The sequence below is a fragment of the Lepus europaeus genome, chromosome 14 (genome assembly GCF_033115175.1).
Source record: "Lepus europaeus isolate LE1 chromosome 14, mLepTim1.pri, whole genome shotgun sequence".
Lineage (NCBI taxonomy): Eukaryota > Metazoa > Chordata > Mammalia > Lagomorpha > Leporidae > Lepus > Lepus europaeus.
In genome coordinates, this window is record NC_084840.1 from 54,477,433 (window position 1) to 54,621,611 (window position 144,179).

Below are 144,179 nucleotides of genomic sequence, written 5' to 3' on the forward strand. Positions count from 1 at the left end.
CAGAGTCAATTTTTGATAATGCGTCAGTCCGCTAGGGCAACCACAACAAAGTGCCGCTAACCGGGCGTCTTCCCAACACACGTTGATCTTCGTTCTGGAACCAGAAGTCTGACATTGAGGAGTGGGCCAGGCAGATCCTTCTGTGGCTGCACGGGGGAATCTGTTCCAGGTCTCCTTGCTGCCTTCTGGCCGTGGCTGGCAGTAGCCGGTACTCCTGCACCTGTGATGGGTGCTTCCCCAGTCTCTGCCTTCATCGTCCCCTGGCGTTCTTCCTGTGTGTGTTTGTCTCTGCGTCCAAACTCCCCCCTTCTGTAAAAAATCATTTATCTTCATTTTATTGAAAGGCAAAGCGAGATGGAGATTATTTATTGACTGGTTTACTCTGCAGAAGCCTGCAACAGCCTGGGTGGGAGCCAGGAGGCTGGAACTCTAATCCAGGGCTCCCACGTAGGTGACTCAACTACTTGAGCCATCATCTGCTGCCTCCCAGCGTGACATTTGGAGGAAGCTGGATCAGAAACAGCCGGGAGTGGAACCCAGGCACTCTCATCTGGGATTCCCATGTTGCAAGCGAGAGTGTGACCACTTCGCCAAACATCCATGCCCCCAGTTCCCCCTCTTGCCTTCCCACGGCATTGGCAGTGATATAAACCACAACTCAGGCTCACTGAAGACCTCAGGGATGAGTTCAGGGAGACCCTCTACCTCCCCGCTCCCAGACCTCACTAACAAACTGGCCTGCAGTTGACAGCACTGGGATTCCTTAGGCAGCACCTCCACACTTTAGCTTGTGCTGTTTGTTCTTTTGTCTGGAATGCCCTGTCTTCTTTTATTGGCTTGGGAAACTGCTCTTTCCTTTCAAGACTCAGCTCAGGGACAACATTCCCTACCCCCCCTGTTTACCTCTACATCCTGTTCCTAGCCCAGGATCTGCTTGGCGAATGCACGGGACACGCATGCGCTTTCAGGAAAGACAGCATGGGCCATAAAAACAGCATGGGTGTGGCTACTGGAGAAAGCTCGGTTTGAATCCCAGTTTTTTTTTTTTTTAACTTTTATTTATTGAATATAAATTTCCAGTGTACAGCTTATGGATTACAATGGCTTCCTCCTCCCATAACTTCCCTCCCACCCGCAACCCTCCCCTCTCCCGCTATCTCTCCCCTTCCATTTGCATCAAGAATCCCAGTTTTACCACTGCCAGACCTTAAACAAACAGCTGAGCCTCTCCATCCCTGCAGCTAATCCCACTACAATGGGGACTGCAATGTTTACTCCGCATTTGCAATAAAGGTGAAAGCCTTTTGTGAACATTCAAGTGCTGGACAAATGTCAACACCAAGCAGCTGCTGTGTTCCTGGCACGTGTCAGGCATTTCCATTAATTAGCCCGCGTAGCCCCGCAGGGACTACAAGGTGAACTGTCACGTCCTAATTTTGCCAAGAAGTAAGGAGCGATTCAGAGAGGTGAGCGAAGGGACTTGCCCACCAGGTGGTTAGGTGAAGGGCTCTCTCTGGGCCATCTGACTCCAAGTCCAGTGACCACGGGGCACGCATGTCTACATGGGCACTACAGGAAGTCACCCTGGGTGGGGTTTGCAGTAGCTCCTCCCCAGTTGGCTGAGGCTGAAGGGCTGGCTGGCACACCAACTCCGACTTAGGAGTTATTTTAGCCTTAACCCTCCTGAGCCCCTAAATACACCAAATGCTGCTACTGATCTCAGACTTCCCCAAGTTCTTTTTTCCTCTCCAAAAGTATCCCATGTGTAGCTCCGTGCCACAAAGGTGTTTCCTATTCAAGTCAGGTTATGTCCCAATAGGACCGAGAGAACTTAGGTGAAAGGCCATTTCGAATCTGATCGCTTGCCAAAATGCACTCCATGGCTGAGTGGAGACTGAGCAATAATCTGCCTCCTCCTTGTTTTTCCTGTCCGGCAGATGGATCTACAGCTGTTTCTCAAGAGAGAGAAGGCCACATGCTGCTCACAGATCAAGGGTTACAAGTGCTGAGGTTGTGAAATTTTGAGAGAGGATGCCTGCTTGCTTTGTCAGTTTACATTTTCCAAGCAGAACAGGGCAGAGACCAGGGCAGTGTTGGCTCCTGGGCTTTTAATGTCAGCTGTCCCCAGAAAATGCAATTTACCCATTGCTGTGTCATGAAAAAATGCCGCTCATCCCCCCAGCTTAGAGCTGAAAATAATGTCATTTTATTGTCTCTTAGGCATGTGGGGCTGGCTAGTATCTCCTGGGCTGTTCTAGAGAGATGGCTGTCAGTGGCTGGCGATGGAGGCATCTGGAAGCTCTCCTTACCTGCATGTCTGGTGGCTGGTTCCTGCTGTAGACAGACTTCTGGGGCTGCCAGTCAGGCCACCTACGTGTGGCTTCCTCATGTGGCCTGAGCTTCCTCACATCACGGAGGCTGGGTTCCTAGAGTGAGGACCCCAGGGGGACCAAGAGGAAGCCTTCTCACCTTGCATGACTATGTTTCAGAAGCCATATATTATCCCTTTGTTGCTAAACTCACAGACGCACCCAGATTCAAGCAGAGGGCACATAGGTTGTACCTCTGGATGGGAGGAACATCAGCTTCACATCAACATAGAATTGTAAGTGTATGTACATGGAGGGGAGACGGTAAATACGACCTGCCACAGGATGGAGCCTAGACATTCTCAGCCTAGGGACTTCCAGTAGATGCGTTTATTCCCATTCATGCTGCTTTGAGAAGGAATTAACTACAAGTAAATTCAAATTTCCTGTATGTCAAAAACTTAAAGCCTGACTGAAAAGCAAACAGAAAAGCCCTCAAGAAAATATTTGTATGACAATTTATTTATATATGACATATACAAATATTAGTTTTATATGACAAATACAATATTATTTGTATATGACAAAATGCTAATTATCTTTAAAATGGAAGAGGCCCTTATAAATCAATTAGATTGTCCCAACCCAGAAGAGAAAAGGGGGCGGATGTGGTGTAGCGGGTTAAGCTGTCATATGGGACCTATTCCGTATTGGAGTCCCTGAGGTCCAGTCCCAATTCCACTTCTGAGTGCAACTTCCTGTCAATGCACCTGGGATCCAGCAGATGAAAACTAAAGTACTTGGCCCCTCCACCCATGTGGGAGACTCAGAGTTCCCGGCTCCTGGCTTCAGCTTGGTCCAGCTCTGGTTGTGGGAATTTGGGGAGTGAAACTATAGATTAAGATCTTTCTCTCTCTTTCTCTGCGTCTCCTTTTGTCACTTGCCTTTCAAATCAATACATTTTCTTAGAAGAAGGAGGAGGAAGAGGAAGAGGAAAGAATTAAGGACTTGAAGGGCAATCCACAAGAGAAACTGTAACAGTTATATACATCTTAAAAGTTTACCTCAACTAAAAGAATGTACATTTTAGTAAAACAAGACATCACCCTATCTCCATACTCACTTCTCAGTGATGAAAGAAACTATCAAAAGTCCAAAATGTGGGAAAATGGGCGGTCCTAAACAACACTGATGAACATGTAAATTGGTACAAACTCTCTGTAGATACCTATTGACATTTTTAATTTTTTGAACAACAGTAAGTTGGAATTTGTCCCAGAGATAGAAACAAGGACACTGATATAAGTATGATGGTGTTTATTAAGTGTTACTTACCACAGTAAAAAAAAGGAGAAACACTCTAAATGTCCATCAGTAACAATGTCTGTGAGCATTTATTGCATGTCCATTAAATAATGAATTATAATACTATTATGCAATCATTAACAGTGATATTCATATATACATTTATTTAGAAGGCGAACAAAAGTACTAAAAGTAGAGTAAGACCCAGTTTTTGTTATATACATTTAACATAATGTTTGCCATGTAGATTTTACAAAATATAAAACAGGATGGTATGTGTGTGTATTTACACTTCTGGGATAAAATATCCAAGCATTGATGAGACTATTGTTGAATAATGAGATTCCCGTGATGTATTTTTTGGCACATTATCTTTATTTTCTAAATGCAAGTGTGTTAAACACAAATAACAAAATGAGATAAAGTAAAACTAAATCTTATTTAAAGTCTTTTGTGAGAAGGAAGGTGGCGAGGGATGTTTGGAGCAACCCAGAGCTGGAGTTGGACCCTGCTCTGCACCTGCGGATGGCATGCCCTCTGCCAAGTCACTCCACTTCCTGGAGGCTCAGCTTCCTGCTCACACGCTGGGCATAACTGATCCTTCCCCACGACGTCATTGTGAGGGAGACGTCTCCTTTCTATCGTTCAACAGATGAACGCCATCCTACCGAGACCTCTCCTTTCCCTGATTCCGTCACCTCCTTAACTAGAAGTGATTTTGAACTAATCATTTACCACCACCTGTTAGGAATTCCTAGTTAGGAATCAGACATGCAATGTTTTATTTGCAAAGGTCTTGCATTTTCTGGATTTGGTCTCCTGTGTAATTCTCCATTTAGATTCGCTCGTAACCTTGTTCATGAAGAAATGTATACACTTACGTGTCCATAGGATGTACTTAGGAATGTTTCATGTTTAAACAGTTATTTATTTTCATTTCATTTGCAAGGGAGGAAAGACAGGGAGACAGCTTTTAACTGCTGGTTCACTCCCCAAATGCCCACGACAGCTGGGGCTGGGACCAGGCTCAAACCAGGAGCCTAGAACTCAAATCTAGGTTTCCCATGTGGGTGGCAGGGATCTAAGCAGGGTACACATTAGCAGGTGATTGGAATCAGGAGCTGGAGCTGGGACTTGAACCAAAACACTCCAGTATGGGATGCAGGTGTCCCAAGCTGTCTCTTAATCACAGTGCAAAATGCCTGTCCCAGGAATACTTCTATGTATTCCTCCTGGTGCCAAGCACATGGCCCTGGCCTTAGTGTGACGGATGTCTACAAATGTTCAGAGTGAAGAGATGGCTTTGGGAGGAAAGGTGTTGGGCTACTTGGGAGAAAATCTAATTTAAAATGCAGAGGCTTGAGCCTCCACATTTGGCTTTCCTTTGGCAGCAGGCTGGGCAGCTGACCAGTATTAAAGTTCTTGAGCAGGGCATTGGGAAAGCCTGGGCACAGCTTTTTTTTTTCCTGGGAAGTTCTCTGGGCTGCAGGGCCCCCCTCCTCCTCCTCACCCCCACACAAAGGCATTGAGAGGCTCTTACTGCCCTCACGCGGTCTGTTCTGGAACTGCCTTTGAGAACACCTGCCCAGATCTAAACTTGGAGGAGTAACAGGGCTGAAGAGGAGAGCTCAGGCTGTCATCTAAGCTTATGGGTCCCCACGCTACCAAGAAGCCACTTTCAAGACGTTTTGGTCCTTCCTAAATTCCCGTGTTAATTTAACAAGAGCCCTCCATAGGGGTCTTTTTCTGCTGTAAGGGGCTCACAGTCCTCCGATGCAGCTGTCAGCAGCACCTGCCTCCTGGGGGAAGAGGAGGCAGAGCCCAAGCCCCATGTGAGAATCAGAGCTGGGCAGAGACCCTTCTGCCTGGGAGGGCTCCGGGCCCTGTATCCTCCCCTTTCCACACCTGTGGTCTTCAAATGTACCCTCTAAAAGAACTTTTGCAAAACCATGTTTCCCTTTACATTTTTATTGTCTTGGAAATATTTGTTATCATGGATTAACTTAGTTACTAAGAGATGTTCCTTCTAGTGTATGGTAGGTTGCATTAGAATAGCAAAACGTGGGGTGGGCCTCTAATGCAGCACCTAGATGTTCACATCCCATATATTGACTGCTGGCTCGGCTCCTGATTCCAGTTGCCTGTTAATGTGCATCTTAGGAGGCTCAGGTGCCCCATTGTAAGAACATCTGTAATGAACAGATGTAATCAGGCTTCACTCCGACCCTCTCGTTCTTAGAAGGGAAAACATGAGGCATTCATTCATTCATTCCCTGCCTGCTGTAGTGTCAGAAATCCAAAAAGCAGCATTTGTTATCTGAGGCCTAGCCACATGAGCACATGCTCAATGCTCATGGTGGTTGTTTTAAACTAAATCCAGGGGCTGGCACTGTGGCACAGCAGGAAAAGCTGCTGCCTCCAGGGCTGGCATCCCATATGGCCGCTGATTTGGGTCCTGGCTGCTCCACTTCTGATCCAGCTCTCTGGTATGGCCTGGAAAAGCAGTGGGGGATGGCCCAAGTCCTTGGGCCCCTGCACCCAAGTGGGGGCCCTGAAGGAAGCTCCTGGCTCCTGGCTTCAGATCGGCACAGCTCTGGCTGTTGCGGCCAACTGGGGAGTGAACCAGCCTCTCCTCTCTCTGCGTAACTCTGAATTTCAAATAAATAAATAAATCTTAAAAAAAAAACCACTAAATCCATGAATGGGTGAAGGAAAAAGTGGAGGGTGGGCACTGTGGTACAGTGGGTAAAGGCCTCCTGCAACATTGATATCCCATTGAGCCACAGCTACTCTGCTTCAGATCCAGCCCACTGCTAATGTGCATGGGAAGGAGCAGATGATGGCTCAAGTACTTGTGTCCCTGATGGCCATGTGGGAGACCTCAATGGAGTTCCAGGCTCCTGGCTTCGGCCTGCCCCAGCTCTGGCCATTGTGGCCATTTGGGGAGTAAATCAGCCAATGGAAGATAGATTTCTCTCTGTCTCTCCCTCTCTCTAACTCTGCCTTTCAAATAAATAAATCTTTAAAAAAATAAAAATAAAAATAGGGGCCGGCGCTGTGGGTTATGGGTTAAAGTTGCTGCCTGCAGTGCCTGATTCCTATATGAGTGCCAGTTCGAGTCTTGGCTGCTCCACTGTCTGTTATGGTCTGGGAAAGCAGTGGAAGATGGTCCAAGTCCTTGGGCCCCTGCATCCACATGGGAGACCCAGAATAAGCTCCTGGGTCCTCACTTTGGACTGGCCCAGCTCCAGCCATTGTGGCCACTTAGGGAATGAGCCAGTGGATGGAAGACCTCTCTTTCTCTCTTTCTGCCTCTGCCTCTCTGTAACTCTGCCTTTCAAATAAATAAATAAATCTTTTTAAAAATGAAAAAAAACCCTGAACTACAGAAGTTTTCAAAGATACACAAAAGTTCCTGTCTCAGGGTCTCAACAAAAACCAGATGTACTCAAATTTGGGTAAGTTGAGAGAGGTCTGAAGTTATGGCAGGGTGTGAGGAATTAAGGGGAATAGAGCAGTACCAGGGAAGAGTAACAAGGGCCTGGCACCCCTGTGACCAGGGGAGGGAGTGGTTCCTGGGATCATGGTAGAGTGAAGGCAAAGACAGACACTACCAGAGGGACTGTGACCCTCTATCAAGTGATACAAGCAGCCCTGGGCCACTCAGCTGGCGGGGAGTCTAGGAAAATACCTAGTCTCACTTTCCCCTCTCCTCCTCCTGCTAGGAAGCCAGGATACAAGGGAGCCATAGATGTCCATGTGGCTAAGCCTCTTGAGGCCCAGATCAGGGTGGGGAAGGTAGACAGAATTATGGATATAATCTACATGCCATACACCTTGCATGCCACAATCCCACATACCCACACCCAGCTGCAGCAAGGATATTAGTTCTTCAATGCTGAGTAACAGAGCATCTCATGTTAGTGACTTAAAACAACAGCCATTTATTATCTCACAGTTATGCTCAGAAGTCCGGCACAGGATGGCTCAGCCAGGTCCTCTGCTTAGTCAGTCTCACAGGGCTGAAACCAACAGTACTGTATCCCTTTCTGGAAGTGTCCATGCCCGTTCAGGCTGTAGCAGAACCCAGTCCTTGTGGTCATAGGACTGAAGTCCCAGTATGCTACTTATCAGCCAGGAGGTTAGTCTCTGGAAGTTACCTTATTCCTTGACTCAAGACTGCACTTCTCCATCTTCAAAGCCAGCACAGGCAGGTGCAGGCCCTGGGACCCCCTCGTCCTCATCTTGCTTGGTTTCTATTTTTGCCTTATCTCTGTGACTCTTCCTCTTTGCTCATCTGTTTTTAAGGGCATGCTTGGATAATCCAGGACAATTTTCCTGTTGTTAAAGTCAACAAGTTAATCTTAAATTGTTCTGCAAAGTTTCTTCACAGCAGTACCTGAATTAGAATCTTGAAATCTTTAGTGAATCAGCCAGCTACAACAATGATTAACAATGTGTCAATCTTGGGTAACTAGGGTTTTTTGCTTTTAACTACTGATTTTAACAAAACACTTGAGATATAATTCACACGCCATACAATTCACTATTTAAGGTGAACCTACAATGATTTTTGGCCTATTACATTATTTTTAAATTGTAGAATACACACACACACATATAAAACATAAGTTTGACATTTTAAGTAATTCAGTGGAATTAATAACATTTACAATGTTGTGCAACCATCACCACTATCTATTTCTATAATCTTTTCACTACCTCAATTAAAAATTCTGTAACCTCTGAGAAATAACTCCCCATTCCCCCCTCCCAGATCCTAAACTCTGATTTACTTTCAGTCTCAATGAATTTGAGGTACAGCTAACCTTACAAGTGGAATCATATAATATTTGCGTCTGGCTTACATCATGTAGCATATGTCTTCAAAGTTCATCCACTTTGCAGTGTATATCAGAATTTCATCCCCTTTATGGTTGGATAACATTCTATTTTATAGATATACCCCATTTTGGTTTTTTATCCATTCATCTGTTGATAGACATTTGGGTTGTTTCTTCCTTTTGGCCAGGGTAAGCAATGCTGCAAAGAATACTGGCACGTAAGTCTCAGCCCCTCTTCTAATTCTGTTGGGTAGATACCTAGGAGTAGAGCTGGATCATATGGCAATTCTATATTCAGTTTTTTGTGGAATAACTGAACTGTTTTGCACAGGGTCTGCCCCAGTTTACATTTCCACTAGTAATGAACAAGGGTTCCAATTTCTCCACATCCTCCTAAACACTTTTTTTTTATAATGGCCATTCGAAAGGGTATGAAGTAGTATTGAGTTGTGGTTTTGATTTGCATTTCTGTAATGACTGATATTGAACATCTTTTCTTATGCCTAAATGTCCATTTGTAATTCTTCTTTGGAAATACATTTATTCAAAACACTTATTTTTTTAAAAAAAATTATTTATTTATTTGAAAGGCAGAGTTACAGAGAGGCAGAGGCAGAGAGAGAGAGAGAACTCTTCCATCTGCTGGTTCACTACCCTGATGGCCACAACGGCCAGAGCTGCACCGATCCGAAGCCAGGAGCCAAGAGCTTCTTCCAGGTCTCCCACGTGGGTTCAGAGGCCCAAGGACTTGGGCCATTCTCTACTGCTTTCCAAGGCCATGGCAGAGAGCTGGATTGGAAGTAGAGCAGCCTAGACTTGAACCGGCACCCATATGGGATGCCAGCACTGCAGGTGGTGGCTTTACCAGCTATGCCACAGTGCCCGCCCTTTACTTATTTTGGAATGGCTTGTTGTTAAGTGGCAGGAGGGAGTTCTTTGAATATTCTGGATGTCATCAGATTTAAGATTGAAGGTATTTTCTTCAAATTGTTGTCTTTTTACTCTGTTGATAGTATCCTTTGATGCACAAATCTTTTTTAAGTCCTATTTACCTATTTTTCTTCTGTTGCTTGTGCTATTGGTATTATTCCCAAGAAATCATTGCTAAATCCAGTGTCATGAAGATTTTTTTATGTGCTGGCCCATCAACAATCAAAAGCAGCAACTGGTAATCAGACCCATAAATCTGAGTTTTAGAGAACAAAGTCCTTACTGTCCACTCTGGCTCCAGCAAGGCACACCAGGAACGTGGCTGGCTGATGGGGCATAGTAGCCACTTCTAAGAAAAAAACTAAAATTGACTCAGGCTTACTAGCTTCTTCTAAGCTCTCTGCTGGTGCTGCAAGGGGTCTGTTAAAACCAGACTTCTAAAATAGCTGGCTCAGTCTGCCCCTGTCAGTTCAATTGCTGTTCAGATAAAGGATTGGGTTCTTGGCACTTCCTACTCCACCATATTCCCTGATGTCTTTAGGTACCTAGATTTTTTGACCAGAACTCTGGGAATTTTAGTCCCAATATAAGTTTTCTCTTCCACCCAACTCATACTAGCAGACTGCATGCTGATTCTGTCAATGGTACCTTTCACGGGGAAGCCAGTTCCCTTCTGTTACAACTGAGCTCTGGGCGCCTCGTTCCTACAACTTCTAGCTCCTTCCACTCTGTCCAAGTCAGATGCCATTCTCATCCCACCCATGGACTGGCATGGATGGTGATGCCCATCAGTGGTCTCACTTGATGCTCAAAAGTGAGGCGGGAGATAAAATACATAGCTCATCTTAAGAGCTGAATTTGGAACCTCTGTATTGCTTGTAACTAGAATACATTTTTTCAAAAAAATGAATGCAATGTCCAAAAGGGTGGTTTAGTATCTGTGACATGATTAATTTTAAGTCAATTACAATCCCACAAATCTTTTATGAACTTGTGTTCACAAAATATATCACCTGTTATAACAGTGGAGTAAGACGTTCTGGGCTTTTAGGTTTTTGAAGTCTATTAAGTGGCTTTAAAAAAAAAAAAAAGATTTACTTATGTTTTTGAAAGGAAGAGTTACAGAAAGAAGGATTTCCCATCAGCTGGTTCAATCCTGAAATGGCCACCCCAGCTGAAGTCACGAGCCTGGAATTCCATCTGGGTTTTCTATGTGAGTGGCAGGGGTCCAAATAATTGGGCCATCTTCCATTGCTTTCCCAGGCACATTAGCAGGCAGATGGATCAGAAGTGGAGCAGCTGGGACTTGAACCAGCACCCATATGGGATGCTGGCACTGCAGGTGGCAGCTTAACATACTGTGCCACAACACTGGCCCCTGGCTGTATGTCTGTTCCATGAATTACCCTATCAACATCAAATCTCTTAATTCAAAAAAGATAAAGATTTTTTTAACAAAAGTTTTTATTTCATGTACAAGTATTTGTATGGTGATAAACTCAAGGAGTCATCAAATATTTGTATAAATCTGGGGCAACAGTTATTAAGCACCTTCAGGGGTTTCCACAGTTTAGGAATTTACCATTTAAAAACTTTTAGAATGAATCTAGTAAAGTGAATAAAATAGTTATAAAACTTATAAAATCATGATGAACATTTGATACAGAGGGCTTGATATGGAATGATAAATACAAGAAGAAAGAGTAATTTATGAGGTTGCACTATATAAAAGACTCAGATGTTCCCCAAAGCTTATGATTTTTGGGGACAAAATTGTCTCTGAAAACAAACTCCAATTATTTAAGGAGACACTTTCTCCCAACTTAGTTTCCAATGTGCTGCGCAAGCAAGTGAGGACAACGGTAGCAAGGTATGTAGGTGGAGGCATTGAGTACACTGGGATTTGAAGAAATGGGGAGGGATCTCTTCTCCAAGCAGAATTTCAGGAAAATTCTTCTATGTTCTCAAGTATAAGTGTTCTTTGGCAAAATATCTAATTTTCTCTGTGTAGTTATTTCATGTTTTTTTTTTTTTTAATTGCAATTCATAAATCCCCTCTCCCCACCCATTTCTCTTGGGCTTTCCATTCCTGCTCCTGGTTAATCTCTTCATGATACTTTGAGTCTTCTGTACTCCCTTATTCCATACTTTATTGACTCAAACTCCTTATGCTCAACTTTCAGTCCAAAATTTCTATTGCTTTAGGACTCTGGGAAGCAATTGACAAAAGACAACAAAGCTACTAATGGAAGAGGTTCTCTAAACAAATTGAAAAAAACATAAGTATGAAATGTAGCAGTGGTCCCTTGAATTAGACAAATGAGCAATAAAGAGTCTGGATCATTAAGCTAATTATTCAATTTGCTCTTCCTATATTGTGTCTTTAGATACACATTTAGCCACTAAAGTTCAAAGATGGAGAACAAAAGGATAAGCAGATTCATGGTTAAGTATAAATTGGTTCTCTGGAGCAAAGACTAAAACTGACACACTGGTTAAGTCATCACCTTGTACCAGCTCTAAACTGTGCCTCAGAACTCAGACAAATCTCTGTGAGGAGCATGGACATCAGTGCTAGCAATGAAGGTGAAGATCAACACAGCACCAGAGACCACATGCTGGAATACAGGTGCTTTGGGAAAACAGGATGACTTTGGTAATCCCTGGTATAATTTAAGGCACATCAAAGTAATTCCTCATCCTCAAACATCTGACTCTACACTTTGAAATTCCTATCATAGGATACTCCTTTGACTTAAGCCTTTGAGTATCAAAGGCTACTACTGAAATGCCAATACCTTATCTGGAAAAGGATGCTCATTAACATCCACAATGTACCCATATATCCTCTAGGATGGGTAATTTCTCATCAAAAGGCCGAACACGGTCATTACAATGAGGGCCTTGGAATGAACGTGATGAAGAACTAGGGAATAAAAAAAATGGGAATATAAAGAGGGAAATCAGAGCACCAAGAGAAAAAGTAAGGGAGGGCTAACTCCCTCCTTCACTCACAACCTCACCTAGGCAGACCCAGGCTGGTGTGTTGAGCAGCTGATAGGATGGTGGGTGCCTCAGAATGAGGCTGAGCTTTTAAGGCCACAGAGAGGGGGCTGGCTTAGGCCTTGGCTGGTTCTATTCACCACTGGGAGACTAGGATTTGGGAAAGGTCCAGGGAACTGGGATGGGGTAGGTAATCATCACCCAGGCTTGTATAAGCTTATCTGGGAGTTGGGCCAGGGTGGGAATTCTGTCCTCATACAGGGGGAGAAACTTTCCCATTAAAGAAGTGTATGTTTTGGGGAATAGTGGGGGGAAAGTTGTTGGGGCTCAGGCTGGGATGGGCCTGAGCCTAGTGGTCACTCAGGCAGAGGACAGTGTTTCAGTTTGGACCAAGTAGATTCAAGTAGGATGTTCCTGTGAAATACTTGGAGAGGATCTTCATTTCCGCTCAATACAGTCAACTCCCATGGTGTTGTCAGGGCAACGGCAGGTCCTGCTACCTGGAGTGGCCAAGCAGAGGTGAGTGCAGCCGCCGTTGTTCACAGAGCAGTAGTTGTGGCCTGCAAAAGGCAGAAATCAGTTCAACAGCCTTCTCTGACCTGACTCAACAGCCACTGAGAGACAGGACACCGTATTAACCTTATTTCATCTTCTGTGAGGCCAAAATTGTGGCCCATTCCAGGGGAACAGGGAACACTGTACTAGGTGCTCAGCTAAGCTAATCTGTTGTTTGTTAAACCAGACAGGCAAAAACACTGATTCTCAATTTGGGGGCTATGCAAACTTACCACTAAAGCTATAAAACAGATCTCGGGCAGGGTTCTCCAGCTCTCATTAGAACATGGAGGCAGACTCTTAAAGTACTTTCTATCTAGTTACACTCCTGGTTTCACTCTAACTGGGGGAGAAGGAGGAAAGTAGAGAAGTGGAGAGGCCTTTGAGAGGCAGCATGGCATGGACTCTGGAGCCTGGCTGCCACCATGAGAGGTGCGACTTTGAACTTGTTTCCATTTCCTCATTTATAAAATGAGCACAGCAGTGCCCACCTCATAGGGCTGCTGTGAGGATGAAATGAACTATGAATACAAAGTGAGTTGATCTATGCCAACTTACTAGCACTCAGTAAATGCCATACATATACTTGAAATTATTTTTATTAGTTATTGTTATTACTGCTGGGCCAAATATATGGACTTTTAAATCAGCAGAGATCCGAACGTTAATGTTCCATTTGGAACCTGAAGACTGTATACTTCTAGACCCAGTCCAAGACTCAATACTTTATCTCTGTCTACTTCAGGCCTGAATGTGTTCTATGTATTCACCTGGCTCATCTACTCAGTAATGAAGATCTTTGAGAGACAGCATGGCTAGCAGCTGTACTGACAGCAGTCACAGCATGGACTCTATATCCTTAGGTTGCTCTCAGCCTCCAGGAGTAACAGTACAGGCGAGTTACCTTGGGGACACTGAGACAGGGCCGTGGTGATGCCATACAGCCGGGTCTGCTTGTGGGGGTGGAAGGAATCTGTCTCTTTGGAAATAGCAAGATCGACAGCCACCACAGAATTCCTACAAAGCACAAAAGTCAGAAGGTCAGAAGTACATCTGATGGTTTGAACTTTTCTCCAGGGAGTGACCTTTTTTGCGGTTTCGGGTATAAATGGAAGGCCATAAGCAGATACGGTGGCCTTGCTCCTGAGACATCCCTCCCTCCTGGGGTGCATCAGGCCTGCATTTCTCCGGCTTCCTAAAGAAAGGTGATGATCAGCCAGCTTACTCCCCCCTCCTATAAATTCCAGGCAGGAAATGGGCTTTGTCTTCAGAGCCCTTGGCCAGCTGCCTCCTCAGTTTAACCCCTCCTTTTGCAGAAAGGGTGGTCAACAAGGGGCTGTAGGAACACTGCAGTTTAAGAACTATAAGCAGGGGCATGAAGTGGGCATGCAGCTGGCCCCGGGGCCAGCTCCTGGGGGGAAGGGACAGACGTGCTCAGGAAGTCCAACTTCATAGACTTGAAACTGCCCTGCCAGGAGCACCTCCTGCTCCCCTTCTCCTCCACCCCCTCACCTGCATCCTGACAGCCCAAGGGTGAGGGAGAAAGGACATCTCTGCGTGTCAAGGTCAAGACAGGGGCCAGAGGAAAAGGGCCTGGCCTCCCAGAGACAGAGTGGAGCACAGGCCCACCCAGCCTCAGCAGCAGCCAACTTACGTCTTCCAGTCTGTGTAGTACAGATTCTTCCCGTAGCTCGTCACAGCAAAAGGATACTGGAGCCCTTCGAGGACCTTGCGTCTGCTTGGCTGACTGGGGAGCAGGCACTCTGCCCGGTTGGTGCCTGTGTGCAGCAAAGACAAGTCCCTCATTGTTCGCGCCAGAAGTGGGCCCTTTGTGTCACAACTGGAGGGTGCCAGGGGCAGAGGCGGGAGAAATTTGGCATTACACTGACAAATCCTAGAGAAGACATGCAGCCTGGTCTTAAGAACTGGAGAGCTGTCTCTCGCTCCTGTGCCTTGCCCCTTTCAATGATCAATACCCACTGCCATTCTGGCTCCCACACCTGCTTCTGCTGGGGAGTCAGGAGCTGGGGCAGAGAAAATGCAACTCAGGTCAGCTGGTCTGGAAACAGCAGGTGCCTAGGTCCGCGCCAACCCCCAGGCTCCTTTCTCTTGGGAGGAAATACATCATCCTCCAGCTCTTGTCCAAGTTCCTCCTTCCTGAAGCTTCTCCAGCCCCTCCTGCTCTATGAATTCAGAGCCTTTAAGGATTCCTAACCTACAGCACTGGTGAGCAGCTGCACCCGGCTTCCGTCAAACGCCTGCATGGTGACTGCATCTTAAGGCCTGTGATTTCACTGACATGCTCACGGCTTACTCTGTCCTAATGGGACGGGGACTGTGCCTCACAGCCTCTGCATCCCCCGTGGCACCTGACATGGTGTCTGGAACAGATATTACTCAATAGAGACTCCTATGGAGAGAGAAGATAGATGTTCCTCCCCGACTGAGCATTCTGCCCACACCCCTGGCCTGAGGGACACCCCACATTGGCCAGGGTAGGGGCATAGAGCAGGGACTACTTGTGGGTGCTCTTACTTTATCTTTCTAGGCTCCAAGTCTTCCCTAAGCCTCTGGGGGACAGGAGAGAGCTACGACAAATCTAAGTTGTGAATTGCTTAACAGATATCAGGATGTCTACAGGTCTGTGCGGTACCACTGAGAACAGGAGTCAGACAGCTTTGGCTGTGAAGCAAAACCAGGAACAGCAGGCAGGTACTTATACAACAACTTAAAATGTAAACATTTTGGGGCTGGCACTGTGGTGCAGCAGGTGAAGCTGCTACCTGCAGTGCTGGCACCCTATATGGGCGCTGCTTTGAGACCCGGCTGCTCGACTTCCAATCCAGCTCTCTGCTATGGCCTGGGAAAGCAGCAGAAGATGGCCCGAGTCCTTGGGCCCCTGCATCCACATGGGAAGACCCGGAGGAGGTTCCTGGCTTCAGATCGGCACAGCTCCAGCCGTTGCGACCAATTGGGGAGTGAACCAGTGGATGGAAGACCTCTCTCCTTCTCCCTCTGTGTAACTCTGACTTTCAAATAAATAAATAAATTTTTAAAAAACAAATAAAATAAAATGTAACATTTTAAAATGTAAAACCCATATAACTCCTGGGTTACATGAAAGTAAGTGGCAGGTTAGATTTGGCCCAAGGCTGTAGTCTGCCAAAGATGGAGAACTCTCCCTGGACAGGGGAAAGCCTGCCGTCACCTGCATCCACCCAGCAGAGCTGAGATGAGAACGCGTCGAAGGTCAGCCCGTTGGGCAAGCCCAGGTCATCCTGCACAAGAATCCTGCGGTTGGTGCCATCCATGTAGGAGGTCTCAATTTTGGGGTTGTCTCTGTTCCAGTCTGTCCAATAAAGGTTCCTGGAGGAGGAAAAGAAGGGGAAAGAGGAAGAGAAATAAGAAAGACCTATGAGAAAAAGCTTATCAAACAACTCTTTTTCCAAAGAGATGAGCAGATGTGAAAACAGAATGGAGGGGGCCGGTGCTGTGGCATAGTGGGTAAAGCCACCACCTGCAGTGCTAGCATCACCTATGGGTACTGGTTCGAGTCCCGGCCGCTCCACTTCCAATCCAGCTCTCTGCTGTGGCCTGGGAAAGCAGTAGAAGATGCCCCAAGTCCTTGGACCCCTGCACCCAGGTAGGAGGCCCAGAAAAAAACTCCTGGCTCCTGGCTTGGGATCGGTGCAGCTCCTGCCATTGCGGCCATTTTGGGAATGAACCAGAGGATAGAAGACCTCTATCTCTCTCTCTCTGCCTCTCTGTAACTCGGCCTTTCAAATAAATAAATAAATCTCAAAAAAAAAAAAAAAAAAAAAAAAAAAGAAAGAAAAGAAAAGAAAACACAGAATGGCTATACAAGATCTGCAGATGACGTGACATGAGCTCTCTTGCAGACTCTGGAATTGGCTTATTTCGTTTCTAACACATTCAGTTCCCTCTAACATAACTGATAGGCTACATCAATGGGGCTGTTAATCAAACAAGAGCCTGTAACTGCTGAGAATTCCCTGTATGATGCCACCAGGCCAGGGGGCACAACAGACCCACAGGGCCAGACATGGGTAAGATGCAGACACTGGCAGAGGCTGCGGTCAAGGTGTCTGCCCCTGAGGAGTTGGCTGAGGGGCCACAAATGAGAGGACGCGGTCCCAAAGGCAAGGAACCAAAGCGTGAAAGAGTTGAAGGCCTGGGGTGTGAGGTTCAGAGCCTGCAGTGAGGGGAAGCTAGGAAAGGCGGGGATGAGCTGAAGAACCCCACAGGCAAGTCTCCCCAGAGGTACACGTAGGTGCTCTTTGGGGGTTCACACAGCTGGAGTGTTGATCTGAACTCAATCCATAGAGAAAACACCCAACTCTGAGCTGTCACCTTACAAAGCCTTGGCAAAAGGTGTGCAAGCGGGGCATGGTTTCAAGTCCACATTGGAACACGTGCCCTGGCGTTTCACTGACTATAGTCACGTATAGCGCCCTCCATCCTATACTACTTCACCACTGGAGTCAGAGCCTCACATCTGGGAATATCCGGAAGGGCAGATGTGGGTGGAATAGAGGCACACACATATTCACACAATGATACCCTCTCACGGAATCCGTCACGATGCCTCGGGGGTTCACCAAATCGGTCTCAAACAGCACCCGGCGCTGGGTGCCATCCAGCTTGGCGACTTCTATCCGGTCCAGCTGTGAATCCGTCCAGAAGATGTTGCGGCCCAGATGGTCAACGGCGATGCCTTCCGGGCTCCCGAGATCTAGGACCAGACAGAGAGCGCCGCTGACTTTTTTTGCCTAAGCAGGTGCCGACTTGGTTTGTTTCTGATTACTCAGTGCTCTTTCCCATGACGCCCACTCCCTGCAGGTTTGAATGTGAAATGCCTGCTGTTTATAAGACAAGCAACCCTCAGAGTGACAGATCCAACATCATTCATTCGCTCACTGCACTGGGGACCAGCACTGTAATGATGACTACGCTGTGGTCCACAGCCCAATCACAATTCTGAGACCCAGGAGAGACCCAGAGCCCAGCCTGGGAAAGCCAGGGAGGGATTCCCAGGGGAAGTAGTTTCTTGAAGCTGGCTCCTAAGGATGGATAAGAGTGTGTCAGGCAAAGATGCTACATGAGGGTTTCAGGTAGCAGGATCAGAATTTAAGGAAAGCTCAGACCTGGCTTGATGTGAACTGTACGTAATTTTACATAGCTGGAGAGAAGAGGCGGGACAGTGGCCAGAGACACAGTTAGGATGCCGAGTTAATGAGCTTAGAGCTTATCTCATGGGCCAAGAAGAGGCCCAGAGAGATCTTAACGTGGGGAATGGAACACATGGAGCTATGTTATTTGATAATTATGTGTTAGAAAGGTCATTTCAGAGAAATAATACTTCCAAGAAATTGTAGCTGTTACTTCATAGAAGTATAAGGGGTACACAGATGGAGTGACAGTAATTACAAATAAACCTCCTGGAGGTCTCCACTGGGCCACAGCAACTGCCAAGGGTTGCCACTGGGAACTTGCATTGTGAGTCTGTGCGCCCTTTTAAGTCATATTAGTTGAAGATAGCAATGCTTTTCTTAAACTTTAAAACAAAACAAAACAAAAAAACTAGGGCAACTTGGGTTTCATTGGTACCACTGATGATTTTTTCCCTCTACAGACGAGAGGACTGAAGGCCACTGAGTATAGTGTGCACAGGAAGGGGAAGAGGATGCCCATTTGAGGAATCTGGGCTATGAATACTCGGTTCTTCCATCAAGTTAAAAGCACTGCAGACCCTCGGCCCCCCGGGTTCAGGCCTTCACTGGGCCCCTGAAACAGAAACACGCAAGTCCGGGAAAGGACACTCCCAAGGGGCATCTATGACGATCAGAAACCACACTAGAACGAGGTCTTTACTACCCAAAACAAAGTGGGGACGTTTACAGTATTCAAATACTTCCCACCTCCCTGAAGGCACAGCGACAGGGAAACTGATCCCGTCAGCCCTTTGTGGCTTTCACACACAGCAGATCACTGGGGGGTGTATTTGGAACGAGCACATTCTGTGTGAGAGACACGAGCCGCTCAGACTGAGAGAGAGAGAGAGAGAGAGAGGAGGACCAAAGCTGATCAACAAGAAAATCAATAGGATACCAGCAGGGAAACCCTGGAGGAAGCTCCATGCCCAGAGGTATCTCTATAACATCTGGTCCTGACAACCAAAGCCCCCCTCCACCCCCAACCAGGAAGAACTCCCTTGGGGGCCACGCTGGGAGGCTTGTCCTTTACTGTGCAGTGGGAGGAAGAAGCCTAGATGGCAAGGTGACAGAGGTGACAGAGCTGCACTGCTCCCGACAGAGGAAACAGATTACTGTCGTTCCTAGAATATTTGGCTGGGACTTCACCTCAAGGGAAGAGAAGTCCAGGATTCAGACTGAACGAAATAAGGAAGAAAAGATAACCACCGCCACTCTCACTCACTAGGGAAGTCCAACCCGTACCACGCAAGTTCCTGTCCCTCATATTAATATATAAATATATAGAGTTCTTTCTTCGCACAGATCCTGTTTTGGTTGTTTTCTCTTTTCCCAGTGAGTAGGCTTTCTACTTGGAATGTTTCTCGCTGGGCTTCCAGTTTTCTTGGATGACTATCAGGTCCAAAAACAACAGGAAATAGCAAATGATGACATACTCCCCACTTCCACTGGATTTTTTAATCAAATAGTAGATAATAGTAGCAACATTTTTGAGAGAGAGAGAGAGAAGATGCAAAAAAGGCATGTTTGAACTTCAATTCATTAAAGCAAAGCATGAAAATGAGCAGACGTTATATAGTCTGTTGGCCCCCAGAGAAGGCTTTGGGGTCTGTATCCAACGCCAGACATAGAGAATTCAGCCTCAGCTGCTTGTCTCCTGTGAAGGCGCCAAGGATGGGAACATGCCCCAGGGGCTGTTCACCAGGCTAGGGACGCTTCCAGAACATCAGTTGTTAGGGAGACATTTAAGCTGGAAACTGAAAAAGCTACATTCGTTCCTAAATAAAAGAAAATATGACGGGGTGGTGCTGTGTGCAGTGGGTTAAGCCTCAGCCTGCCGACTCTGGCATCCTCTATGAGTGCTAGGTCTAGTCCTGGCTGTAAATGCCCTAGATAGAAACTGGGGAGTTGGTGTTTTGAAAATTAGTGTTCAGGGCACCAGCGCTGTGCCACAGGGGGTAAAGCTGCTGCCTGAGGTGCCGGCATCCCATATGGGCACCAGTTCAAGTCCCGGCTGCTCCACTTGTGACCCAGCTCTCTGCTAATGCACCTGGGACGGTAGCAGATGATGGCTCAAGTACTTGGGCCCCTGCACCTACGTGGGAGACCTGGATGGAGCTTCCGGCTCCTGGTTTCAGCCTAGCCCAGACCCAACCATCATGGCCATTTGGGGAGTGAACCAGCATATGGAAGATCTCTTTCTCTCTCCCTTCTCACTCTGTCTTTAAAATAAATAAAATGAACCTTATAAGTAAATAAAAAGAAACATGAAATAAGGCTCAACGACTTTAAAGATGGCCCTTTGATGTGTACATTTGACAGAGGAACAAAGGTAACTTCACAACAAGCATCATCAGCTTGATCGTGTCTTTTGAGCAAAAACATTCCCAGCTAAGCTGATGAGTCACTGACCTATTAAGCAACATGTAATTCTTGACCTTTTCAAACAGGGTCATTTTTGCCTGGATTTTTGATGTAATGGTCTTTAAGCCAGATAAAGGACACCTGTTGTAAAACAGTCCTGACTTGTTGAATGTAGGCAATGAAACAATGCAGAGTTCTTGATTCCAATTGATATCCTTAAGGGATCGGGGTTAGGTGCTGAAGTGCAGGCTGTGCCAAAGCATCACACACTTTATCATCAGTGCCGCAACAAAAAAAAAAGAGAAATCTCTGCAGCATCCAGCCTGATCTGTTGTCCTCCTCCGGGGCAGGCAATCTGAGAGAGTGCAGTGGGGACAAGGTGAAGAAGGGAATCTACCTCCAGCTTGTGATGTGACAGCTGAAGTGACAACCCCTTAACTGGACAATTGTGTTGGGAACAGGTGCAACCATCAGAGTTGCTATTTGCTAACATGCTTGTGATTCTCTGTATGGTATGGTTCATCTTCTTGCTGCCTTTGGGAAAATCCCAGTGGAACGCCTCATGGGACAGACACTCAGACAATCAATTCCAGGCTTAGAAGCTCGAGGGAGAATGCATATTAAACCCGGATGGCGAGTCTGACTTTTATTGTTCATGAAAACTTGATGACATAAAGCTTTCAGAGGAAGGCCTAGGCACTAGCCTTGTTTCAATTTTCTCCTTAGGCTTGCAACAAAGGGGCTCATGATTTAATTAAGAGTCCTTGGAGAACTCTTCATGGGAGCTAGGAACGGTGGTGCTTTGAAGCAGAGGACCTGGCCCTTCTCACACCTGCAGACCCTGTGTCTGCCCTGTTCCACCCCTCCACACTGTGTCAACCGCCATGTAGGCTGCTAGACGTAAAGCCAAAAAGGAAAAATGACACTTGCTTGCCCAATGCTATGGCTTGAACATAATTTTTTTTCTTTTTCTTCTTTTTATTTATTTTCCCCCCACACAGAAACCTTTTATTTAAGGAGTACAGACTTCATGCATTTCATAAGTACAACTTTAGGAATATAGTGATTCTTCCCACCATACCCGCCCTCCCACTCACTCTCCCACCCCTACACCTCCTCCCTCTCCTATTCCCAGTCCCATTTCTCTACTAAGATCCATTTTCAATTAACTTTATACATATAAGACCAACTTGGCACTAAGAGTTCAACAATTTGCACAGAAAAAAATAGACAAAAAACAAAACAAAATAAACTGTTCCTCCACTATTGAGACAAAGGCTGTTCAAAGTCATTGCAACTTGAAGTTAATTTCACTTTTTTTCTTTAGAAGCTTAATTAACTTTAAAGAAACACCTAAGAGTGATATATCTTTTGTGTGCACTTATAATACAACTCTTTGAGGACAGAGGTCCTGCATGGGAAGTTCGTGCACAGTGACTCTACTCTTACGTATGACATCAGTGATCACCCAAGGCTCGTGACATGAGCTGCCAAGGCTATGGAAGCCTTCTGAATCCACAAACTCTGTCAGTACTTAGACAAAGCCATAAGCAAAGTGGAAGTTTTCTCCTCCCTTTGGAGAAAAGCACCTCCTTGAACATGATTTAGTCCCCAAACTCATTACAGACTATAAATCCAAAAGCTGTAAGTTAATGGCAGTAAGAACATGGGAACTTAATCTAATTATGGCAGCTAGGAGCTGGGCATTATGGAAGGTCCTTCAGTTATTGGAGTTGTGCTGGTTGTCTACAGAGTTGGTCATAAACACCCAGCTGGGCCGACCACTCTTGCTTCCTGGCTCACCATGTGATCCTACCTCTGCCAGTGCTGTCATTCTCAAACACCACCCTCCTCAGAGGCCAAACCAAGGGGCTGCCTGATCGTGGACTTGAGCTTTTAGAACTTGAGCCAAAAGAAACCTGTTTCCTTCTTACATAGCTTGTCTCAGGTATTTCGTTGTAGTAACAAAATCTGACTAATGCTCCCACCTTGTCGAATGATGGTAGATGGCTCCCCACCATGTAGACTGGCTCTCCCGATGGAAGGCTCACTAATGTCCGTCCAGTAAACCATCTTGTCCACACAGTCAAAGGCCAGTCCGATGATGACTTTATCCTGGAAGAGAAGACCATGAGAACTCTCTACCCACAACCACCTGCATGCCTAATAATCATGAGGACCTCTGCATGTGCTTACAGACACTTGGACATCTTTTTAAATGAAGTATGTTAAAATCTTTTGCCCATTAAAATTTTATTATTGAACTGTACAGGTTCTTCACATATTTTAGACAAAACCCTTTTCTCAAACACACATGCGCAGATATGCTTAGACATGGAAACATGTACATGTTTACTTTCTCTCAGGTAGCCTGCTATTTCTTTTTTTTTTTTTTTTTGGACAGGCAGAGTGGACAGCAAGAGAGAGAGACAGAGAGGCTGTTTCATTTTTTGCACAATGTTTCTAAAGAGCAAAAGCTTTATATTTTTATTAAATCAATTTTTTTTTACTCTTATGACTAATGCTTTTTCTATCTTAAGGAATCTTTGCCTCCCTGATGGTTGTAAAGAAAAAGAAATAAAAGACATAAATATTGGAAAGGGAAAACCACTCCATTCTAAGAGAATATGATTGTTGAAAGTCCTTGAGAACCTAAAAACTTATCACAACTAGAATTGAATCTAGCAAAGTTGCTGGATATAAGGTCAACATAAAATCATACTTCCATATGCAAATAAAAGAACAGAAAATAATTATTAAAAAAAATTTTTGCAGCATCAAAAAACACCAAATATGTAAGAATAAACATTTTTAAAAGTGTGAGGCTCCAAACTGAATACAACAAAGCATTACAGAGTAAAATTAAAGACAATCCAACTAAATGAAGAGGTAAGTTAGCACAGTGAACCATAAGATTGAGAACTGCTAATGACATCAAGTCTCCCTAGAATTACAGATTCAGTATCAACTTCATCAAAGTCCTAGTAGGCTTTTTTGATCGAATTTACATTCTTATTCTAAAAGATTATATGGAAATGTAAAGAATCTAAAATAGTCAGAACACTCTCAAAAAAGAACAAAACTGGAAGACTCAAACTCCATGAGTTCAAAACTTAACAATACTCAAGGCAGTGTGGAATAGACATAAGGTGAGATGAATAGATCAATCTGCCAGAACAGACCCCAGAACAGACTTCACATACACTAAGAATTGTTTTATGACAAGGGCACCAAGATGCCAGTGAGGAAATACAGTGTTTTCCATAAACAATGCTAGAACAGCTGGATAAACATGTGGCAAGAAAGAATCTCAACGTGACTTTACCCATAGGCAAAAATTAAAAGCTGAAACTATCAAGATCCTAAAGATATCATAATGAAGTATCTTTACACCCTTCTTTTTTGCCTGTTTACTTGATTATTTTTCACCCACTTGAAAGGTAGAGCACTAGAGAAAGAGAGAGCTTCCACCTGCTGGCTCACTCCCCAAATACCTGCAATATCCAGGGCTGGGCCAGGCCAAACCCAGGAACCAGGAACTCCACCCCGGTCTCCCACAAGGCTGGCAGGGGCCCAAGCAGGCACTGACAGAAAGCTGAATCAGAAACGGAGTAGCGGAGACTGGAACCAGCACCCTGGTGTGGAATGTGGGTGTTGCAAGTGGCAGCTTCACAAGGTGGGGCTGGGGAGGTGGACAGTGTGCATTTGGGCAGTGATTAAGACACCAATTTGGGTACCTGCACCCCATGGTGCTTGGAATAAGAAATGCTCCATTTCTCATTCCAGCTTCCTGCTAATGTGCCCTCTGTGGGGTAGCAGGTGCTGGTCTGAGTACCTGAGTCTCTACCACAACATGGGAAATGTGGATGGAGTTCCAAGCTCTGGCTTCAGCCTGACTCAGCCCTGGCTACTGTAGGCACTTGAGGAGTGAACAAGCGGATGAAGCCCTCACTTTATCTCTTTTCTCTGTTTCTTTGCCTTGCAAATAACAAATAAATAGATAAATAAAAATTTAAAAATGGTAAATGGTAACTGCAAATTACTCTGGATGATAAAACTGTGCTTTTAAATGTACTATATTATCAATATAACTTTACATTATACATTTGCATTCACATTATAAATATAGGTTTAGCATTTGAAGTGCTCCAACATATGAACGTTTTGATCACTGACATGATGCTGTAAGTGGAAAATTCCACACCCAACTGCATCTGACAGGTTGCAGTCAAAATGCAGGTGCACAAATACTGAATAAAACTGTTTTTACACTAGGCATATATGGTGCATATAAAAGAGAAATGAATTTCATGTTTAGATTAAGGTTCCTTATCCAAGATATCCCCCCTATATATATGCAAATATTCCAAAATCTGAAACACTTCTAATCTCAAGCCAATTCAGACAGAGGATACTCAAACCATACATATCATGCCTATGTGTGTGCATGCCTGTGTGTATGTGTGTGTGTGTGTCTAGCTATTATCTATCTGGAAACCAGTATCTTCGTGAAACAGATGGACAGTTTCCTGTCTTGTGGTGCTGATAGTGTTGATGGAAAGATACGCATCAGATACAGAACGCATACATGGATATTCACTGTAGCAGGTAGTGTGAAGAATACAGTGAGACACAAAGCAGAGGTACAGAGCAGCAGAGGTTGCTCTCTGGATGGGGCATCTGACAGCCTCTCTGAGATGTGTTGCTTTGACAGAAAGTTGCATGAAATGAGCTAATGAACTGGGCAAGTGTCCGGGGGTGAGGGAACTCCAGGTAGGGGTGGGCACAGTAAGTACAAAGGCTTTGAAGTAGGAACAAGCATGTATTTAAGGCCTGGCCAGGGGGCTGAAGCCAGTGAGTGAGTTGGGAGTGGCAGGGAATGAGGTGGGAGAGACAGCAGGAGGCAAGACTCTTTGGGCTCTTTTGTTCTACCTTCATAATTTATATTTTTAGCTGCACATAATTATGGGGTACAGTATAGTATTTCAGATCAGGACAACTGGTGGATCTGTCATCTATCACCTCAGATGCATATCACTTCTTTATGTTTCCAACATTCAAAATTCTATTAGCTATTCTGAAATCCTCAATTATTGTCAACTACTTGTTGGCAACTTACTATGCTACAGACGTTATCTATAGGTTTTTTTTTTTAACAATATTTATTTACTTTCCTATTATTTAAAATTCAAAGAGACAGACAGAGATCTTCCATCCATCAGTCCGATGCCCACAAAGCCATCAGCCCAGATCTTAACTGGGTCCCCCACATCGGGGACAGGGACCCAAGTATGTGAGCTGTCATCTGCTTCCTCTCAGGGTGCACCTGAGCAGGAAGCTAGATAGGAAGTGGAGTAGCCAGGACTCAAACCAGGCACTCTGATCTGGGATGTGGATTTCCCAAATGATGTCTTAACTGCTCTACCACAACAACCACCTTGCCTGCAGACATGAAGTTCCAGGAAGGACTGGATTTTATTCTAAAGTCAACTGGGGACCCATTGAGGGTTTTGTGCAGGGCAAGGACATGAATCTGATGAGGGGTGCTTCGGAAGAGGCATTTGAGAAGTCTCTTTTATTTTGGATACATTTGTGCTGATGTTTCTTCTCTGGCCCAAAAGAAGGGATATGGTAGTGTGCGGCATCTGTGATGTGGAGATCCATGCAGCAAGGAAGAAAAGAGAAGCTGGAAGCGAGGCCTGAGACAGGCAAGATGCACACATGGAATCTTTCCAGGATTTCCAAGCAGGCCCTGGTGTGACCACTGAGGAACAATGGACCCGTCTGCTGGAATGTCATTTACAAGGGCTGAGGACCCAGGCCCCTGGCTCTGCTTCATTCCTTATGAGGCTCTTACACCCCTCCCACTCTGTTGGCAACTCAGACCCAAGTCCACTGTGAAAGCCCCCAGGTCTGTGTGGTTTCTTGGCAGAGGTCAGGGTCCCTAATAAACAGAATGCCCTTCACAAGTGACTGACTTATAATGCACACACATGCCCTATTCACAAAACGCATCTCTGCAGCTTTCAAAGGCCTCGAAGCCAGAGCTTGCTACTTGCCGCAGGGCAGACAGGAGACCTCGAGGTGAGTATCTTTGAAAAGGTGGAATCCTGATCAACTTAGCAGGAATGGAAGGTCAAACTCAACAGGTGCACGCTGGTGAGATACCAAAGTCTGCAAAGGCCCCACCAAGGCATCACTGTATGGCCTTCCTAAGTCTGTTCCCATTCATTCTGAACCTCCCAGGCAGCTCGGGAATACAGTGAACCCAGGACCGTGAAAATGAGCAGCCCTGGTTCCAGGGTTTGAGCCCAGGCCCCTGCTTATTTCTGCAGGTCACAAAGCAGGAGCTGTCACCAGGTACAATCAGCCAACACTCACCGGTGCATGCAGTAAAGCCTTGGCTTCCGTCTTCTTCATGGTGTTTCCATCCAGTGGGACGTTCTCTATCTTCCCAGTCTGGGCAAAGAGTAGGTGGGTCCCAGGGGGCAGAGGGATCACAGCAGTAGGTACTAAGGGTCTCTGATGAATCGGTGGAGCCACCGTACTCAGACCTAGGTTGCAGTAGAGGTGGATGAGCAAGGCTGCTGCACACAAAGAACACACAGATGAACACATACACACAAGCACACCCACACATCCGCACCTCCAGTAACATAACCTTCATGGCCCAATAAATTGTGTAGCCACACAACACTCATTTCACAGCAGCAGAAGTAGGATACGCTCAGCCAAATGACATGTGTGGAGGAGAAAATGTAGGCAGGGGCTTCAATTCAGCGTCAGGTGGGGAAAAAAGTGCTTAGCTTCCCTCTTAACAGAGATCACTTGGTTATTCACGCTTTGCTCCACACTGCGGCTGGCCACTGCTGAACCAAGCACTAACAGCAGCAGCCTGAATCTCCTGCCATGGGGAGTCGCCTTCTAATGGAAGCTTCGCTGGAGGAGCCCAGCAGAATGAGCCTGCCCTATGGGCCCTGTCCCATGGCCATGGGCTGGGACTGCTGTGCATGGGACAAACAGGAACATGTCCCTTCTGGGCTTTGAAGAACTAAGGGATGGTGGGGAACTCCTTCCCTCTCAGCTTCAGCCTTGCCCTCCCAACTGCTGACCTTGGCCCCTGGCACCACTTCCTGACTCACCTGATGACACTGTCCCAGGAGTGCACAGGTAGCTGGTGCTGCAGGGCAGGAGCACTGACCAGGTGCTGGGGGACCTGGGGGAACCTAGGACTGGGCCCTGTCACTCTCTCATTGTGTGTGCACCTTTCTGGGCTGTGTCCTCTTCTCTCAAAAGTGAGGGACCTGGACCAGGTCATCGCCAAGGTCATTTCCAGTTCTTCCCCTTGTCGATCTTGCTTGTTACACATAACTAGCGACACAAACCAGTCCGGTGCACCTCTAGAATCTCCGAGTTCCATCAGTCCGCTCCAGACTCACTGCCAGCACCCTGGGTCAGCCCCTCCCATTCCTCACCTGGCTTAATCCTAAGCCTGGCAAGAGATGCTGAGGGCTCTTATGTCTGCATCCCGGTGTCTGCTGTCCAGCAGTGACATCGCTAAACCTGAAATCTGCTTCGCGTCATTGATGACCACTCGAAAGCCTCCCAAAGCCTTCTGGGCTCCCTGCTGTCCTCAGGAACAACACCCAGGTCCACAGCTTAGCACCAACACTGCGGTTCCTCTCAGCCTGCTCTGCTGCCTGGAGCAGCAGCCTCCCCCCTCCACCCCGCCTGCAGCTCACTCCCTGCTCCACGCTCTGGAAAGGACCCTCGCCCACCCCCCACATTGGCCAACACCCTGCACAAGCCCTGCGCTGCCCCCAGCGGCAGGCCTGTCCCTCAGCATCCTCAGGGGCTGGCACTATGACTTTCCACTGGGTGTCCACAGCGCTGACGCTCGGCTAACACTGGCTGTGTGCAGGCTCTGAGGAACCACTTCTCGGTTTCTTAGCAGCTGACGTGGGGGCGGGGGGAGGTTGTCCATCTATGATTATTATTGGGTAACTTGAGAACAGAGACTCCAGGATTGGTTAGGTCTGCTTGTGGCACCTGTGACAGTGACCAGTTTCCGGGCCAGAAGCAGCATTTCAGAGCGGAGGGCGCGCCTCGGGAGGATTTGGTTCCTCTCTGCTGTTGAGGCTGAGGCTGGAGGAGCCTCATTCACAGCCACATGGCCCAGCGGGGTCTCAGACAGGGCCCCCAGCCCTCAGCATGGCGCCTTCCCACTGCTACAGGCAGGCACAGCAACCTTTGCGGCGGTCTACGCCTTGGATTTGAAATCCACCAGAGCCCCTCAAGGCCCTGGGCCCTGACTGTGAAGGAGGCGAGTGCTGCAAGGGTGAGAATGGGCTCCCCCCTCCCCCGAGGAAGCAGAGACCCGAGGAAGGGCTCGCCTCACCACCCCCACCCTGTCCTGCTGCGGCGCATCCCAGCATTCACCTGGGGGACCACCAGTATTCACCAGAGCACCATCCGCTCCCTGCCCCATCACAGTGGCGGTGCAGCAGGTCCCACTGGGGACTGACAGAACTTGCTGGTGCGTGGAGAGGGAGGCGGAAGGTGAGAAGATGGAGGGGGCAGAGGGTAGAAGGGGGTCAGGGAAGGGGACAGGCACTGGTTATTCCACCCCGAGGCCCTGCTGGGGCATGCATCCAAGCACAGCTCATCCTTCACTTACACGGGGGCCTCATCCCGGGTCTGGTCCTCGTGCCCTCCACCTCACGGCCGTCACGATCCACGCACCAGCAGTAGCCCGTGCTGCCGTGGCACTGGGTAGGCAAGTAGTGTCCGTGCTCATCACACTCGGGCACAAACAGCCCTGGTGGGCGGGGCCGCTGTGCATCTGCCGCCCCCGCTGCTCCGAGAATGTGTTCTCGCTCCAGCTGGCACCGGGTCTTCTCCAGCTCTGTCAGAGACAAGCAAAGGAGGGCTGTGGGTTTGGGCCGGGGCTGCTGGGTGTCCACACGGAACTCAGGACCTACGAGAGCTTCCTGAACACCATGGGGTGTGTTTCATTAATTTCAAAACGTTTAAAACATTGCGATTACGTAATAGATTCAACCGTCAAGATTATATTTTTCTTTACTCATCCAAGCAGTTCTTCTTAGGAAAAAAAATCTTAAATCTTGAGGCACAACTGACATGGAGAACAGTAAAATGAAGCATTTATGAATGTTTTGATGTTCCCTGAGCATCACCTCGATCTAGCTTTGGCGCATCTCCATCAGCCCGACAGGAAAGCCAGGCCCAGTAACTGGCTGCTTCCCAAGACCCCAGACCTGTCAACCGGGGACCCCTTTCCTGCCTGAGTAGATTCCCAGCTCTGAGCGGGCAGTGCAGACTGTCTCCACCCTCCACTCAAGGGGCACCTCTGGGCTGGGCCACAGGAAGAGCAGGGCCCACCCTCCAGCAGCTCACAGTCTTGGGGGAAGCCCCGAGTAAACGACCCCACAACCACCAATCAGGGGGGGACTGAACAGAGAGGCCCAGGGCCCTGCAGCTCACAGGTCTTGGCTTCAGGGCATGGAGAACAGAGGCTGCTACTTCCTTAGCTGCACCTGACTGCAAGATTGTAGTTAAAGGCCAGCGCCGTGGCTTAACAGGCTAATCCTCCGCCTTGCGGTGCTGGCATACCGGGTTCTAGTCCCGGTTGGGGCACCGGATTCTATCCCAGTTGCCCCTCTTCCAGGCCAGCTCTCTGCTCTGGCCCGGGAAGGCAGTGGAGGATGGCCCAAATCCTTGGGCCCTGCACCCGCATGGGAGACCAGGAGAAGCACCTGGCTCCTGGCTTCGGATCACCACAATGTGCTGGCCGCAGCGGCCATTGGAGGGTGAACCAACGGCAAAAAGGAAGACCTTTCTCTCTGTCTCTCTCTCTCACTATCCACTCTGCCTGTCAAAAAAAAAAAAAAAAAAAAAAAAGATTGTAGTTAAAGAGCTCAAGTGCAGCGCTCCATGGACTCCTTGTTAAGAGGTAGAAGAGTGAATCATTTCACTCTGTGGGCCTGCAGCTACCCAACCCTGTGGTTGTAGTGTGAAAGCACCTGTAAATGAACATGTAAATGAACTCGTGTGGCTGTGCTCCAATAAAACTGAATTTACCAAAGCAGAGAGAGGTTTGGCTTATGGGGATTACAGCTGGCAATCCCTCACCTAGGGCTCTACTAGTTGTGTTGGGGGATTGTATATGTTATATAATATACTTGTGAGTGAATCTATATTAGCATATACTAGTTAATAATATGTTGTAGTATCACGATATTACATAGTTCTTAGAGTTTCGTAACTTGAGATCTTTTTTTAAAGATTTATTTATCTATTTGAAAGTCAGAGTTACACAGAGAGAAGGAGAAGCAGAGAGAAAGAGAGGTCTTCCATTATTGGTTCACTCCTCAACTGGCTGCAACGGCTGGAGCTGCACCTATCCGAAGCCAAGAGCCAGGAGCTTCTTCCGGGTCTCTCACGAGGTGAGGGGCCCAAGGACTTGGGCCAATTTCTACTGCTTTCCCAGGCCCAAGCAGAGAGCTGGATTGGAAGTGGAGCAGCCAAGACTTGAACTGGAACCATACAGAATGCCAGCATTGCAGGTGCTATGCCACAGCGCTGGCCCCTCTGGAAACTTGAAAACTTGGATTCTTTCCACTTCGAATGGGAATAGTTGAAGCAACAAGTCCCACAGAATTACTTGGAGGACTGAGGGATTCATGATAACACAAAGCACACTGGTGGACTTTTATCTGTTCTCAAATACTCATCTGTGATGGCACCTGCACCAGGCAGACACAGTGACATTCAGCAGGTGCAAGCCAATGACTGTTTATAGTACGCTTTATCTGTGTTGCCAATGTGCATGTTGGCCTGCTTGCTACAATGGCTCCCTTGATTAGAAGCAGTTAGCATGCAAAGGAAAAATTTTTGTTGAACCTGGCAAAGAAAACCTGGGTATGCTTTTCTAGTATGATAACAAAACATCTGATATGTGGAAGTGCCAAACAAAGATACAAATAAACCATCTGGTTAGAATAAAACTCTCACTTTCGTACACTCTTGCACATAAGGCTTGTTTACTTCCTCAAAATCTTACATTTGTACGGAGGTACAGAGTTTCCATAGGAGCTACCCCTGCTTACATACATACTTCACTGAGTTGTCATTGTCATCCTATGCGATCTACACGAGTGGTTGAACACCACAGGAGAAAACTGAAGCTCAGAGGCAGTGAACGATGGCTCTGAGGCCGCAGGGCAAGCTTGGGATTTCTGGTCCAGCCCCCACCCCTCCTGGCCTCAAGTCTCTGTCTCCACATTCCCAGTGCCTGTAACAGCTCGTGCACACTAAACCTGTGACATCAACAACGATACACACACGTTTCCTTAACTACTGACTGCAATTTTCTGTGGACCCACAGACTGGATTTCTTCTCATCAACATCTGGACAAAGTGCTGATTTCCAGCTAAAACACAGGACCGGTGTTGTGTGTACTGTCAACCAAGCCACACTTTTAAGAGAGTACAGATTCTTCCATTTTATGTGGCTGACAGTGTTGTGTTCATGTGGTATTTGGCCAACACACAAAATCTTGAGGGATCTAGAATTTTTTCGTGGGACTTTTAAAGTGCTGTAATCTTGAACTTACAAAGAGGAGGAGGAAGCCTCAATTCTGAGTCAGGAAATGGAATTTCAAGCACGCTTACGGAAAGCTGATGATCTGATGAGCTCAGTGGGCTTCCTGGGATGGTTCCTCAGCCTGGCCAGCAGGCAGTGGGAGCAGCCCAGGGGCTCCCAGGGGAGCCTCCCGCTGAGGGCCCCAGGCCTCCATGGAGGATTTTCCATCAAGGGCCCGGTGGATGGAGGGGCAGCGAGCTGGAGTAACACTCACATAGACATTCTTCCCAGGCTTGTTTCTGGCTGATAAAATAACTCTGGCAAGCTGCCTCTTACTCATCTCCTCTGATCTGCTGCCGGAAGAAGACCTGCTACTTATCTGACAAATGGCAGGAAGTTTGGGATGACTTTTCTCAAGGTGAGGGCCAGAGAATGAGAGGAAGGGAAGTTATGAAGAAAGCACATTCTTGATCTTCAGATTTGCATTCCACTCCCTTGTCAGCTTAAAGCTGCGTCTCTGTGTTCTGTTAAATAATGGCTATTACAGTCTCAGATACACTCAGTGGACTGGGGGAGGATAGGAGTGGTCAGGATATTTGGAGCCTCTCTGGGAAGAAAAGACTTGAAAAACGGCAGGACCTGTGGGCTACTTAAGAGTGGAATTGTCATAGAAAGCTTAGCATGGAAGGCTAAGCCTCTGCCTGTGGTGCCAGCATCCCAAGGTGCTGGTTCATGTCCTGGCTGCTCCTTTTCCAATTCAGCTCTCTGCCTGTGGCCTGGGAAGGCAGAAGGCAGTGGAAGATGCCCTAAGTGTTTGGGCCTCTCCATACCCTTGTAGGAGACCCAGAAGAAGCTCCTTGCTCCTGGCTTCGCACTGGCGTGGCTCCAGCCATTTGTGGAGTGAACCAGCAGATGGAAGACCTCTCTCTTCCTCTCTGTAACTCTACCTCTCAAATAAAGTCTTTTCTAGAAAATGGAATTTTCATGGGGAGACACTGTTTATCCAATACCTTCCTGTACAGTCAGAGCCGTGCTGCTCCCAAGAGCTACACCTGCTCTAAGCACTTCCACAATACACATCTTTGCATGCGGTAATGCCAGTGTGGTGGATGATGCCTGGCCTCTGCTGGCATTGAGACCCACGGCTCACAGCCTCATCTCATTAGCTGCCAAATGTTCCCGGACAGCACATTTCCAAGAGTGGAGATATACAAGTAAAGACGACACTGGCAGCCTGACATGGTCTTGATCTTGATGTCCCCAGGGATTTGTTACAAACACTACTATTTGTAGAAAACACAGGAGATATTTCTACTAGAACACTCTTCAATGCTTCTCCTAGGAGCTTCTTCCAGGACTCCCATGTGGTGCAAGGGCCCAAGCACCTGGACCAATTTCCACTGCTTTCCCAGGCCATAGCAGAGAGCTGGACTGCAAGAGGAGCAGCTGGGTCTAGAACCAGCACCCATATGGGATGCCAGCACTGCAGGCAGAGGATTAACCTACTGCACCACAGCGCCAGCAGCAATAATAAAAAAAGAGCATGCAACAGTGCAACAGCAGGAAAAGCAATCAGCCCTGTAGCTTGTGAGGGCCATCTCTTTTGTCACCATTTGAAAGTGCACTGTTGAGCTTTCTTCACCCCCCGTGTCCCAGAGTGCTCCCCCCAGCCCTCTCCCAAAACCTTGCTGCTGTAGGCTTTGAAATCACTGTATGTAGGGGCTGACATGGTGGTGCCCCTGACATTAAGCCTCTACCTGAAACACCAGCATCCCCAATGAGTCCTCACTGCTCCACTTCCAATCCAGCTCCCTGTTAATGCACCTGGGTAGGAAGCAGAAGGCCCGAGAGCTTGGACCCCTGCCACCCATGTGGGAGACCCAGATGGAATTTGACTCCTGGCTTCAGCCTGGCCCAGCCCCAGATGTTGCAGCCATTTCGGGAGGAAAAAGTGGATGGAACATTTCTCTCTCTCATCTCTCCCTCTAACTCTGCTTGTCAAATAAGTAAATGTTTTTAAAGAATCACTGTATTCAGCAAACTTTTCACATCAAGAAGCTTGAATCACCTGTTTGTGTTAAGCATTTACTGTTGACAGCCAGGTGCCCCGCTCACAGGTGAGTCCCCGAGGTCACAGGCTAATGGGAAAGTTGAGGACCCTGGGCAGGAGAGCACACTAGGGGAAGTGGCTGGCAGTGGTCTGAACAGGCTGCTAGGGGAGCAGAGAAAGAAAGGAAGCAGAGAGACTCGGGGCATGGTAAGAACGGCGGTGTGACAGGTGGTCCCTGGGGTTTAAGTTAGAGAGGAATTCTAGTAAGGGAAGGTGTGGCAGAACCACAAGGACCAATGAGGAGCCCGCTCACCTGGAAATGGGGCCCTTTGAGAGATGCAAGGGAGGGAGGGGGGAGGCGGTGGTCAGAGGGGGCACAGGCAGGCCATGTAGAGGACAGAGGAGCATGCTCAACTATACCATGAGTACATGATCAGCCAAATCCAGAATTGGGAAACGAGACTCAACAGGTGTGTTCTTAAGTAGACCAAATGCAAGGAAAAGGAAGGGATGGAGGGAGCCAGTGATAGACACGTGGGCAGCACTGAGCCTGCAGTGTCAAGGAATGTGCGCGAGTGTGAGAAAAATTATAAGAAGTGTAGGGCACTGATTAGTACTGAAGTCAAGTTTGTGGCTGCCCTGGGGAGAGGGAGGAGGCGATGCGTGGGACAGAGCACCTGGAGGGACTTCTGGGGCAGGTGGCAGAGTTCTAACTCTTGACCTGGGTGCTGGGGACAAGGGGGCCACTTCAGAATAACTCCCTGAACTACCCACGTGTTCTGCATGATTTTCTGTACCTATGTTTTATTTTATAAGAAAACTGTAGGGAAAAAATAATGGGAGAAGAGAAACAGAAGGCAGCGATTACTGATACCTCTGATGAAGAATTAAACTAAGAAGGCAAGGAGCAAGATGAGATGCCAGCAACAGAGGGCTGCACAACTGAGGAGAACGTTCATTATTTTTATGTGAAAGGCAGAGAGACAGAAAGAGATCTCCCGTTCACTGATTCATTCCCCAAATGCCTGCAACAGTTGTAAATGGGCCAGGCTGAAGCCAGGAGCCCCGGACTCAAACTAGGTCCCCCAGATGGGTAGCAGGGACCTGATTACTTGCACCACCACCTGCTGCCTTCCAGGGTGAACATCAACAAGAAGCTGGAATCCGAAGTGGAGCCAAGACTCAAACTCAGGCACTCCAATATAGGATACAGGCATCCCAAAGGGTTTAAGATTTTATTTATTTGAGAGGTAGAGTTACAGCCAGTGAGAGGGAGAGACAGAGAGGTCTTCCTTCCATTGGTTCACTCCCCAGATGACCGCAATGGCCAGAACTGTGCTGATCTGAAGCCAGGAGCCAGGAACTTCTTCCAGGTCTCCCACCTGGGTGCAGGGGCCCAGGCACTTGGGCCATCCTCCACTGCTTTACCAGGCCATTGCAGAGAGCTGGATTGGAAGAGGGGCAGCCATGACTAGAACCGGCACCCATATGGAATGCCGACACTGCAGATGGAGGATTAACCTACTGTGCCACGGAGCCACCCCCCCACCCTGAAAGTGTTGTCTTAATGGTTGTGTCAAACCTCTGCCTGAAGATTCATTTTGATTTATCTGTTGGGTGAGCAGCATCACAGCTTCTTTTGCAGGTTAATTGGAATCACCAGCAAAGACAGAAAAGGCACCCGCCCAGGATAGGAGCTGAGAGCAGGAGTGACGATTTCATCTCAAACAACAATCCACCCAGTAAATTCAGGCTGATTGGAAATTTATCATCTGGCATTGCATTTCATGTGTACACCTCTTTTCTCTTAGAAAAGTAGTTGAGGGGTCAGCAGTTAAACCACAGCCCATGATGCCATCATTGTATTCAAGTCCTGGCTGCTCCACTTTTGATCCGGCTCCCTGATAATGCGCCTGGGAAGCCATGAAAGATGGCCCAGGTGTTTAGGCCTCTGCCACGCACATGGGAGATCCTGACAAAGCTCCTGGCCCTTAGCTTCAGCCTGGCTCAGCCCCAGCTATTGTGGCTATCTGGGGAGTGAACAACAGATGAAGATCTCTTTCTCTGTAACTCTGCCTTTCAAACAAATAGATAAATCTTTTTGAAAAAGAGAGTTGATACTGGGCTTTTTATTTATAATCAAAATAATCTGTATAAACCCCATCGATCTTAACTGTTTCTTCAAGGTCTGGATATGACTATATTTGGAGAAAAACTGCTATGAAAAAGCCTTTTTATATAAAGAATTCAAGCAAGCTTTTTGGTAAGCTAAGAAATTATTCAGGCCTCCCATTCCTGGTTTATACAACGAAAAGATGAATTACGGCATTCCCAGAGCCCCTTTCAGCTTGGACTAGGAAATTCACGTTTCTTCACGTGGGGTTTGCTTGAAACATGAACCATGAAACAAGCCGCAGAAGGCTACGAAACAAAAAGCCTGCGTACTGAATCGTTCCCCTGTTGTCTCTAGGTTGTGTTATCCTGCACGCTTCCCTCTCTCCTTGCAGTGCTGCTCTCTGAACTCTTCTCTCTACAGATGTGTGGTGCGGACTGGAGTATGCTGGGAAACACACTGGTGCCAAGGATTGAGAGACGTGAGGGAGCATCCACAGGCTTGGAGCCTGCCCGTAACGACAGGGTTTACACCTCCAGCCAGGACTTTTGAAGACCACTGGCAAGTGCCCTTTGTTACAAAATTCTAGGCAATAGTAATTATTGGATGCTGTCCAGGCAAGGTCAGCAGCTGCGCTGGTCGCCCTCCAAGGTGGGCCCCTTTCTCCCCACCCCCTGGAATTCACACCCTTGGGTAGCTCCGTCTACGCTGTTAAGAGGTCTGGCTTGAGACTAAGAGGATCAGGGGATGTGATAGACGTCCCTCCTCAGAGCAGGACATAGAAGACTGTGGCTTCCATCTTGGGCTCAGCTCTCCACCCCCTCCCTGCCATCACTTGCTGGGGAAGAAGCCAGCTCTCAGGCCTTGAAGAGATCCATGCTGTGACACGCTGAGGACAGCCAACAACCACGTGGGGCCTGCAGCGGGGACCCTTCTCTGCCACCAGAGGTGACCACAGCCTGTGTAACATCTTGACAGTGACCTCATAGGAGGCTCTGAGCCAGGACAGCCCTGGGGAGCCGCTCCTAAATTCCTGACCCACAGAAACAGCGAGATAATAAATGCTATGGTCTTAAGTGGCTAGTTTAGGGATACGGACTGAGTGTTCCTTATCTGAAATGTTTGGAACCAGAACTGTTTCAGACTTTGGACTTGAGGATATTTGTCTAAACTACCAGTCAAGCATCCTGAAAATCTGAAATGCTCCAAAAGTCTAAAATTTTGCTAACAAATTGGCACTCAAACAATTTGGGGCTTTAGAGCATTTCAGATTTCTGGACTAGGCGTATTCAACCTGTACTTGATATACAACAATAGATAACCAAGATGTTTGCACCAGGAGTCCACAGGACACTACACATTATTTTTCTCTCTGGAATATTTCACACAATATTTTAGTCATACAAGATTTAGAATATAATTAAAAATATCTATATTATATTCTAGCTGAAAAAGAATGCCAATGTAGCCCCAGGGCTATGGTCTGAATATCTGTGTCCCCCATGCATTTGTGCTGGAGCCTTTGGGAGGTGATTAGGTCATGGAGGCAGAGTCCTCATGAATGGAACTCGTGCCCTTATGAAAGAGGCCTCAGACTCTCACCCACTCTGCCATGTGAGCCCCTCTGGCCACCTGTGGACCTGGAAGTGGGCCCTCACCATGCACGGAATTTGCCAGCAGCTTGATCTTGGACTTCTCAGCTGGAACTGTGAGAACAGATTCCTGTGGTTATAAATTACTTGGGCTAAGGTATTTGTTACAGCAGCCCAAACACACTAAGACATAGCCCACCCCACTCCCAACTGTCCCTTTTAACAGACAAACTCTATCCTGAAGTTTGTTTCTCTTTCTCATACGCGCATTTTATAGTTTTCTTTTGCATGTCTATGCACAGGTTTATTTTCATTCTGGTTTGTACTTTCTATACATGGAATCATATTGTACAGATCTTGTTGTAGCCCCTGCCCCCCAACAACATATGATTTTGAGGTTTATCCATTAACTCAAGTTCATTTGTTCTTGCTGCTGGATGCTGTTTCATGGCATGGATTCTGCCCTAAGTCCTCTGTGCACTCCTCCTGCTGACAGCCATTGAGACTTTCTGCTATCACAAACAGCACTCAATGAGCATTCTTGGGCATTTCTTGAGTGTATAACTAGATGAGGAATTTCCTAAGGGACGGGATTAAATACATAAACAATTCTGCCAAATAGCTCTCGTTGGATTTATCCTTGGCCCATCTTTATAACCCAGTCTACAGATCTGGATTTGTTTCTGTTTAGCCAACAGAGCCTTAACAAGGGGACAAGGAGTCAGGGCAAAAAAAACAAAAACCAGAAAATGAAACATCTGCTTCCCTTTGAACTGGAGATGTGAAGCAAGCCTAAGGAAATAATGAATGCTAGTCATTTTTAATAGCTGCTGGAATGTCTTGACTCAAATGATCACGAACTGGTCTTTATGGAATCTGCCTATCAAAATCTATGAGCAGCACCGCGGTCATGACCCATCGTTTCAGGATCAAAAAGGCTGGCCCGATCTGGCCCCTCTAAGCCAAGGAGTCAGCACACTTCTGTCAGGAACCAGCCAGGAGGCTATGCAGACTCTGTAAGCTTTGCAGGCTTCATAGTCTCTGGGACAAGCACCGAACCCTGCCTCCGTAACAAGAAAGCAGCCATACATTATACAGATGGCTGTGTTCCAATAAAACTTTATTTACAAAAACAAACCATGGGCCAGATTTGGCTCAGGGTCTGCAGTTTGCTGACGCTTGTTCAAAGCAGATCAGCAACATGTAGTTGCTGAAAACATCAAAGTTTAGACTTGAATCTGATATTCTCTCCTAAAAACTAGTCCTAGTGAGAGTGTGGATAAATAAATACTTCCATGAACGGTTGGTGGGAATGGAAACAGGTGTGTTCACTTATTTCTTCAACAACTATTAACAGCTGTGAGCCCCACTATGGCCACAGACTCCAGTCACAGACTAGTGATATGGACGGACATCTAAGTAATAATTAACCACTTTAGAATGTGGGGAGATGAAAATCCCACTTATCCCTTATTGAAAACATTTTTTAGTGGCATGAATATATCTGACCAGCCACAGTAGCAGTCATTAAAAATAAACTCCAGTTTGATGTGTCAAGTACATTTGCAATCTCATGTCAGAACACTGTGTGTGGTTGAGAAGTCTGAATGCGGATTTGGACTCAATCCAATAGACTGGATTTCAATCTCCATTCTGGCATGGACTCCCTGGGTGACCCTGGTTACACCTTTCTCTTTTTCCATTTCAGCATCCTCTGTAATTTGAGAGAGTAATTGTACTTACTTCAAAAGACAGCTGTGAGCGTTATGTGAAACAGCATCTGTCAGGAGCACACAGCAGGAGCGTCACAAAGGGCGGCCAGGTGTGTGACCTGATCCCACAGCACTGACTGGGTGCTTCCCGAGTTCCCTCACTCAGGCCAGGGAGTGGACTGGAGCTGTCATGATCCTCACGCTCTAACAAGATGCCGCTCGGGTCTCAGGGCAGCACCAACTCAAGGAGCCACACAGATCAATGCAGACCATCCTATGGAGGCCTCAGCCTACATTCCTACATTCCCACACACCACACCCCACACCTGACATGCCCCGGACACAAAGGAACCTGTGCTGGCTATGTGTCAACTTGAGTGGGCTAAAGGGGGCCCAGCTGTTTGGTCAACTATTCTTCTAGGTGCTTCTCCGAGGGTGTCTGGGATGAGATGAACATTTAACTTGACAGACTCAGTTGAGCAGACGGGCCTCCCTCATGTGGTGGGCATCCCTCGTGTTGTGGGCCTCCCTCATGTGGTGGGCCCCGTCCAACCAGTGGAAGGAACGCGCAGAACAAAAACACTGACCTTGCCCTGAGTATAAGGCAGGATTCCTCCTGATGCCTCTAGACCATCGTTTCTTTTCCCTTTACCTTAAACATCAGCTTTTCCCGGTTCTCAAGCCTGCCAGCCTCAGACTGGACTACACTGTGAGCTCTCCTGGTTCTGAGCCCTCAGGAAACCATCAGTTGTCGTGGGTCTTCTGCTTGCTGAATGCAGACACTGGGAACTGTAAGCCTCCATAATCATACGAGCCAGTCTTACCATGAATCTCTTTATTCTCACATATATACACACACATATACTGTATGCATATGCACACACATATATGTGTATGCGATCATGTATATCTTCATGTGTGACAGAACCTTATGGTTCTGTCTCTCTGAGGAACCTGACACACAGCCCAGGTCTTACCCTGCACTGCTGACTCAAGCTATATGGATGATCAGCCCCCAGGCTGCCAGCACAGGTAGGGCCCATGTGGGCAGCACCAGCCCATTCTCTGATCGTTCACCTCTACAACCTTTAGTAAAAGGCGAAAGATTTATACGATCCGAAGAGAAACCAGAGGATTCACCTCTTCAACCTTAGATGCTCTGTGCAAACACCTACTATGCACCTCCCCTTCTCTCCTAGAGCCTTGTACTTGGTACTCATGAAGACAGCAATGAGCCAGCAATGCCACACACCCCATCGCCATACCTCCAGGTATACAACGGAAGCCGTCTCCCCGGTAGCCAGGTTTGCACTGGCACGTGAAGGATCCTGGGGTGTTGTAGCAGAAGGCGTCAGGGTGGCATCGGCTCGGCTGGCATTCATCCACATCTGTAAAACAGCCACCGGGCCAGGGGCAATGAGACTCTCAGGATTTGTAGTTTGCACAAGAATTTATGTCACTTGCTCAAATCTATGTGAACTTGCTTTTGATGGGGGAACAGCGACTTACAGCTCACTGAACAAGAATTTTCAAAACAGTAGCTCCCCAATTTCTATCTGGTACATTTACAAACACATTGACAGTAACATTTTCATGAAGAATCAAGCTTGCAAAAGGGAAGAAAGGATTCCTTTGCATTGTAAAATGATCCTTGCCATCATTAATGAGCTTAAAAAATGGCTTAGTGTTTAGAGACAGATTATTTAGTGCTTGACATCAAATCAAAATCTCAGTGATGAGAAAATCCACATGTTCAATAATGAAGAGAAAGTATATTAGAAATGGTCTCCTAAGGAAGTCTGGAATTTTCAGAAAACTTTTACGGTATACTGCGCTAAGTAATTCTGCAAACCCAGAGACCCAGGTACTACGTTCATTGGTTGTCTTACCTGAAGTTACCTTTAAGAGCACCCTGACGACCAATAATAGGCAGTCATTTATTTATTCAATAAGAGAACTTTGCTCTTAGAGACAGAGAAGGCCAAGTGAAAAAATATAGATCTTATTAAATAAAAGGATGGACTTTAAGCCCCATACATGTGAACACTGTTTGTCTTTTTGTGAAACTCAAACAACATCCTCCATTCCTAGCAGAGAACAGCTATCTAACTGAACCTGGGTGAGCAAGTCACTCAGAACAAAATAGTAGTCGGCGGAAGGCTTAATGTCTACACCAACCACAACAGCCCCCCAGAAGAAAAGGCATCATTCAAGCAGCCCATCTGCCCAATGCAGTCGACTGAAGAAGTCTCTCTTGCACCGAGGGTGAGTTGGTAACTTGCACACAGTAAATACCACCTAGGGAACAGCTACACAGGCAAAAAATCAGAGCAACCACGCACCTTGGCAGGCTCGGCCATCCCCAGAGAAGCCCGGCAGGCAGGAACAGGTATAAGAGGAGCCTCCTGTGTAGACACACTGCGCCCGCTGGGGTATGTCACAGTCATGGAGGCCAGTCACACAGTAATTGATGGGACGCTGGTCCATGACAGCTTTGGAACAAAAGTTCATGCACAGTGTTGGAACGAGGTTCCTGAGCAGACCCACTGCTCTTCCAAAATCCCTCCACACCAATGGTTTTGTCCAGTGGGGCTTTGTAAAGAGGGACCTGCCTAGACCCCAGACCTCCAGGTATCTCTTCAGGCTTCTCCAACATGCGCAGCTCCACTTCCCTCGAGGCTCCTAACCTGCAGACTCCCTGCACATCTGACCCTCCCCATTCAACTAACGGGCACTGCAGGATGAACGAAGGGGAAGTCTTAGAGAAGACACAACGCCAGGAATCAAAAGATGGTCAGTTGGGGGTTTGCTTTCCTGGCTCCTTCATTTCTGAACCCTGGAAAAGAACCGTGCCCTGACCTGGAACGATCAGACGAGGGGTGGCCAGCCTGGAGATGCTACTGTCCACCTGACACGGTCCCTGGGAGACCCATGCGGGCAGGTGGGGGCTGGGAAATGAGGCAGCAGAAGACAAGGAAGGAGGCTTCACGAGGAAGAAAGACAAATCGAGGCAAGGAAGTTTTTTATAAGGAGGAGAAAAGGGCAGGGCACAGGAGCCCGGGGTGCCTTCACACAGCCTCTGGTTACCCGAAACTCTAAAAATAGGCCCGCATTGAATGCTTTCAACGGCTTTTCCTGACCCACAGAGGAGGGAGAGCAGGAGCACTGGGGGAGGCAAAGCCTGGGCACTGTGTGTACCACAGCCTTTTGCTTAAGCCCACCCCTCTTCTCGCCTTGACATAAGGGCTGGGGCACAGCGTTGCACACTGCACAAAGACACCCAAGTGATGGGTAAGTGAAATTCAAACTTGGACCATGCCCCATACATCAGGCCAGGATCAGGGCCATGCCCACTCGGAGGCATCTGCGCCTTCACGTTACAGTGACTTATGGGCAAGCTGAAGCCTGTCTTCCCTCCACAAAAACATGCTTTGCAGGAACAGAGGAAGTCCCAGGTTTGTGGAAAATGCCGAAGTATGGCAGTCCGCAAAGCAGCTCCCCCGTGACGGAGACACAACCTCAAAAAACCCAGGTCACCTGCCTCCCACCCGCCTGTCCCAGGATCTCTGGGACAGTGCACGTCACCGCGGCTCACTAGGCTAATCCTCTGCCTGAAGTGCCGGCACACTGGGTTCTAGTCCCGGTCGGGGCGCTGGATTCTGTCCCGGTTGCCCCTCTTCCAGTCCAGCTCTCTGCTCTGGCCCGGGAGTGCAGTGGAGGATGGCCCAAGTCCTTGGGCCCTGCACCCCATGGGAGACCAGGAGAAGCACCTGGCTCCTGGCTTCGGATCAGCGAGATGCGCCGGCCGCAGCGGCCATTGGGAGGTAAACCAACGGAAAAAGGAAGACCTTTCTCTCTCTGTCTCTCTCTCACTGTCCACTCTGCCTGTCCAAAAAAAAAAAAAAAAAAAAAAAAAAAGCAGCAGAGAAGGAAGTGAGGCCAAATACACAGAAAATGAGCCAAAAACAGGAAAGTCGCTTTGACAGAGCTGGAATCTCAACTCTGTGCAAAGGGAACTGGCCCCCTGAGAGCACAGATGTTTGGGTCACAGTCAAAATATGAGAACGGCCTGTTCCCTCCCGCCCTGGAGACACGGCCACATCCTGGGATCTCGGGCCCCTCGGCCCCTGGGTTTTAAGACAGAGCAAAGAGCAGGTTTCCCGAGTTCAGCAAGCAGCAAGAAGGGGCAGGAGATGCCTGCTGACACAGCACAGCACAGGAGAAATCTGGTTTCAATCGGGAAGGCATGTTGAGTGCAGACGGCGCACTCAGCACATGGCCGTCCAGACCTGGAAATCTGAGAAACTTTGAACTGAAAATTCTTAGAACCAACATGGCAAAGCAAAGCAGGAAAAAAAAGAGAGAGAGAGAGAGAGAGAGAGAGAGAGAGAGAGAGAGAGAAAGAAAGAGGAAAAAATATATAAACAACCTGGCTCCTGTGGTTGGCCTATGAGCAGCACCATCTCCCAAATCATCATTGGCCAAAAGCACCATCAGCCTAATGAATAGCATCAAATTACTTCAAGAAGCCTAAGGAGTTATGGTTGTAAAATCAAAATCCATAAATATAATGGTCTCACATGGAATTCTGCACGTAACTCAGGTACAATTCAGTCTATGACAAGTAGCAACACAAAAGTGCCTAGAAGATGGTCCCTCGCCATGAATCCCAAGGCTGTGAATAACAAGGAGAAATGTCTAACGGCGATAGTGACTGAGAGGATACTGAAATAGTCACAAGAAGTTTGTAAGAAAGAAGGTTAGGGGCTGGTGCTTTGGCACAGCAAGTTAAGCCACCACCTGCAATGCCCAGCATCCCGTATCAGAGCTCAGTTCAAGCCCTGGCGGCTCCTCTTCTCCTCTAGCTGCCTGTAATGCACTCGGGAAGGCCGTGGAAGATGGCGTAGGTACGTAGGTCTGGCTTTGGTATGGCCCGTCCCGGGTGTTGTGATCATGTGGGGAGTGAAACAGTGCATAGAAGATCTCTCTGTCTCTTTCTCTCTGCAACTCTGACTTGTAAATAATTTTTTTTTTAAAAAGAAACAAGGATAAGACAAAAGCTTGTAGCAGGTGGGCTGATGGGGCTCCTAGTCTAGACGATACCGCCTACTGCTGGTAGCTGTGGCTCCCCAGGTTATTGAGGGCAGGGCTCAGTCTGATTCATCTTTGTGAACTGCCCTTCTTGATGGCGCATTGGGACCCTAGCATCTCAGGCAGGATCATCACCTGGGACAACTTTTATTAGCCTAGGGGGTGACCTCCTGCACAGGGACAGATGTTTTGACAAGTTACTTGGGGAACTTACCCACACACGTTCCCTGGTCGGAAAACCGGTAGCCCTCCACACACTCGCAGCGGAAGGTGCCTGGGTGGTTGTTGCAGATAGCGTGGCTGCCACACACTGATGGCTGCTCTACACATTCATCAATATCTGCAGAAAAGAAAAAACTCTTCAAATGCAAGCTTTTTAAAAAACCCTCTTCAGGGGCGCTGCCGTGGCTCACTTGGTTAATCCTCTGCCTGCCATGCCAGCATCCCATATGGGCACTGGGTTCTAGTCACGGTTGCTCCTCTTCCAGTCAAGCTCTCTGCTGTGGCCTGGGAGTGCAGTGGAGGATGGCCCAAGTGCTTGGGCCCTGCACCCGCATGGGAGACCAGGAGAAGCACCTGGCTCCTGGCTTCGAATCGGTGCAGCGCGCTGGCCATGGCGGTCATTTGGGGGGTAAACCAACGGAAGGAAGACCTTTCTCTCTGTCTCTCTCTCTCACTGTCTATAACTCTACCTCTTTAAAAAAAAAAAAAAAAAAAAAAAAAACCTTCAAACATCACAGAATAGAATAAAATATAAAGCATTTTTTGTCTGAGATAGATTAATTTTTTAAAGATTTATTTTTATTTTTATTTGAAAGGCAGAGTTACACAGGGAGGTAGAGGCAGAGAGAGGTCTTCCATCTGCTGGTGCATTCCCCAAACGACCTCAAAGGCCAGGGCTAGGCCAGGCTGAAGCCAGGAGTCTGGAGCTTCTTCCAGGTCTCCCCTGTGGGTGCAGGGGCCCAAGCACTTGGGCCATCTCCAATGCTTTCCCAGGCATGTTAGCAGGGCACTGGATTGGAAGTGGAGCAGCCAGGCCTTGAGCTGAGGCCCAACTGGGATGCTGGTGCTACAGGCAGCATTTTTACCCACTACGCCATGGCCTCGATGTGTGCACAGGCACCACATTAGGGAATGATCCCCAGGCCCTTTTTCTGAGTAAAGGTGGCTTTTTCCCCTCCCTCTCCTGGAGGTCGCTGCTGAGGCTGGGGTCCAGGAAAATGAGTCACTCATCAGTATGGCAAACCATGTGGGAAGGACACAGAGATGGTGTCTGGACAGCGGAATAAGGTTTCTAAACTTGAGTGCATATTTAAATATGCGATTGTTTGAAAAGACTACCTTTCTCTAACTACAGTCACCAACAAAAGTTGCCCACTTAAAGCCCATGGGATTTCTGAATGTCATCTTGAGCTTAATGCCCTAAAGGAAACTGTTAATCTGTTAGATGGTGAATGGACTAACTAGTAAGAGGATGTCCTTCACAGGAGAACACTATAAGGATCACTACAGGTACTGCAGAGCAAAACCATATGCCTCAGCATCAGACACAGCGAGGTACAGATCTTCCCTCCTATAGTTACTAACTTCAGTCCTGGGCAAGCTACCTAGATACCTTGCCTCAGTTTCCCCACTGGCAAACAAGCACAATAGTCCTCATCTTGAGGGTCCCTCTGAGGATTCCAGAAAATGGATCACCTGGCATGCTCCAGACACATAGTGACAACGATTAGGGATTCCTCCTACACCCCAGCCATGGTGATGGCTTTGGCTGATTCAGGGAACACGGCCCTCAGATGACAATCAGACTTTGAGGGCCAGTCTGGGGCTGCTGCTGGTGAAAGGCTGGATGAACCAGTCAAGCCATGGAGTTGGCCTGTCATTACCCTGGTTTCCTGTCTGCTGACAGGTTGACACGAACAGTTAGCTATACAGGTCTCTTCCATCCTAACCACAGAATATACATAGCTCCTCTGGCATTTCTAAACTCTGAGGTTCCATGCAGAGGATTTTATAATGGCTGAGATCATACAACTCCTCCCCCCCCACCCCCACCCCATCAGTCCTCTCCCTGACACTCGGGAGAGACAAAGCCTTATGTGTCCACCCCCATGGCCAGTCGAGCCACTCACTTCATGGGTGAAACAATTGCCTTGCTGGTTTCTTGGATGACATAGCACAAGACAAGCATTCTTGCCACATCAGCACCACAGTTTGTTCTGTAACCAGGCAAAAACCCAAACCATATGGTACTCAACTTTTTGAAATTATACTGGAAACAGAGAGAGTGAGCGAGAGCACGCCAAGGGTTTCAGACACAAGATCTCAAACTGGCACCACTGGAATGTTCTAGAACCAAGCCCTCCCAAAGCAGCCTCAGGCACAAGCTAGAGATGAGGGTAGGAATGAGGGGATCATCCACCAAGTGTGGACTCTGCAGCTCCCTCTGCCAGCTACGAACAGCAACAACACAGGAGAAGAAAGATCATTCCTGTGCCGCTGTCTCTGCACTGCAGCTCTTCAGAGGGTGCTCCCCGCACAGACTGCAGGGCCTGGTGGCTTAGACACAACTGCCAGAACCAAGAGCTCAGAGCAGCAGGCTTCCATCAGGAAGACAGAGTACCATCACCAGGGAAACATGTCTAAGCCCCACTCTGCCCTAGTAACTTGGACAGAAAGGCAAGTCAAGGGTTACAAGAAAGCTTCTAAGGTGATAGGGCTCTTATGTCTGACCTGGACAACCACGGGTGAGTCAGAGCTCAAGGTCAATGGGATGAGGGAAGGGTGGCTCCTGAGCACCACCTCCACCTCCATGAAGGCCAATGCACAGAAGCTATCCTGGCAGATACCCTTTTTAAAAATTTTTATTTATTCAATAGGAAGACAGACAGAGCACCCATCCACTGGCTAACTTCCCAAATGCCCACATAGTCAGGGCTGTATGAGGTTGAAGCCAGGATCCAGAGACTCAATCCAGATGTCCAATGTGGGTGACAGGAACTCAATCACTCGGAGCACCAGACCATCACCACTGCAACCCAGGGTCTGCATTAGCGGGAAGCTGGAGCCAGGAGCCAGAGCCGGAATAAGAACCCAGACACCCTGATATGGGATGTGGGCATTCAACCAGCAACTTACCTGCCAGCCTGAAAACCCGCCACATGGTTAACACCTTACTTTAGGGACAAGACCCTAGAAACTCCCCACTAGTATCACACAGTATTGCAGTTTGGAAATTCTTCCTCATGTGTGATTTAACTCTTCTCCCCTGGAAATGGGGGCCAAGCACTTAACCCTTTCTTTAGTGGACCAGTGAAAACTTTCTTACAACGTACCACAGTATCTGCTTGAAGATGAGTAGTCTTATTGTCCAGCATCTGGTCAACTTCTTCTCTAGAAAGAGCTTTCCTTTCACATAATGACTCTCTAAGTCAGTTGGAAAACCCTGGAGTATTCTTGTAAGTACTGCTTCCCTTTTTATTATTTTTAGAGTGGCTACTTTGCACATATTTTCAATGACTCTTAAGTCCTGCAATATGTCTCCTTATGCAAAGGCCAAGATCTTCTCATCATTGACTCAGTAAATGCCTTCTACAAACTGGAAAATTATTCCATGAAATGATTCAATTAACCAAAACCATCTCTAGAGACTCCAAGCTGACAGTTCTATGGGACCCATTCCACCATGTACCACAGAGTGAGTCAGAGAGCTCTGGGACTCGACTCAGCATCAGCTCCAAGCTACCCTGGGGATTCTCCGGAAGATGTCCATCCACAGCCATCCCTGTCTTGGACGCCATATGTTATTATAGCAGTGCTACACACAGTGATTAAAAAAGACTCATCCTCATTCTCCTATAAGACACTTTCCCACTCAAAAGAACACATGAAGTGGTCTGCTTAATGCAACTTCCTATTAAAAGCCTCATGTCTCAATGCATTAACACTTTGAGGCATGTACCAGTGGCCACGAACAATGAGTAGGCTGACTGGGACATCCACACATTCCACAGAGCTAACACGCCAGAACATTCACTAACCCCCGGACAAAAGCAAGTCCACATGCGACCACCTTGTTCCTGGGAAAGGACATCCAGGGATTTTCTACGACAACAACAGATTACATAAAAGCCTGGCCAGTTGTGCTTTCTGAAATGAAGCACTCTCTCTATGAAATACTCTCACTGGCATGCTCAGAGACCAAAGCAAAATCAGTCCAAAGGTCATGTTTCAACAGGGGCAGGTTAGGGCATCTCCATACTTTATCAGTATTCAGGTGACCCATCAAGTTGAAGCAGGGGTGATAAGTCCAAGTGAAGGAGCCCCTCTCCAGAATGATGTCTGTCACCATCTTCACAGCCTGGGCAGGTTCCACTTGTGTACACACACACACACACACACTGTATCAAGCTGCTCCAAACTGGTCTGAGTCACTTCAGCCATTGAAGACTGGCTCTCTGGAGAAATACTGGGAAGCTGATGATACAGGTGAGTAGGGACCATGTCTCTTCCCTGAGCCTCAGGCTAATTCCTACCACATGCACAAAGTTATCAGCAACCCGGTCACAAGCACACAACCTTTGCCTGTAAGCACAAGTCCCCACCCTCCAACATTCCAGGCAACCCAGTAAGCACCTTATGGGACAGCATGATTCCCTGACAGCAGGATCTGCTACCTTTCACATTCAATCAGCGCTCAAATGCCCCATTAGTTGGGGGTGATGGATTGCAGACCAGGACATTATCCCCCAGTTCTGAGGCTACTGGGTCTGCCAGATCCTTTCACTTTACTCAAGCAAGGATGTAGAGAGCCGTCCATCGTTCCAACCAACAACATGTGGGTTCACTCCTCATTCCAGCAGGGACACCCACTTCTAGCATTCCTTATGCTCATTAGCGAGCCCTCTGGTGCAGATTAGGTAGTACTGGTTGAAGGAAGGCCTTCACATCCTCACCCTTGGCAATGGACTTACTGCCCTTTGGTAGTGGATTAAAATGTAATAACGAGCATAAGATAAACCCATCTACATGGAAGTATCTGAAATTAAATTATAAAAAATAAATGAAGAAAGCAGAGTAATATCAAGGCTTGAATCAGAGACTTGAGTTCAAACATAACTCATCAGTGGTTCACCTTAATGAGCCTCAGTTTTCCCATATATAAAAAGAGCAGTCAACCTTACGTCTCTTAGGGTGGCCACTGTAAGAATGAAAACAAAAACAAAAACTAGAAAATAGCAAGCGGGGCTGGGGTTGTGGTGCAGCGGATGTAGCTGCTGCTTGTGATGGATGCCGGCAGCCCATATCAGAGAGCTGGCTGGGGTCCTGGCTGTTCTGTTTTCTATCCAGCTCTCTGATAATGCGCCTGGGAAGGAAGCAGAAGATGGCCCAAGTGCTTGGGTCCTCCCCCCATGTGGGAGACCAGGATGGAGTTCCTGGCTCTTTGGCTTTGGACTAGCCCAGACCTGGCTGTTGTGGCTAGTTGGGGAGTAAACCAGTGGATGGAAGATCTCGATATGTGTCTTTTCCTCTCTCTCTTTTACTCTTTCCAATAAATAAATAAATCTTCCTTTAAAAAAAAAGAAAATAACAAGAGATGCCAAGGATGGAGAAATTAGACCCTTGTGCACTGTGGTGGGAATATAATATGGTTTAATCTGGAAAACAATATAGTGGTTGCACAAAAAAAATTAAACCCTTTGATCCAGGAACCCCACTTCTGGTTAAATATTAAAAGAACTGAAAGCAGACACTTTAACAGATATTTGCATGCCCACGTTCCTAACAGTAATATCTGAAACAGTCAAAAGATGGAAGCAACCCACATGGCCATTGATGGATGGATGGATGAACAAAATGTAGCAAATACATATAATGGAATATCATTCAGCCTCACAAAGCAAAGAAAATTCCAGACACACAAAAACACGGGGCAGGGGGAACCTTGCCGACATTATGTTACATGAAACAAGCCAGACACTAAGAGACAAATGCTAAATGATTATGTAATGTAGAAGGTCAAATTCATAGCTATAGGTAATAGAACGATGGTTTCCAGGAGTTGGGGGAGGGAAGAATGAGTTATGGTTGAATGGGTAAAGTCTATTTTCCCAGATGAAAAAAATGCTAGAGATGGATAATGACGATGGCTGCACTACAAAGTGGAAGTACTTAGCACCACTGAACTGCACACTTTAATGTAGGTGAGATGGTAAATTCCCTTATATGCATTTGCCCAAAATTAAACATATTTTTGAAAAAAAAAAAAAGGAACAAATGAATCTATAGCAATAGAATCGCTGCAAAATTGGACAAGATGGTATTTGTGAAGTACTTAACACAAAGAGTGCTTGGATAAATCAGAGCTACAATGGAGTGAAGTATGTGGAAATTCTATTCTGCTGCTTAGCACTGCTTCATTAAATCAGATGAAAGACAGGGTCAATGCCCTAATTTTACAGAGGAAACAGTGAGTGCCGATCGCAAACAATCCAGGCATGGCACCCCTAGCTGTACTTACCCCCATCCACACTTCCTCGCCCCAGCACTCTGGTTTATAGAATCTGGATGGTTCCTCCCTGCCCATCTCCCCAGCTCCCCCACAAGCCAGAACCAAAGGCTGTACCATAGCAGGTCTGCCCGTCTCCTCGGAAGCCAATGGAGCACTCGCAGGTGAATTGTGTCCCAGGGCCAGGGCGACAGGCAGCATTGGTGTCACAGCCGTGAGTGCCAATGTAGCAGGGATTCTGAAGGGCATCAGGGGAGCCATCTGTGAAGGCAGAGACATTGGAACCAAATGAGCCTTTGGCAACCATTGCAGGCCTTCTCCTGGCACTGAGAGATACCATTCACACTGTGATCAAGAATGGGAGTACAGGAGAGCCCTGGGGTGGGATCAGCAAACACTGTGCCTCTGGCCCCCGTCTCTGTTCTTGTAAATAAAGTTTTATTGACAACCAGTCATAACCATGTGCTCATGTGTGGTCCATGGCTGCCTTTGTGCTGTGATAGCACAATCAAGACATCACGGATGGCAGGCAAAGCCTTCAATAACCACTATCTGGCCCTTTGGGAACAAATGTGCTGAGCCCTGGTACCCAGAACCACAGTTGTCAAAGGAGGGAGGTCACAAACCTCCTGCTGCTATTTACATTAAATTCAAGTTGCTGGAGAAGTGACCTGGGTACGGGGACGGGACCGACACAGGGGAAAAGGGGAAAGACTTTGAGGCCCAGAGCCCAGGCAGGCAGGAACCCTATACGTGCACAATGTGAAGTCCCACACTGCTTCATCACAAAATCGCTCTAAATGTTGGCTCCTCCCACAGCGCCAGCCATGTGCTGTCACACACAGGCAGGAGTTTGCTTTAGGCTCGTTTTATTCAGATTTTCTCAGACCCTTAACACACCTTTCAAGGTTGAACAGCAGAGTATTTAGAAGCCCATCCAGCGGCCTTTGGATGGAGCACTCCGCCAGGTAACTCAACAGGTGAGCACTGTGCACTTGACCCCACACAGGGTCACACAAAGGCTTCAGGGACAAGGCCAGAGGCAAGTTGGCTTTCCCAGAATCACAGATGACCTTTTTCTTGGTCAGAAGGTATTTTAGCAGACTTTTCTTCCGTTGCCTGACAGTAGAGCCCAAAACTCAGTCTTCAAAAAGCCAGATTATTTAGAATGAGTGAGCCCAGAGAGGACCACGTGCAGGCACCCACACAATGCCAGAGCTGACCGACCCTCTTACCTCTCACAGGCCCGATAGAGTTGCTGAGCGCATAGCGCAGGATCTGCTCCTCCTGGTTGTACAGGACAAACACGCTGTCCACCGAGAGCTGCTGGGTGTTGGCCAGGGCTGGCCGCGAGTCATCATGGACGCACTCTTGGAAGGTGATGGTCTGACGCCACTGGTAAGTGTAGGTGTGTGACGGGGCAGTGCCGTCTCGCTCGGGCTCGGTCACCGTGTACTCCCGAGTGGAGGAGGAAGTGATCACTGGTGTGCGGCAGGAAGAGGGGGTGAGGCAGGGAAATAAAGATGCAAGAAGCTTATCCATGGCAGTAAAGCCACCAGTGGCAGCCCCTCCCCTGCTGCTACCAGATGACAGGCCAGAGGGAACAGCCTCCGTGAGATGACTTCTCTGTGCCCAGACTCACTGTCACCTAGGTTCCCACACTATCATGGGTAGCATTCAATTCTCCTTGCTTTTCTCACCCGGGGGTTCCCCATAAGTTCCTGAGACTCCCAGAAGTAAAGAGTGAGATCTGGTGAAAGAACACGCACTTCGAGACAGTACACTGGACTTCACACCTCGAATCCCGCCCAAATTGTGTGACCAGGAGTCAGTTACTAGCCTCATTAGCCTCCGCTTCTTTTACAAACGGGTTGGGGTAACGTGTGGGATTCAATCGGGTAACAGGGGAACCACTTCTGGAATCAAGCAAGCTAATACCAGAGTCAAGATAACCTGTCACTTACTGAGCATGTGCCCTGGGAGTGGCAGTGTGCTCACTGCTGTACAGAGGTTACCTCACAGGATCCAACACATAGTGCTAACTGCGTGCCACCTGGACGAAGCAGTTCCATGGTATTTACAATTGAGACATTAAATGGGTTTCAGCAGCCAATTTTGGGAAACCTGACTGATGCGAAGCTCAACAGAGGGAGAGAGAGACAGTCCGCCCCATTCACAAGAGAGCTACTATTTACTCATGCAACAAAACCTTCAACTTCCTATTGAGAAAAAAAAGTATCAAAGACTCTTTATACTTTTGTGCTCTGCTGCAGTTAGCTCCCTATTAGAAGCATAAAAGCCAGAGGATAAATAAAAGATCAGTATAAGCTGCTTCTGTCCAGCTCCCACGTGCTGGCTGCCAGAAAGGCCATCTGGCTGCAGGTGGGCTGCTGGTTCCAAGCCCATTCCCCGGCTCTCCTCTCTCCCAGAAGGGGAGCTTAGCCAAGCCATGAAGCCCTTGTCATTGGTACAGCCCTTCTGGGCAGCAATTCAGTTAGTAAGAGCTTTTTGAAAGGCCTTATCACCTGATTCATCACTCCTAGGATTGAGGCTTAGAATCAGACAGAAATGTGGCCAACATGTATGATGAAGATAGTCATTTCAGAAAAATCATTATGAGAGGGGAAGGCTGGAAATAACCCAAGCTTTAAAAAATAAGAGACCAGTTTCAATTAATAGCCATTCAATAGAATTGTATAGATCCTTTTTTAGAAAAAAAAAAAAAAAAAAGAGTTGCTTGCTATAGTCTATTTAACAAAAACTATTAAATAGCTGTGATTTGACATTAACTGAAAAGGTTAAGATATAACAAAGTGCGATGATTACAATTTTATTGAAATAAAAATTATGTACCTGACTCTACATCTTATAACAGCATGTATCAGTGTTAAATGTGCTGATTTGGATATCTGTACCATGGCCACACAAGAGAGTGTTCTTGTTTTTATAGAAAATGCATGAAACATTTAGAGGATGAACCCTCATGATGTCTTTCAAATGACCGTCTGGAGGAGAATATATATATATAGGGCGAGAATTGATGAAGTAAAAGTGACAAAATGTGAATTAGTGAAGCTGAGTAGACAGCTGGGCTCTTTTCAACTGTTCTGGAAGCTTGAAATCATTTGAAACCAATACCAAATCGAGAAGAAATACAGTTTGTAAAAACTACATACAGGTACGTATTGTAGTAATATTATTTTATCTTGAAATGATAGAATGTGTTGGGATGCTTGGTACAGACTGAGGTGTGTATTTGCTGATAAAAGGCTAAAAGGAAACACACTAAAATGCAATTAACAATTATGTCCACCCAGGTTTTACAGCTCTGAATCACACTTTCTTTTTCTCACTTAGTTCTCTACAACAAGCATCTGCTATGTCTATAATTAGGAGGCAAATGATTGCAACTCAGTGGGGTCCTGTGCATTTCCCTCTACAAACCCCGGAGAGTGCTCCAGCCCCATGAGGCTGCAGTGGTGGTCCCTGAGGGTGGCCCTGGGGCGAGGGCTGGGGCTCACCTGAGCTGGAGTAGTGGTAGAGTTCAGTGTAGGGCTCAATGTGCACGGAGGAGCCGAATGGGATCTGTGGCACGCGGCCCTCCAGCTCTGTGTCGATGGTCAGGTGTCCGTGCTCGTCGATGCCGCTGAACTGCTGCTTAATGACCAGCTTGCCTGGGTACCCCACGAAGGTCACCTCTGCCTGGCGCGTGAACTCGCCCCCTGGAAAACAAGATCGGCCCTGTCACTCGGCTGTGGCGTGAGCACGCCCTCCTGCCCGCCCTCAGCTCACAGGGCGGTGCTGCCAAGATAGGAATATGCAGGGACCTCCTTGGAGGATGCTTTAGTTTGGCCAATGGCTCACGGGGCTAGTGACGCTGAGGACATCCACGAGGCCCAAATGAGCCAGGCACAGAGGAGAGGAACTGCTTCCCAGCCACAAACCAGCATCTGAGATGGGGGCTCAGGGGTTATGTGGGAAACAGCAGGGGACCCAGGTTGGACTGCCAGCTTTGCTAGATCCTGGCTGAGTGATCTTGAATAAATTGCTGAACCCCTCTGAGCCTCTGCTTGCTGGTGGTTAAAAAGGGACACAAGCTATCTTGTGGAAATTAGAGACAAAGTATGCTGAAATGTGCGTGGAGTGCTCCACAGATTCAATGCGGTGATAATTATCGAAATAGATAAGTCCTGGTCAGAATGGACAAGCTGCTCAGGGCAAACCAACACCATTTCCGGAAACCACCGTAGGATCCCATGTGTATGTGGGTTCAGGAACTTCCCTCAGTCTGGATGAGACAGCAGTCAGACACACAAGAAAAAATACAAGTATCCCCCCCTCCACCACCGTCCCATCTTCTCTCTCCCACAATGGTATACTCCATTAACAGGAGGGGCTGGCAAACTATGGTCCCAGAGCTAATCCTGGCCAACTGCCTGTTACAGTATACCCTCTCAATTCAAAGGATCCTTTAAATTTTTCAGTTTTTCAAAAAAAAAATCCAAAGAAGTTTGTTTTGTGACATGTTAAAATTCTACAAAATTTAAATGTGAGTGTTCATTATAAAGTTTTATCAGAACACAGCCACATTTGTTCATATACATAGGATCTATGGTGGCTTTCTCTGTACTAGGACAGGGTTGAGTGGTTGTAGCAGAGATCATGTAGCCTAAAATATTTAGACAAAGCTTAAAATATTTACTGTCTGGCCCTGCTTAGAGTCACCCAAGTCCCATGCAGACAGCCAGCTGGGCCCGCAGGTCCTGGGGGAATTTAGAAGGATCAGCGTCATTCACAAAGATTTGCTGTTGCAGGGCATGTGTGAAGGCGTCCTCTCCCTGGGACCTGCTGGAGCTGACGCACGTGACCAAGCGTCACCAAGAGAAGTTAGGGCATGGTCAAGGTAACAGCAGTGTGCAAAGCCCTGCAGGGAAGAAGCTGGGCTGTGAGTGGGCCTGCAGCAAAGGAAAGAGCATCCTGCTCGCCTGAGAGTGCGGACAGGGTTATAACACTCAGAATACACACGCCTGAGCAATAGGGAGAGAAAACAAGGGGCCATAAATGAGTGATTCCAACAGGCAGATTCGGCCTCTTTCAAATATGTATTCACAGATGCAGGATGCAGGCTCCTCCACTCCAGCTGTTCCCAGAAATGGGCCCCTAGCAAGTACAAGGGGCCTGGCCCAGGCAGAGCCAAGGGAATGTCCCCCATGGGTCCTGCCCACACATCTGTGGAAGACCCAGTTTTCCTTGACAGGGCACAGTCCCTAAGAAACTCCCAGGCAATGCCAAGTCCCTAAGACTCTAGTTCCCTTCCCTGAGCAGGTGCTGAGGATGCCATGTAACATCTCAGAGGTGTTTAGAGCAGGAGGCAGGCTCCATAAAGGAATGAGGGAGCTGTAAGCCCTACGCTCTGGGCTGCGAGGGTGAATGAGCTGCAGTGATTTGATTTCCTGGATTCTTCTAAATCTCAACTGTGAAATCACTCCATGATCCAAAACAAGATTTCAGGCAGCCTCAGTTTGTGTATGTCAATGACACATCGGTGTGAATTTTACCTGCTCGTTGTATTTCCATTCTGTCTCTCTAGACAATAAGGATCCACTGGTAATTCATTTGCAGACAAGCAATTGCTTTCCATTTATTCTCAGACCCCTCCCCTCCCCCAGTGTGATACAATGTTAAATATAAATTACCAGTGATGCTGAACCCATTCTTGAATCCGTCCTGCTCCACGGCAAACATCCATCCAATGATGCCTCCGATGGGGGCCAGAGGGAGCAGAGAGTACCCCACGGTCTCGGGAATGGTGCTGATGGCTGTGTAGGAGCGCCCGTGGTTCATCACCACGTAAGAGTGCAGGTCGGTGTTCTCAAAGACCACGGGCACCTGGCTGGTCCCCACAAAGATCCTCCCTTTCACCTTCCCGTTGACTCGCTGAGGGGAGCCTGAGACACAAATGAAAGAAGGCAGTGATCACTTTCAAAGAAGTGTGACACGTCTGGTAGGACCTGGACCCACACATGGAGAGAGAGAGCAAAGCCAAAGTAGCTGTTCTTCCTGAGAGTTCTCATGATCAGTGTTCACGAGCCTTGGAAAGCCCAGCACTCCTACTCTTCCACGTGCCTGGTAACAGATGGCACAAAAGCTGGCTCCACTGGGAACTTCAGGGCCATGAGAGAAATGAGGAGTAGAGCAGTGTCACCAGGGATGTAGAATGAAAGTGACTGTGGAATCGGTCACTGTTAAGAGTAAAGGGGACAGAAGCACTCATCGTGTTCAACAGCAGGGCTGACTGGATGGCCCTGATCTGTGACAGACAAACCTCGGGCTCTACAAAGGTCTCACCCTCCAGGGCTGGGATTGATGGACTGAGTCCTGAAACCACGTCTTGTGCAAGCCAGAACAGACAGGGAGGACTTCACAGGCCACAGACAGGCCTCTGTCACTGACTGTTCTGCTTAGAAAGCTGGGAATGATGTAACCGGACCAGGTATGGCAAATCTAAAAGCTTTCTTAAGGATCAGGCATGTTGTGGTGCAGCAGGCTAAGCTGCCATTTGAGACCTGCACCCCATACTGGAGTGCCTGTTTGGCCCCTGGCTACCCTGCTTCTGATCCAGCTTCCTGCTGATGTGCACCCCTGCAGGCGGCGATGATAGCTTGAGAGCTTGGGGCCATGCTGGTGGGAGACCTGGAGGCAGTTCTGGGTTTCTGGCTTCCATTTGGTTCCCATCCAGCTGCTGTTGGCTTGCAGGGAATAAAACAGCAGATCAAAGATTTGTTTCTCTCTTCCTTTCAAATAAAGTGAAAATAAATAAATAAAAACTTTTAAAAAGCTTTCTCAATAAACTGACACACAGCATATCTATATAGGATTCATGCTTAAAAATTACATTCATAATGTTAGCATGTACCTGGGGAAAACTGCTTACCGCAATAACGCAAGGCAATACAGTGAATGGTCCTTTTCTGTCACACGCATCTCTATAATGTTTACTTATAATTTAATATACTGATTCTTGTCTAATCAGGAGAAAATAAGACCTAGAGAAATTAAGTTGCTCTTGTTATATGACCCAGCCATTCTAATTCCAAGGAATACACCCAAGAGCATGGAACACATAAATCCACACAAAAACTTGTACACGTATGTTCTTAGCAGCATTATTCATAATAACTAAAAAGGGAATTAACCCAAGTACTCATCAACTGATGAATGGATAAACAAAATATGGAATACCTACCCATAGGGAAATTATTCCATTAGAAGAAAGAATGAAATACTGATACATGCTAAAACATGGATGGATTCTGAAAACAACATGCCAAGTGAAAGAAGCCAGATGCACAAGGTTACATGTGGCAGGATTCCATTTACATGAAATGTCTAGAACAGGAAAAGCGGTAGTGCCAGAGAGTAGATGAGAAGTTGACAGGGGCTGGGGAATTTGAGGGAATGAAGAGTGACTGCGAATGAGCACAATGCTTCCTTTGGGGTGATGAAATGAAATTCATGAATTCGAGATTCGGAGGTGGTAGTTACATAACCTGATGAATATATCAAAACCACATACCTGTATACTTTAAAAAGTCACGACACTGGTTAAGATGCCACCTCCCATATCGGAGTCCGACTCTGGCTCTTGACTACTGCTTCCTGATAAAGCTGTGATGGTTCAAGCAATTGGGTTCCTACCACCCACGGGGGAGACTTGGATTAAGTTCCCAGCTCTTGGCTTCAGTCTGGCTCAGCCCTAACCATTGTGGGCATTGTGGGCATTTTGTGTAAATGTACAGTTCTTTCTCTCTGTTTGTCTCTCAAATAAATTTTTTTTAAAAATTAAGGTAAGTGAATTATATCTCAAAAAAGCAAAAGGCAAAGAAAGCAGTAAAATAAAGGTCACCTTGGATGACTTAGGTTTGCTGTAGAATTTAATTCTGTTGATGATCATGTATCTTATTTATCTTCCTAGATTACAAATATACTAGCAGCATAATTTTCATACCCAGATCCCTCACTTATTCTTGGAAGTCTTCCTCACTTAGTAAGTTCTTGGAAAATTTTATCGAATAACCCTAGACAGGTGGGCTTGTACCTGAGGGTCACTCAGGTCTTGCTGACCTTTTGCATCTTCCAGAAACTTAGCCCTGTTTATGGGGCTGCTGACAGGCCAGGATACATTCAACCCAGAGAAACCCTGCGTGCACACTGTGTCATTACACTTGGGAATGCTGTGAAGTTAGCAAGTTAATAGCACAAAAATGCATCCTGGGAACCATTGCAGAAACAAACAGGAACGCCAAGTTCGGGAAACCAAACAAAAATTTTCCACCAAACCTTGAACTAGGAAAAAAAATTTTAAATATCAAGAATCCAACAAATATTTAAACCACAGAACAATTAAAGCGTATAGATACAAAGCCAAATATGTGGTTGAACAGTTTGTTGCATCTGAGCTAACCGCCAAACACAAACTGTTCAGCTTTTGAGCTCTTTTATTTGGCGTGCAAAGAGGTAAAAGGTTGCTCCTTGAGAAGAAGATTTCGCTGTGGATTCTGGAAGGTTTGCACAGGGTGGGAGAAGTAGAGAAAGCTGAGCCTCAAACAAAGATGCAAAGGCCCATGTTCCCATGGGCGATGTGGTTTGGAACAGAAAACACTTTAAACATGTTGAAAACATCCCCCAGATATGAGAAGCGTGCTAAATTTTTTTTTCATTACAAAAGGAAGTATTAAAAAATACTCACTTTATCTGATTGTAACCTAGAAGGAAACAAGTTTTTGTTTTTAGCAAATTAAACTGATAATGACTTAACTATAGCTCTGGCAGGGGAAATCTCAAAATCAGGACACATTCCTCCAATGGAGTTTGATTTAGTTACATTTGCAAAGCAATGGAAGTTCCCCCATGAAATACACAGGAAGAGTGACTTGTGATGCATCAGACAACTTTCTGCATATGAAGGGGCAAATGTCCAATATAGTGGGGTTTGGGGTTTTTTATTTGTTTTTTCTTCTGGTATGTGGTTCTGACCTCCCACAGGAAACCGTAACCAAGGCCCTGTATACTTGTACAGAAAGGATTCTTCTGACCTGCTGAGAACATGAAATCTGGTGTTTCACAATTATCTATCTGTTTTTATTTGAAAGGCAGAAGGGGAGAGAAGGGGAGGGAGAGGGGAGGGGGAGGGGAAGGGAGGGAGAGAGGTGAAGAGAGAAGGAAAGGGAGGGGGAGGGAGGGAGAGGGAGGGAGAGGGAGGGAGAGGGAGAGGGGAGAGAGTGAGAGACTGAGTTAGATTCCATCCAGTGCCTGGCTCTTTCAAATGCTTGCAACAGCTTAGATTGAGCCAGGCTGAAGATGGAATTGGGAATCCCATCTGGGTCTCCCATGTGGATGGCAGGAACCCAAGTACTTGAGACATCACCTGCTGTTTCCCTGGGGTTTATATCAGCAGGAAGCTGGAATCAATGGAGGCAGGACTTGAACCCAGGCTCTCTGAGATGGGAGGCAGGCATCCCCAGGAGCATCTTAACCACTAGGCCAAAGCCCACCTAGGATGTGGTCCTTTTGAGGGCAGAGTTTAAAACTAATGTCAGCGTTCAGCTGAATCCATCTTGGAGTTAGCCCCACAATGGGTCTGGTACGGTCTACCACATCCATCCTCTGATTTCAGGGGCCCAAGGAAAGAGAAACAGAAGGGGAGACTGGTATACACCTGACCCACAGCCTTCTGGGAACCAGAGGATGGAACATCTCTGTCTCTCTCGAAATTAATGGCTCCACGTCTACAGATCGAACATACACAAGAAAATTACCTTCTGCAACACACTGCTTGCCATTCCCCGTGTAGCCAGCGACGCAGCTGCAGCAGAAGCCGGTGGCGTAGTCCCTGCACTCAGCGTGCACCGAGCACTGGTGTCTGTTGTGGGCACACGTCTGGCGGGAGTCTGTGTTGTAGCTGAAAACTGTTACCGAAACACAATGACACACCTGTGAGCACTCTGGTGGCTCTGGGCCAGCTGGCTTCCTCACCTGGGTGCCTTTGAGCTCTGCAGGAAGTCACCTCAGTTAGGCAAGCCAAGGACCCAGAATCACCACAGCGGACTGAAGTCTACTGCATGGAACCACTTAGCTGCTAATGGGGCTCCACTACTCAAACCACAGAGGCAAACAGGTCTAAAGGGAGTTGAGAAATCACAAGGAAGAACTATTAAAAACTGCTGCAACCCAGTGACCTTGGTGAGTGTCTGCCAACAACAGTCTTAAGGTGATGTTCCTGTTATACAGTCAGAAAGTCCAGCTTCCTGCATTGGGGAAGGGGGGAAGGCAGGACCTTAAAATATATTTTTAATGATTTCTTTAGTGAAAAAACATAAAATCTGCCATTTTAACAACCTGACACTTTATTAAATGCCTCCTCTTTTCCCCAAGGCAAGCTCTAATATTCAACAAAGAGCATGTCTCCCTATTTTAAGTTTCCCTCTCAGGTTCACTTACTAAAACCATAAAATGCTCATGAGACTTAATAATCCAGAGCAAACTAATCCGGGTTGAAGCGGAAAAGCGTTAAGTGGAGTGGATTTGAGAGAGAAGAGTGATCCCATGTGTAACCTGGCTATGGAAAGTGAAGAGACAAGTGCACTTCAGGCCCAGGTAGATGCTATTAGCCTCACACACACAGAAAGGAACTCCCAGTGTGCGTTAAGAGGCCTGTGGAGCTGGGAACGCTTAGAACCAAGTACGTGTGACACTACTGATTGCATAAGCCCCAGCAGTGGGCCCAGCCTTCAGTGGGTCTACTGTGGCCCATGGATCTGTGAGTGACGATTCAACTAACACTGGCGACAGAAGAGCCCACTGTCCAATAAACACCATGAAAGAACTTGGACAAAGGGACAGAAGAACATTTGTCTCAGGCATATTTGGGCTCAAATCTAGGCTTTTCTCAGTTTGAACAATAGCACCATTAAGTTGTTAGGGCTAGATACGGTCTATTTAACTGTGAATAGCTTCACAGATGAGAATTTCGGAGATCTCTATGGAAGGGTGGAACGGGATAGGACTCAAAACTCAGCATCTGCAAGTAAACACATCCAACACATCTGGGGGAGATCACTCTGAAACCCATGGCTGAATGCTGACAGACACCAGCATCATCCCAGGATACAGGGTGTGTGATGTAAACCTTGCCCCTGTCCTGCCACCAAACGGTGAGTTCTCAGGAGTGAGCGAGCACGCCACACAGGAAAGCACCGCATCTTGTCCCTTGGATACTCAATAAGAATAAGCACCTATGACTACTGCTGAGACAGAACACAGGGTAAAAAGTGAGTGAATAATGTGGAATGGACTGGGGTCTTGTGATTAACTTCCCAGGAAAACCAACAGAGTCATGGTTAACCTAGTTAAAAATCTGCACCATTCCATTAACATGATTCTTATGGAATTATACGTCACCTTAAAAGAGAAAAAAATAATGAACACAGTTTAGCTTGAACATCTCTTCTAAGACCAATTAAAGCATGCTAGGTTTCAAACAATATGGTATGCTGTTCCCCATTAGAAGAGATCTTTAAGAAAAAGGAAACTGCTTATTTTCTATTTTTGAGACTTTGCAAACAAACTCTGAAACAGAGCTGGGCCTGGGAGGAAAAATAATCAACCATTCTAATTCCAAAACCAAGAGGAAATAAATGTCAAAGATAAGCCGCATAAAAAGCCAAAAGAATTTCTAAAGTGTTGTTTCAGGTGGGTGAATGCATTTCTGATCTCAGAAGTCTGGAATAAGAAAATCTGACTTCTAGAACAATTCTAAAGCATGATCCTCTTCAAAGCAGACAGAATGGAAAACAAGGAAACTGGAAAGAGGACACACGTTAACAGTCTCCATAACCACAGGTCTCCTCCCACACGGTCACTGGGTTTGTCTGAAGTCGTCGACTGACACACCAATCTCTAGCTATGGGAGATCAGCCTCCACTTCCCAAGTTCTCATCCTTACAAGCCACCATACAATGCATCCAGCTGCCGCCCCTCCAGCTCCTGTCTGAAAGCCCAGTGCCCAAGCACCTTACCAACACCAACGGTCTTACCAACTCCTGTTTCCTCAACTTCATCCACGTCTATGACCTGTGGGTGCTGCTGGGGAAACTTCTCCACTGGCAGCTGGAAAGACCTGGTTCTCTCCGTGGGGGATCCAGGGGATCTCTCGGTAGCCACGTGGCGTGGGGAGAGGACACTGGGCATGCTGGATGTGTCAGTGTCACCCCTTCTCGGAGTCCCATAAGGGAAGGATTGGGTGCTAGCATCCGCCAGGCCCAGATGGGCTGTCACTAGGTCATAATCTTCATCTTCTTCCTCATCGTACTCTGCTCCATCGCTGGGTTCAAGGTTCACATCTGCAGGTACCACGCCATTGGCTGTGGCTGGGCTCCCAATCTCAAACACCCAGACACCCTTCCGCCCAGAGTTGCTGCTCCTAGGGGGAAGGACAGACCTTTTTTTTGCAAACAGGCCAGCAGCCACAGCCTCCATTAACCAAGATAAAGTCAGCTCTAGGGATCCTTGCTGATCTGAAAGCCATCACCTGCTTCCACCTGTAGCAGGAGCTGGAGGGTGGGAAAGCAGAAGCTGGCCCAGGGCTATTTGGTGAAGCAGTGTCCAAATGGGCACAACACTAGCAAAGGTTCACCTGAAGCCCCTCCAGCGTCACCGTCAGGACTTAAAATGCAACTTATACTAATCACTGGTTATGTGCCCTACTTTGTGAGCTAAGGCAGCTCGTGGGACTAAGGGTGGCTTTGGAACTGAAGTCATTCATTTCCTCCACTATTCTCTTTCCATGACATGGTGTGATATAACAGAAAATACATTGATCTTTGTCCCTGGATCCTGACACAAGGACTCCTTAAACCCTTGGAATCTGCGAAGTGATAAGAGTGGTTTCTGTATACTAATAAGTCGGCTGGTGGCTGGAAGGCCCTAGACAGCTTCAAGAAAGAGGCTGGTGGACATAGAGACCAAGTCAGGATTAGAAAGTTGCTAGGTTCAATGCCTCCACCCCCCACCTCCAAGGAGGACAGAGGGGCTGAATGGAGATCGAGGTGCTCACCAATGGCCAAGGATTTAATCAGCCATGCCAGGTAACGAGGCCGCCATAAAACACCCTAAATGGCAAGGTCTGCAGAATTGCTGGGATGGTGAACACATGGAGGTGCTAAGAGGGTTCTGTCTCAGGAGCTGACGTGGAAGCTCCACCCTCCCTCCCCCTATACCTTGCCCTAGGCATCCTGTCATTGGCTGTTCCCAAGTTTCATCCTTTATAATAGACTGGCAATAGTATGTGGTGTACTTTCCTGGGTTCTGTGAGCTGTATTGGCAGATTATCCAATAGGAGGACTGGTCATGGAAACCTCTGGTTTGCACCTGGTTAGTCAGAAGCACTCTAACTGCAGAGCTTGCAACTGGCCCCTGAAATGGAGACAGTCTTGTGGGACTTCATCTGTGGGGTTTGTACCAACTCCAAGAAGTCAGTGCCAGAACTGACTGAGCGGTTCGCCACCCAGCTGACTTTGAGAGAACGGGCGAATTTGTTGGTGTGGGCATAAAAGCCCACATACTTGATGTAGGAAGTGCTGCAAGTGACCAGTGCAGACATGGTTTATTAGAAATCCCAACTCCATGGGCTGTGGACTCTTGGTAGGTCTGTTTACCTTATTGTGATTAAATAGTGTGGTGAAAAGCAAATTATGAAGCCAAAAAATTTAACTGTAAAATAGAATAACCCTCTTCTCTACTTCTTGCTTCACCATTTTTACTGTTCTTATGGATGTATGATGGAAGTGTTCCTGTATAACTGGAAGTTATATAAAATGATCAGGTTACTCAGTGGGAGGTGTTGAGCCAAAGCCTCGAGTGGGCTAGGAGATGAGAAGTCAAGATTCCTGAAAAATAGGATTTCTAGTCAATCTGTCTTTCGAGAACTCATTGAAAGGTAATGGGATATGGGAACTTGCACCAGTTCATCAGAGCAAACTACTAAATGTTTAGGATATTTGAAAGCCAGTTATTAAACATAGTCATGGCAAAAACTTAAAATATATTTTAAAGGTGAGACATAACTTAAAATTCACCATGTCCTAATTATTTTACTAGTATCCATGTTCTTGAAGTGAAGTCTATCTTATCTTTATAGAGGGATTACATACACTGGGGCATTTTTTTTCTCTATTTTTCATTTAGTGACAAGATATAAGCTGCTTAAAATTGGCCATAGTAGGAGAATTCACACTTCAGAAATAGGCAAATGCTATAAATCAGGGCTCCATAAAAGCAGTCGTTAAGCAATTATCAGCACATTAATACATAAATGACAGAGGAACCTTAGGCCAGTTTCAGGATATGAAATTGGGAGGTAAGGCTGAATTCCTTGTTTTGTAAAAACAGAGAGGAAAGATTTTAATTTAAAAAACCTAGTCTTGGCTTTTCTCCTTTTGATAAATTCTACAAAATAGGCTGTGAACACTGTTTCATTGAACATAGGTCAACATTATAAAGATGTCTCCCTTAGTCAATGTAGGGTGAAAATGGTTTTCTCAGGCTTGGGTTCATAGCAAGAGACAGAGTTTAATAAAGAAATATATATAAAATTCTTTATATGTATATATAAAGGTTATTTTATATATGTGTGTGTGAGTGTGTGTGTGTATATATATATATATATAGAGAGAGAGAGAGACAGACAGACAGACACTGGTTCAAACTGTTTTAAATGAGGATATCTAAGAAATAGAATATCTGTTCATTCTAAGAGTATATTCCCTTAAACTCATCAGAAAAACAGTACCTCACATTATAAAAACTATATGCAAAATTAAAATCCATAGGAACACTTAAATCATGATCTATAATGTCCATTATACTACCTTTGATAAGACAATAAAGAATAATAGCATTATTAAGGGAAGAATCTACTGAAAAAAAAAAAAAAACAAAGAGAGCATACTTGGCCAAATTTTCAATTGATTCTCTGTCATTAGCAAATACGTTGAATGCTCCGTCGCTCTTCCATATGAATCCCACTAAACCTTGACTGAATGCAACAATTGCGGGAACTTGGTTCTCATCCTTCTTGGAGAAGGCCGTAGAGAACTGCAGGCCATCTTCAGGATAAAGGAAAATGGCATAGGAGCTGGAATCGGAGGAGGCCAGAACAGCCTGGAACGTGTTTCTCTGTGAAGATGAGTTACAAGTCAATTACTAATGAAAATATCTGCAGATTTTAAGCTGTGCTACACACCAGACTACCTACTAAAAGTACCATAGAGACACAACAATAGTCTCACCCTATTCTAAAAGTAGTACTTATTCAGCAAGGCCCACGTGTTTGAGGACAGCTCCATTGAAATATCTCTAAGGCTATGTCAACATGAAATTTCCTGATTAATCAATGAAAATCCTCTGTAAAACTGTGACTCTATGATTAACCAAAATAATACAGATGGTTCCTCCCATGGGTGGAGAAACTTTTTGTTGCCCAGAGCCACGTGGATATTTACAGCATCATTCACGGGTCATACAAAGTTAGCAACTTAAAAATTAGCTGCTAGACACTTACTGAACTTCTTGCAGTTGCCTTGACAAGGCCAGAGCAAATGCTTCTGTGAGCCCTACATGGCCCATCAGCTGGACACGCCCCACTCTGCTAGATGCTGCCTAAGTCTCATACAACTCAGAAAATTCTTACCTATAGAATTTGTTTCCATGGCCATTCAACACATTTACCATGAAGCAAATATTTACTGAGCACAACCACAATTAAGTAGAAAAAAACATGACTTCTAGGAGGAAACAGACCTAAATCCACACCTTCGCTCTGCTCATTATTGGTTGTGTGACCTTGGGTATTTTACTGAGCTCTCTACTCCTCAGTTTTTGCCTCTTTAAAATAGAGATAAAACTACCTACTTCCTAGAAATGTTAGGAAGACTATGAGAAGTAACACGTGAAGGGCCAGGCACCAAGAAGTATTCTTTAAATGGCACCACCTTGCTAGGCAGCATGCATTGCCCTGAGTTCTGCAGAAATGAAGAATAAAGACACATGGCCCCTGCACTGGGGGACCTACGGTCAGGGACGGAAGACTGACATGTGATCAAGACTACAGAGTGCACAACGTGGGGACAGAGTCTGCAGCAGAGCTATGTGCAAAGTGCTATCGGAGCCTCAGAAGTGTGTGTCTGACTCTGGATGGAATGGGAGAGGGCGAGGCTGAAGTTGGTCCGGCCCTCACTGAAGGGCTGAGTATGAAGGAACAAACAGGAGTTTGCCACTTGTAGGGGTCAGGGGGACGACTTCCGAAGCAGAATGGACGGCAAGTGCAAGACACTGCAGGCTAAAAACAAAGGGGCACCAACAGGGAATTGCAAATAATTCTATATGCTGCTGAAAAAATGCAGAAGTTGAATCTTTACTTAATATATACTGAATTGATCTTCTGTATATAAAGATAATTGAAAATGAATCTTGATGTGAATGGAATGGGAGAGGGAGCAGCAGATGGGAGGATTGTGGGTGGGAGGGAAGTTATGGGGGGGAAAAAGCCACTGTAATCCAAAAGCTGTACTTTGGAAATTTATATTTATTAAATAAAAGTTTAAAAAAAAGAATTAGAAAAATACAGAAGTGGAACACACAAAGTCCCTCCCCCCATACACACAAGGGCTTAGTACCAAGGGGTTGGACATTCATTACCAAAAAGGTTGTTCAAGAGATTTTAAGCAGTTTTCCAAGTACAGCACTCAGCCAGATAACAGTGGGCAAAACAAAACATGTGACACTGGTCATCATAGACCTTCTTGAAGTGTGTTCTGTGGGATGGGACATGTCCTGCTTCTAGACTCAGGGGAAGGTTTTAGCATTTGCCAGACTAATATGGCCAGGGGGGACTTTTCCCTAGGGGCTACCTCAGGACTGTGTTCTGTGATACACACTTTGGGGAGCTACCAGCCTGGAGCATCCTCCATTCATGTGCAGTGTTTTGGGATCATTCAAGTTTCTCTATACTCTGTATGCTGAAAAAATTCATGCTTGAGAAAAATTGTCTTCCCAAGGAAAGATTGAGTTCGGTCCTTAAAAAGCCACATCAGGTCTAGTGATGGCATCCTGACCTACCCAAATACAGTCACACACCCACCACTTGACAAGGATACTTTTTAGTAAATGCCTCAGGTGACTGTGTCACTGTGCAAACATCACAGAATACACTTACACAAATCAACAGCCACAATGGCACCAGGGACTTACATTCCCAGGGAGAGCGCTGTACCTTCGGTCTGTTGTTGACTGAAACACTGCTATATGGAATATGATGGCACTCCTTTCTTCAAGGGCAAGTCCAACCTCTACAGCCTGGTCTCTCAAGCCTTTGCTGATTACAGTACCCCAGAGATGCTCACCCCTGGGTTATGTTAATACATAATGCAAATCTGTTCTTGTCTCTCTAACTAGGCCTGAGGTCTTATCTTTATTTCTCTACTCATTTGGGATTACTTTTTTTTAACCTATCAATTGATATTAATAATCTCTCTATTTACTTAGAGACTATCTCTCTAGTATCTTCCATCTCAAGTGAGGACAGTCAAGAGATGCCCTTTATTAACCCTATTCTGACCTATTAACTCTTCATGCAGAATTGGTTTTCTTTCCATCTGATCATCACTGAAACAGATTTCTACAGCCTTGCCAAAAGCTTTTGGAAGTTTTAGACCTGCGATAGCCAGCCTGCTAGATTCTGCTTTGGGTCTCCTGTGTTTATCAATAACACAGGCATAAGAATACTTCAAACCAAAAGAACAAAGAGCACAACGTGTCAGACAACTGGAGCTCCTACCTGGGCAGGTGCTTACCTTGCCTTCTTGGATAGGGTCCTGGTTAGGCCCTTGGTAAGCAGCCACAGATTCCCAAGTGACAACCACCACGCTGCTGGGTTGGAAAGAGACCTCTGGGAACCCTCTCTGGACACATTCTGCTGCCAGCTGCAAGATGGAGGGAGACAAGTCTTCTCGATAATAAACCTTCCCGAGGCCATCGCTCGTGTCCAAGTCCGCCAGGAAAGGTGCGACCGCGCCGAAGCTCGGTGGGAAGAGCCCGGGATGGGATTCCTTGGCCGGGGGTTCGCTCATGGCAATGATGCCATTTGTGGTGACCTGTACAAAACCAAGTATGGTTAAAAGCAAGGCAGAAAGGACTCCTTCCCCAGAGGGACTGAGCACCCAGCTGCAGGGTGCTGCCACAGACACCCACAGTATGGGAAATACAGTAGAATCAGAACAGCAAGAGCCTACATTGCAAATCCAGCTTTCGTTTTCTAGGCAAGAGGGGCTGGTTGAAGGAGCACGGGCAAGAACTGCAGGGCAGCCTGATTCTGCCACATGCCAGTCGCGGGACCTCAAGTGAGTGTCTTGGGATCACCTCTCAGGTTTCCTCACGTGTGCCCTCCTAAGCTCAAGTAAGAAGATGGGAACAAGAGTGCTTCATTTACTGCATGCATTATTCAAACATAAGTCACTATAACAGCCTGAACTCATTTACTCTTTAAGTGGAATAAATTGTAACTCCATACCAGCACTGTGTTAAGAGCTTAGGGCACAAAAACAGGTAAGATCCAGTTCTTGTCTTCAAGGAACCCATAATCCAGATGAGGAAAAGGACTAACAAAGATGATGATAAAACAAAGCATCAGGAAATAAATCCGGGCTGGCACTGTGGCTCAGCTGGTGAAGCATCCATCTGTGATGCTGGGATCTCATACAGGTGCCCCTTAAATTCCCTGCTACTCCACTTCCAATCCAGCTCCTTGCTAATGAACCAGGAAAATTAGCAGAGGATGGCCCAAGTACTTGGGCCTCTGCACCCAGATGAGAGACCTGGATGGAGTTCCAGGCTCCTGGCTTCAGCCTGGCCATTGCGATGATTTGAGGGATGACCTCTCTGTCTGTTTCTCTCTCACTCTCTCTCTCTCTGGCTCTGCCCTTCAAATAAAGGGCAAGATTTATTTATCTTTCAAATAAAGATAAATAAATCTAAATATATATAAATAAATATAAATGGGGCACTAAAGTCTCACTAATTGTTTTGGATAGTTTAATGTGTTAGAATAATAGTTAATGTTCATTAACTATTTGCCAAGTTCCAGATGTCTTACTAAGATTTAATCCTCAAGGCTGGTGCTGTGGTGTGGTGGGTGAGGCTGTTGCCTGCAGTGGCAGCATCCCATATGGGCTGCTCTATTTCTGATCCAGCTCTCTGCTATGGTCTTGGAAAGTAGTGGAGGATGGACCATGTGCTTGGGCCCCTGCACTCCTGTGGCAGGCCCAGAAGAGGCTCTTGGCTCCTGGCTCCTGGTTTTGGATTGGCCAAGCTCTGGCCATTGCAGCCATTTGGGGAGTGGACCAGTGGAGGGAAGACCGACCTCTCTCTCTCTCTCTCTCCCTGCCTCTCTGTAACTCTGTCCTTCAAATAAATGAATAAATATTTTTAAAAAATAGATTTAATCCTCAGAAGTACCCCAGGGGACTAGGGACTGCCAATATACCTATTTTTCTGATAGGGGGATTAGGTTAATCAGTCAATCTGCCCAAACTCACTTAGTAAAAAGTGGTGACACTGGGATTGGAACCCAGGGAGCTTGACCCCAAAGTTGGCTCTCTTCCTACTTGGACAGCCTTCTGGAAATCAGCAATAACTGCCTGCAAAAAGGTGCCATTATTCTTACTCAGAGAAAACCCACACTTCTTGGGGAAAATAGGCTACTGAGGGATGGTGGCAAACAGCCCCATGGCAGAGGGGGCCCTGGGTCTGCTTCGAGTTTGTGCTAAAGAGTGATGCTTGACAGCCGGCGCCGCGGCTCACTAGGCTAATCCTCCGCCTTGCGGCGCCGGCACACCGGGTTCTAGTCCCAGTCGGGGCGCCGGATTCTGTCCCAGCTGCCCCTCTTCCAGGCCAGCTCTCTGCTGTGGCCAGGGAGTGCAGTGGAGGATGGCTCAAGTGCTTGGGCCCTGCACCCCATGGGAGACCAGGAGAGGCACCTGGCGCTTGCCATCGGATCAGTGTGATGCGCCGGCCACAGCACACCAGCTGCGGTGGCCATTGGAGGGTGAACCAACGGCAAAAGGAAGACCTTTCTCTCTGTCTCTCTCTCTCACTGTCCACTCTGCCTGTCACAAAAAAAAAAAGAGTGATGCTTGACACGCATCCCCTTTTTTGTTACTGTGCAATCCATTGACAACACAGAATTCCAACCCAATGATCCTTATACTTACAGAATCTGAAGTGCAAGAAAAAAACTATGTCCCAATGAAGTGGGAGCAATTTGGCAAATGGTGCCTGATACTGTCCTTTAAAAGGCTGCAGCCTGGAAACACAAGGATCTAAAACAGTGACTCTCCACTGAGTTGTTCTGGAATTGATTAAAATGCCTGTGGGTTTTCCAGCCCAATTATTGTACCCCTCCCCCTCCTGCAGCCTCATCCCTTCAGTCACTTCACACCTCATTACCCGAGGACAGGACAGGGGACCTCTGGTGACTGCTCAAGAGAACCTGGCAAAAAGGGTCAAGGAAGTAGAGCCTTTTGGTGCACAGGTAGAGAAAGCAAAGAGAGCTTTGGGAGTCACAGGTGTATTTAACAAAACCTCTTTTGCCCCAACTTCATGGGCTGTTAACTGTTTAGGTGACAGATTTTCCCTCATCACCTGGCACCAGCAAGCCTTCCCTGGAACACACCGACAGGCTGCAGAGAAGGTAGGGAGGCCAGGAGCTTCACCCAGCTGGTCTCTCCATGCCAAACATCTCCCAGCACAAACATCCCAACGGGGCTGGCGTGTGGGAGCGTGGGAACGGCTTACTTTCTCAAGCCACCGGAGTTGGCAGTGAGCAGCTGCTGGTGGGAAGCAATCACACGGAGGCCACAGACGACTGGGTCTCAAAAAGCCGTTTGCCAGTGACACTTAAATCAGCCCAGCAATTCTGAAAACACCCTCAGTGGCTCTTATCCTTTGGGATCTGGGTACCATAATGTTTGTGTTTTCCCAGGGAAGGCCTTAGGAACCAAATTTTTCAGACCGGCATCATGAAGTACCACCCATGCTTTGGACAACACGCAACCCTCAGGAGTAGTTAGCATTGCTGCGAAATACTTTTCAGCCAGTTTCACTAAACACTCACTTGGTTGTCTGTGGTCACGAAGATGACTTCAAAGATAAATGAAGTATGCAGAATAGGCAACAGTTTCACTGGATTCTTAGCTTTAAACTTTTCCCCCCACAACCTTGCCCCTCCCCCCACCCCAATATACCAAATAATGGCACAACTGATGAACAATATCCCCTCACATTTGGGTTTGAGATTTATTTTACAAAGTCTTTCAAGTTCACAATGCTCCTGATGAGCCTTGTTCCTGTTCTCCATCTTTTGAAAGTGGCATTGGTCAGGCCGGCACTGTGGTATAGCAGCAGTAAAGCCACTGCCTGTGGCACTGGTATCCCATATGGGCACTGATTCAAGTTCCAACTATTCCACTTCTGAACCAACTCCCTGCTAATGTGTCTGGGAAAGCAGCAGAAGATGGCCCAAGTCCTTGGGTCCCTGCACCCATGTGGGAGACCTGGAAGAAGCTTCTGGCTCCTGGCTCAAGCCATTGCAGCCATCTTGGCACCAAATCAGCAGATGGAAGATCCCTCCCTGTGGTCCTCCCACCCCACCCCGTTTCTCTCTGTGTAACTCTGCCTTTCAAATAAATAAATGAAGAAAGAAAGAAAGAAATTGTCATTGGTCAATTCAATAGTCAAACGGAGAGGAAGCACAAAGGGAAAGACCAAGAGGCAGGAGACACAGACCCAGGCACAATCCCCAAGGGGACTGGGCTGGGAAGCCCCATAGGGCGAGCATTTGGCCTAGAGGTTAAGACTCTGGTTATGGACACCTACCTTCCATATCAGAGTTCCTGGGTTCAATGCCCAGCTCTGGCTCCTGACTCCAGCTTCGTGCTAAGGCAGTCCCTGGGAGCAGCAGTGATGGCTCAAGGGACCGGGTTCCTGCCACCCACAGGAGACACCTAGATTTTTAATATTTGACAAAGTTGCCAAGAACATCCAATGGGCAAAGGAAGGTTTCTTCAATAATCAATGCTCTGGGGCTGACATTGTGGTGTAGTGGGTAAAGCTGCCACCGGCAGTGCCAGCAGCCCATATGGGCACCAGTTCGAGTCCCAGCTGCTCCACCTCTGATGCAGCTCTCCACTACGGCCTGGGAAAGCAGAGGAAGATGGCCTAAGTGTTTGGGTCACTGCACCTATGTGGAAGACCTGGAAGAAGCTCCTGGCTCCTGGCTTTGGATCGGCCCAGCTCCAGCCATTGTGGCCATTTGGGGAGTGAACCAGTGGATGGAAGACCTTCCTCCCTTTCTTTCTTTCTCTTTTTCTTCTCTCTCTCTCCCTCTCTGCCTCTGTAACTCTGCCTTTCAAATAAATAATCATTTAAAAAAATAATGCTGTAAAAAGTGCATATCCCCATACAGATAAATAAAAATGGACTCCTAGTCCACAGCATCCATATGAATTACCCAAAATGGTTTAAAGACTTAAATGTGAGATCTGACACCGTGAAAATCCCAGAAGGCATGACCTCCTCGGCCCTAGTCTTGGCAATGACATTTTGGACATGACACCAAACACCGAGGCAACAAAAGCAACAACAACCAAGTGGGGCTTCGTGATTGTCTTTGCGGTCCCTCCCGCCCCAGACTTCCCCACTGCTTCCCTCTTGGCCCTGCCACTCCCCTCGCAGGGACTCTGGAGTGTCAGCTGCACGGGCCCTGCCTGACTGCGTTAATGAGCAAAAGGTGCTGGCAAAAGCAGCTTTAGTAATGAAAGTTAATGAAAAGTTACAGAGCCTAGAGGCGCCCCATGCAGTGCCTGGGGTTCAGAGAGAACCAATCATTAAACCGGAGTATTGCATAGCAGTCACCAGTGTGACATTCTGGTCATCTCATCTGTGCTAGTTTAGGAGTAACACAGATGACGGTACTAGACTTTAGCTTTTATATGAGTGTTGGTACGGCTGCAGTAGGAAAACTGTGTCCAAACTTATCACCGTATCTCACCTACTTCACAGTTACCAGCTCTTGCATCTATGGTCCACTCCACCCTGAAAACTGTTTCTTGGCTCCAACCCCTGGCAAAGACTCATTTGTCCTTGTGAAGTCTTCCTGATCTCCTAAGAGGTGTTTATCACTTGTTCCTTTACCCCTGCCCCTTGCAATTAGCATCTTCGAGTGGTGCCAGCATGTTGCTTGCTATAGATCACCCTGCAAAAGCCTCCTGGACTGAATGCAGTCCTCAGATTCCAAGAAAGCCCATCTGATTTACTGAGAGCTAATCATCATCATATATCACTGTCTTAAAGGTAACTCAAACTAAGTATTGCCCATGGGAGGTTCTGGGTGAATCTGAAAAGCAGCTAATTCCACCCTGTTCTTCAAAGTAAGTATCGCCCTAACATCTTGCTTACATTTTCAGTTGACAATGGGCAAAAGTTCCCTTGGCAAAGTTAAACTTCAGCTCAGAATGTTACTAGCGTGACTTAACGCCCTTTTACAGAACATGTCTACCCACTCACCCCAAGGAGTACAGCAGACAATACAGCCTTTCAGCCGGCTGCTTTAGGGCAGAACATGTCAATTATATCACAAAAGACCCAGGGTGAAAATGCCAAGCACCACGTGGTCAACAGCTGGAACCACTTAGGCCAATTGTTCCAACCCCAGCTGACAAGCAGAGCGGCTAACTTACAACAGAAGGGTGTTTCCCATCTCAAAACGCACTTGTGTCTCCTTTGCATCTGTGATGTGAACTTAAAGACAACACGAATTACTGTCCAAGTGCAGATACACAATACATTTAAATTTATGTTAGTGCTTCTTCTATTCGAATGCACACCAAAGAAGCGAAGCAACAGCCATCTTTCTTTGGCTGAAAGGAACCTCACCGTCCTCAGGGCAGAAAGCAGCCTGTAGTCAGGAGAAGGATCCCCCAAAACATGTGTGCGTAGAGAATGCTGCAGGCAGGCACAAATAGGAAATGAGCAGGGTTTAAGAAACACAAATAGCTGTGCTGAGAAGACAATGTAACTTGAAAAGCAGACTCCATGGGTGGGAGCAGTGGGAACATACTGGAAAGTAAATTAGAGTAAACACTGGAAACGCAGCAAACATTGACTCAGCTTCGGCTAAGCTTGAGGTCCTTTACTAAGGTTGTTTGCACTTTTAAAAATTTCATGAGACAGGCATTTAATACAACCATCCCCTCATTTCACATACATGAAACAGACAAGGACATGACAAGAAATCTAATTTAGCTACATGTCATACAGCTAACAAGTGATGGAACCAAGATTGGAAGCATATCTGCTGGAGGCTGTGACCCGTGCTCTTCCTGTTCTACTTGGCTGGGTAGTTTAGGGAAATGGGAGACAAAAGCATTGGAAGTGGCAATGTTTTATGTGAAGTCTTCATGGTTAGCAAACAGGCAGATGGAAAAAACCAAAAGTCTAAGAAAAGGGAAACCCCGAAGACTAGGCAATGGCTGAATGTGGGACGCTATCGAGGTGGAGACTGATTAACTTCACCTTAGAGCGCAGAAATGCACCTGGGACCCAATCTACTGGCACAGTACTGAACAGTCTGCAAAGCATTTTTATTCCAGCTCCCATTAAACCCAGCACAGTGAGCACTGATATCATCTTCATTCTTTGAAAAAAAAAAAAAAAGGAATTTTTCAGTTCATATCATTCGCTGAGATCAAGTGGCAGAACAAAACCCCAAGTCCATACTGCAAATGTTTTAACCCCACAGTGCCATAGAAATGGCTGACTTGGATTAAAAATAAACAAAAGGATTAGCAAATAAAGATATAGGATGGCCTAAGGATAATAGTTAGAAATGAGTCAACATTTTCACCTTAATCCAGTTAATGTTTTATGAGAGACAACCACATCAGGATGACCTGGTCCGCCTAGGACTAATCTCAGCACCTGTGGCCCTCAAGAACCACCAGGACAAAACAGAGAACCAACATACTGACATCAATCTAGCGACAAGCCATGGCACCTGCCATCTGTTTTTCAACTGTTACCACAGCTACACCTTCATGATTTCACCAGACCAGCTCCTGGGAATCCCTGTAACATTCTCATTCACTCCTCATCTATTGATAGATTAAACCTTATCTTTCCTTTATCCTCAAACATTGTCCTAGTTATTTGTTTTTTGAAGAGTCACTTATTTGAAAGGCAGAGTTGAGACAGAGAGAGAGAGAATGAATCTATTCACTGGTTTGCTCCCCAAATAGCCATGATAGCCAGGGCTCGATCAGGTCAAAGCCAAGGGCCTTGAACTCCATCCAGGTCTCCCACAAGGGTGGCAGGAGCCCACATACTTGTGCCATCATCTGCTGCCTTCCCAGATGTATTAGCAGGGAATTGGATCAGAAGCAGAGCAACCAGGACTCAAACCAGTATCCATATGGGATGCCAGCATTGCACCACTGCACCACTATGCGAGTCTGTCCTTGTTATTTTTGATTTGGCATTAAGAACAGGGTGGTTACATATGGGGAGGGAACTATGATGTTAGAAGCCAGGAAGCAAGGAAACACTGCTTTACAGTTTTTATAAATTTATTTTAACCCTTTGAATGTATTACTATTCTCCAAAATTAATTTAAAAATAAAATTCTATGTTTTCTCAATAAAAAATGTGTTTTTTAAAACAGATTTGTTTATCTGAAAAGCAGAGTTAGAGAGAGAAAGGGAGAGATCTTCCATCTGCTGGTACACTCCCCAAATAGTTGCAACAGCCAGAGCTAGGCAGGTCTGAAGCCAGGAGCTTATTCCAAGTGTCCCAGGTGGGTGTCAAGGGCCCAGGAACTTGGGCCATCCTTTGCTTCTTTCCCACACACATTAGCAGGGAACTGGATCAGAAGTGGAACAGCTGAGACTCAAACCAGTGACCATATAGGATGCCAGTGTCACAGGTGGTGGTTTTCCCCACCATGCCACAACACTAGCCCCAGAAAAAAATGTTTAACCTGTGGGTTTAACCTGAATATTTTTAAGATACAATTACCAGTTGACAGAAACTACAGGAATTGGGTAACACACTATACTATGTCACAAAGAAAACAGCTAAGTGTAGAAGATGGACTATTCTTCAGAACAGGCAATGATTCTTAAATAGGTGAATAAATCAAAAGGAAGAGACACAGCCGAGTATAATGCTCGGTCCTTTTTTGGATTCCAGTCTAAGTAAATTTTCAAGTATAAAGGGCAGCTTTGGGGAAATTCAATACAGACTGAGAATAACTTGGTAATATGAACTTATTATGAGTGATAATAGTGTAGTTATGTAGGGAATGTTCTTGATTTTTAGAACTGGACATAAAATATCTTATGATGAAATATCCTGAAGATTGTACTTGAGACACGACAGCAAAGGGAAACTAATCAAACAAACATGGAAGATGTTAACACCTGTTATATTTAGGTAATGCATCTATGAGTGTTCATGACACCACTTTCTCCACTTCTGTGTGTGTGTCTGAAAACATTTACAACAAGAAAGACAGCAAAATTTACCCAAAGGCAGATAGTTAAGAAATCTGCTCTCCAGGACCTGAGAATCAAGTACTTTTACAAGCAATGCATTAGTGAGCAGTGTAATGCTACAATGTCCTTAAGGAGCTGGGTCATATTGGACATCACCTGTCACCAAGCTCTCAACACATGGCCTATAAGGCTACACAGAGAGAGGGAGGCAAGTGGCACTCAGTGTGACACATGAGGAAGACTACAGAACTAGCAGGCAGAAGACTTGAGCTCAAGGTCTAATTCTGATGCTGACTGGTTGAATTTTTTTTAAAGTTGTATTTACTTACTTCTACTCATGTGAAAGATGTGCAAAAGTGAGAGCAACAGCAAGATTCTCCATCTACTGGTTCACCCCCCCAGTGCCCACAACAGCTGGGGCTGGGCCAGGTCAAAGCCAGGAGCTCCATCCAGTCCTCCCAAGTGATGGCAGCTCCAAGTCCTTGAGCCTTCACCTGCTGCCTCCCTGGGTATGCGTTAGCAGAACGCTGGACCAGTGAGACTCGAACTTTGGCACTCTGATATGGCCCACCCCTGGGTGAATTTTGGCAAACCCCTTAGCTGTGTGTGTCAGTTCCCTTCTCTGTAATATGAAGATCATTGGATCTCCCACCTGAGCTACCTCTCTAATATCTCCTAATGAGACTTTAGGAATCTCTTCATGGCTTGCTATTTTGCAGAATAAAGATTGACACTCTGGTAGCCTTATATTCAGTTAACAAGCACTTACTATGTCCCCAGACACCATCCTGAGTATTGGGAAGATAGCTGTGAATTCAACAGACAAGACGTGCCCACATGGGCTTCAGACTGTAAAGGCAGAGACAGGCAAGCAACAAGTAACCGTAGGAGCAAACCAGCTTAGGGGTTTGTCTACACTGTGATGAAAAGGGGCTAGCATGCTGCTGAAGAGGCTTGCTGTGGGCAGTGGCCTGATGAAGGTACAGCCCTGGGGAGATAGGCTGTGCATTCCTGGCAGAGACTAGAGAAGCACCAAGACCTAGAAGGATATGCTGGCTGTGGTCTAGGCAGCTGGAGCCTGGTAAGTGTGGAGCAAGAGCAAGGTATGAGGATGGAGAGATTGGGTCATGGTAGGCTTTGGGGAGCTATGTGAGGAGTTGGGAGTATAAACACCAAGGAAAACCCCTGGATGGCTGTAGTCTGGGAGTGATGAGGTCAGAGTTACAAGGTATTGTGGGCTCCAGCACTGCTTAACTCACCAAGTTCATCTGGCTCCCCAGGTCATGTTCCCCTTGGCTTTCGATCCCTACCACAGGCCAAGTTCCTATTCTTTATACTCCAGGGGGATCTCATATGCAGCTAACCCAGACTCATCCCATAGCTCCAGCCCTGTTGGAGGAGGCTCTCCGGATCCCTCCCAGCACAGTATACCCACTCCCTGGACCTCTCAGGGTACGCATCACAAGTGCAGTGGGTAAAATCATTGTTTTAATGTCTGTCCTCCTCACTAGACCACATACTCCGTGAGAGCAGAAACCACACTGGTCTTATGTTCTATCACTAACCTCCAAAGCCTAGCACTGCACCTCTCTCTCTCTCAGATGACTAAATGATGGATCTTAGTACTGGACTGCATTTTACAAAACATGATAGTGTCCTCAGTCAGTGAGATTTACTCATCAACTAGTCGTTCAAACAAGTATCTAATGGACTTTGGAGAATCCTGCGAATTATCTTCAGTTTGTAAATAAAAAGGCCCAGAATAACAGCAGGCTGAAAAATGAGATCATTTTACCTGGATTCTAACTTGGGCAACATGACTCATCGAGTCCATTACAGCCTCCACTGGGAGTCAATCTTCTGTTACACCTTCTGTGATTCAACCAGGTTCACTGCCAGAGCACACAGCAACCTGGGCAAACCGAAAGACAGTGCCCCAGCCCCATGCTGAGGCTCAGGGCTTGGGGAGTGGAATGGGGGCTAGAAGTCACCTTCCTTTGTCACCTGGGCCGGAGCTCCTGTGCTGGGAACAGCCTTCACAGCCATGGTTGGTGGCTGTGGGTTCAACCAGCAAGTTCATAAACTTCCCTCATGCCATTTCATTTTTGTTCTTTCTAAAAGATTACCAGAGAGGGCTGGCCTTGTGGTGCAGTGGGTTAAGCTGTTGCCTGTGACTCCAGCATCCCATGAGTCCCAGCTGCTCTGTTTCCCATTCAGCTTCCTGCTGGTGCACCTGCAAGGGCAGTAGAATGCCACCTGCCACTCATGTGGAAGACTCAGATGGAGCTCCTAGTCCCTGCATTTGGCCTGGCCAACCCTGGGCCATTATAGCCATTTGGAGAGTGAACCAGTGGATAGAAGCTCTCTGTCACTCTGCCTTTCAAGTAATAAAATAAAAAAAAAAAAGTTACTAGAAATACTGACCATTATTGCCTGTTTATTTATTTGAAAGGCAGAGACAGATTGAGAGAGGCAGATCTTCCAACTACTGGTTCACTCCCCAAATGCCCTTAATAGCCAAGGATGGGCCAGGCCAGGGCCGGGAGCTAGAACTCCCCCAAATGATGGGAGGTATCCAGGCACTTAAGCCATCACCTGTGCCTATCACTGTACACATTAGCAAGAAGCTGGAGTATGGAACTAGGTTTAAAACCAAGCAATCTGATATAGGATGCAGGCATTCCAAGTGGTGTCTTAAACCCTGTGCCAGACTCCTGCCCCAAGTGTTGTAGTTCTGAGTGAACAAGTATGTGATGGTGGGGGCGGGGGGAGGAAGTGAGAGAAGGGAAGAGAGACCAGAGGCCAGTAGATGAGTCAGGACAGAGGCATATAATCTTTTTGCTACCAAGGATGTCCTTTTAGTATTTTCCCACGGCATGGAAAAACAAACTGAACTTATTAAATAACAACTCATTTATTCATGTTTATGAATCAAATCATTCTATATGCAACAAAATCATGTTCTAGAAATTCTTCTGTTGATCTATACACCCAATCAGAGCTTTCCAACCAGCATGAGGTAACCAACATTAATAAACTGAGATGATAAATCCCAAAGGGAGAACACATTGTTTATTATCCTGTTCCACTTATCATAATTTTGAAGGCCTCTCAACGGGGGAGTGCACTGGCCAAGGCACAGAGCTTTCATGTACAACATCCAGTGGCTTGGTGAGCTGTCTGATCAGTCCTAGGGTGGGGTCCAAAGTAGAGCTGGTTTTAAGGGTGGAACTAAAATGATTTACCATTCAACAAGGGAGATGATTCCATAGAGGAATCAGACCATATCACACAGGCAGTTAGGAATGAAGAGGGCACTTCGGCAGTGCCTTCTCGTGTCTGTGAACATCTGTCAGACTGAAAGCAGGAGACCAGTAGTTCGCCAAGATTTTGGTCTTAGACTCTCTCTACACTTTTAAAAACTATTGAACACCCACAAACACTTGTGTTTATAATTTTTATTTGCTTATTTTTACTTGAGGTGGGGGTATGAGAAAGAGAGACAGACAAACACCTCCCCTGTTCTGGTTCACTCCCCAAATGCCCAGGAGCTGGGAACTCCATCCTGATCTCCCACACAAGTGGCAGGGACCTGATTACTTGAGCCATCACTGCTGAATCCCAAAGTGCATTAGCAGGAAGCTGGAATCTGGACCAAAGCCAATCTAGACACAGGCATTTCGATGTGGGATGTGGATGTCCCAAGTGGCATCTTAACCACTGTGCCAAATGCTTGCCTTGCTTTGGTTTATGAAGGTCATCTCAATCAATATCGATCATATGAGAAATTAAAGCTGAGAAACACTGAGACATTCATATTTAAATAATTCAGGGGCCAGTACTGTGGCATAGCAGGTAAAGCCACCACTTGCAGTGCCTGCATCCCATATGGGTGCTGGTTCAAATACTGGCTGCTCCACTTCCCATCCAGCTCTCTGTTGTGGCCTGGGAAAGCAGTGGAGGATGGCTCAAGTCCTTGGGCCCTTGCACCCAAGTAGGAGACCTGGAAGAAGCTCCAGGCTCCTGGCTTCAGATCAGCACAGCTCCAACTATTGTAGACAATTGGGGAATGAAGCAGCAGATGGAAGGCCTCTCTCTCTCTCTGCCTCTTTTTCTCTCTGTAACTCTGACTTTCAAATAAAATAAATCTTTAAAAAAAAACCAATTCATTACATGATAACATAAATGACTATTTTAATGAAAATAACTATTTATCAAACTAAAAACATTTAGGGAAAGAAAAGAAATGCCACTGTTATACATTTTGGCAAATCAATGTAGTGTCTGGCTTACTGGAAGACTGCTAGACTCTATCTGCTTCTATATTCAACCTGTTATGATAAGCATCACACATCACATAGCTTTGGGTGAATTCCACTGTGTTATGTGTGAGAGCATGGGAGTCTAAAACAAAAACATGGTATTTAGGAAAAAAGAGTTCTGACCTTGTCGATTCCTTGCAAAAGGTTTTAGGACACCCAGGGACCACACTGAGAACTGTCTTGTTAGAGCGTTAGCGTAGTGTCTTCCAGGGCCCCAAATCTGGCTGTTTGTTTAACTCTCCTGTTTCCCCTTGTAAACCAGTGTCTCAAGGCTTCTGCTTTCCTCCCAAGCCTGAATGTTCTGTTTACTCAAGGGTCTACTGGCTACACAGCATCCCCAATTTCTGGTCCCCTTGTTGGTCCCCAATGTCAGTGTCACATCTTGGCTCACGCCCTTTCACTTCAGTCTCCCAGTCACCCCAATGCTGCCTGCCTTCTCCTTGATGTCCCATGTGTGACCACACAGAAATCCTGTGAATCATCTCAGATCACCTGTCAGCTCCATCCACTTCTCTCCTTGCCCCCTTTCTGAAGGCCCCCATTGCCTTGCATCTGGGCAAAGCAGTAACTTATGGGACTGGCTTCCCTGCTTCCAAACGCCCCCTTGTCCCTTTGTTCATACCATCTTGCAAACTAGAGTTACCTTACTAAAGATGGGAAGGCTTTGTGAGCAGCTACACCACCAGCCGCCAACCTCCTGGCCATCTTTCAGGACCTTCCAGGTGGCACATTGCATCATTTGGATCCAATTCTCCAATGTACCCTGACTCATCCCTGTTGTCACCATGGGTGGGGTGACATGCCTCACCACTGACTGAGCTTGGCCGTACAACTTGCTTTAGTCCATGAGACAGTAGTAGATAGGACCCCAGCAGAGACTTGAGAAGCATCGAGGTCTTTCTGCCGGCTTCCTGGGCCTTTGGTGTCTCCCTGGGAAGGACACAGGCCCTCTAACACAGGGCCATCCAGTGGAAATTTTAGTAGCGATGGAAATGTTCTAGAGCAGCATTGTTCTATACAGTAGCCATGAGCCACATGGCATTCCTGAGCACGTGATATGTGGCTAGTGTGAGTGAAAGCCTGAAAATTCCTTATTACTTAACTGCAATTATTTAAATTAAGGTAGCTAAGCTTGGCTAGTGGCTACTGAATCAGAAGGAACAGCTATAGAGGATGAGTGCCCTGTGCAGCAGACCCAAATCATCCTAACTGTCCCAGGATGGTCACCTTGGATCAGTCCACCACCAGCTGTTCCCAGAAAGGACAGCAGTCAGTGATTAGTGTCATATGCCACTGAGGTTTCCAGGTTGGTTGTTACATGGCACAATCTAACTACACATTCTATCTTCTGACCCCATCTGCCTACTTGGACAGAAACCTCCTGTTCCAAGAGAGACCCTCACTCCAGTCAGATCAGATTCCTCACTTTCCCAGCACATGCCACGCCTATTCCCACCCTCAGGCATTTGTTCCTGAGGTTCTTTCCACCTGGAATGGTCTGTCCTTCTCCTCTGTGCCTACTCAAAAGGACCTGCCTTTGAAGTCTTAAGTGTTATCTCTCTACTACTTCTCTCACTACTCTGGCTCCCAACAACTCTGCATGTCTATTACCACGTGTTAGCCTGGATGCTTCAAAGAGCTAGGAGTCAGACACAGGCTGGGCTTGATTTCCAAGCTTTGGCATTTAACTGGTGGTACACACCTGCGCATCCCATAGTGGGATGGAGATAATTTATCTGAAAAGAGATGGGAGGGGGTGTTTTGAGGATTAAACACCAGACACAGGCAGGTCTACTCCATGAGTAACTTTTCTTTCTTGCTGGGTGTGCCTTTCATTCTCCCAATGGCCCGACTGCACAGACCACCCAGTGCTTACCCACATTCCCTAGCAATGCTCCTTCTCTCACAGGGTCACATGAGGGTTTCCATCAGCTCAAAACAGCATCTACAGGGCTACAGGTAGGGGTGGACACTGAGCTGTGAGCAGATGGCCCTTCACCCCCTCAGGAGTGCAGCCCTCAATTGTTAGCCTTCTTTGAAGATGGCTTCCAGCACAAACAAAAACAAACAGAAAACTACCTCACCTCAGGGCACATCTCCACCCAGGGGAGTCCTTATCCAGTGACTCACTAATCCACCCCAGGGCTCAGGGGCCCAGCCTTCTCACACTGACTTGAGATAGCTACAGAGCTCCCCCGGGTGGCTGAGTTCTTTGCTGGGACTGCACTGTACCTGGCTTTCTCCCTTTGCTCAGTGTTTCAGTTCTCTCCTTTCCACAGGTGCAGATCTGGCACGCTCACCCTAATGAAGTAACCTGCTGCTCATCTCCAGCTCAGAGTCAGCTTCCTGGGGAACCCAACCTGCAGCACAAATCCAAAGCCCAAGGGAACCTCTGGGATTCCTGAATGCAAATTAAATCTAAATAGGCTGGAAGAGTGCTTTCAAAGAACTCTTTTGGTAGGGACAGGTTTTCTGGGTCTTTATATTATAGTGTGGCTAGCTGATGCCACAGGGAGTGGGCAGCAGGTCCCAAATTAACAAAGGGTCCAAAGATCTCCATAGTGGTTCAGAAAAGAATTTCATGGATCTGTTAACCAGGATGCTAAAAGGATTTTTTGCTAAAGATTTATTTTATTTGAAAATCAGAGTTAGAGAAAAAAGGAGCGACACAGGGAGAGATCTTCCATCTGCTGGTCGACTCCCCAAGTGACCACCAGGGCCAGGGCTGAGCCAGATGGAAACAAGAAACTTCATGTGGGTCTCCCAAGTAAGAGGCAGGGGCCCAAGTACTTGGGCTATCTACCACTGCTTTTCCCAGGCCATTAGCAGGGAGCTGGATCCGATTTGGAGCAGCCAGGACTCAAACCAGGACCAAAGGGGATACCGGCACTGGCTTTACCAGCTATGTCACAGTAGCAGCCCCAGAAATATAATGTTTTAATACTCACCATTTAGCATTTCCTTCGGTTATGAATGTAGGCAACAAACCAATCCAGCAGCAAGTCTTGGTTTTGTCGCTAACACAACTCACGGGTATTTCGGTATCACACTACACTTGCTGAGTGGTTTCTGAATTTCTCAGTCCTCATGATCTTCAACAGTTACCTGATCCACTGCTGGACCCACTGCTACACCCTGTTACTCAATGTGGTGGACAGGGAGCATACCTAGTACTCATTTGTGTTTGGAAAAAAAAAAAAGACACAGAGAGACTCCCATCAGCTGGTTCACTCTCCAAAGGTTAGCAGCTGCTGCCAGGAGCTAGGAACTCAATGCAAGAACACAATTCCTTGAGCCATCACAGCTGCCACCCAGGGTCTGCCTTAGCAGAAGGACGGAGTCAGGAACCCGGCTGGATGGAATCCAGACACTCCCATATGGGACATGGGTGTCCTAACTAATACCTTTTATCTGCTAAGCCAAAGCCTGCACCTTTTAACATTTCGATTGGGTTTTCCATACATCTGGTTTCCTTGGCAATCTTGTGGATTTCATTTTGTACATTCAAAAGCGTTATGGTGAAAGAGGGTCTTCAGGCTTCATCAGGCTGTCCAAAGGGGGCCAGGGCTCTTTGTGGGTGCTAAGTGGAGGGCTCCAGTGAATGCTGTTCCAGAGTCGCCGGCCAGGCCTGCCGGGAGCACAGCCATCTCTCTGGCAGTGTGGTCTGCCCACCCCCACCCCCCGCACCAGGCACTGCTGGAATGCTCGCAGCCCTTATATGAAAGCCACATGGCAGCGGGGGCAGGAGGGGAGGGGGGGAAGCAGTACTGATGGATTTCACCAAGGTGACAGCGCCCCCAGGTAGGCCAGGTCTACCAAGGCTCCAGAGAGCTAAAGGTCACCTGACCCCGCTCCTCACTCATCTGCTCTCCCCTCTCCCCATGGTGACAAGGCTCAGCCACAGGAAATTGGATCCCTAGGGCGCCCTGCATTCCCGGCCCTGAACTCTGGACTCTGGGTCCAGACCGACTGGAGAACAGAATCACTGCCAAGATATATCCGGCGTGTTCACTCCCACGCGCGCGCGCGCACAAAAGCACACAGCAGCTCTGGCCCTCCCTCCTGGCCCGGGACCCGCAGGGGTCCCCAACTCCGGCCCTTCTCCTACGGACCGCCTGCACTGGTCCCACTCCAGCTGGGCCGGGTCCTGGCCCCAAATGCGCGGGACAAAGGCGAGGCGGGGACCGACTTCCCGGCAGCGATGCAGCCCACAGTTGCAGGGGAGGACACTCCGCCCGGGGTCCGGGGCGCCCGGGACCCAGAGTCGGGGCGGGGCGCGCGCGGGGCCCAGCACACCCGGAGAGTGACCCCCTCGATGACAGCGGCCGCGCGCTGCGGAGCCCTCGGCAGGAGCCTTGCGGGCGCGGAGACCCCGCGCCGCGCCCTGGGCGCGGGCTGCCAGCGCTCCGCGGTCCCGCCCGCAACGCCCACGTCCGTCCGGCTCCGCTGGCGCCCCCGGCGGGCCCCGCCTTCCTTCCCACGCCGACCTGCCCCCCGCGGCCGCCCTCCAGCGACCCCACACCGCCCGCCCCGGCTCGCACTCACGTAGACCGAGTCGAGATCGGCTCTGTCGTAGAAGTGCAGCGCCCCGCTCAGCTCCAGGGCAGGGGAGACGACGTCGTCCCCGTCCTCCAGCTCCAGGTCCCCCTGCCCCGGCCCGAAGGGGAAGAGCTCCTGGCGGCTCAGGCAGCCCCCAGGCCCCGCCAGCAGCAGCTGCAGCAGCAGCGCCCGCATCCACGCAGCCCGCATGCTGCCCAACGGCGACCCCGCAGACTCAGCGCTCTGCGGCCGGCGGGCGGGCGCGGAAGACCCAGATGTAACCGGACGCCCCGCGGCAGCCCCTCCACGCCTCCGCCTCCCGACGTCCCCACCCCGGGAACGAGGGGAGGGGAGCCAGCCGAGGGGAGATGGGGAGGGCCCCGCCCCGTGCACCCGCGCAACGCGGAGCGGCCCAATGGCCGCGAGGGGGAGGGCGAGGGGCGACCCCGAAGTCCGCACAGCCGCGGCCGGGGCGGGGGTGGGGGAGTGGGCGTCCGAGCGCGCGACGCCGCAGCCCACCCGCTTCCCACAGCGCCGCGCCGCCCGCAGAGGGAGCCAAGCGCGGGGCTCTGCACCGCTGTCCTCCGGCCAGAGCGGGCGACGAGGACACGCTCTGGATTTAGGAACCGAGCCCACCGCACGTCCGTCGGCGGCGCCAGGGGTCAGGCTCCCTTGCCTACATTCAAAACCCGGTTAGGGCGCTGCGAATTAGCGAAGAAGAGGCTCGGCCAGGAGCCTGTTCCTTCGCACATCCATCCATCGGTTCAACAGTTCTTGGGTGTCTGATCCTCCGCTCGCTTGCTGATGGGGAGGTTCCAGAAAACAAAAACAAAACAAACCCAAAAACAGGGTCCCACCCTTTGAGACAAAGTCACGGGTGCACTACATAGTTCCCTGCTGGCCTGGGTGGGATCCCACGTGGGAAAAACAGCAGGTCAGGGAAACAGGTGGTGGGACTCACAGCAGGCCTTCCAGCAGGAGGGGGAGAAGGAGCTTGAAAACTGGGTGGATTCAAGGCAAGGAGTCCGGGGAAGGATTGTGCAGGGAAAGCCTGGAATGACAAATCTAGGAATTCAACCTCGCCCTAGCACTCAGAAAAAGAACTATTGAAAATTCTCCAGGAAGGGAGATAAGCGGTTTAAGTGGTATCCTAAATATCGGTTGATCATTCATTTGGCACAAAGTTGAAAGTACAAACAGGTGTAGGTCTTTAGAGGCCCGTGAGGGGTGGGAGGGGCACGGACGAGAAAGAAGGAGGTGGGAGTGGAAAAGGAAGGAGTCGCAGAGGCATTGGGATGGAAGAAGGAGTGAGACCTGTGCTAGAAGAACAACTGAGGTTAAAATTGGGCTCCAGATTTTGTGCATGGAGGACCTAAAAAGCAGAGCTGCCTGTGATGGCCAGGAAGAGGCGCTGGGACAGCTGGCATGGGACACATGTCTGATGTTAGACCTGCTAACAGGACAACCCTGTTGCTGTCAGCAGCTACAATTAAAGACCGGGAACCTACTTTGTAATCGTTCTCCCAGTAAACAGCAAATCCTGTAGAGCATTTTGTGGACCTGAGTCTGGCACCAGCTGAAAACATGAGGAAAAAGCCAGTGAACTACTTGAGCGTGCGGTTTTTGATCTACTCCTAATACCTTTCCTCTTTCTTTTAGATGCCTTAGCCATCAGAGAGAACATTGTAATAAGGCCAGGCTGCAGACACCACCCATGGGTACAGAGGCACAGAGACCCAGAAAGGTTTACTCATTTTGCTAAGGTTGCAGAGCTGGGAGCCTGAACATAACCCACGTGTGACAGGGACACCACTTTCAACCACTACATTAAGTTTTCCCCCCTTCTTGTTAAAAAATGACTAATGCTGGTGGGGCTGTGGCTCACTTGGCTAATCCTCTGTCTGTGGCGCCAGCACCCCGGGTTCTAGTCCTGGTTGGGGCGCCGGATTCTGTCCCGGTTGCTCCTCTTCCAGTCCAGCTCTCTGCTGTGGCCCCGGAGGGCAGTGGAGGATGGCCCAAGTGCTTGGGTCCCTGCACCCACATGGGAGACAGGGAGGAAGCACCTGGCTCCTGGCTTTGGATGGGCACAGCACCAGCCATGGCGGCCATTGGGGTAGTGAACCAACAGAAGGAAGACCTTTCTCTGTCTCTCCCTCACTGTCTATAACTCTCTGTCTCTCACTGTCTAACTCTTCCTGGCAAAAAAAAAAAAAAGTGACTAATGCTACTTGCAATCTGTTTGTTGTCAAAGGGGATGGCTTTTCTTTCTGCTCCCTCCAGGCACTGCAACACTCAAGAGTCCCCTCCCCCTGCCCAGAAGCAAATCCTGACTCTAACCCAGGCCATCTGCAGCAGCCCTGGCTGCTACCCCACACATGTCTGCGCCTGGCCGCAGCCCCGTCCTGAGCTCCATGTGGAGTGTCTGCTCTGTGGTCACCTGCACTCAATGCGGCCCACGGCTCCCCTGTGCCTGGTGGATGTGGGAGACCTGAGCTGAGCTGGCCCTTTGGTGCCCTCCGGCCAGACTCCCCTTGTTCTAAACCTCCACCCCACCTCTGTGCCACATCAGAGCTGTCTCTGAAGCTGTGTTGTCTGTGCCTGCGTGCTCTCGCCCCTCTCACACATTCTCTCCCTTTTTGGTACTCAGACAGCTGCTGAAACTCCTATTGGTCCATGGAATTTTCCTGGCAAAGGCGAGAGAGCAGTTCTCTGCTTTGCTAGCTCAGCAAAGCCCTGGAGTCTGGCCTGGCTGAGGGCAGACTCCCCGTTTGCTAGCTGTCTACATGGGGGCCAGTTTGTAAGCCTCAATAATCTTATCATGCGTACAGATTGTTCATGCTGACAAGCAAAGGATTGTTGGGAGGATTAGATAAGGTGATTCATGATGTGCTCCTAGCATAGAGCTGGCATGAACTAACTATTAAGCCATCATGATCTGAATGTACAGTAGTATGTTCGTACTTCCTGACAATCTACTGGAGTCAGACACTGCCTTAGGTCTTTGAAAGATTGAGCCATTAAGGCACAGTTAAATTGCTGCCTCAGGTGATAGAAAGCCCTGAAGATAGTACACACTCTGAGAAGACAGGCAAGAAGGAGATGGCTCCCATGTGAAACATCGTGGGCAATGATTGTTGGACAATTGAAAAGCACAATCTGCAGTTGTATTTTCACTGATTTTTTTTTTTTAATTTGACAGAGTTACAGACAGTGTTAGACAGAGAGAGAGAGAGAGAGAGGTCTTCCTTCCGTTGGTTCACTCCCCAAATGGCCCCTATGGCCGACGCTGCACCAATCTGAAGCCAGGAGCCTGGTGCTTCTTCCTGGTCCCCCAGGCAGGTGCAGGGCCTAAGCACATGTGCCATCCTCCACTGCACTCCTGGGCACAGCAGAGAGCTGGACTGGAAGAGGGGCAACCGGGACAGAATCTGGGGCCCATATGGATGCTGGCGCCTCAGGCTAAGTGTTAACCAAGTGTGCCAGGGCACTGGCCCTTTTCATTGAATTTAAGTACAATCAGTTGTGCTCACAGGATGTTTTGAAAATGCAAATTTAGGTGGCAAGCACTTTGATGAAATAGGTAAAACACCATCTGTGTGCTTCATAACCATTGAACATACATTAAGCTGTACTGCCATTTACAAAATGTTTTAAGTTGATCACTTGGGAGGCAGAGAGACAAGAAAAGAGAAAGAGAAAAAGAGCATGGGCACTCCTAATCATTGGTTCACTCCTCAAATGCCTACAACAGCCAAGGCTGGGCCCAGCCCAAAGCCAGTCGGTGAGAACTCAATTCAGATCTCCCACGAGGTGGCAGGAAATCACATGCACCATCACCACTGCTTCCTAGGATCTACATTATTTATCTCTGGCATGCAGGAATGGTTCAACATTTGCAAATCAATGTGATACATCATATTAACCAACTGAAAAACAAAAACCATATGATTATCTCAATAGAGGCAAAGAAAGCGTTGGATAAAATCCAACATCCTTTCATGATGAAAACCTTAAGTAACTTGGGTAGAGGAGGGGCAATCCTCAAGAAAATCAAGGCCATTTATGACAAACCCACAGTCATCATCCTATTGAATGGGGAAAAGTTGGGAGCATTCCTACTGAGATCCAGAACCAGACAAGGATGTCCACTCTCACCATTCTATTCAATATAGTCCTGCAAGCCATTAGGCAAGAAAAAGAAATCAAAGGGCCCCAGCCATTTCCAGTGATGTCAGAGGGCATTCCTGCCTGTGGGGCTAGAGCCCACCTCCTCTTTAGGCCACCCTTGGAGCCCTGTTTTTTATTCTGGGGGACTGTTGTAATTTAAATGATTGTTGTAATAAAAACTCTAAGCTGTAAAAAAAAAGAAAGAAAGAAAGAAAAAGAAATCAAAGAGATACAAATTGGAAAGCAGGAAGTCCAACTTCCCCTATTTGCAGATGACTTGATTCCATATCTGAGAACCAAAAGACTCCACTAAGAGACTACAGGAACTCATAAAAGAGTTTGGTAAAGTAGCAGGATATAAAATCAGCACACACAAATCAATGGCCTTTGTATACACAGACAGTGCCATGGCTGAGAAAGAATGTGTAAGATCAATCCTATTCATAAAAGCCACAAACAAAGAAATACCTTGGAATACATTTAACTAAGGAGGTCAAAGAGTCCCATAATAAAAATTACAAAATGTTAAAGAAAGAAATAGAAGAAAGGCCGGCGCCGCAGCTCAATAGGCTAATCCTCCACCTAGCGGCACCGGCACACCAGGTTCTAGTCCCCGTTGGGGCGCCGGATTCTGTCCCGGTTGCCCCTCTTCCAGGCCAGCTCTCTGCTGTGGCCAGGGAGTGCAGTGGAGGATGGCCCAAGTCCTTGGGCCCTGCACCCCATGGGAGACCAGGAGAAGCACCTGGCTCCTGCCATCGGATCAGTGTGGTGCGCCGGCTGCAGCGTGCCGGCCATGGCAGCCATTGGAGGGTGAACCAACGGCAAAAGAAGACCTTTCTCTCTGTCTCTCTCTCTCACTGTCTAACTCTGCCTGTCAAAAATAAATAAAAAAAAGAAGAAATAAAAGAAAACACGCAAAAAAAGAAGCATCTTCATGTTCATGGACTAGAAGAATTAATATTATCAAAATGTTCATACTACTGAAAGCAATTTACAGATTCAATGCAATCCCAATCAAAATACCAATGGCATTCTTCTCAGACCTAGAAAAAATGATGCTAAAACTCATATGGAAACACAAGGGATCCTGAATAGCTAAAGCAACCTTATGCAACAAAACAAAGCCGCAGGCATCACAATACCGGATTTCAAGACATAACACAATGTAGTTATACTCACAACAGTCTGGTACTGATGAAAAAAAAAAAAAAAAGATGTGTAAACCAATGGGACAGAATAGAAACTCCAGAAATCAATCCACACATCTACAACGAACTTGTCTTTAACAAGGAGCTAAAATCAATCCCTGGAGAAAGGACAGTCTCTTCAACAAATGGTGCTGGGAAAAATGGCACTCGGTGTGCAGAAATATGAAACTATACCCCTATCTTACACCTTACATTACACAAAAATCCACTCAAAATGGGTCAAAGACTTAATGTGATACCATCAAATTACTAGAGAACATTGGGGGAACTCTGCAAGATATTGGCATAGGCACAGTCCTTGGAAAAGACCTCTGAGGAAATCAAAGCCAAAATTGACAAAAGGGATTATATCAAGTGGAGAAGCTTTTGCACTGTAAAAGAAACCCGCAGCAAAGTGAAGAGGCAAGTGACAGAATGGGAGAAAATATTTGCAAACTATGCAACTGATAAAGGATTAATATACAGAATCTAGAAAGAGCTCAAAAACAAAAACAACAACAACAACAACAAAAAATGCAGTTAAGAAATGGGCAAAGGACATGAACAAGCATTTTTCAAGAGAGGAAATTCAAGTGGCCAACAGACACATGAAAAAAGGTTCACAATCTCTAGTTACCAGGAAAATGCAAATCAGAACCACAATGATGTTTCATCTCATCCCAGTTAGAATGGTTCTTTTTTTTTTTTTATTTTTTTGGACAGACTGAGTGGATAGTGAGAGAGACAGAGAGAAAGGTCTTCCTTTTTGCCGTTGGTTCACCCTCCAATGGCCGCCGCGGCCGGTGCACCGCGCTGATCCGAAGCCAGGAGCCAGGTGCTTCTCCTGGTCTCCCATGCGGGTGCAGGGCCCAAGGACTTGGGCCATCCTCCACTGCCTTCCCGGGCCATAGCAGAGAGCTGGCCTGGAAGAGGGGCAACCGGGATAGAATCTGGCACCCCGACTGGGACTAGAACCCGGTGTTCTGGCGCCGCAAGGCGGAGGATTAGCCTGTTAAGCCACGGCGCTGGCCTAGAATGGTTCTAATACAGAAATCAAGAAACAATACATGCTGACAAGGATGTGGGGAAAAAGGTACCCTAATCTTCTTATTGGTGGGAATGTAAACTGGTACAGCCATTGTGAAAGACATTACAGAGATACCTCAGAAATCTGAAGATATATATACCATACACCCCAGGAATCCCACTCCTGGGAATTTATCCAGGGGAAATAAAACAGTCAGCAGGTTAAAGAGTTATGTACCCCATGTTCATTGCAGCTCAATTCACAATAGCTAAGATATGGAATCAATCCAGATGTCCATCAACTGATGACTGGATAAAGAACTATGGTATCTATACACTATGGAATATTTTTCAGTGGTAAAGAAAAAAATGAAATCCTGTCTTTTGAAAAAAAAAAAAAAAAGGATGCAACTGGAAACCATTATACTTAGTAATTTAAGCCAGTCCCAAAAAGACAAATACCATTTGTTTTCCCTGATCTGTTGCAACTAATAGACTACCTAAAATGTAATGTATTGGAGTGAAGTTTACATTGTTTGTAGCACTTGTCTTACTGTTGTAGAACAGTATTGTTGTTTTTCTTTCATACTGTTTGTTGAACACTTTACTTAATGTATGGTTAATCTTATAAGTAAACTGAAAATAGATTTTTGCAAAAATTAAGAGTGGGAATAGAAGAAAAAGAACATGGGAAAATGGGAAGGAGATAGGGTAAAGTGAGAAGTATCACTATGTTCATAAATCTGTATATATGAAATACATAAAATTTGTATACCCTAAATAAAATTTTAAAAAGTAAGGTAAGAGGGTCTGTCACTGTGGCATAGTGGGTAAAGCCACTGCCTGCAGAGCCAGCATCCCATATGGGTGCCAGTTCAAGTTCCCACTGCTCCACTTCCGATCCAGCTCTCTGCTATGGCCTGGGAAAGCAGTGGAGGCTGGTTAAAGTGCTTGGGCCCCTGCACCTGTGTGGGAGACCTGGAAGAAGCTCCTGGCTCCTAGCTCCTGGCTTTGGATTGTGGCCATTTGGGGAGTGAGCCAGAGGATGGAAGATCTCTCTCTCACACTCTCTCTCTGCCTTTCTGTAACACTTCCTTTCAAATAAAATAAGGAAATAAGTCTGAAAAAAAAAGTAAGGTGAGAGACAGGAGAAAGAGGAAGGGAAGAATATGGTGGCAGTACCACTGCACAGCTCATTCAGGTGGAGAGTGAAGCAGCCCCGCTGTTGCTGGGTGCATGCACAGGACACAGGGGCAGCTGCCACTTGCTTGGTCCAAAATTAGAGGAAAAAAAACCAAAAACAAATAAACCAGAGGAGCAAAATGGCTTCTTCCAGCAGCTGCCAGTCCCTGTAGGGTGAGGAGAGGGGGAAGGAGGTGCATCACTTCCATATCTGTTCATTTATTCTTTCCTGGAGTGTAACTCCAGAAGCAGTTCGCCAGGTGCTCCCTCCCATTGCTATCTGCAGCTCCTGGAATCCGTGAACTCCCCTCCCCATCTCACTTGGTCCACCGGGGCTTGCATTCTCCTTTCCTGGTTGGAGCCCCTGCCATCTCCCCGCCCTCTTTTTTTTTTTTTTTTCCTTATTTTGCTCTTTCAGTATGACCTGTACTATCTCTGCTGCTCTCGCTGTTTTTTTTGTTGTTGTTGTTGTTGTTGTGAATTCCCCACAGCTTTATCTCAAGTGTGTAGTTTCAACCTTTCTTAAACATTAATTTTGCCCCACATGATTCAGACCATCCTGTTGCTATTCTGCTATGAGTCTTACCACCAACTAGGCATGAGGGAGAGGTAGAGGAAAAGCCAAAACCACTCAGGTTTCTAGACAAGTGTGAGAAGGGGAAGATGGTGTCTTGTAGCTGAATGAGGAATCCAGGTGCAAGACTGCATTTGGGAAAACCGTGAACTTCAGTTTTGGAAATCTTGAGGGGTGGGTGTTTGGTTCAGCAGTGAAGATGCTACTAGGGGCACCCATATTGTGTTGGACTGCCTGGGTTCAAGTTCCAGCTCCACTCCCAATTCCAGCTTCCTGCTGATGTGCACCACGGGAGGCAGTGGGTGAATGGCTCAAGTAGGTGAGTCTTTGCCACTCATGTGGGAAAGCCAGATTGAGTTCATGGCTCCTGGCAGAGCCCAGGTTGTTACTGGCATTTGGAGGCTGAATGAGTGAATGGAGTGCTCTCTCTCAAATAAATAAAACCAAAAAATCATTTCTTTTTTAAATGTAAGGTATCTGTAGGACATCAATGGAGGGGACACTCAGAAGAGAGATTGGGGCTAGAGTTGGAGACTGCCAGCAAGAGAGAGGAAATCAGGTGGAAAGGGACCTTAGAGCAGGAAGAGGGGTGAATGTCAAGAGCACCAGCACGCAGAGGTGGCAGGAAGAAGGAAGCCCATCAGAGGTGCCGGGGTGGGGTGGGGGGGCGCAGAGGGAGGAGGGAGGCCATACAGAAGAGACCATTCCAAGGGAGAGGAGACCTCAGCTTGCACCCACTGAGTGCCTCATTTTCTACTGAACAACTCACAGAGGTAAGACACAGGTAAGACACCAGTGTGGCCCTCAAGGATCCTACAAGACGATTCCCAGAGCTCCAGAAACCTCACTGCAGTGGGCTGTCATTCTGTTCAGTTGTCTCTTTTTTCTTCTCCCCTCCTTATGAATAAATAGTCTTTGCTTGCAAATCCTCTGCCTGCCTCTGCCTTTGTTCACTGGGGAGAGGCTGTGGGGACCCTCTGGGTTGAGGTCTGCTGAATGCATTATGTGGGTGGCCCGCCAGACCAGATGTCCTGAATTGCCTTCCAGATCCATGGAGCTTCGTCCAGGGCCACCGTGGCACATTGCCCCAGACAGTGCTTTTAGAAGACAGTAAAATACTCTGGCCAGGAAGGAAGGAAGTGCTGGAGGTCCCTAGGAATGTAATGCTGCTGCTTGATAGTCTTTGGGATTGCAAAAGATGCATGCATTTCAAATGAACATGAAAGCATGTCTAGTTTTGCAACAAAACCATACATGTCTAGGGCAGGCAAGAAGCCATATTTATGCAAGCAAAATGATTAACTCTAACCACATATTAGGGAGAGCCTGACTAAGTGGGAACTACTGAATGGAAGGCTGGTGTTTGCTCATCCTCACAGGAGATTAATGAGGAGCACGCCTCATCTGTCCCACTGCCTGTCAAATTCTGCACCCATGCAAATCTATACAAGATGCTCCCGTATATTCCTCTTTGTGTATTGGGCAACTCTGCCCAAGAATTGAGAGCCTGAGGTGCTGCAACCAGGGCCTCCCATTTCCCTGTAAGGATTCTTACCTCCCTTCTGATGAGGGGGCGCAGACAGTGAGTGTAATCTGAACACTTGTTTTTAGTACCATGCAAAGTAATATTGGAACGCCCATGAAATCTGCCTAGTTAATTTATAGGTACATAATGGTTAGGAGGAAGAGGAGGAGGAGGAGGATGAAAGAACAGCAAATAGGTCTCTAGTGCTCAATGGACCGGGAATTGTTTGAAGCACTTTGCATGCGTTAACTTGATCCTTACCATAACCATAGCAAGTGAGGAAGCGGAGACAGAAGGGTTAAGTCACTCTTCCAAGATCGAGCCAAGAGTAAGTAATGGAGGCAGGACTGGTACCCAGGCAGCTTTTCTCCACAGAGCCCAGCCCTTCCAACCCTATGCTGCATCTCCACATAGTCCCTCATGACTCAGATTAGTTTAGCAATGTTTTTTAAAAGTCAAAAATCTCTTATCCTGTCCCTCTTCCTGTTTTCACTTTTTTCTAACAATTTACTCTTTCTAGCTCCTCCTCTTGCCAATTCACATATGCTCTCCCTTCTTGTCTGCCTTGATGGCTTCTGTCCCCGAGGGCCTTGCAGCCGCCTGGTTCCTTCTCCCAGAACTCCCTCTTCTGTCAGGTGACTTCTCACTCCCTTCGGACCACCCCTTCCATTACAAGTGGGTTGTATCCAGGGAGATCCACCAGAAGAGTGGCAGAGAAGCCATACCTTCCAGGTCTGGGAGGAGTCAGGGAGACCCAGGACCAGTTGGGAAGCCACTGAACTATATTCTAGTTTGGGAGGACATTGACAGTGTAGAAATGAAAGGCTGTTGTTAATGTCTTCTAACTCTGGGAGACAGTCTGGGTCAAAGCTGACTTCCAGCTCTCTACTGACTCATTTTATTTCTTGGGGTACTGATTTTCTTTAAGATCTATTGCCCTGTATCCTCCTCTGCACCAAGTTCTCCAACTTTCTAAATCCCCATCACCCTGAAGAGCCTGTGACTCACAAACCAAGAGCTATAGGTATCCATCTCCTACCTACCGTTTCATTGGAAATGCAACCTCTCCTTACACAAAGAAATAATGGGGCAAATGGAAATTTTAATGTCTATAAGAGCTGAGCTTAAAAATCTGTGCATCCAAAACTTACAGAACTGAAAGGAGAGAGAGAGAGAGAGAGAGAGAGAGAGAGAGAGAAATAGTCATAGCTGGATATTGAAAAATCATAGTTGGAGTTGGAAGAATAAGCAAATAGTTAGGATATAAATGTTTTGAACAGCAATACTAACCACCCCTTGTAGAATGAGCCATCCAGTTGGAGGACAGTACACATCTTTTTGAGGGCATAGAAAGCATTCATAAAAGCAGACCATATTCTAGGTCCTAAATGAAGTTCCACTGAGTACCAAGGTGGATCATTTTTCTAGGTTATAGAGTTTCAAGGAGCTCAAGAGAGATGTGAAATCATACAAAGTATGTGTGCTGACCTCAATGGAATTAAACTAGAAATCAGTAATAGAAAGATACCTGGAGTGTATTAAGAAATTAAACAGCATACTTCTAAATAACCTGTGTGCACAAAAGAAATCACAAAGGAAATTAGAAAATATTTTGAATTAACTAAAAATGAAGACAGAACATATCAAAATTTGGGGGCTGCAGTTACAACAACACTTAGAGAGAATATAGTGATAAATACTTGTTTTAGAAAAGAAGAAAAGTCTCAGAGCCTAGTGGTTAAGATGCTTGTGTCCCATATTGGAGTATCAGAGTATGATGCCTGGTTCCAGGCCCTGACATCAGCTTCCTGCTAATGTACACCCTGGGAGGCAGCAGTGATAGCTCAAATGACGGGGCTCCTGCCTCCCACAGGGGAGACCTGGATTGAGGGCTCACCTCCTGGCTCCAACCCTTGGCCCAGCCTTGGCAAATGGGATGCACACACCCCATATAGAAATGCCTGGGTTTGCGTACTGGCTCCACTCCTGATTACCCCTGGGAGGTAGCAGGTGATGACTCAGCTGTGTTTCTGTCACCCATGTAGGAGACCTCAATTGAGTTCCCAGCTTCCAGCTTTGTTCAGCCTAACGCCAGCCATAATGGGCCACTGAGGCAAGATGCACAGAGCAGACAGTTGAGGGTGGTGGTAGGGTGGGGGTGGGGCAGCCTTTATTGTGTTTTTCACAGGAAGAAAGACATAAGCAGGGCAAGCAAGGTAAGTGGCCTTAGAAATTAGAATGTGAACAATTTTGATGGGCTCTGGGACATACGGGGGCTGTCCCTAGTCATCTGGTACCTGGCCCGGGGGTGACTAGGGCAGGGGGACAGTGATTTCAGACTGTGAGAGCCTGGTAAGGGAGGTGGTTGGGGGTGCAGGCTCTGGAATGGTTGGTTTGCATATAAAAGACACTCTCCTAGGCAAGCCCCTTAATCTCTAGGAATTAACTAACCCTGAGAGGGGCAATCCCCCCGGCTTAGAGCATCAAAAGTACAGAAGATAAGAAAACACAGTTACCATAATATGACACCAAAAGCATGATCCCTAAAACAACTGATAAATTGTACTTCATCAAACCTAAAGACTTTTGCTCTTCAAAATACACTGCTGGAAAACAAAAATGACAGCAATGGAATGGGAGAATGTAGTTGCAAAATATTTTTAAAGGAATTGTATACAAAGAACTCATATAATTCAATAATAAGAACTCAAACAATATTATTTTTTAAAGTTGGAGCTGGAGACAAAATATGTGCATAGGCATTTCACCAAAGAAAATATACAAATGGTGCATTAAGGTACCCACATTCTGCGTTGGAGTACTTGGGTTTGATACATGACTCTGGCTCGTGACTTCAGCTTCCTGCTAATGCACACCCTCAAAGGCAGCAATGGTGGCTCAAGGAATTGGGTTCCTGCCACTCATGTGGGAGACCTGGATTGAGTTTCCAGTTCCCAGCCCCAACCCAATCCTAGCAATTGCCAGCATTTGAGGAGTGAACCAGCAGATGGGATCTCTCCCTCTCCCTCTCTTTCTCCTTCTCTCCCTCCTCCTCTCCTTCTCCTTCTCTCCCTCCCTCCCCTTTCCCTCCCTCCCTCATTCCCTCCTCTTCTCCTTTATTTCTTCTTTGTCTCTTAAATAAATATTTTTTAAAAAGAGAATATTGAGGCGCTGGCATTATGGAATAGTGGGAAAAGCCACCCCCTGTGATGCCAGCATCCCATTTGGACAATGGTTTGTGTCCTGGCTGCTCCATTTCTGATCCAGTTCCTTGCTAATGGCCTGGGAAATGCAGTGGAGGATGGCCCAGGTGTTTGAGCCCCTGCACCCATGTGAGAGACCCAGATGAAGCTCCTGGCTTTGGCCTGGCACAGTGCTGGTGATGTGGCCATCTGGGGAGTAAACCAGTAGATGGAAGATATCTGTGTGTGTGTGTGTGTGTCTCTGTCTCTGTAACTGTGATTTTCACAACAGATAAATGAATCTTTTTTAAAAAAGCAAATATACAAATAGATACTGAACAGATGAAGAGATACTTACCGTCGTTCATCATTATGGAACACAAGTCAAGATTGTAAAGAAATGCTAACACAAACTTCCTAGAATGGCTAAAATAAAAAAAGACCAATTGGCAAGGATGTGGAGCAACTAGAACTCTCATGTACAAGGGTGCATCCAGAAGTTTGTGGAAAATGAAATTAAAATATAAGGTTATTTTAGTGCAAAAATTTTAAATCTGTTTTTTCTTTTAAAGAATGTATATTATTATTAACTCTACTAATATAAGACGTAAGCAGGTGCCCGAGGACTTGTGTTTCTTTGGCATTTAAATCTCAAGTGCTTTTAATGAACTTAAGAGGAGCCGGCATGGTGGTGCAGTGGGTTAAAGCCCTGGTCTTCAGCACCGGCATCCCATATGGGTGCAAGTTCAAGTCTCAGCTGCTCCACTTCCAATGCAGCTCTCTGCTATGGCCTGGGATCACAGTGGAGGATGGCCCAAGTGCTTGGGCCCCTGCACCCATGTGGGAGACCAAGAAGAAGCTCCTTGCTCCTGGCTTCAGATTGGTGCAGCTCTGGCCATTGCAGCCATCTGGGGAGTGTGAACCAGTGGATGGAAGACCTCTCTCTCTCTCTCCCCCTCTCCCTCTCCCTTTCCCTCTGCCTCTGCCTCTGCCTTTCTGTAACTCTGCGTTTCAAATACATAAATAAATCTTTAAAAAAATGAACTTAAGATCCCAGAGAGCTTACATTAGACTTCACAATCTGAGGGACTGATCCGTATTCTTCTTAACCTGTACAATTCCTCCTTATATTCAGAGCATTGCATGAGCTTTTAGAGTATCTCTCATGTTGCTGGTAGAATGTACAATGGTACAATCATATTTAGACAGTTTCTTTTTTTTAAGATTAATTTTATTTATTTGAAAGGCAGAGTTTAGAGAGAGACAGACAGACCGACAGACAGAGAAATCTTCCATTTGCTGGTTCACTACCCAAATGGCTGCAACAGCCAGTGCTGGGCCAGACTGAAGCCAGGAGCCAGAAGCTTCTTCCAGGTCTCCAATGTGGGTACAGGGGCTCCAGGACTTGGGCCATCCTCTACTGCTTTACATTAGCGGGGAGCGGGATGGGAAGTGGAGCAGCCAGGACTTGAACTGGAGCCTATATGGGATGCTTTTTTCCACTACACCAGAACACCAGCCCCTGGACAGTTTCTTTTAAAGTTCAATATATACCACCTTTAATCCCAAGAATCCTACTCCTGGATTGCTCAGGAGAAATCAAAACATGTTGGCCGGCGCCGCGGCTCACTAGGCTAATCCTCCGCCTTGCGGTGCCGGCACACCGGGTTCTAGTCCTGGTCGGGGCACTGGATTCTGTCCCAGTTGCCCCTCTTCCAGGCCAGCTCTCTGCTGTGGCCAGGGAGTGCAGTGGAGGATGGCCCAAGTGCTTGGGCCCTGCACCCCATGGGAGACCAGGATAAGTACCTGGCTCCTGCCATTGGATCAGCGTGGTGCGCCGGCCGCAGCGCGCCTACCGCGGCGGCCATTGGAGGGTGAACCAACGGCAAAGGAAGACCTTTCTCTCTGTCTCTCTCTCTCACTGTCCACTCTGCCTGTCAAAATAAAAAAAAAATTAAAAAACAACAACAACAACACCATGTTCACGTAATTCTTTTACACATTCAAGCAGTTTTCTTTGTGGTAGCCAGATGGAAACAAACCAAACATCCCATCAACTTGTGGATAAACAAATGTTTGTATATTCATAAAATAAAATACTACTCAGTAATTTAAAAAAGAATAAGCTACAGTTACGTGTAACAACATGACTGAATCTCAAATATGGTTATGCTAATTAAAAGGAGTCAGACATAAATGATTACATCCTATATGAATCCACTGATATAAAATACTAAAAACGAAATTACAGTAGCAGGACTCAGATCCCAGTTCTCCAGGAATGGATGGAAAGAAAGTGATTGATGGTGTAGAGACCACCAGAGATCTTTCTGCAGTGATGAGAATGTTCCAGATCATGATTGTGGTAAGGGTTTCATAACTGTAGTCATTTGTTAACATTGCCAACTTGCATAATAAAAGTCGGTGAATTTTTTGGCATGTAAGTGCCTCAGTAAAGCTGATTTAAGGAAAGAATGAATGAGGAAAACTATCAGCTAAGGAAACTATACAAATTATATAACTATTTCCATGCCTCTATTTCCACACCTACAAGGCAAGAAAAATAATGCTCAGCTCTCAGTATAGCTCAGGCTTCTGTCTCATTTCTCCCAGTGCCAACTGTGAATCAAGACTGTCACTGATGGGTGGGGATGGGGGTTGTTGCTACCTACAGTCCTGTACCAAGGTCTTCAGATGGGAATCGCTGTCTCTCTGGAGGGGAGGGGTGTGTGTGTGTGTGTGTGTGTGTGTCTATGATAGAGAGACAGAGAGAGGGCTTCCATTCATTGGTTCACTCCTTAAATGGCTGCAACAGCCAGGGCTGGGCCAGACTGAAACCAAGAGTCAGGAACTCCATCCAGGTTTCCCACATGGGTGGTTGGGACTCAAGAACTTGGCCTGTCATCTTCTGCCTTCCCAGGTGAGGACTCCTGTGTGCTTCACAGAATGTATCAAAATTGTAAAGGTACAAACCCTTTCCCTTAGCAACCCAGTTCTGTAAATCTTTGTGATGGAACTACCACCTCCACACTGGGTGGGGGAGAACTGTAGACAGATGTCCACTGCTGCTTTGTTTGCAACAGCAAATGGTGGAGAACCTCAGTGGCCATCAGCAAGGCCTGGCTGGGACTAAGGGAGCTCCATTTCCCAGAATACAGTGGGGCTGACAGACTACATAAACCAGAGCTGTGCACACCGACACGAGCAGCAGCACCCAAATATGTTGCTAATGAAACAATCAGCGTGTAGAGCTCCATGTACAGAATGATCCCATTAAAGAAAAAGTGTGTGTGGCGGAGATCATTCAGTGTTCCTCACATCCTTTCTTTGTTAGTACCAGAAGTCTGGCCCCATTTTAAGCGGTGGCTGAAGCCTGCATTGGCTTGAGTGTGAAGATCCCTGAGAAAGTGTGGCCCAACCCCACACGCTGAGTGGGCAGCCAAAGCCTCCCTTTTAGCCAGGTTTGGCAAAACGTCTAAATTCCAGTCACTGAGATGTGAGAAATATACATGCCACTCAGGGCTCACATCCTGCAAAAGGAAGTCAGCTGTCATTCCTGATCCATCTCCCCTTCCTGTGGCTGCACCCCACAGATAACGCTTTGATGCAAACAGGGTCTCCTGCTAGGGGATGGGACTGTGAAACAGGCAACTGCCTGCCCTGTTCCACTCTGCCAGCTGCTTCCAGAAAGAGGAATGACCTTCGGCCTTGTTTGAGCTACTGTAACGTGAGGTTTCTGTCCCAGCAGCAAATCTGACTTGGCAAGTGACACAGTGTGTATTTTCGGTATTATTGTTACTACCATAGCAACAATATTAACATACATCTAATGCTTATTGTACACCAAGTACTGCTCCAGGCACTTTACATATGTAACTTGTTTGTTTAAGCCTCAGAAAAACCCAGGAGGTGGCTAGCATAATTGTACCCATTTTATAGATGAGAAAAACAGCACAGGAGGTCAAGTAGCAAGTCCAAGGCCACAGCGCTAGCAAGGTGGCTGGGCTGGGACGAGCACCCAGGCAGCCTGTGTTCCCCACACTAGATTCACAGAGAACAATTTTGGAAGGATAATTCCAAATTATCAGTGGAGTATGGGATGTAGGGAAGGCAAAGGAGAAATATTTTTTATATTAGACATTTCTGAATGAATTTTTTTAAGAAGTCTGATTATTTTTAATAACAAAAAAGGTTTTTTAAAAACTTAGATATATTGGTGCAAAATAAATGCAATGGAGAGTGGTAGCATTAGCTTAAAATGCAACTAAAAGAGAAAAAAGTCCACTTCTCAGGCCTAATTGCTCACTTGGCCTCCCAGCGAGCAGGACAGCTGGTCCCGGAGAGCCCAACGCTGTGACCAGTCAGGCGGGGGGTGGCCTCCCCGCAGAGCACAGCAGATGGGCCACGCCAGCCAACCCGCGCCAGGTCATCCAAACACTGCTTGAACACATTTCCCATTTCTCAGCCCTTGTGTTGCCCTAATATTTCTGCCGTGTAAACCCAAAGAGACAAAGAATGCTGTCCATCAGCCACTGGTCCCTTGAGAGGGGTCTCGGGCACACAGCCCCTCCTCGCTTGTGTAAATATTTAGCACTTGAGTTCCTGGAAGAAGATAAGTGTTTGTCTCTCATAAACCTTGCTGCATGTTAGAGCCCCCGGCGGGGGGGGGGGGGGGGGGTGTTCCCTAGCCCAGTTGTGGCACCATATTTGGGCTGAAGTCAGTGGGTTCTGCCGATTGTTTTAGTTTCACATCTTCTAACGGGAGCTCAGGGCGTGCGTAGCATAGTTACCAGGACCTCAGGAACACATGGACTCAGGGAGTCCTGTCGGTTTCTGAATCTGCAGAGCTGCCTGGTTGTGAGGCCTGTGCCTTGCACAGAACTGCAGATAAAGCGAGTGGTTTTTTTTTTTTAATTTTTTTTATTAATTTTTTTTATTTTTGACAGGCAGAGTGTACAGTGAGAGAGAGATACAGGGAAAAAGGTCTTCCTTTTGCTGTTGGTTCACCCTCCAATGGCCACCCAGGCTGGCGCGCTGTGGCCGGTGCACCACGCTGATCCGAAGCCAGGAGCCAGGTGCTTCTCCTGGTCTCCCATGGGGTGCAGGGCCCAAGCACTTGGGCCATCCTCCACTGCCTTCCTGGGCCATAGCAGAGAGCTGGACTGGAAGAGGGGCAACTGGGACAGAATCCGGCGCCCCGACTGGGACTAGAACCTGGGGTGCTGGCGCCGCAAGGCGGAGGATTAGCCTGTTGAGCCAGGGCGCTGGTGATAAAGCGAGTTTTAAGTGGAGAGGATATTTTGTCCTTTAGTTAGACTTTGGGCAGAAAATAGCAGTTGAGCAAGTTGCAGGTTAAATATACCTACCATACAATGTGTTTTGTATTTTTTTAGTAATAGCTTCATAAGCTCTGTGTGATTTGTTTGCTCTTTTAAAAATACAATGAGGGGGCCGGCGCCGCGGCTCAGTAGGCTAATCCTCCGCCTGTGGCGCCGGCACACTGGGTTCTAGTCCTGGTCGGGGCACCGATCCTGTCCCGGTTGCCCCTCTTCCAGGCCAGCTCTCTGCTGTGGCCAGGGAGTGCAGTGGAGGATGGCCCAAGTGCTTGGGCCCTGCACCCCATGGGAGACCAGGAGAAGCACCTGGCTCCTGCCATCGGATCAGCGTGGTGTGCCGGATGCAACGCGCCTACCGAGGTGGCCATTGGAGGGTGAACCAGTGGCAAAAGGAAGACCTTTCTCTCTGTCTCTCTCCCTCACTATCCACTCTGCCTGTCAAAAAAAAAAAAAAAAAAAATTAAAAAAAAATACAATGAGGGACTGGCAAAGTGGGTAAAGCCATTGCCTGTGGTGCTGGTATCCCATATGGAAGGGGATCCACTCCTGAACCAGCTCTCTGTTTTGGCCTGGGAAAGCACTAGAAGATGGTCCAAGTGCTTGGGCCCCTGTACCTGCATGGGAGATCCAGAAGAAGCTTCTGGCCCTTGGCTTCAGATCAGCCCAGCTCCAGCTGTTGCAGCCATCTGGGGAGTGAATCAGTGGATGAAAGATCGCTCTCTCTCTCTGCTTCTCAAATAAATAAATAAAATACAATGATCAGCTGTATTTTCTCCCCCAAATTATCTGTAGAATAACATTATCTGGACAGATATAGATCTACTTGTGGGCAAGAGTTTTTTTTTTTTTTAATTTTTTAAAATATTTATTCGAAAAGTAGAGTGACAAAGAAAGAAGAGAGGAGAGAAAGAGACATGTTCCATCCTCTGGTTCTCCCCAAGTGGCTGTGACAGTCAGGGGGCTAGGCCAGGCCAAAGCCAGGAGCCAGGAGCCAGGAACTGCATCTCTCCCACATGTCATGACTCCCACATGGGTGGCAGAAGCCCAAACACTTGGGTTATCTTCTATTGTTTTCTCAGGCCCTTGGTAGGGAGCTGGATTGGAAGTGGAGCAGCTGGGACTTGAACCAGTGCTCATGTGGGATTCTGATGTTGCGGGTGGTGCCTTAACCCGCTGTGCCACAACACTGTTCCCTGTGGGCAATAATTTCAAATAATCTTTCTCTCTCAAGATCCTTCTGAACACTGAGACCAGTGACTTGGTGCCCCATGGAGTACACTGTGTCGCCACTGCAGGGAGGTGGCTTTGTTACATAGTTGGCTTGTGTATGACTGACTCATTAAGTCAACTTTCCTTTGAACTGGAAGATTTCTGCCCAGAATCAGATCAGTTTGGTAAGCATTTCACGAGCACCTCTTACATACTTCATGCTCTGGTGGGACCTACATAATAGGAACTCAGAGTTCAGTGAGGAAGGACAAAAGCTGGAATGTAAGACGTTTGGCTCTGGTCTGAATGTATCCCCCTAAATGCATAGGTTGGAAACTTAACCTTCATGCAACAGTGTTGGGAGATGGCGCCTCATAGGAGGCATTCAGGACATGAGCGCCAGATCCCCCTGAATGAATTGACACAGCCATCAAAAGGCTTCTGGGAATGGGTATGCTCAGTGAGGACGCCCCTTCTGCCGTCTGCCATGCAACAGGAAGGCATGCACCCGATGCCAGCACCTTGATCTGGCACTTCACCACCTCTGTCCTTAGTAAATAAATAAATCAGCCAATCCCAGATGTTCTGTCACAATAGCACAAACAAACTCAGACACCATTTGGAGGCATGAGTGATCGGGTCTGTCCTCTTAGGGGCAGAGGGCGGACAAAGAAAACTTGAGCAGGAGGTAACAACTGAGCAGGGTTTTGAGAAATGCATAGGAGATCTAAAAAAAGGGGGTGGCACCCAAGCAGAAAGGACAAGCCAAGGACAGCACACGGCTCAGGAGAGTCAGGAGCAAAGACGTCTAGAGTGTGAAGTGTCAGGGAGCGAGGGGCAGAGCAGGGCCCTGCACCCCGCATGAAGGGGCTGAGCTTTCCTCCATAGCCAGGGGCGCTTCCAAACCACAGTCCTGGGGCCAGCTGTGGTCTGTGCCAAAGCTTTCATTAGTCTGCGGGAATGTTATTAAAACTATATATAATCACACATTATAGATACAAAGCCACACATTGTGGATATAATTATATGTACCTATACATAATTTATATACAGTGAACTTTTTATAGTTAACTGTATTCAATTCAAATGACTCTCATACTCTGACACCATGTCATTCCTCTATTCCGGTGTTTACACATCCTTTTGTTAATCAAATGATCGTGAACAAATAAAAATAAAAAGTTTGCAATTCTCCATTCATCTCCCCAGTGTTTCTGGCACAGGCCTGGAGATTCCAAAATTACACAAATTACTAAAATAAATCATCAGAGACATTTGAAGGGGTTGGCATCATCAGATTTTCATTTCTGGAAAGTCCCCCTGCCAGTGGTGTGGAGGATGGGCTAGGGGCAGGCAGGCTGGACACAACTGGGGGTCATGGGAAGAGCGAGTGAACCCCGTATTCCAAGCTCCTTTCTGTTTATCTTGCAGTGTAGAAAGTGTCCTCTTAACACCTGAACTTAGGTGACCTAAGCCACAGCAGGCCTGGATGTGCTGCTTGGGGTACCCTAAACCATAGGAGCTCCCCACATCCTTCTCCTATTGGTAAACCTTGATTGGAATGGGAGTGGGCCAGTGTCTTTCCTTTCCCAGCATGATTTCTTTTTCCCTCCAGTAAAGGCCCTGAACAGCAGCTACCTTTGAGACACCCATTCTTCCCCATTTGGTTCTCCAAAGCCAGAACCTTCCATCTGTAATAGGAAACCCTTAATTTCCCCTGTATTTCCAAGCTGAGAAGTTGTCTGAATGTTCTAATGGAGCTTTAAGTGCTCCTGAAAACTGATAATCGACCTGTTTTCCCACCTCTGGTTTCCCCACCAGCCGGGAGCAGAGACCTGAGAGAATGGGGCCAAATGGGACCCCGGATCTTCCTTTCCAGCAGCCACTCTTCCCTACTCAAAAGCCCCCCTCCCCACACACATGTGCACATACATACAGCTGCTTAAACACACCACATGTATGCACACACTACAGGCACCACGTCTTAGTCAGGGTTGCTGTAACAAAATACTTTAGACTGTATACTCTGTGAAGAAAATAGGTTTGTTTTTTAAAGATTTATTTATTTATTTGAAAAGCAGAGTGATGGAGAGAGAGAGAGAGAGAGAGAGAGAGAGCGAGCTTCCATCTCCTGATTCACTTCTCAAATGGCCACAATGGCCCGCGCTGGGCCAGGCTGAAACCAGGAGTCAGGAATGCCATCCTGTTCTCTCACATGGATGGCAGTGTCCCAGGTACTTGGGCCATCTGCTGCTGCCTTCCTAGATGCATTAGCAGGAGGCTGGATTGGAAGCAGAGGAATTGGGACTCAAAACTGGTGCTCCAGTATAGGCTGCCAGTGTCCCAAGCTGTGGCTTAACCCACCGCACTACAATGCCAGCTCCAAGAGGTTTGTCTTGGCTCACATTTTTGAGGCTTAAAAAAAGATCCAAGCTCAGCCAACCACAGCTGGCGAGGGGCTGGTGCTTCACCATAGCATGACAGAGGGTACCACACATGGCAAGGCTGCACACCAGAGTGGCGAGAGCCTCAGAAGCAGAACGGCCAGATGCATAGGTGGCCTCACTTTGTACCAGCCAGCTCTGTGGCAACCAATCCAGTTCCACAAGACCTAATCCACTCCTGAGAAGCAGGTGTTCCTCTCTTCTGTGGGTACCGCCCCTGTGACCTCATTACCTCCCACTAGGCCCCACTTCTCAAAAGTTCTACCATCTCTCAATACCAATGCATCGGAGCCCAAGCTTCCAGCAGATGAACCTTTGGGGGACAAAGCCATGCCCAAACCATACCATCACATAGGCACACATCACACCTACATACCAGCATATACCTGCAACCCATAGGTGCCACACATGCACACATGGACATGTTCTGCGCCACAGAGCACCCATGTGCACACAATACATCCACCAACACCACAGATGCACACATATATACACGTAGCGCACACACACCACATGCATGTAGCATAGCACACATGTGCTACACACAATGCACACAGGCACACTCCACACACATCAAATACACGTTCTCTCACACACACACACATATCACACATGCACAGACACACTAACCTTACTCTCTACTGCCCTCTTTGACTCTGGCTCTGGTCACTCTGGTGGCTTCATGTGCTCGGCATGCTTCTGCCTCAGGGCCTTTGCACTGACTCACCACTGCCTGGAAGACTGCCCTGAGTAGCCTGATGGCTCACTCTTTCACTTCCTTTTAGTCTTTGCTCAATTACCACTTTTGCCGTGACTTTCCCTGAGCATCTTATCTTCTCTCCTATACACATTCCCAATCCTCAGTCCTCACGTGGCACTGAGCCCTCCTTCCGTGTCACATAACTTACTTTGCTTCTGTTCTGTCTGCCTCAACTAGAGTGTAAGATCTGTGACAGAGGAGTGTTCACCTCTTGTTCAAAGGCTGACTACAGAAATCTACAGCTCACAGGCCAAATCCAGCCACCACTGTTTTTGTATAACCTACAAGCTAAGAATGGTTTTTACATTTTAAAAATAAAAAAAAAAAAAAACCACACTTTAAGCCTTTTAGGGAGAGAAGTTGCTTAAAGTGTCAAAGAGATTGCCTTGTGGCCCTTGAAGCCTAAACTATTTGCTATTGAATCCTTTACAGAGAAAGTTGACCTGCCCCTGCCTAAAACAATATCCAGTGCATAGTAGATGCTGGATGAATGAACGAACACTATTTTGCATTCACTTGAAAGGAATTCAGAGACTGTGTCTAGAAGGAATTTGACTTTTAGAGTTCAGTAGATCAAAGGGAGAGACAGTGGGGATTTCTCTTTCTTAGATAATATAGGAGCAAAGAAATGGTATCTGAAGGATAAAGGAAAAGGAAGACTAAACAGGGAACCACGGTGGCAGGCATTTGGTGCAGCAGCTTAAGCCTGTACTTGGGACACCTGGGACACCCTCATCTCACACCGGAGTGCCTGGTTCATGTCCCAGCTATTCTGCTTCTGATCCAACTTCCTGCCAGGGCACACCCTGGAAGGCAGAAGGTGATGGCTCAAGGACTTGGTTCTCTGACACCCACATGGGAGACCTGCATGGAGTTCTGGGCTCCTGGCTTTAAAGCTTGGCCCAGCCCTAGCTTTTGTGAGCATTTAGAGTGAACCAACAAATGGGAAATCTTTCTCTGCTTTTCAAATAAGATGAAAATAAATTTAAAAAAATGTTAAAGGGAACTGTGTGTAAAGGGAAGGGAAGCGAGAAGAGAGCATCAAACCAAGACATCAGGGGTGTTATGATACACACACCATTGCTCCTACGGAGGCAGGGTGAGAACAGCACATTGTGAGCAACTGAACACAGAAACCTGTCCGCTCCACTCCTCCTAAGGTGCTGATTACCAGCTGATCATGCAAGGCTCAGCTCAGAAGTAAGCATGTAAACCCCAGCTGGAGAATCTTGGGGACTCCAGCAGTGGCACCCCAACTTTACTCAGACTCTGCCGGAGTGCCTGGTAAAATGCCCACTGCTGGGCTGTGCTGGCTTTCTGAGTTAAGAAGTTTAGAGTGAGGCCTGAGCATGGACATTTTTAAATGTTCCCAAATGAGTGTCTAGCTGACCTGCCTGCTCATTGCTTCCTTGCAATGTGTTCAGTAAATCCGGCCCTGCTGAAAAAAAAAAAAAGTTCCCAAGTGCTGTGGATGCCCCACATTTTGAGAACCAAGGGCTGGAGTCTTCCATCAGAGGAGCCTTTCTTGATGCCCCCATCCAAACATCAGGCTCCTTTTCCTGTTGGCGGCTCCTCCACTCTCCATCCCTCTCCCCACTCCATAGTCCTTCACCACTCTCCTCACCCCCAGACACGGGAGAGACTTATTTGCTTATTATCTTTCTCCTCACATTCATAGGTGCCATGGGAAGAGGGACTTTGTTTTACTCCTTGCTCTTTGCCCAGAACCCAGAATAGCATCTTCCATATACACTTAGCAGTTATTCAGTAAATATTTACATAATGAAGAGGACACGTGAGCACAGAAGTAGATGTACTACAAAGCAGGGCGTGGTTCCTGGTCCAGAAACAGGCTCAGACACAGGTGGGAATTCCTTGTCCCCAGATGAATCCAGGACAGCTCACTGGGCTATGGATTTAATTAGACCTAAAGGAATGAGGAAGACATCAACAAGAGCTGAGAGAAGGCTGGACAAGCATTCCAAGTTGTTATTATTATCAGATGGCTGGGGATTCGGGTAGAGTGAGTAAGTGGGTCAAACAGGAGTCACGTAATTGGCAGGGCTTCCAACTGGGGGTTGTGTGGCACAGAGCCAGACCCTCCAAGGCCACGCACATTTGAGGACTCTGCTTCTAGATCCCCACATTCCACCACAGGCCTTCTTAAAAATGATCTGCCTGCTCTGGCGAGTCCTAAACTATTGCAAAATGAAAAGTTCTTTTAAAAATGGGAAAAGTCATGCAACTATGTCTCATTCTTTTTGGATAGAGGAGATAAAAACTCATTTCTCAAACCATCCTGGTACATCTGTTATTAGCATGTGGCTGTGTTGCCTTCCAGTTTTTTTCCCCCCTGTGTATGTGCCCTTACATAGTCATAAACACTGAAAAAGGACAGGGGCTTGCCTTAGAATGCTCAGAACATGGAGGCATTATGCTGTGTAGTGGTCGGCGGGGGTTGCCAGACTACAGATCCATGACTTGCTGGCTTCAACAGCAGGAATTTATTTCCCCGGGTTCTGGCGGCTGGGAGTCTGAGATCAAGGTCTTAAGCCTGGCTTTCCTCTGAGGCCTCTCTCCTTGCTTTGTAGGTGGCTGCCCACTTGCTCCCTCTTCAGGTGGTTATTACCTCTGTGTGAGCACATTGCTGATGTGTGTGTGTGTGTGCGCGTGCACATGTGAGCGTCTGTATCCATATCTCTTCATACAAGGACACCATTGGTGTGTGTGTGTATGTGTGTGTGCATGTGAGCATCTGTATCCAAATCTCCTCTTCTTACAAGGACACCATTGGTGTGTGTGTGTGTGTGTGATTGTGTGTGTGTGCATGGAGCATCTGTATCCAAATCTCCTCTTCTTACAAGGATACGATTGTCTTGGATTTAGGGACCAAGCCAATAACCCTATTTTTACGTAATTACTTCTTAAAAGGCCCTATCTTTAAACACAGTCACATTCTGGGGGACTGAGGATTAGGACTTCAACAAATGAATTAGGCGGTGCTGGGACACCATTCAGCCCACAGCATACCAGTGTTTTCTTTACTCATAATCTGCTCAAACCCACCTTTCTCTTGACCATCCCACTCTGGTTGCAGTGCATCAACTTGGAGGGTGAACGCCTCCTGGGCTCTCAAGGCACTGGGGCCAGTAGAGAAAGCCTGCAGTTGTACAGCAGGTGATAAGTCCCTGTGCACTTCAGATGGCTTCCAGTTCCTTGGTAGATAACTTTCCCTACTTGGCCATTCATCCATGAGTGAGAGGTGAATCAGGCCCCTGTCCCTTTCTTCCAAGCCCTGGAATGAAGAGACAATGGGGAGGCTCCTCCTTTATCTTTTTCATTGTCTGCACTTAAACTTTCTTTGTTTTGGGGGCTGGTGCTGTGGTGTAGCGGTTTAAGGCACCATCTGTAACACTGGCATCCCAGAATTCCCTGTGAGTGCTGGATGGTTGGAGTCCCAGCTGCTCCACTTCCAATCCAGCTCCCTGCTAATGTGCCTGGGAAAACAGATCAGCTGAATACTTGGACCCCTGCCACCCATGTAGGAGACCTGGATGGAGTTCCTGGTTCCTGGCTGTGGCCTGGCCTAGCCCTGCTTGTTGCAGCCATTTGAAGAGTGAACCAGTAGATGGAAGATTCCCTCCCTCCCTCCCTCCCTTCTTCCCTCCTTCATGCTCTATCCATCTGCCTTTCAAATTAATTAATTAATTAAATTTTTTCTTTGTTCTTATAACGTCATCTATGTATAAGGAATGTGTTGTTTGCCATCAGAATCAAATGAACTGTATATAAAACATCCCATTGTAATGAGCATTTCCCACCCAGACCGAAAAAAGAAAGCCCAATTCCAACATCCAGCAGATCTTCAGGGTAGGTAAATGATTCTCTCTCTAAGGTACTTATCAGATTCTCTTTCTAGTTCCAACCTACATTTGCCTCCTCACCCCTCCCCAGATCCTGCACCTCCTCACCCCCACCCCCACCTCCCACCAGGCTCATCAGTACCTGAGGAAGATGGTTCTTGTTCCCCCACACACAATGGTTCTGTCCACTCTGCTGAGAACCATTGTTCTAGAAGAGAGCAGGATGTACTCCCTTGTCCCTGGTGGCATTTCTGAAAGCTGAAGAGGCTGCCTAGCCATGTGGGAAAGTCAGCACAATTTCCAGAGCAAATGTGTCCAACTCTCTGGACGGTCACCTCCATGGACAAAAAGTTCACTGTTGCATGAGCTGACAGAACCCAGGATTTGAGGACCTGGCCTTGCCTCTTGCCACTGGGTGCCCTTGGGCAAAGTGTTTACTCTGAGTCTCTGTGTGCTCATCTCTAAAATGGGAATAAATGCACTGCTACAGATTATATAAGATTGTAGATAGGCTTTGTAAGCTGAAGTGTTCCCAGCCAAGATGAGGTGTTGTATTTATTGATAGAACACAGGGTGGAGGCAAGGGAGAGGTGAATTCTCCTGGGAGGCACTGGGAAGGATTTCTGCAAGAAGCAGATCTGTACTGGATCTGTACAGGTGAAAGGCCCTTATCTTGTTTCTCTGATGTTGCTAGTGTTTTTTTTTATTTTTATTTTTTAAATATTTATTTATTTGAAAGGCAGAGTTACACACAGAGAGAAGGAGAGGTCAAGAAAGAGAGAGAGGTCTTCCATCCACTGGTTCACTCCCCAGTTAGCTGCAATAGCCAGAGATGTGCTGATCCGAAGCCAGGAACCAGGTCTCCCAAGTGGGTGCGGGGGCCCAAGCACTTGGGTCATCCTCTACTGCTTTCCCAGGCCGTAGCATAGAGCTAGATTGGAAGTGGAGCAGCTGGGACTTGAACCAGCATCCATACGAGATGCTGGCACTGCAGGCAGTGGCCTTACCTGCTTTGCCACAGCACCAGCCCCACTAGTGGTTTCCTCCATGTCCTCCCCTTGTCTGTCTGCACACTCAGTAGTGGCAGCACATAACAAAGGCCACAGAAGTACTCATGTTCTTTCACCCAGTAATCCCACTCTGCGATAGATGGTTTGAGGAAATAAATCCCAGCAAGAAGGAGTAATAGTCACTGCAAATATTTTTAAAAGGAGCCCCCAAATAAGAAATAACCTATAATGCTAATAGCAGAGAAAGGATTAGATTCATTGTGCTCTAATTAATGAGGTGTATAAAAAATAATATCATGAAAAAGCATGACATTACCATGCTAATGGGAATAAATAGGTGAAAATGATATCCATATTAACTGTAAGGTTACTTTGTATGCAGAATTCGCCTATTAGAACAGATTTGGAAACAAAAAAAGGAAGACATTTGTGTTTGGGATCTGGTCTTATGTTGCCTTAACAATTTCCAAACAGTTGACTATCATCACATCAGTGAAAACGATATCATGTGTGTGGTCAGAAGATAGCACGTTGGACTTGGCCATGCCATTTATTAGCTACGGGACCCTGGGCAATGGTTTAAATACTCTCAGCTCAGGTTTCCTCTCTGGTAAAGTGTGCCTGACACAGCTGCTGTTAGGAGTAGGTGAGATCACACTTTGTAAATGGCACAGAGGTAGTTGTCTCCCTTGCCCACGGTCAGTCCAAACACCGCACTCAGGCTGTGTGCAGGATAGAGAGGAGGAACAGGAGGAAGCAGGGAGCATCTGCAGACCCCACTGGGAGTCCAACACCTCTGGAAGGAGAGGGAGAAGGCAGCAGATGCTAAGAAGACTGAAATGTGGCTCTAGGGAAGCTTGGACCAGGCCACTGGGAACTGCTTAGCAGAGTCACCTGAGAGAGGAGCTGGCATCCTGCAGAAATGGATTCACACTCACATCTTTACTGAGCTAGGGACATGGAGTCTCTGTGCACTGTACTGGCCAGCACCACGTTCCATGCATCCACCTGAGCTGTGCAGTGGTATTGCCACCATATTCTTCCCTTCCTCTTTCTCCTGTCTCTCACCTTACTTTTTTTTTTTTTCAAAGACTTATCTCCTTATTTTATTTGAAAGGAAGTGTTACAGAAAGGCAGAGAGAGAGTGTGAGAGAGAGATCGTCCATCCTCTGGCTCACTCCCCAAATGGCCACAATCCAAAGCCAGGAGCTAGGAGCCAGGAGCTTCTTCCAGGTCTCCCACACAGGTGCAGGGGCCCAAGCACTTTAACCAGCCTCCACTGCTTTCCCAGGCCATAGCAGAGAGCTGGATCGGAAGTGGAGCAGTGGGAACTTGAACTGGCACCCATATGGGATGCTGGCTCTGCAGGCAGTGGCTTTACCCACTATGCCACAGTGACAGACCCTCTTACCTTACTTTTTAAAATTTTATTTAGGGTATACAAATTTTATGTATTTCATATATACAGATTTATGTATTCATCTTATTTTTATTTTTTTGACAGGCAGAGTGGAGAGTGAGAGAGAGATACAGGGAGAAAGGTCTTCCTTTGCCGTTGGTTCACCCTCCAATGGCCGCCACAGCCGGTGCACTGCAGCCGGCGCACCACGCTGATCCGAAGGCAGGAGCCAGGCGCTTCTCCTGGTCTCCCATGTGGCTGCAGGGCCCAAGGACTTGGGCCATCCTCCACTGCACTCCCTGGCCACAGCAGAGAGCTGGCCTGGAAGAGGGGCAACCGGGACAGAATCTGGCGCCCCGACTGGGACTAGAACCTGGTATGCCGGCGCCGCAAGGTGGAGGATTAGCCTATTGAGCCACGGCGCCAGCCCTTCATATATACAGATTTATGAACATAGTGATACTTCTCACTTTACCCTCTCTCCTTCCCATGTTCCCATGTTCTCTTTCTTCTATTCCCACTCTTAATTTTTTTTTTTTTTTTTTACAGGCAGAGTGGACAGTGAGAGAGAGAGACAGAGAGAAAGTTCACCTTCCATTGGTTCACCCTCCAAATGGCTGCCACAGCCGGCATGCTGCACTGATCCGAAGCCAGGAGCCAGGTGCTTCTCCTGGTCTCCCATACGGGTGCAGGGCCCAAGCACTAGGGCTATCCTCCACTGCACTCCTGGGCCACAGCAGAGAGCTGGATTGGAAGAGGAGCAACCAGGACAGAATCCGGTGCCCCACCGGGACTAGAACCGGGAGTGCTGGCACCACAGGCAGAAGGTTAGCCTATTGAACCACGGCGCTGGCCCCCATTCTTAATTTTTGCAAAAATCTATTTTCAGTTTACTTACAAGATTAACCATACACTAAGTAATGTGTTCAACAAACAGTATGAAAGAAAAACAACAACACTGTTCTACAACAGTAAAGACAAGGGCTATAAACAATGTAAGTTTCACTCCAATACATTAGATTTTAGGTAGTCTATTAGTTGCCACAGATCAGGGAAAACAAATGGTATTTGTCTTTTTGGGACTGGCTTAATTTACTAAGTATAATGGTTTCCAGTTGCATTCTTCTTCTTCTTCTTTTTTTTTTTTTTTCAAAAGACAGGATTTCATTTTTTTCTTTAGCACTGAGAAATATTCCATAGTGTATATATGCCATAGCTTCTTTTTTTTTTTTTTGCCATAGTTTCTTTATCCAGTCATCAGTTGATGGACATCTGGATTGATTCCATGTCTTAGCTATTGTGAACTGAGCTGCAATGAACATGGGGTACATAACTCTTTAACTTGCTGACTTTATTTCCCCAGGATAAATTCCCAGGAGTGGGATTCCTGGGGTGTATGGTATATATATTTTCAGATTTCTGAGGTATCTCTGTAATGTCTTTCACAATGGCTACATTCCCACCAATAGCAGATTAGGGTACCTTTTTCCCCACATCCTTGTCAGCATGTATTGTTTCTTGATTTCTGTATTAGAACCATTCTAACTGGGGTGAGATGAAACATCATTGTGGTTCTGATTTGCATTTTCCTGGTGACTAGAGATTGTGAACCCTTTTTCATGTGTCTGTTGGCCACTTGAATTTCCTCTCTTGAAAAATGCTTGTTCATGTCCTTTGCCCATTTCTTAACTGCATTGTTTTTTTGTTGTTGTTGTTTTTGAGCTTCTTGAGCTCTTTCTAGATTCTGTATATTAATCCTTTATCAGTTGCATAGTTTGCAAATATTTTCTCCCATTCTGTCACTTGCCTCTTCACTTTGCTGGGGGTTTCTTTTACAGTGCAGAAGTTTCTAACTTGATGTAATCCCTTTTGTCAGTTTTGGCTTTGATTTCCTCAGAGGTCTTTTCCAAGGACTCTGTCTATGCCAGTATCTTGCAGAGTTCCCCCAATGTTCTCTAGTAATTTGATGGTATCACATTAAGTCTTTGATCCATTTTGAGTGGATTTTTGTGTAATGTAAGGTGTAAGATAGGGGTATAGTTTCATATTTCTGCACACCAAGTGCCATTTTTCCCAGCACCACTTGTTGAAGAGACTGTCCTTTCTCCAGGGATTGATTTTAGCTCCTTGTTAAAGACAAGTTCGTTGTAGATGTGTGGATTGATTTCTGGAGTTTCTATTCTGTCCCATTGGTTTACACATCTTTTTTTTTTTTTTTCATCAGTACCAGACTGTTGTGAGTATAACTACATTGTGTTATGTCTTGAAATCCGGTATTGTGATGCCTGCAGCTTTGTTTTGTTGCATAAGGTTGCTTTAGCTATTCAGGATCCCTTGTGTTTCCATATGAGTTTTAGAATCATTTTTTCTAGGTCTGAGAAGAATGCCATTGGTATTTTGATTGGGATTGCATTGAATCTGTAAATTGCTTTCAGTAGTATGAACATTTTGATAATATTAATTCTTCTAGTCCATGAACATGAAGATGCTTCTTTTTTTGTGTGTTTTCTTCTATTTCTTTCTTTAACATTTTGTAATTTTTATTATGGGACTCTTTGACCTCCTTAGTTAAATGTATTCCAAGGTATTTCTTTGTTTGTGGCTTTTATGAATAGGATTGATCTTAGACATTCTTTCTCAGCCATGGCATTGTCTCTGTATACAAAGGCCATTGATTTGTGTGTGCTGATTTTATATCCTGTTCTTTTACCAAACTCTTTTATGAGTTCCTGTAGTCTCTTAGTGGAGTCTTTTGGCTCTCCAGATATGGAATCAAGTCATCTGCAAATATGGGTAGTTGGACTTCCTGCTTTCCAATTTGTATCCCTTTGATTTCTTTTTCTTTCCTAATGGCTTGCAGGACTATATTGAATAGAATGGTGAGAGTGGACATCCTTGTCTGGTTCTGGATCTCAGTGGGAATGCTTCCAACTTTTCCCCATTCAATAAGATGATGACTGTGGGTTTGTCATAAATGGCCTTGGTTTTCTTGAGGATTGCCCATTCTCTACCCAAGTTACTTAAGGTTTTCATCATGAAAGGATGTTGGATTTTATCCAATGCTTTCTTTGCCTCTATTGAGATAATCATATGGTTTTTGTTTTTCAGTTGGTTAATATGATGTATCACATTGATTTGCAAATGTTGAACCATTCCTGCATGCCAGGGATAAATAATGTAGATCCTAGGAAGCAGTGGTGATGGTGCAAGTGAGTTCCTGCCACCCACGTGGGAGATCTGAATTGAGTTCTCACCGACTGGCTTTGGGCTGGGCCCAGCCTTGGCTGTTGCAGGCATTTGAGGAGTGAACCAATGATTAGGAGTGCCCATGCTCTTTTTCTCTTTCTCTTTTCTTGTCTCTCTGCCTCCCAAGTGATCAACTTAAAACATTTTGTAAATGGCAGTACAGCTTAATGTATGTTCAATGGTTATGAAGCACACATATGCTACAACCCTGGCTGCTTAGCTGGGAAGAGATCTGAAGTCATCTCACAGAAATGGTTGTCCTCCCCCACCCAGTCACCTTCCAGCTTTCAGATCCACTACCTATATGAGAGAGGAAAATTACAAAAACACAAAAAAGGGAGAGAAAAAGAAGAGAGAGGAAATACCATCCTAGGCTGAGAAGAAGGAAGGGAAATTAAAGGGAGGGGGAAGGCTTGGGGCCACACAGCAGTGTGGCTTTTGGATAGGTGATTGCTTGTGCTTTTTGGTGGAGGGGTGCAAGGAGGAGTGTCTGAAATCAGAGGAGATGTTGAGACATCAGATGGGGGTGGGGGTGGCTCACTGTCCTGGCCAGGGCTATTGGGTGTGTGCATTTCATGCATCCCTATGCAGCTCACATCAGCTGGGTGCAGTTTGCTGTGCCTGTCTAGTGTTTCTCCAAGACAAAATCTCTCACATGAGCAAATGATTCTTAAATTATCCCTTAATATACCATTCAAGAGGAATAGATTTGCATTTTCTTTTTTTAAAAAAATTATTTATTTATTTGGCATTTATAATGGCAGAGTTACAGAGAGAGAGAGAGAGAGAGAGAGAGAGAGAGAGGAGAGGCAGAGAGTAAGATCTTCCTTCTGCAATGTATGGAGCTGGACTAATCCAAAGCCAGGAGCCAGGAGCTTGTTTCATGTCTCCCACGTGGGTGGAAGGGACCAAAGCACTTGGGCTATTTTCTGCTACTTTCCCAGGCACATTAGCAGGTAGCTGGATTGGAAGTGGAGTAGCCAGTACTTGAACCAGTGGCCATATGGGATGCCAGTGCCACAGGCTATACCATAGCACTTGCCCCTAAATTTGCATTTTACTTTTTTTTTTTTAAGATTCAAGAAAGCAAAGTTACAGAGACAAAGAGAGAAAATTCTTCCATTTGCTGGTTCACTCCCCAAATGGCCGTGGCAGCAGTAGCTGTGCCAATCAGTCCAAAGCCAAGAGCCAGGAGCTTCTTCTTGGTCTCCCACATGGGTGCAGGGGCCGAAGGACTTGGGCCACCTTCCATTGCTTTCTAAGGCCATAGCAGAGAGCTGTATTTGAAGTGGAGCAGCTAGTACTCAAACCGGTACCCATATGGGATGCTGGCACTGCAGATGGTATTTTACCTGTTTCACCAAAGTGCTGGCCCCCTAAATTTGCATTTTCCAAACAAGCCTGAGAGCACAACTGATTGTACTTAAATTCAGTGAAAAGACAACTGCAGGTTGTGCTTTTCAATTGTCCAACAATTATTCCCCATGATGTTTCACATGGGAGCCATCTCCTTTTTGGCTGTCTTCTACTCAGTGTGTACTATCTTCAGGGCTTCCATCACTTGAGGCAGCAATTTAACTGAGTCATGAAACCACTAGTAGTTATCTTGGCAGTTTGGTTGATTCCTTCTGCTTTTGATTTTGCCCACTGAAATAGTTCCGAGTGTCTGTTGGCTGCCCAAAGTCCTCATTGTGGCCACATGGTCACACTTGTCTTCACCCACCTAGCCCCTTGGCCATCCCTGAACATTGGGATGCTTGAACATTTGTGCTTAGGAATTTTATATCTGTAGTCCCCACACCTGAACACATCCCCGCCGAGATCTCTGCTTGGGCTGCTCCTTGGCCAGTACTGGTTTCTGACTCACTCCCTCACTTCCCACGATTCTGCTCCAACAGATTTCCTTAGAGAGGACTTCCCTGACATTCTTAAATAAAACTGCACCTCTCATGCCCATCCACATCACTTTGTCAACTCCCACCCCAATTAATTTGTATTCATAGCACTTTTCTTCAGTACCACCTGACATATTGTATAATTGCGTGTTCATTTTTTTTTTTTTTTTGGCCCATCTTCCCTTCCCTGCTTCCCTAGCATGTAAACTCCAAGGGAACAGTGACTGTGTTTTGTTCTCAAGTGTCTCCAGTGCCTAGCACAGTGTCAGGTACATAGCACATGTTCACTAAATGTTAATTGATGACAGAAATGATCAGTATTGTATGGGTTAGTAAGGTTGATTAAAGTAGCATACAGAGTCTATTGTTGAAATAAGAAAATCAAAAACAGGAGCAGAGAAGCCATCAGTGTAAATTCTTAAGATTAAACCCCAGAGGCTGGCATGGAGATGTAGTAGGCTAACCCTTGTCTGTGGCACTAGCATCCCATATGGGCATTGGTTTGTGTTCCCATTGCTCCTCTTCTGATTCAGCTCTCTACTGTGGGCTGGAAAAGCAGTGGAAGATGGCCCAAGTGCTTGGGCCTCTGTACCAATATGGAGAAGAAGCTCCTAGCTCCTGGCTTTGGATAGCCCAGCTCTGGCTGTTGCGGCCACCTGGGGAGTGACCCAGCAGATGGAAGACCTTTCTCTCTGTCTCTGTAGCTCTACCTCTCAAATAAATAAATAAAATCCTTAAAAAAAAGGTTAATCTCCTAGCAATTTCTTGTAATGTTGCCTTATCAAGTAACAGTTATAAAAATACTTTCACAAATGCTTTTTGAGTCAAAGAATAGAAGAAAATCAATGTTAAATTAAAAACTTGAGAAAAAACAGTGATTGGAAGTAAAATTAGGTAATAAGCAGATGCTTTAAGACCCTAACAACATGAAAGATAGTGTCATTGTTGTTAGTAATAGTAGTAATAATTCTGGAGTTGAAGGAAATGTTACCAAGTAAATTTGCCCTCTAAAAAAGACAAGCAGGCAATTCTGGCAAATACCATCTTAATCGAGTGATCCAAGTTAACTTCCCCAATATTGTGACAAAGTGAAATCACGGGCTTCCTGATGGGGTGCCCTGAGGAGGACTTCCTGCCAGACTGCAACATCTTCAACTAATCCCGAGAAGACAGTCCGTCAAACACAAACTGAGAGACGCTCTACAAAATAATCAGCCCATTCTTGTGACAAGCGTCCATAACGTGAAAGAGAAGGAAAGCCCGAGGAGTGAGTCCGGGTTACAGAAGATTGAAGAGCCACAACAACCAAATGTAGTGCATGATCTGGGGTTGGATCCAGGCTCACGTACAAAAACTGTTATTACAAAGAGAATTATTGGGATAACTGGTAAAATCTGAATATGGATTGTATACCTAGAGAAGCAAAATGAGGCATATCCATACAATGGGATATTTTTCAACCTTATAAAAGGGGAATTCTGACACATGCTACAACATGGATAAGCCTCAAGAACATTCCATCAATGAAACAAACTGGTCGCTAAAAGAGCTGGGGACTGAGGGAAGGATGAAAGGGGAGTTGTTAGTGAATGGGGACTGAATTCTTGTTTTGATAGAAGTGTGTTAGAGATGGATGGTGCTGATGGGTGGCCCACAAGATGAATGTACTTAATGCCACTGTATATATGCTAAGAAATGGTAAATATTATGCATGTGCATTTTACTACAATAAAAAATGTTTAATGACCAAAAAAAAAGAAAAAAATGGCAGTCATCACAATAATAACTGATTTTTGGCAAGATCATTAAAGGGGCTTAAAATTAGGGGGTCAATGTTTAATAAAGAACAGACTATTTACATAGTCTCAAGTTATCTCCCCCCAATTAATAGTTATTAATTACAAAAGAAAACACAGCAAGTTTAAAGTGGAGACATCCAGGAGATGTGGCTGTACCAAGGAATTAAAGTTAACACAAGCAGTAGGATTTGCTGACATCATGTGCTTCCTGACATGTGCCACCAAAAAGGACACAGCATCACTTCTGTGGGACTGCTGCCAAACTGTGTGCAAAACTCTGACCTAATTGTAAAGGAAACATAGGACAAACCTGTCCTCTTAAAACACATTGCTGTCATGGAAGACAAAGAATGACTGAGGAACCCTTCTAAATCAAAGAAGGCTAAAACCACATGAAAACTGAATGCATGTTTATTTTGCTGTTGAAGGATATTTGGTGAGTTCTGGGTAAGATCTGTAAATTAGATCATTGTATTCTATCAGTATTAATTTTCCTTATTGTATTTCTGCTGTGTAAGATGCATACACTAAAGTATTCATAGGGGAAGGAATTTCATGTTTGCAACTCACCCTCAAATGGCCTAGACAACATACGTATATTGGTATGTATTTATCTATGTTTGTGTGTGTGCATGTGTGGAGAAAGAGATATTAAGCAAATATGGTAATATTGTTAACATTTGGGGAAAAACTGGATGAAGCATGTATGGAAATTTTTTGTATTATTCTTGAAACTTTTGTGTAAGTCTCAAAATTACTGAATCAAGATTAAAAAATAAGACAGCAAAAAAGGCAAGTGGAACTCAGGGAAGTTTATGGTGAAGGTCTGCTGATAATGAACTGGGAAAATTCCAGAGGAAACAGGATGTAGAAACAGAAAGATTAAACTTCATCCTGAAACCTGGGCATCTTCCAAAGCAAACACACGAACAAAGTTAACTGTGCTTCTCCAAAGTACCTTTCATTCACATCTCCTTTGAAAAATACAATAAATTGAGCATTAAATCCCGCTTGATTATTACTGTTTGTGAGTATGGCCATTCAATTTATGTCTCCTATATTTGAGGCCAGAACTGAGCTTAGGTTTGAGTCATGAGTTAGGTGAATTCTCCTAGAATTGAAACACTGACACCTTTACCTCCACGTAGCATCTGAAAAACACAAGAAGCTTCCAGGACCACATGTGTCAGCTGTTAACCCTCACGGGACACTGAATTCTTCAATGACATAACTGATGAGCTATTCTCCTACTCAGTTGCCTGAGTTTTAGTCTGAATAACCAGGTAATCCTGTAGACATAGCCTGTGGCTTGCAAGTTATAATCTTGCCTCTTCAGGATGACAGCAAAGAATACAAATCTCAAAAGAGCAGCATTTTACTTAACAACAACAACAAACATGGAAATAAGTTTCAGTTGCTACTGCAGATATCAAAGGATTATTAAAGTATTGTTGAGTTATTAGGTAGGTGACCCTTATTAAAAGGCATTCAGCAGCCGGCGCCGCGGCTCAGTAGGCTAATCCTCCACCTTGCGGCACCGGCACACCGGGTTCTCGTCCCGGTCGGGGCACCGATCCTGTCCCGGTTGCCCCTCTTCCAGGCCAGCTCTCTGCTGTGGCCAGGGAGTGCAGTGGAGGATGGCCCAAGTTCTTGGGCCCTGCACCCCATGGGAGACCAGGATAAACACCTGGCTCCTGCCATCGGAACAGCACGGTGCGCCGGCTGCAGTGCGCCTACCGCAGCGGCCATTGGAGGGTGAACCAACGGCAAAAAGGAAAACCTTTCTCTCTCCCTCTACTGTCCACTCTGCCTGTCAAAAAAAAAAAAAAAAAAAAAAAAAAAGGCATTCAGCATTGGGCTAAACTGAATTTAGAAAAACAAACAGAATACGTCTTTATCCCGAAGAGCTTGTATCTGGAAAAAAAAACGCAGGAAACAACTGGAGAAAAAGATCAAATTATTAACCATGCTTAGAAAATGTCTAGAGCACAGTGTGAAGTATTCTGTGATGAAGACGATGAATACACACTATTTGGAACTATGAATTCTAAAGGAGTGACAGGGACGCAACCCACACTGTCCTTGCAGTAGACAACAGCCTCAGTGTCACGCCCCTTTAGGAACGGGTGGCATGAAGTGAGGACAGGGCTATAAGTAGTAACTGACAGGGAATTTGCAGTTTACACAAGGCTTATGCAGGCCAGATGGTACTGACGGAAAAAGAGAACATACACAGACATAAATAGAGCATGGACGTTCTACATAAACAATGGAGCAGATATGTCTTATAGGTGGGGACAGAGAGGGAAACTGGTCCTTTCATAGAAAGGCAGGATGGGGTGGCAGAAAAAACCTAAGCTTTGGTGTCAGCTAAATTGGGATTCAAATCCTAGCTCTTTTTTTTTTTTTACAGGTAGAGTTATAGACAGTGAGAGAGAGACAGAGAGAAAGGTCTTCCTTCCGTTGGTTCACTCCCCAAATAGCCACTGAGGCCAGAGCTACGCTGATTTGAATCCAGGAGCCAGGTGCTTCCTCCTGGTCTCCCATGCAGGTGCAGGGCCCAAGCATCCTCCACTGCTCTCCTGGGCCACAGCAGAGAGCTGGCCTGGAAGAGGAGCAACTGGGACTAGAATCTGGAGCCCATATGGATGCTGGCGCCACAAGCCAAGGATTAATCAAGTGAGCCACGGCTCAAGCAAATCCTAGCTCTTCTACTACCTGTGTGAACCTGGTCAAGGTACCTGAACTCTGCAGCCCTCATTTCCCCCATCTACTAGGCAGCCACTAGCCTGCACTCCTGTTGTTCGTATTAGGTTCAGTGCTCCTGCAGTCATCTAGCAGAAGCAAACATGCAACAAGTGGACTCTTGCTGCCCTTCATAATCTGCCAAAGCACCGCATTGTGTTGCTGTCTTGTTGTCTTCCCTAGGAGACTATAAGCTTCTCACAAAATTGTGCCTTAATGGTCTCAATCTTTCAAAGACCTAAGGCAGTGTCTGACTCCAGTAGATTGTCAGGAAGTACGAACATACTACTGTACATTCAGATCATGATGGCTTAATAGTTAGTTCGTGCCAGCTCTATGCTAGGAGCACATCATGAATCACCTTATCTAATCCTCCCAACAATCCTTTGCTTGTCAGCATGAACAATCTGTATGCATGATAAGATTATTGAGGCTTAGAAACTGGCCCCCATGTAGACAGCTAGCAAACGGGGAGTCTGCCCTCAGCCAGGCCAGACTCCAGGGCTTTGCTGAGCTAGCAAAGCAGAGAACTGCTCTCTCGCCTTTGCCAGGAAAATTCCATGGACCAATAGGAGTTTCAGCAGCTGTCTGAGTACCAAAAAGGGAGAGAATGTGTGAGAGGGGCGAGAGCACGCAGGCACAGACAACACAGCTTCAGAGACAGCTCTGATGTGGCACAGAGGTGGGGTGGAGGTTTAGAACAAGGGGAGTCTGGCCGGAGGGCACCAAAGGGCCAGCTCAGCTCAGGTGTCCCACATCCACCAGGCACAGGGGAGCCGTGGGGCCGCATTGAGTGCAGGTGACCACAGAGCAGACACTCCACATGGAGTTCTCAGGACGGGGCTGCGGCCAGGCACAGACATGTGTGGGGTAGCAGCCAGGGCTGCTGCAGATGGCCTGGGTTAGAGTCAGGATTTGCTTCTGGGCAGGGGGAGGGGACTCTTGAGTGTTGCAGTGCCTGGAGGGAGCAGAAAGAAAAGCCATCCCCTTTGACAACAAACAGACTGCAGGCAGCATTAGTCACTTTTTATTTTGGCCAGGAAAAGTTAGACAGTGAGAGAGAGAGACAGAGAATTATAGATAGTGAGAGACAGAGAGAAAGGTCTTCCTTCTGTTGGTTCACTACCCCAATGGCCGCCACGGCCAGTGCTGTGGCCATCCGAAGGCAGAAACTGGGTACTTACTCCCTGTCTCTCATGCGGTTGCAAGGACCCAAGCACTTGGGCCATCCTCCACTGCCCTCCGGGGCCACAGCAGAGAGCTGGACTGGAAGAGGAGCAACCAGGACTAGGACCCAGTGCCCCAAACAGGACTAGAACCTGGGGTACCGGCGCCGCAGGCAGAGGATTAGCCAAGTGAGCCACAGCCCCACCAGCATTAGTCATTTTTTAACTAGAAGGGGGAAAAATTTAATGTAGTGGTTGAAAGTGGTGTCCCTGTGACACGTGGGTTATGTTCAGGCACCCAGCTCTGCAACCTTAGCAAAATGAGTAAACCTTTCTGGGTCTCTGTGCCACTGTACCCATGGGTGGTGTCTGCAGCCTGGCCTTATTACAATGTTCTCTCTGATGGCTAAGGCATCTAAAAGAAAGAGGAAAGGTATTAGGAGTAGATCAAAAACCGCACGCTCAAGTAGTTCACTGGCTTTTCCCTCATGTTTTCAGCTGGTGCCAGACTCAGGTCCACAAAATGCTCTACAGGATTTGCTGTTTACTGGGAGAACGATTACAAAGTAGGTTCCCGGTCTTTAATTGTAGCTGCTGACAGCAACAGGGTTGTCCAGTTAGCAGGTCTAACATCAGACACGTGTCCCATGCCAGCTGTCCCAGCGCCTCTTCCTGGCCATCAAAGGCAGCCTTGCTTTTTCGGTCCTCCACGCACAAAACCTGGAGCCCAATTTTAACCTCAGTTGTTCTTCTAGCACAGGTCTCGCTCCTTCTTCCATCCCAATGCCTCTGCGACTCGTTCCTTTTCCACTCCCACCTCCTTCTTTCTCGTCCGTGCCCCTCCCACCCCTCACGGGCCTCTAAAGACCTGTTTGTACTTTCAACTTTGTGCCAAATGAATGATCAACCGATATTTAGGATACCACTTAAACCGCTTATCTCCCTTCCTGGAGAATTTTCAATAGTTCTTTTTCTGAGTGCTAGGGCGAGGTTGAATTCCTAGATTTGTCATTCCAGGCTTTCCCTGCACAATCCTTCCCCGGACTCCTTGCCTTGAATCCACCCAGTTTTCGCGCTCCTTCTCCCCCTCCTGCTGGAGGGCCTGCTGTGAGTCCCACCACCTGTTTCCCTGGCCTGCTGTTTTTCCCACGTGGGATCCCACCCAGGCCAGCAGGGAACTATGTAGTGCACCCGTGACTTTGTCTCAAAGGGTGGGACCCTGTTTTGGGGTTTGTTTTGTTTTTGTTTTCTGGAACCTCCCCATCAGCGAGCGAGCGGAGGATCAGACACCCAAGAACTGTTGAACCGATGGATGGATGTGCAAAGGAACACGCCCCTGGCCGAGCCTCTTCTTCGCTAATTCGCAGCGCCCTAACCGGGTTTTGAATGTAGGCAAGGGAGCCTGACCCCTGGCGCCGCCGACGGACGTGCGGTGGGCTCGGTTCCTGAATCCAGAGCGTGTCCTCGTCGCTCGCTCTGGCCGGAGGACAGCGGTGCAGAGCCCCGCGCTTGGCTCCCTCTGCGGGCGGCGCGGCGCTGTGGGAAGCGGGTGGGCTGCAGCGTCGCGCGCTCCGACGCCCACTCCCCCACCCCCGCCCCGGCCGCGGTTGTGCGGACTTTGGGGTCGCCCCTCGCCCTCCCCCTCGCGGCCATTGGGCCGCTCCGCGTTGCGCGGGTGCACGGGGCGGGGCCCTCCCCATCTCCCCTCGGCTGGCTCCCCTCCCCTCGTTCCCGGGGTGGGGACGTCGGGAGGCGGAGGCGTGGAGGGGCTGCCGCGGGGCGTCCGGTTACATCTGGGTCTTCCGCGCCCGCCCGCCGGCCGCAGAGCGCTGAGTCTGCGGGGTCGCCGTTGGGCAGCATGCGGGCTGCGTGGATGCGGGCGCTGCTGCTGCAGCTGCTGCTGGCGGGGCCTGGGGGCTGCCTGAGCCGCCAGGAGCTCTTCCCCTTCGGGCCGGGGCAGGGGGACCTGGAGCTGGAGGACGGGGACGACGTCGTCTCCCCTGCCCTGGAGCTGAGCGGGGCGCTGCACTTCTACGACAGAGCCGATCTCGACTCGGTCTACGTGAGTGCGAGCCGGGGCGGGCGGTGTGGGGTCGCTGGAGGGCGGCCGCGGGGGGCAGGTCGGCGTGGGAAGGAAGGCGGGGCCCGCCGGGGGCGCCCGCGGAGCCGGACGGACGTGGGCGTTGCGGGCGGGACCGCGGAGCGCTGGCAGCCCGCGCCCAGGGCGCGGCGCGGGGTCTCCGCGCCCGCAAGGCTCCTGCCGAGGGCTCCGCAGCGCGCGGCCGCTGTCATCGAGGGGGTCACTCTCCGGGTGTGCTGGGCCCCGCGCGCGCCCCGCCCCGACTCTGGGTCCCGGGCGCCCCGGACCCCGGGCGGAGTGTCCTCCCCTGCAACTGTGGGCTGCATCGCTGCCGGGAAGTCGGTCCCCGCCTCGCCTTTGTCCCGCGCATTTGGGGCCAGGACCCGGCCCAGCTGGAGTGGGACCAGTGCAGGCGGTCCGTAGGAGAAGGGCTGGAGTTGGGGACCCCTGCGGGTCCCGGGCCAGGAGGGAGGGCCAGAGCTGCTGTGTGCTTTTGTGCGCGCGCGCGCGGGAGTGAACACGCCGGATATATCTTGGCAGTGATTCTGTTCTCCAGTCGGTCTGGACCCAGAGTCCAGAGTTCAGGGCCAGGAACGCAGGGCGCCCTAGGGATCCAATTTCCTGTGGCTGAGCCTTGTCACCGTGGGGAGAGGGGAGAGCAGATGAGTGAGGAGCGGGGTCAGGTGACCTTTAGCTCTCTGGAGCCTTGGTAGACCTGGCCTACCTGGGGGCGCTGTCACCTTGGTGAAATCCATCAGTACCGCTGTCCCCCCTCCCCTCTCCCGCCCCCGCTGCCATGTGGCTTTCATATAAGGGCTGCGTGCATTCCAGCAGTGCCTGGTGCGGCGGGTGGGGGTGGGCAGACCACACTGCCAGAGAGATGGCTGTGCTCCCGGCAGGCCTGGCCGGCGACTCTGGAACAGCATTCACTGGAGCCCTCCACTTAGCACCCACAAAGAGCCCTGGCCCCCCTTTGGACAGCCTGATGAAGCCTGAAGACCCTCTTTCACCATAACGCTTTTGAATGTACAAAATGAAATCCACAAGATTGCCAAGGAAACCAGATGTATGGAAAACCCAATCGAAATGTTAAAAGGTGCAGGCTTTGGCTTAGCAGATAAAAGGTATTAGTTAGGACACCCATGTCCCATATGGGAGTGTCTGGATTCCATCCAGCCGGGTTCCTGACTCCGTCCTTCTGCTAAGGCAGACCTGGGTGGCAGCTGTGATGGTTCAAGGAATTGTGTTCTTGCATTGAGTTCCTAGCTCCTGGCAGTGGCTCCTAACCTTTGGAGAGCGAACCAGCTGATGGGAGTCTCTCTGTGTCTTTTTTTTTTTCCAAACACAAATGAGTACTAGGTATGCTCCCTGTCCACCACATTGAGTAACAGGGTGTAGCAGTGGGTCCAGCAGTGGATCAGGTAACTGTTGAAGATCATGAGGACTGAGAAATTCAGAAACCACTCAGCAAGTGTAGTGTGATACCGAAATACCCGTGAGTTGTGTTAGCGACAAAACCAAGACTTGCTGCTGGATTGGTTTGTTGCCTACATTCATAACCGAAGGAAATGCTAAATGGTGAGTGTGAAAACATTTCTGGGGCTGCTACTGTGACATAGCTGGTAAAGCCAGTGCCGGTATCCCCTTTGGTCCTGGTTTGAGTCCTGGCTGCTCCAAATCGGATCCAGCTCCCTGCTAATGGCCTGGGAAAAGCAGTGGTAGATAGCCCAAGTACTTGGGCCCCTACTGTTGCCAGTGAATGGCAGAGTTCTTGTCTTCAGGCAAGAAAGAATTGAGGCGTGAGACAGAGTAGTGAAAAGTAAAGTAACAAAGTTTATTAGGGAAAAGGACATCCGTAAGAACCGATGGGCACCTCTCCAGACAGGACCTGAGGGAGTGCTCAGGTGCTTGGACTGGGGGTAGGGGGTGAGGTTACATGGTTGAGTGGAGAGATTACACCTGGGCAGGCAGGCAGGGAACTCAGCAGAGAGGCAGAGGGCTGAGCGAGCATTCCGGTTGAGGGGGTTGGTTAAGAAGATGGGTCTTTTTTTTTTTTTTTTAAATTAATTAATTTTCTATGCCATTTCCAATTTAACACCAGGTTTTATTTTTTTTATTTCCAATTCTCTTTATATACAGATCGATTCAATATATAATTAGTAAAGATCTCATCATTTTGTACCTACGCAGAAACACAAAGTGTAAAAATACTGTTTCAGTGCTAGTTAGAGCATCACTGCACATTGGACAACACAATTAAGGACAGATCCCACATGGGATGTAAGTACACAGTGACTCCTGTTGCTGACTTAACAATTTGACACTCCTGTTCATGGCGTCAGTAATCTCCCTAGGCTCTAGTCATGAGTTGCCAGGGCTATGGAAGCCTTTAGAGTTCGCTGACTTTGATCTTATTCTGATAGGGTGATAGTCAAAGTGGAAGTTCTCTCCTCCCTTCAGAGAAAGGTACCTCCTTCTTTGATGGCCCTGTTCTTTCCACTGGGATCTCACTCACAGAGATCTTTCAGTTAGGTCTTCTTTCTTTTCTTTTCCATGGTATCTTGGCTTTCCATGCCTACAATACTCTCATGGGCTCTTCAGCCAGATCTGAATGCCTTAAGGGCTGATTCTGAGGCCAGAGTGTTGTTTAGGACATCTGCTATTCTATGAGTCTGCTGTGTATCCCACTTCCCATAGAAAATTAATTAATTTAAAAAAATATTATGTAGGATCTCTGTCTTTAATGTGCTGTACACTGTTATTTAATGCTATAACTAGTACTCCAACAGTATTTTTTTCATTTTGTGTTGCTATATGGGGGCAAACTGTTGAAATCTTTACCTAATATATACTAAACTGATCTGTATATAAAGAGAATTGAAAATGAATCTTGATGTGAATGGAAGGGGAGAGGGAGCGGGAAAGGAGAGGGTTGCGGGTGGGAGGGAAGTTATGGAAGGGGGGGAGCCATTGTAACCCATAAGCTGTACTTTGGAAATTTGTATTCATTAAATAAAAGTTTAATAAATGAAAAAAAAAAAAAAAGAAGATGGGTCTTGCTTCCCCACCTCTGCTCCTCTTGCAACAAAGGGATTTTTGTATGTAAATAGAAAAACTTCTGAGTTTTCTCCCTGAAGTTATCAGACAGGGGGAGGAAGTCTGGCTGGCTCTGAGCCCCTTTAGAGGAAGGGCAGGGAGGGCGTTTGAAGTGCAGATACTGGGCTGCACCTGGAAGGTTATCAGGCAGAAGGGGTGGGGACCCCCACCTGGCAGGTTATTGGGTAGGAGGGGGCAGGGCAGGATGCCAGCACTGGGCTGCCCCTGAAACTTTGAGATGCAGAGGCATACGCTGGACATGGACGTCTTCTCTTTAGGCCTTTACGTCACAACACATAAGCTCATATCTGACTTCCTACCTAACACCTACCACTTACTTGGGAGACCCAAATGAAGCTTCTTGTTTCCTTCTGGCTCAGCCCTGGCCCTTGTGGTCACTTGGGGAGACGACCAGCGGATGGAAGATCTCTCCCTGTGTTGCTGAAAATCTCTGTAACTCTGATTTTCAAATAAAATAAATCTTTAATTTTTTTTTTTTTTTTTGGACAGGCAGAGTGGACAGTAGAGGGAGAGAGAGAAAGGTCTTCCTTTGCCGTTGGTTCACCCTCCAATGGCCGCCGCGGTAGGCGCGCTGCGGCCCGCGCACCGCGCTGTTCCGATGGCAGGAGGCAGGTGTTTATCCTGGTCTCCCATGGGGTGCAGGGCCCAAGCACTTGGGCCATCCTCCACTGCACTCCCTGGCCACAGCAGAGAGCTGGCCTGGAAGAAGGGCAACCTGGACAGGATTGGTGCCCTGACCGGGACTAGAACCTGGTGTGCGGGCGCCGCAAGGTGGAGGATTAGCCTACTGAGCCACAGAGAGGGCAAATAAAATAAATCTTTAACAAAAAACCTTTTTAGCATCCTGGTTAACAGATCCATGAAATTCTTTTCTTGAACCACTATGGAGATCTTTGGACCCTTTGTTAGGATTAGTGAGTCACTGGATAAGGACTCCCCTGGGTGGAGATGTGCCCTGAGGTGAGGTAGTTTTCTGTTTGTTTTTGTTTGTGCTGGAAGCCATCTTCAAAGAAGGCTAACAATTGAGGGCTGCACTCTTGAGGGGGTGAAGGGCCATCTGCTCACAGCTCAGTGTCCACCCCTACCTGTAGCCCTGTAGATGCTGTTTTGAGCTGATGGAAACCCTCATGTGACCCTGAGAGAGAAGGAGCATTGCTAGGGAGTATGGGTAAGCACTGGGTGGTCTGTGCAGTCGGGCCATTGGGAGAATGAAAGGCACACCCAGCAAGAAAGAAAAGTTACTCATGGAGTAGACCTGCCTGTGTCTGGTGTTTAATCCTCAAAACACCCCCTCCCATCTCTTTTCAGATAAATTATCTCCATCCCACTATGGGATGCGCAGGTGTGTACCACCAGTTAAATGCCAAAGCTTGGAAATCAAGCCCAGCCTGTGTCTGACTCCTAGCTCTTTGAAGCATCCAGGCTAACACGTGGTAATAGACATGTGGAGTTGTTGGGAGCCAGAGTAGTGAGAGAAGTAGTAGAGAGATAACACTTAAGACTTCAAAGGCAGGTCCTTTTGAGTAGGCACAGAGGGAAAGGACCTCAGGAACAAATGCCTGAGGGTGGGAATAGGCATGGTATGTTCTGGGAAAGTGAGGAATCTGATCTGACAAGTGGAGAGTCACTGTTTTAGATCCTTGTGTTTCCAGGCTGCAGCCTTTTAAAGGACAGTATCGGGCACCATTTGCCAAATTGCTCCCATTTCATCGGGACATAGTTTTTCTTGTACTTCACAGATTCTGTAAGTATAAGGATCATTGGGTTGGAATTCTGTGTTGTCAATGGATTGCACAGTAACAAGAAAGGGTGTGTGTGTAAAGCGTCACTCATTATCACAAACTCAAAGCAGGCCCAGGGCCCCCTCTGCTGTGGGGCTGTTTGCCACCATCCCTCAGTGGCCCATTTTCCTCAAGAAGTGTGGGTTTTCTCTGAGTAAGAATAATGGCACCTTTTTGTAGGCAGTTATTACTGATTTCCAGAAGGCTGTCCAAGTAGGAAGAGAGCCAACTTTGGGGTCAAGCTCCCTGGGTTCAAATCCCATGTCACTGCATTTACTAGGTGAGTTTGGGCAGATTGACTGATTAACCTAATTCCCCCTACCAGAAAAATAGGTATATTGGCAGTCCCTAGTCCCCTGGGGTACTTCTGAGTATTAAATCTATTTTTAAAAAATATTTATTCATTTATTTGAAGGACAGAGTTACAGAGAGGCAGAGGCATGGGGAGAGAGAGAGAGAGAGGTCTTCCTTCCACTGGTCCACTCCCCAAATGGCTGCAATGGCCAGAACTGGGCCAATCCAAAACCAGGAGCTGGGAGCCAAGAGCCTCTTCTGGGCCTGCCACGGGGGTTTAGGGGCCCAAGCACATGGTCCATCCTCCACTACTTTCCAAGACCATAGCAGAGAGCTGGATCAGAAGTGGAGCAGCCTGGACTCAAACCAAAACCCAATTGGGGTGCTGCCACTGCAGGCAGCAGCCTCACCCACCACACCACAGCACCAGCCCTGAGGATTAAATCTTAGTAAGACATCTGGAACATGGCAAATAGTTAATGAACATTAACTATTATTCTAACACATTAAACTATCCAAAACAATTAGTGAGACTATAGTGCCCCATTTATATTTCTTTTTTAGATTTATTTATCTTTATTTGAAAGATAAATAAATCTTGCCCTTTATTTGAAGGGCAGAGCCAGAGAGAGAGAGAGAGCGAGAGAGAAACAGACAGAGAGGTCATCCCTCAAATGGTCGCAATGGCCAGGCTGAAGCCAGGAGCCTGGAACTCCATCCAGGTCTCTCATGTGGGTGCAGAGGCCCAAGTACTTGGGCCATCCTCTGCTAATTTTCCCGGTTCATTAGCAAGGAGCTGGATTGGAAGTGGAGTAGCAGGGAATTTAAGGGGCACCTGTATGAGATCCCAGCATCACAGATGGATGCTTCACCAGCTGAGCCACAGTGCCAGCCCAGATTTATTTCCTGATGCTTTGTTTTATCATCATCTTTGTTAGTCCTTTTGCTCATCTGGATTGTGGGTTCCTTGAAGGCAAAAACTGGATCCTACCTGTTTTTGTACCCAAGGCACTTAACACAGTCCTGGTATGGAGTTACAATTTATTCCACATAGAGAGTAAATGAATTCAGGCTGTTATAGTGACTTATGTTTGAATAATGCATGCAGTAAATGAAGCACTCTTGTTCCCATCTTCTTACTTGAGCTTAGGAGGGCACACGTGAGGAAACCTGAGAGGTGATCCCAAGACACTCACTTGAGGTCCCGCGACTGGCATGTGGCAGAATCAGGCTGCCCTGCAGTTCTTGCCCGTGCTCCTTCAACCAGCCCTTCTTGCCTAGAAAACGAACGCTGGATTTGCAATGAAGGCTCTTGCTGTTCTGATTCTACTGTATTTCCCAAACTGTGGGTGTCTGTGGCAGCACCCTGCAGCTGGGTGCTCAGTCCCTCTGGGGAAGAAGTCCTTTCTGCCTTGCTTTTAACCATACTTGGTTTTGTACAGGTCACCACAAATGGCATCATTGCCATGAGCGAACCCCCGGCCAAGGAATCCCATCCCGGGCTCTTCCCACCGAGCTTCGGCGCGGTTGCACCTTTCCTGGCGGACTTGGACACGAGCGATGGCCTCGGGAAGGTTTATTATCGAGAAGACTTGTCTCCCTCCATCATGCAGCTGGCAGCAGAATGTGTCCAGAGAGGGTTCCCAGAGGTCTCTTTCCAACCCAGCAGCGTGGTGGTTGTCACTTGGGAATCTGTGGCTGCTTACCAAGGGCCTAACCAGGACCCTATCCAAGAAGGCAAGGTAAGCACCTGCCCAGGTATGAGCTCCAGTCGTCTGACACGTTGTACTCTTTGTTCTTTTGGTTTGAGGTATTCTTATGCACCTTATGCCTGTGTTATTGATAAACACAGGAGACCCAAGGCAGAATCTAGCAGGCTGGCTATCGCAGGTCTGAAACTTCCAAAAGCTTTTGGCAAGGCTGTCGAAATCTCTTTATGGATGATCAGACTGAATGCAGGGACTACGCCACTGGCTTCTGCTGCAGCTGCGTCACTGGCTACACGGGGAATGGTAAGCAGTGTGTTGCAAAAAGTAATTTTTTTTTTGTATGATCGATCTCTAGGTATGGAGCCATTAATGTAGAGAAAGACAGAGATTTTCCATTCTCTGGTTCCCAGAAGGCTGTGGGTCAGGTGTATACCAGTCTCCCCTTCTGTTTCTCTTTCCTTGGGCCCCTGAAATCAGAGGATGGATGTGGTAGACCGTACCAGACCCGTTGTGAGGCTAACTCCAAGATGGATTTGGCTGGATGCTGACAATTTTAAACTCTGCCCTCAAAAGGACCACATCCTAGGTGGTCTTTGGCCTAGTGGTTAAGATGCTCCTGGGGATGCCTGCCTCCCATCTCAGAGAGCCTGGGTTCAAGTCCTGCCTCCATTGATTCCAGCTTCCTGCTAATATAAACCCCAGGCAGACAGCAGGTGATGTCTCAAGTACTTGGGTTCCTGCCATCCACATGTGAGACCCACATGGGATTCCCAATTCCATCCTCAGCCTGCAGCATTTGAACAGCCAGGCACTGGATGGAAGCTAACTCAGTCTCTCACTCTCTCCCCCTCTCCATCTCTCACTCTCCCCATCTTCCCTTTCCCTTTCTCTCTCTTGCCATCTCTCTCTCTCTCCTCCTCTCTCCCCTCTCTCCTCTCTCCTCCTCCCCCCTCCCTTCTCTCTCCCCTTCTCCCCCTCTCCCTCTCCTCCCTCCCCCTCCCTCCCCCTCCCTCCTCCTCCCTCTCCCACTCTTCCCTCTCCCCCTCCTCCCCATCCCCCTTTTTTCCCCCTCCCCATCTCCCCATCCCCCTCTCTCCCCCCTCCCCATTACCCCTCTCCCAGCTCCCCCTCCTTATTTATCTTCCTAGATTACAAATATACCAGCAGCACTACCTAATCTGCACCAGAGGGCTCGCTAATGAGCATAAGGAATGCTAGAAGTGGGTGTCCCTGCTGGAATGAGGAGTGAACCCACATGTTGTTGGTTGGAACGATGGACGGCTCTCTACATCCTTGCTTGAGTAAAGTGAAAGGATCTGGCAGACCCAGTAGCCTCAGAATTGGGGGATAATGTCCTGGTCTGCAATCCATCACCCCCAACTAATGGGGCATTTGAAGCGCTGATTGAATGTGAAAGGTAGCAGGTCCTGCTGTCAGGGAATCGTGCTGTCCCATAAGGTGCTTACTGGGTTGCCTGGAATGTTGGAGGGTGGGGACTTGTGCTTACAGGCAAAGGTTGTGTGCTTGTGACCGGGTTGCTGATAACTTTGTGCATGTGGTAGGAATTAGCCTGAGGCTCAGGGAAGAGACATGGTCCCTACTCACCTGTATCATCAGCTTCCCAGTATTTCTCCAGAGAGCCAGACAGTCTTCAATGGCTGAAGTGACTCAGACCAGTTTGGAGCAGCTTGATACAGTGTGTGTGTGTGTGTGTACACAAGTGGAACCTGCCCAGGCTGTGAAGATGGTGACAGGCATCATTCTGGAGAGGGGCTCCTTCACCTAGACTTATCACCCCTGCTTCAACTTGATGGGTCACCTGAATACTGATAAAGTATGGAGATGCCCCAACCTGCCCCTGTTGAAACATGACCTTTGGACTGATTTTGCTTTGGTCTCTGAGCATGCCAGTGTGAGAGTATTTCATAGAGAGAGTGCTTCATTTCAGAAAGCACAACTGGCCAGGCTTTTATGTAATCTGTTGTTGTCGTAGAAAATCCCTGGATGTCCTTTCCCAGGAACAAGGTGGTCGCATGTGGACTTGCTTTTGTCCGGGGGTTAGTGAATGTTCTGGCGTGTTAGCTCTGTGGAATGTGTGGATGTCCCAGTCAGCCTACTCATTGTTCGTGGCCACTGGTACATGCCTCAAAGTGTTAATGCATTGAGACATGAGGCTTTTAATAGGAAGTTGCATTAAGCAGACCACTTCATGTGTTCTTTTGAGTGGGAAAGTGTCTTATAGGAGAATGAGGATGAGTCTTTTTTAATCACTGTGTGTAGCACTGCTATAATAACATATGGCGTCCAAGACAGGGATGGCTGTGGATGGACATCTTCCGGAGAATCCCCAGGGTAGCTTGGAGCTGATGCTGAGTCGAGTCCCAGAGCTCTCTGACTCACTCTGTGGTACATGGTGGAATGGGTCCCATAGAACTGTCAGCTTGGAGTCTCTAGAGATGGTTTTGGTTAATTGAATCATTTCATGGAATAATTTTCCAGTTTGTAGAAGGCATTTACTGAGTCAATGATGAGAAGATCTTGGCCTTTGCATAAGGAGACAAATTGCAGAACTTAAGAGTCATTGAAAATATGTGCAAAGTAGCCACTCTAAAAATAATAAAAAGGGAAGCAGTACTTACAAGAATACTCCAGGGTTTTCCAACTGACTTAGAGAGTCATTATGTGAAGGGAAAACTCTTTCTAGAGAAGAAGTTGACCAGATGTTGGACAATAAGACTACTCATCTTCAAGCAGATACTGTGGTACGTTGTAAGAAAGTTATCACTGGTCCACTAAAGAAAGGGTTAAAGTCTTGGCCCCCGTTTCCAGGAGAGAAGAGTTAAATCACACATGAGGAAGAATTTCCAAACTGCAATACTGTGTGATACTAGTGGGGAGTTTCTAGGGTCTTGTCCCTGAAGAAAGGTGTCAACCATGAGGCGGGTGTTCGGCCTGGCAGGTAAGTTGCTGGTTGAATGCCCACATCCCATATCAGGGTGTCTGGGTTCTAATTCCGGCTCTGGCTCCTGGCTGCTGGCTCCAGCTTCTTGCTAATGCAGACCCTGGGTTGCAGTGGTGATGGTCTGGTGCTCTGAGTGATTGAGTTCCTGTCACCCACATTGGACATCTGGATTGAGTCTCTGGATCCTGGCTTCAACCTCATACAGCCCTGACTATGTGGGCATTTGGGAAGTTAGCCAGTGGATGGGTGCTCTGTCTGTCTTCCTATTGAATAAATAAAAATTTTTAAAAAGGGTATCTGCCAGGATAGCTTCTGTGCATTGGCCTTCATGGAGGTGGAGGTGGTGCTCAGGAGCCACCCTTCCCTCATCCCATTGACCTTGAGCTCTGACTCACCCGTGGTTGTCCAGGTCAGACATAAGAGCCCTATCACCTTAGAAGCTTTCTTGTAACCCTTGACTTGCCTTTCTGTCCAAGTTCCCAGGGCAGAGTGGGGCTTAGACATGTTTCCCTGGTGATGGTACTCTGTCTTCCTGATGGAAGCCTGCTGCTCTGAGCTCTTGGTTCTGGCAGTTGTGTCTAAGCCACCAGGCCCTACAGTCTGTGCAACATGTGTAGCCATCTGTGCGGGAGCATCCTCTGAAGAGCTGCAGTGCAGAGACAGCGGCACAGGAATGATCTTTCTTCTCCTGTGTTGTTGCTGTTCGTAGCTGGCAGAGGGAGCTGGAAAGTCCACACTTGGTGGACGATCCCCTCATTCCCACCCTCATCTCTAGCTTGGCCTGAGTCCACTCTGGGAGGGCCATCAAGCTCAAGATGACATTCAGAAATCCCATGGGCTTTAAGTGGGGCAACTTTTGTTGGTGACTATAGTTAGAGAAAGGTAGTCTTTTTAAACAATCGCGTATTTCAATATGCTTTCAAGTTTAGAAACCTTATTCGCTGTCCAGACACATTCTCCATGTCTTTCCCACATGGTTTGCCACTCTGATGAGTGACTCATTTTCCTGGACTGCAGCCTCAGCAGCGACCTCCAGGAGAGGGAGGGGAAAAAGCCACCTTTACTCAGAAAAAGGGCCTGGGGTTCACTCCCTAATGTGGTGCCTCGCACATACGCGCGTGTGCACACACACACAAACTCATCTTTGTTTCCACTTCCTTTTGGACAGAAAAAAATTTGTTTGAATATTGATATATCGAGGCCGTGGTGTAGTGGGTAAAACGGCTGCCTGTAGCACCAGCATCCCAGTTGGGCCTCAGTTCGAGTCCTGGTTGCTCTACTTCCAATCCAGCGCCCTGCTAACATGCCTGGGAAAGCATTGGAGATGGCCCAAGTGCTTGGGCCCCTGCACCCACATGGGAGACCTGGAAGAAGCTCCAGACTCCTGGCTTCAGCCTGGCCCAGCCCTGGCTTTGTGGTTGTTCAGGGAGTGAACCAGCAGATGGAAGACCTCTCTCTCTGCCTCTACCTCCCTGTGTAACTCTGCCTTTCAAATAAAAATAAAAATAAATCTTTAAAAAATTAATCTATCTCAGACAAAAAAATGCTTTCTATTTTATTCTATTCTGATGTTTGAAGAGTTTTTATTTTTTATTTGAGAGGTAGAGTTATAGACGGTGAGAGACAGAAAGGTCTTCCTACCGTTGGTTCACCCCCCAAATGGCTGCTACGGCCAGTGCTGTGCCGATCTGAAGCCAGGGACCAGGCGCTTCCTCCTGGTCTCCCATGCGGATACAGGTGCCCAAGCACCTGGGCCATCCTCCACTGCCCTCCCAGGCCACAGCAGAGAGCTGGACTGGAAGAGGAGCAGTCGGGACTAGAACCGGCACCCATATGGGATGCCGTCGCCGCGGACGGAGGATTAACCAAGTGAGCCACGGCAGCGCCCCTGAAGAGGGTTTTTTAAAAAGCTTGTATTTGAAGAGTTTTTTCTTTTCTGCAGATATTGATGAATGTGTAGAGCAGTCATCAGTGTGTGGCAGCCACGCTATCTGCAACAACCACCCAGGCACCTTCCGCTGCGAGTGTGTGGAGGGCTACCGGTTTTCCGACCAGGGAACGTGTGTGGGTAAGTTCCCCAAGTAACTTGTCAAAACATCTGTCCCTGTGCAGGAGGTCACCCCCTAGGCAAATAAAAGTTGTCCCAGGTGATGATCCTGCCTGAGATGCTAGGGTCCCAATGCACCATCAAGAAGGGCAGTTCACAAAGATGAATCAGACTGAGCCCTGCCCTCAATAACCTGGGGAGCCACAGCTGCCAGCAGTAGGCGGGGTCATCTAGACTAGGAGCCCCATCAGCCCACCTGCTACAAGCTTTTGTCTTATCCTTGTTTCTTTAAAAAAAAATTATTTATTTACAAGTCAGAGTTGCAGAGAGAAAGAGACAGAGAGATCTTCTATGCACTGTTTCACTCCCCACATGATCACAACACCCGGGACTGGGCCATACCAAAGCCAGACCTACGTACCTAGGCCGTCTTCCACAGCCTTCCCAAGTGCATTACAGGCAGCTAGAGGAGAAGTGGAGCCGCCAGGGCTTGAACTGAGCTCTGATATGGGATGCTGGGCATTGCAGGTGGTGGCTTAACTTGCTGTGCCAAAGCACCAGCCCCTAACCTTCTTTCTTACAAACTTCTTGTGACTATTTCAGTATCCTCTCAGTCACTATCGCCGTTAGACATTTCTTCTTGTTATTCACAGCCTTGGGATTCATGTCGAGGGACCATCTTCTAGGCACTTTTGTGTTGCTACTTGTCATAGACTGAATTGTACCTGAGTTACGTGCAGAATTCCATGTGAGACCATTATATTTATGGATTTCGATTTTACAACCATAACTCCTTAGGCTTCTTGAAGTAATTTGATGCTATTCATTAGGCTGATGGTGCTTTTGGCCAATGATGATTTGGGAGATGGTGCTGCTCATAGGCCAACCACAGGAGCCAGGTTGTTTATATTTTTTTTTCCTCTTTCTCTCGCTCTCTCTCTCTCTTTTTTTTTTTCCTGCTTTGCTTTGCCATGTTGGTTCTAAGAATTTTCAGTTCAAAGTTTCTCAGATTTCCAGGTCTGGACGGCCATGTGCTGAGTGCGCCGTCTGCACTCAACATGCCTTCCCGATTGAAACCAGATTCCTCCTGTGCTGTGCTGTGTCAGCAGGCATCTCCTGCCCCTTCTTGCTGCTTGCTGAACTTGGGAAACCTGCTCTTTGCTCTGTCTTAAAACCCAGGGGCCGAGGGGGCCGAGGTCCCAGGATGTGGCCGTGTCTCCAGGGCGGGAGGGAACAGGCTGTTCTCATATTTTGACTGTGACCCAAACATCTGTGCTCTCAGGGGGCCAGTTCCCTTTGCACAGAGTTGAGATTCCAGCTCTGTCAAAGCGACTCTCCTGTTTTTGGCTCATTTTCTGTGTATTTGGCCTCACTTCCTTCTCTGCTGCTTGAGGTGAAGGAGATTCCAGAGCTGACTTTTCACGGCAGCACCTACATCCCGTTCTGGCTCAGCGCCGGTCAGCAGGCTCTTCGCTGCTGGAGCGGTGACGTGCACCGTCCCAGAGATCCTGGGACAGGTGGGTGGGAGGCAGGTGACCTGGGTTTTTGAGGTTGTGTCTCCGTCACGGGGGAAATGCTTTGCGGACTGCCATACTTCGGCATTTTCCACAAACCTGGGACTTCCTCTGTTCCTGCAAAGCATGTTTTTGTGGAGGGAAGACAGGCTTCAGCTTGCCCATAAGTCACTGTAACGTGAAGGCGCAGATGCCTCCGAGTGGGCATGGCCCTGATCCTGGCCTGATGTATGGGGCATGGTCCAAGTTTGAATTTCACTTACCCATCACTTGGGTGTCTTTGTGCAGTGTGCAACACTGTGCCCCAGCCCTTATGTCAAGGCGAGAAGAGGGGTGGGCTTAAGCAAAAGGCTGTGGTACACACAGCGCCCAGGCTTTGCCTGCCCCAGTGCTCCTGCTCTCCCTCCTCTGTGGGTCAGGAAAAGCCGTTGGAAGCATTCAATGCGGGCCTATTTTTAGAGTTTCGGGTAAGCAGAGGCTGTGTGAAGGCACCCGGGCTCCTGTGCCCTGCCCTTTTCTCCTCCTCATAAAAAACTTCCTTGCCTCGATTTGTCTTTCTTCCTCGTGAAGCCTCCTTCCTTGTCTTCTGCTGCCTCATTTCCCAGCCCCCACCTGCCCGCATGGGTCTCCCAGGGACCGTGTCAGGTGGACAGTAGCATCTCCAGGCTGGCCACCCCTCGTCTGATCGTTCCAGGTCAGGGCACGGTTCTTTTCCAGGGTTCAGAAATGAAGGAGCCAGGAAAGCAAAACCCCAGCTGACCATCTTTTGATTCCTGGCGTTGTGTCTTCTCTGACTTCCCCTTCGTTCATCCTGCAGTGCCCGTTAGTTGAATGGGGAGGGTCAGATGTGCAGGGAGCCTGCAGGTTAGGAGCCTCGAGGGAAGTGGAGCTGTGCATGTTGGCCTGGTGTATTAGGTCCCCTGGAGGTTGCTGGAGCAGCAGCTTCTCTTTTGTGCTGATGAATCATGGACTGTCCTCGTTCCTTGGGGCTCCTTTCTGGATGGCCATTTATCAGCAGCACCAGCTGGGATCTGTTTCTGTGAGAACTGGAGAATAGCTACAAGGGCTGTAGAAAAGGCCGTGGCTACAGAGAGCCCTTTCAAAATGCTTTCTTTTCCAATGCTGGGAAAACATCAGCTTAAGAATGCTTTGTTTGTCTATTTTTTTTTAAAAAAGGTTTATTTATTTGGAAGGGAGAGTTACAAGGAGAGAGAGAGAGAGAGAGAGGGAGAGGGAGAGGGAGAGAGATGTTACATCCATTGGTTCATTTCCCAAGTGACCACAAAGCCCAGAGCTGGGCCAGGCTGAAGCCAGGAGCCAGAAGCTTCTTCTACTTCTTCCACCTGGGTTCAGGGGCCCAAGCTAGACTTGGGCCATATTCTTGCTTCCCCACGCCATTACCAGGGAGCTGGATCAGAAGTAGAGCAGCTGGGATATGAACCAGCACCCATATGGGATGCTGGTGCCACAGGCTGCAGTTTAACCTGCTACGCCATAAGGCCTGCCCTTGCTTTATTTATTTTAATAATGAAAGATGTAGGGCCCAGTGCCATGGCTCACTAGGTTAATCCTCTGCCTGTGGTGCCAGCATCCCATATGGGCACTGGGTTCTAGTCCCAGCTGTTCCTCTTCCAGTCCATCTCTCTGCTGTGGCCAGGAGGGCAGTGGAGGATGATCCAAGTGCTTAGGCCCTGCACCTGCGTGGGAGACCAGGAAGAGACACCTGGTTCCTGGCTTCAGATTGGTGTAGCTCCAGCCATAGTGGCCATTTGGGGAGTGACCCAAAGGAAGGAAGACCTTTCTGTCTCTCTCTCTCTCTCTAACTCTATCTATCTAAATCTATCTAACTCTATCTATCAAATAAATTTTAAAAAAAGTGAAAGAAGTACAGCCACTTCTTATAGAGTGGCATAGTTGACTTTTGAAACTTCTGTAGGAAGAAAATCACATTGGCACAAAAAATTATATCTTACATGAAAGTTGATATGACTTTTAAAAATTACATCATAAACTGCCTTTTTCTGTAAATGATTTGAGGGTTCCAAAAAGCCCTGTGTGATGGTGCCAGCCAAACAGGCAAAGGGCAGGCCTGTGTGCCTCACAGCAAGGTGAGGCTCCCAGCCTGCACAGTTGGTGCCATAGGACCTGATGCACTGAGAGCCATACGCATGGTCTATGGAAAAGGTGGAATGAGATTTACTCATGGTTGTGATGGTCATGGTAGGAC

At 47.3% G+C, this 144,179-nt stretch overlaps 1 protein-coding gene across 1 annotated transcript; it reads right to left on the bottom strand.

The window, feature by feature from the left end:
- Window positions 1-11,398: 11,398 nt before the first annotated feature.
- On the bottom strand, window positions 11,399-87,005 carry NID1 (nidogen 1). The gene is made up of 20 exons (XM_062210656.1): window positions 86,740-87,005; window positions 69,122-69,421; window positions 66,220-66,446; window positions 63,308-63,693; window positions 61,031-61,180; window positions 56,909-57,160; window positions 54,734-54,934; window positions 52,448-52,693; window positions 51,330-51,473; window positions 44,919-45,044; window positions 41,956-42,105; window positions 40,879-41,001; window positions 29,219-29,446; window positions 26,923-27,095; window positions 22,530-22,656; window positions 17,528-17,699; window positions 16,155-16,312; window positions 14,601-14,724; window positions 13,851-13,963; window positions 11,399-12,951 (listed from the first exon to the last, which is right to left on the bottom strand). The coding sequence occupies exons 1-20, from the start codon at window positions 86,941-86,943 to the stop codon at window positions 12,830-12,832; spliced, it is 3,726 nt and encodes a 1,241-aa protein (XP_062066640.1). The 5' UTR covers window positions 86,944-87,005; the 3' UTR covers window positions 11,399-12,829.
- Window positions 87,006-144,179: the final 57,174 nt, after the last annotated feature.

Bases quoted from the DNA above. Each gene is read 5' to 3' on its own strand.
- NID1 (XM_062210656.1), bottom strand. From the start codon at position 86,943: ATGCGGGCTGCGTGGATGCGGGCGCTGCTGCTGCAGCTGCTGCTGGCG. The intron at 51,474-52,447 runs GTAAGAGGGTCG...CTGCCTTCACAG, and splicing joins CTCTATCGGGCCTGTGAGAG to ATGGCTCCCCTGATGCCCTT. The intron at 42,106-44,918 runs GTAAGTTCCCCA...TTTGTTCCAAAG, and splicing joins CGACCAGGGAACGTGTGTGG to CTGTCATGGACCAGCGTCCC.